Consider the following 144,179-nt stretch of genomic DNA (forward strand, 5'->3'; position numbering starts at 1 on the left):
CCTGACCTGATTAGCTTTCCCAACCCCAATGATCCCATAGGATAAGTAATGTGGTATCCGCAGGTTCGGTATCTGCTGGGAACTTAACTCCAGGGGATAACAAGAATTGGCTGTAATACAAGGCTATTTTGATGACCTTCTTCCCCCTTGTCTAGTCCGTATATCTTCTGAACTGCTCACGTTGCCGCTTCTTACAACTTTGCCTTTTAGGAAAACCTACAACAAAAAACATATTGCATTGTTGAATGGTCTAAGATGGTCTGGTTTTCAGGTTCCAAAGCAGGCAGATCAGGAGAAGAGGGAGGGGTGGGATATAGTGAGGAACAAGGAGTCTGCTCAGCAACTTCTCCCATGGATAGGGGGGCAATAGTGGTTGGCAACCTTCAGTCTTGAAAGACTATGGTATAAGCCTACAGCATCTGGTATTCCCAAGTGGTCTCCCATCCAAATACTAACCAGGTCTGACCCTGCTTAGCTTCCAAGATCAGACAAGATCAGGCACGTGCAGGGGGCAATAGTAGGAGAGAGAGATGCCTTCATCTCCTGCTTGTGGGCTCCTGAGAGGCATTGGTCAGTCACTTTGGGGGAAACAGGATGCTGGACCAGGGACCTGGAGTCTGATCCACCAGAATTCACTTACTGATAAGCCTGAGGAGCTAGCACAGAACCCCATGGCTGTAGTGGTAGAGTAATAGTAACAATATTTATATTAGTAAGAATATTCATATGCCACTTTTTACTTTGGTGGATCAGATATGGAGGTAGCTGACAGTATTCAGGCTGGACTTCCAAACTAGGGGCACCCTTGACCCCATTTAACACATCTGCTGGGCTTGCCAAAGAGTCAGTGTGCTGGCGGCACATGCAATCTGGTGCCAAAGATTGTCTGCCAGAGGCCTTGTTGCAAGACCTGCACATTACAAGATTCAGGCACAGCCAGAGCAAGAAAATGGGTGGAACAATTTTCTTGGGGAGGGTTTGCAGAGGGAGAAGTGGTGGGCAGGGGAAAGTGTCAATGCCTCCACCATCTGACTCTCTCCTCAGAATGGCCCCCTGTCCCCCTCCCACATTAGAATTAGGAAGTAAGCACAGATTGGGAACACTTGCTGTTCGTTTGCCTCCAACCGTACAGTTCCACTCTAACTTCTGCTCTCACATTTTTAAATATAGGTTGAGTGGAAGACCAGAAAGACCCTCTATGGTCACTCGCATTGCATCTCAGCATCAGGAAACTTGCGCACCTGAACGCTCTGCCGCTCTCACAGCATCACACCAGCCATGGGGAAACCAAAGAAGAAAGAGGAGGCTGTCTTCCTGAGGAAGAAGATCACGCTCGTGAGGGCTTTCTCCCTCCTTATTGGCAGCATGGTGGGAAGTGGCATCTTCATCTCCCCCAAAGGAGTCCTGAAAAACTCTGGCAATGTGGGTCTCTCCTTGGTGGTCTGGTTTGCCTGTGGGATCCTCTCTATGTTTGGTGCGTGGTGAGTTTCTTTTCTCTCCTTCTTCGGCTCTTATTGGACGAGGAGGCTAGTGATCTATTTGATCCAAAGCAAAGTTCTTCCGTGGCTTGTCAAAGAAAACGAAGAGGAAAGGCCTCTCCGTTTGCAACACAATGCAAAGTTTTATCGAGCAGAGGTCGATTGGCTGTTCAGGGGCACTAACAGCCCCATCCAACCTAAGTCCCCCTGCACTGATGCAGCCACAACGGGGCATGCTCTGCATCCCATGGGAAAGTTTTGGGTTCTGGAAGCCTCCGTGAGGTAAGGAAACACTTGTTTCCTTGCCCTCGGGCAAGCCTCCACTGCCCCAATGGGTCTACTCAGATCTGCACCAGCTATTTTCCTGTTGCAAGTCTGGGTGGACCCAGGTAGGTGGTGGACTGAGACCGAGAAAACAGAGCTGCTGCTGCTGCCACCCCCTTCACAAGCACAACCATACTGCCCCCTTCTCAATCACTGCCCCCTTCTCGGTCTCAACTTGCCCCAGTCTCATCCCTGTTCCTTCCTCTCCCTGCCCTGTTCCACCAACCACCCACCTCCTATCCAACTGACCAGCACTTGGGCTTCTCTGGTGGCTGCTGGCACGGGGCTGTGGCCCTGTTGCATAGAATGTGCTTTGTGATTGCTGTAAAGCATTCTGCAGTGCTGGAATGTTTGTTCCAGTGGGTGCAGAGGCCGAATAGGATTGGGCTGTAAGATATCCCCAAAGTGGGCAAGGTGCAGTAGTGGTTAGAATGCCAGACTAGGACTGTGGAGACTCAGGCTGCAATCCTATCCACACTTACCAGACAGTAAGCCCCATTTAGTAGAACAGGGTTTACTTCTGAGTAGACAGACTTAGGATTGGGCTCTCAGTTTTCTCTCAATCTTGAAAAGTCATGGGGTAAACCTTGAAGCTCAGCGTGGTCTCTCAGCCTAACAAACTTCACAGGAATGCAGTGATGCTAAAGTGTGTTGCGTGTGAGTGGAGGGGCTAACCATGTAAGCTACACTATGTATCTACTTCATGGGTGTAGATCCCACCCCTCAATGGACAAATGCACTCAGGGCTATTTTGAATTTACAAATCCTAATATAGGGCAATGAAAGCAAAAGTGGCCAGTACAATGCCTCAGTAGCAGATACAAGCACAGCACATCAAGCACTCAGTCACAGTTTGGGAAGATGACAAGTTCAGTCCAACTTGTGGCTTTGTTGGTTCCGCCAGGTCTTCGGGTAGAAACACACGGTGAAGAACGGAGGCTGCAAACGTCTGCCTCATGGCTAGAGAAGCAGGGCCAACAATCCTCAGATGTGCAGTCAGGCAGCTGATGTAACTATTTGGACGGCTCCTGCTCCCCTGATACCTCCTCTGGTTCCCACAGTGTTGTGAGCCATTTGCCTTGAACTTGGGTAGACGCTTGCAAAGCCACAGGGAGTTAATGGGTAACTAAAACGAATTAGGATCTGATGGGAATGCAACCTTATAGGAACCCCGCATTGCATCATGAAATTTGGAAGGCTGGTTCAAGGCCCTGGACTTACAGGATTTCCACTAAGTACGTAGATTACTAAGAAGCTCTCATGTCAGCAATGGATCCAACAAACGTATTTTCTGATGGATTGTGGTAAACCTGGGATTGAATATAGCTTATATGGAGATGATCTGTCATTTGTTTCAAACTCATTGTCTGACTTGGGAAGTTTTAATTTTTTTGGAAGGTTCTTTCCCTCTCTAGCTGCTTGAACCCTTATGCAGTGGCACTGCTGGTGTGTACTGACCCTGGGACAGTGACACCTCCCTTGTGTGACACCTCCATTACCTGTGCGCCTGTGCGTCATTGTGTGCACCGCCAAATTGCCTCCAGGAGGCCACTATTTGTGGTCATTCAGAGTCATGGGCAGGTGAGAGGGCTCATCCATTGCCAAATGCAGCATGAAACTCTTCTCACTGGGTGCCTATCTCCCTCCACCCTGCCCCAGGACATAGTACCTAGAGTGATCTGCCCTATCCCCCCCTTTAGCAATGCTACTGCCCAAACAGCACCATCAACTCTATCCAACTTTTGACCTGGTGGAGCCTATCGGGCAACAGATGGCTTGGGCACTCCTCTAGTCCTTCTGGCCCTTCTTGGGTCTTGAGGAGCGTGTATGCTTGACCCAAGGGAGTTGATTGCCCATCAGAAGTAAGGGTGAAGTAACCTAGAGGTGAAGCAAAAAAGAGAACTTGACTTTTGTGGTTGTTCTTTTATGTTCTGGCAATAAACCACCACTGGCCATTGCTTCCATCCACATGGCCTTCCAGAACCCGCTTGAGGTGAAGTTGCTTCTTTGGGAGGGGGACGGAGAGATGGCAACCATATGAAAGTAAAGAATTTGGAATAATACTTCTCTCTCTAGCTCATTTCTACAAAGGAAGTTATTTGACTATTTACCTGTGCAGAAGAGTACCTGAAAAAGCCAAAACACTGTGTGAACTGAGATCCTAGTCATACAGAAATGACCAAATCACTTTTAATGACATTTGTCCACCAAAGAGTCATAGCTGCTGCTTGAGGATGTGAGAGCCAAAATGGAAGTCATCCCTATCAGAGAAAATGAAATGGCAACTTTAAATGGAGAGGATCCTCAGTCAGTGGGCAGTGATTTCATTTGAACTGTATGCCCCTTCTCCAAAAAATGAGAGTGAAATGCCTGAAGCTCTGGTTCAAAATAAAGCAGTCAAAATTCTAGGATATCTGTTGACGAGACGTTGTGGATATACATGTGGCAGCATCATGGGTTTATCACGGCTTCCAGGTCTTAAGCTCATGTTGTCAGTAAGGGTCATTCTAACTGATTTTAGCAGATCATTGCAGAAGTTGTACTAAATCCTTGTGCTACTTTGTATTGTTCTGAACCGAGTTGCAGCGGTTCTGGTGTGCTTAGACATTTTTTTCCCTGAAGCTAAAATTCAAGATGTCAGTCCTTGATCATTTTCTAACACTGCATGGAGGCAGGAAAGTCATATTCACCATAATCCTAGGCAGCTTGGCATTTGTTTTCAGGTGTGGTGGAAGTGTCCAGCAACACAAGGTAGTAGCTAGCGAGAAATTTTACTTTGTGCCACAGGGAAAATAAAATCCTAAATAGATTATCTTGCAGTATGTTGGCAACCTTCAGTCTCAAAAGACTATGGTATCGCGCTCTGAATGGTGGTTCTAGAACAGTGTCTAGTGTGGCTGAAAAGGCCGATTCGGGCGTGACAATCCCTTCCACACCGGGAGCAAGTGCAGTCTGTCCCTGGTCTGTCTCCCTGGCTATGGGCCTTCCTTCTTTGCCTCTTAGCCTCAGATTGTTGGCCAAGTGTCTCTTCAAACTGGGAAAGGCCATGCTGCACAGCCTGCCTCCAAGCGGGCCACTCAGAGGCCAGGGTTTCCCACCTGTTGAGGTCCACTCCTAAGGCCTTCAGATCCCTCTTGCAGATGTCCTTGTATCGCAGCTGTGGTCTACCTGTAGGGCGCTTTCCTTGCACGAGTTCTCCATAGAGGAGATCCTTTGGGATCCGGCCATCATCCATTCTCACGACATGACCGAGCCAACGCAGGCGTCTCTGTTTCAGCAGTGCATACATGCTAGGGATTCCAGCTCGTTCCAGGACTGTGTTGTTTGGAACTTTGTCCTGCCAGGTGATGCCGAGGATGCATCGGAGGCAGCGCATGTGGAAAGCATTCAGTTTCCTCTCCTGTTGTGAGCGAAGAGTCCATGACTCGCTGCAGTACAGAAGTGTACTCAGGACGAAAGCTCTTGCACATGTTGGATAAAGACTGCCTGGGATAAATGTCTAGGATTGGGACCAGGGGCAGAGCATGTGCTTTGCATGCCTGAGGTCCCAAGTATCTTTAAGTAGGGTTTTTTAAAACTTTATTTTCATTTGGTGAAAGATATATAACCAATACATTTGACCATTACCATATGAAAAAAGAATGAAGAAAAAGGAAAGGGGAAAAGGGGGGCAAGGATCATAATGCAGGTTTTACATTTGGTTAGGGGTTGGAAAAAAACAAACCCAATGTTTAAAATTTTGGAAAGTCACTGTTAATACTGAGCTAGATGGACACCAATGGTGGCTTCATACATTCATCACTTGCTTCAGGGAGTCTATTTTTTATTCTCCTATTGGCAGCCAAAATACATGGGCTTTTAAGGGGATGATAATCCACCCACTTACAGAGATTGGTTAAACAATGTGTGGGGGGTCCTGATGGTTCATCAATTTACCTGTCAGGTACATGCAACAACAGCAACCCCGCCCCCCCAAAAAAAAACACCAAGGAAGATCTGATACAGTTCTTAACACTTGGTTGCCAGAACAACACTGCAGAATGCCAACACTCTTTCATAGTATTTGGTAGGGAAACTCCTTAAGATGATTTACTAAAGTGTTCTTCTACTTGAATTCTTCCAGGTGCTTTGAGTTATGCAGAACTTGGCACGCGAATCACCAAGTCTGGAGGCCATTACATCTATATCTTGGAGACACTGGGCCCTCTGCCAGGGTTCCTGTTTCTATGGGCTGAATACTTTGCTATAAGGTAAGCTTTTCCATCTACAACCTGCCATGAATTTATGAGTAACTGGAAGCGAATAGTAACTATAGGTGGAGTAACTACTGACTTCGGAACCAAATTCTAAAAGTTTCCAAACTTACCTGGGTCATGACACCTCTGCAGCCTCTTCTACCTGGTTCAACTGGGTGCCGCCATCTTGGATCTCACAAGATTTGGCAAGATCCAATATGGTGGTGCCCAGGGGAACAGGCAAGAGGGACTGCCAGGGGACTTCTGCTGCACCCCATGAGTGTGCTGCAAATGCCTCAAGGCAGTGGTTCCCAAACTTTTTAGCATCAGGACCCACTTTTTAAAATGACATTCTGTCGGGACCCACATAGCTTTATATTCTCTTTACATTTACTCATGCTTGCAAACTGCAGGAACTCAGCTCCTTGCAGGGCAGTTGGCAGACTGTGGAAGTTAAGCTCTTTGCAGGGTAATTAGCAGCTACAGTATCTGATTTCTGAATAGCCTCAGGGCTTGAGGCAAGTGGGTCCCGACCCACAGTTTGGGAACCTCTGCCTTAGGGCGCACATTGGGAGCCCCTGGTAGACTAATGACTACTGTACATTTTATTTCTGGGAGAATGGCAAACTTCTGCGAATAAAAGGATGTATTACCCTTGGGCTGACTTGTATCAACAGTGCTCATTGGTTATAGAAACATGATATCTTAGGGGTACAGCAGATAAATGATTTCTCTAATGTCAAAGTTTTGCGTACATATTTGACATCCCATGACAATTGATTTCCATGCTGGATATTTGATTTATTTGATTGTTAACATGCAACAGTATTTACTGTTTTACAGTAGCTAATATGAAAATGGTATTTGACATTTTTTGATAATGTGCACTGATATCTGACATCTGTCAAAATTAAAAAAAAAAATCAAGATACACCAAGAATTCTAAAGGACACTAATTTAGAATTTTGAGATAAAATTTCAGATTCACAGTTAATTTTTGCATTCAGTACGGAATGGCAAAATGTGAAATATTGGCTCATATAAAATATTTCTAAATATTCCTTTCATCTTTTATTATGTGTGGTAATGTCACAGTCACTGGAACAATTAAAATGTGGGATATTTAGAAGTGCTGCCATGTAGTTTTATAACGATGTCAGACAACACAAAGGATGCAGTTTGATTCTTTTAATTAGGAGAATCAAAAATTCAAGGTTTGGGTCATGGCTGTTCTGTATCTGGTTCTTCTAAATATTGATCTTCCATATTTGGAAAGTGCTAACCATGTAGGTCACAATCCACAGCACAATTAAAAACATGGCAACGTTTCAATTAAACTGGATTTCTAAGTTGTTCAGAGTGAAATTTCACTTTTTTTACCCTGCCTGCTCTTACTCCAAAGATCTCATGCTTTGTACATGCCTTGGCAGGGCTAACCATTTCTGTTGCCTCTCTCCTCCCTACAACACAGAGAGAGATCAGTCTGAGAGATTATGGTTGAAGGCCAAACAGATGAAATCCCTGGCTGTGCTAGGATTTGAATACAAGTCTCTGCGGTCTCTTGCATAACAACTACATCTGCAGTTTTTCTTGGAGTCTTATCATGGAACATAATCCACTTTCTTTCTCAGGCCGGCCAACAGTGCGGTTGTTGCACTGGCTTTTGGGCGCTACATATTGGAACCTTTTTTTGCTCCCTGTGCAGCTCCACTGCTAGCTGTGAAACTTGTGGCTCTCCTTGGCTATTGTAAGTACAAAACAGAAGTGCTACTCCATCTAGTTCCTTTGGGAGTCCCATTGATTGCATATGGTCAGTTCTCCCTTTGGAATGAACAGTCATTTAGAAACGAATGCTTTTGTTCTCTTCCAGACATAGTCCTCATCTTGAACTCGTGGAGTGTCAGCTGGAGTGCCAGGCTTCAGACCATCTTGTCCATCATCAAGCTTGCCGCTCTCATCCTCATCATTGTCCCAGGCATAATGCTTTTAGCCAAAGGTATTTCAGCAATAGCAGCAACAACAAAGCACCTATTAAGCAGTGCAACTGTCAAGGCTACAAAATCTATACAATGCTAAAACATATTAGGACCTTCCCCTCCCAGTGTCCCTCTCCATACACTCACACAAAAGGTCTGGCTCCACATCTCCCACCACCTGATGTTTGGCAGGTGGGCCTGAGAGGTTGGGCCTTTTCCGTTACATCAGTTTCAGCTTCAGGTCATTTTACACCTTCCAGCAGGTTGAAAAGAATGAGGAATTCTTTGCAAGAAAGCAGCTGAACAAATTGTCTCTGGTATTCAGCATGAATGATCTTGAATGTCCCCTAAACCACCGATTTTTTAAAATTTAAATGCTATTCCACTTTCCTGTTAGGGACAGGAACTCAAAGTGAGTTTATCTTATCATTTATGACAAGAAAAAGAATCACTGTGTGGTGATTTTTCCCAGTTACCCTGCTGTGGAAAGAAGATCCATGTGCAAACTCTTGAGATACTTACGTGCATGAAGAATCCAGGCCTTATTTATATACTGATCTAATCTTTACAGGCAAGTTTCTATTTCTACATCTCTTCCGCTTTCTAATCTTTCATTTTTGTGTGTGTGTGGTTTTTTTTTTAGGCCGTACAGAAAATTTCCAAGATGCTTTCAACTACCAGTCAATGGTTTTGGACAAATTACCTTTAGCTTTCTATGCAGGGATGTTTGCCTATTCGGGATGGTATGCATAGTTAAAGTCTGTTCTTACGAAACTCTCTTATGACCCACTCGTGCTGTTGAAATATCTCAACAGCCTTTCCTGTCTTTTCCCTTCCTATGCAGGTTTCAGACTGGTTTTGTACGAGAAGAACTGGTGAGGCCAGAACGGTAAGACAGAGATAATCTTAATGTTAGATGCACCAGCAGGCCTGTGGCCAGATATATTGTAGGGTGTGAGGCTTAAGAGGACACCAGGGATTAGGGATTTGATGCAGAGCAGCTAGAATCTGGGGAGTAGCTGCAGCTCAGTGGTAGGGCACCTGCGGGTCCTGTATCCATGGTTTCACTTATCTGAACATAAGAACATAAGAACAGCCCCACTGGATCAGGCCATAGGCCCATCTAGTCCAGCTTCCTGTATCTCACAGTGGCCCGCCAGATGCCCCAGGGAGCAAATGACTGATCTGTGATAGCAGTCCTCCTGTCACTGTCTCTTCTGTCACTGTGTTGCTTGCAAATGCTAGCAGGAAGCAGGAAGAGCTCATAAGAAGCAGTTGTTTTCACCCTCTAATCCTCTTCCTGTGAGCTTTTCCTGCATCATAAGAACATATGAAGAGCCCTGCTGGATCAGCCCATAGGCCCATCTCTTCCAGTTTCCTGTATCTCACAGTGCCCCACCAGATGCCTCAGGGAGCATACAAGACGACAAGAGACCTGCATCTTGCTACCCTCCCTTGCATCCTGTTAGTCAGTGTTTGCAGGTAGCTTAGAAACAGACAGTGACAGGAGGTCCTGCCGTCAGACCAAGATCAGTCATTTGCATGGTGGGGTGAATTGGTGAACCTCTTCTTGTAGAGTTCACTTCTATCCATGGTATTTGGTATTCACGGTAGCAACAGGAACCTCTCTCCTGCAGATATGGGGGAAACACCCGTACTCATATGTTCAACTTAAAATGCAGTGGTTTCTGACATTTTAAAATTATTTAATACAAATACGTACACGATAAAAAATATTAAAGTACCAATTGCTTGTCAGTTGTCCTAGTGCTTTGGCATTCATTGGCCAGAACACTGGAGGAGGGAACAGGCTTAGTAATTACTGAGCAATAGGGCAGGATACTGTCTGTCTACCTGTTTCTCCTTCTACCTTTGTAAACAAAAGAACGAGAAGTGCATATTCTTTTATAATGGAAGCTGCCAGTTGACAAAGGGGTCTGAAATATCCCAAGAAAGCAAGTCCCCAACAGACTCTCTGTGATCAGGACCAGTTGAAGCTGAATTGGTGCCTGATGCAGCATCCAGATCATGTCACAGCCTTTTGTGGTTTTCCATGAATGCCCATCATGTAAAATATACATTGCAGAGACCAAAATCTCTACCGTGTAGCAAGCATCATTCATTCACTCATCTGTTCAAGACAACAGTGTCTTCTGCCTCATTTGAAGCTATTTCAGTCATTCAGTTTGGGTCACTGCTGGAAAAACTCTTTTGGGAGATGATGGGAAGGGGGCATGCGTGAGTAAGATAAAGTGGTATGAATCAAACTTGTAAAGTTTGCTTTGCCTTGAGAATGCTGGAACCTACACTTCTAATCTAATCTAGGTGCTAGCTTTGACTCCCTCTAGAGCAGGGATCTCCAAACTTTTTGACCAGAGGGCTGCATCTGGTGTGGTGTGAAGGGCTGGAAAAAAAAATTTAAATATACAATTTAAATAAATAAATTGGAGATGGAACTTAGATGAGTGAATAAATGAATGAAGGGGCTCATTCGTTCAACCTCTCTGCCCTCAGAACACCCTCCAGACACAATCAGAGCACAGTTCTGTTCATGTTCAGTTGAGTGGGCCAGAGGCTTTCAGGGGACAAGAGGTCGGCTGCGGGCCGGAAAGAGGCTTGCTGCGGGCTGCATCTGGCCCCCGGGCTGGGGTTTGGAGACCCCTGCTCAAGAGGCTCAATGCGCTATGTAAGCAGGCTTGAAAATTTTCTGTAGCTAATTCCTCTTTGCTCTCACTCTAGCCTCAACAACATCAGGGATTGGAACCAACCAGCCTTTTCCCTGACAATGAGGCAGTCAAAGGATGTCTGAGTGGGGCAGAATTGGATTGGTCTGTGAGCCACCCTTTGCAAGTGATTAGGCTCCAGCTGTTCTTTGAAACCTCCCCATCACCTGTTATCTAAATAATGGTTTAGCATGGGTCAAACTAGACTCACAGAAATGCATCTTCACCTGTCTACTTTTTAATTCTTATTCTTAATAGGCGCTGCATTGACCCTGATCTGGATTGTGAGTGTGGCACTGGAAGTGACCTTTTCGCCAAAGCCTTCTTTGTCCCACCAAAAGCCACTCTCAAGCTCTTTTGCCCCAAGAGGAGACAATACATGGGTGCAAATAGCAGCTTTCTGGCTGGGGCAAATAGCAGTGGCGGGGGGGGGGGAATGAAGGGAAAATGGAGCTGGGGGGAGCATTGTTTAAAACCATCTGTGCCATGCTTCTCATTCAGATTGGGTCTGTGACTGCAGTTTTTAAAACATTAAAAGATGCCAATGCAGTGATACTGTCTCACCATGTATAGTCAGGGCCCAGTCCTATCCAACTTTCTCATTCTGATGCAGTCATGCCAATGGGGTGTGTACTATATCCTGTGTTGGTGGGGAAGTCATGGAGACCTCCTCAAAGTAAGGGAGCATTTGTTCCCTTATCTTGGGGCTGCATCCACTCTAGAAAGTTGAATAGGATTCGGCCCATTGACGCTTGAACTGATCTCTGTCCTTCATCTCCACTTCTCTCCTTTCCCTTTAAACAGGGCAGTATCTTTCTTTCATTTATGTAAATACCTGCCACCAACATTCTGTGTATTCAAGTCTGAATTGCATTGATCTACTTGGGAAATTGGGATTAAAAAGAAATATTAAATAAATACATGGAACAATATTCTTTCCTCTTTTCCTCTCCTGGTTTTTTTCAGTTTAAAATACAACAGTGCTGGTCATACTTGAAGTCATGAATTTCGCTCAGACAGTGATTTGGGGTGGGAGCACTCGTATTCACAGTCTTTTTGTCTCTCCCTTTTTTTGTAGAAATATTCCTCTGGCTGTGATAGTGTCTGTGATCACAGTGATTGTGGGCTATATGCTTACCAATGTTTCCTATTACACCGTACTAACAGCAACAGATGTCCTGGCCTCCCAGGCAGTGGCTGTGGTGAGTTGAAAGCTGCCATTGTTGTTAATATCAGTCTAATGCCCCCCTCCCAGGGTTCAATTTGCAGTTGATGGAAGGGACTTCTAAGACGGTGGCAATGAAAAGCTGGTTTCACAAACTAAGCTTATCTAAATTGTTTGTTATATTATGCCACAGTCCCAGAGCGGCAATTACAGCGAGCTCTAGCTTCATTCAGTCCCAAGGACTGTTATCACCTTGAGTGGTTCCCCTTTGGTTTTCCCTGTAGAGCAGTGGTTCTCAAATGTTTCAGCATCAGGATCCACATTTTAGAATGACAATCTATTGGGACCCACTGGAAGTGGTGTCATTAACCTGGAAGCGAGGTCATGGCCAGAAGTGACATTAATGATGTCACAAGCAGAAACATTTTTCTGCTTAATACTCTCCATATGACAAAATCAAATCAAATTAAGCAAATTAAAAGTTTACAATAAGTATATGTTTAAAAATTTATTTAAAATAAAGAAGAATCCCGCTAACCCTCCCGAGCAGTTGCTGATCTGTTTCAAAAAATTTCTCAAAGGTTGCAGTCCAATTCACACTTACCTGGGCGTAAGCCCCATTGACTTTTTGGGCAAACATTTTGGTAGGGGGGCCACATCATCTCTCTGACATTGTGTCAGGGACCAGGAAAAAAGAGAATTAATTTACATTTCACATTTGAATAAATTTACATAAGTTTACATAAATGAATACTTAAAGATAGAGCTTATATGAATGAATGAATTTAACTGAGCTTATTTATAATACACATGAGAACTATAATACAGGCATGTAGAACCACATGAGAACTATGAACTGTTTCCCGCAAACTTCTTGCACAGTGAAAACATACAAACCACATCAGAAACACACGGAGATGTAAGAACTTGATATAAGTTCTTATAAGATATAAGAACTAATTCGGCCCACAGCTCGGGTCTGGTGGTTGCGACTGGCACTCATGGACCAGTGTGGGCTCTAACAGTCTCTGACAGGGCAGAGACTCATTGGAGACTAGAGGCTCCCTGTGGGCCAAATTGGGGGTCCCTGGGGGCCGGGGTGGGCTGGGGGCATGTAGCCGGGGGTATGTGGGCTGGGGTTTGTCTGCTCCTACTGTAGAGTGAAGCAACCTTTTTGTCTGTCGCGTCTTGCCAGTGTTGCTATGTGTGTGCATGAAGACTGAACAATCTTGTTAGAGAGAAAAAGAATGGGCATGGCATTGTTACCTGCCCTTTTTCTTACCAGGGCTAAGAGCAGTTTGCTGGAGAGAGATTTTGAAATGAGGAAAGGGGTACCAGAGAAAGAATCAAATTCTCCTCCACCAGCATTGTTGCTATCAGGCAGTTTGGAGCCTCCTACAGCTACATTTAAGGTTAAAAGAGAGGGAGGTTGGGATCACAGAGCCCCCACATTATATTAATTAATTTATTTATTTATTAATAATTTATTTAATAAAAATAATAAAATAATTATTAATAAATAAAATAAAAATAATTAAATTTATTAATTAATATAATATATTAATATATTATATTAATAAATTTATTTATTTATTTATTTATTTATTTATTATATGCCATAATATATTAACTGGGCACACCCCTGCTCACCTAAATCCATTAGCACACAATTATGGTCCTTTGATTTCTGTATGCAAGTACAAGGAATTCTGTCAAGAACCTATTATGCAAAATTGTAATGTCGTACTGTACATTCATGGAAAATCAGAGCTCCCTTTTTTGTACTGCATGGTCTGGATATTGTTCCATGTCCCAAAAATCAGGGCAGGACACAAATCTTGTCCTATTTCCGATTCAGTCTGAAAAGCCAGACACAGAATTTCTCAAGTCTGCACCAGCAAAATAGCCGGCACAGACTTGAGAAGCCCCTTTGCAGGGCCTGCGCCCTTACTTGGCGAAGGACACAAATGTCCCCTTCCCCTGAGGAGAGAGACCTCTGGTGTCATCCTGCCACCTGCAGGATATAGTGGTTGCCATTTTGGTGCCACTGTTCCTCCTTGCATCAGGAAGCTTAGGATTGGGATGTAAATGTGGATGTGATAGGAGTGGATGGGACATGCATGCTCACATGGGGCCAGGCAATGCATCACCCCAATTGACCAGTGGGTATCTTTTTTTTCCCCCCAAGAACTGTTTTCCACTTAAATGTGGCACTTACTTGGGCAGACATGCATTAAGCAACCCCTGAGATCTCAACTATAATGTTACCATGTTATAGAATGAAGGCTAACAGAAAAGGCCTCGGTATAGAAAAGTTCCCAGGCTTGCAGGTGATTATAAACCAAAAGGGTTTCTCAATGGGAATATTGTCCCAGGACTGGGAAAGTCTTCTTCATTTCAGGACTAGTAATATATCTGAGCCTTGCTTGACGTGCGCGAGGCAAGTAGAGATCAGGGATAACAGAGACAGGAAGATCAGATAAATGTAAACTTGGAATGAAATGGGTGTTGGATGCCACACCTGGTCAGTGAAGGCCAGCCAGTGATTTTTCTCTCACTGTTGTCTCCGTTCATCACCCGCCTCATGTTTCTGAACACAAACGTGCCTTTCTTCCAGAGTTTTGCACACAGAGCTTGCCAGAGCCTGATCTCACTGGTCCCTGTCCTGGTTTCTTTGTCTTGTTTTGGAACCATGAATGGAGGAATCTTTACGTTTTCAAGGTCGGTGGCTTGCTATTTTTAATGGACTGGTTGGGAGCTCAATGACATGTTACGTGTGATTAGAAAACTCCAATAGCTTGATTCTTTGATGCAATGGGGAGGGGGGAAGAGAGTGGAGTAGAGAAATGGTGTTTTTCCTTAACCCACTCATCACTTTCCCCCCAAACTCCCCATACGTCTCAGACGTGTACCTGAATGGCGAGATGATCTGAAGGGAATTTGGTGGTAAATGACTGGAGGAGGGGCAGGCTGTGGGGGTCTAACACGTGCAACCATTTCTTGGGGCAGTCCAGTTACCACTAGATGAAGTCACCTGCCCAAGTCACTGCATGCCAAACAAGGAATCACAGAGTTGCCCATTGTGTGGCATAGGGACTCTGCAAGTCTGGGTGGGTGGCTCTGACATTCCCCATCCAGCATGTGGCAAACTGGGCAGGAGGCTTTGCCTCCCAAGCTGAGCTCCAAGCAGGCGACTTTTGGGTACTTGATAACTTGGAAGTTCAGCAGCGATATGATGACATCACCACCAAACATCCAACCCCTTTAAACCTTTTCTGCCCAATGTGGCATATACACAACAGGGATCAAATGCGCACCCCTGTGTGCCAGGCAAAAATTATTAAACAAAAAGGTTGCTGACCCTCCTATGAAGAGAACCAAGTGGACAGCCCACCCATGAGGCCAACTGAAGCAGTTGCTTTAGGCAGCAGGTTGGTGGGGCTCACCAACCTCCAACTGCCTACTCACTTGCCCTGCTCCTCCTCATCCTCCTGCTCCCTGGATTGGTAAAATAAGAGGAGGCAGAGCAAAAGAGGAAGTGTGAAGGAGAGGAGAGAGAACTGTAAATCTAAGAACTCTTAACCATTAGATTCATTAACTGCTTTTTCGAGAGAGAGAGAGATCAAAATGGCATAAGTGAGGATAACTAACTTTGTCCTCCAACAACCTTATGAGGTAGGTAGGTACTACTTTCTCACAGGTAGTATAGCATTGAGGGTTGCCAGCTGTTCTGCTGTTCCTGCTCCTGTGCATTTGACAGCAACATACATGCAGAGGTTAATGGCCGTGTGTCAGGCTGCTGTGAAAAAGGCTCAAAAGCAGAGCCAGCAGGTCATTTGTCAATCCTATGACATTCCTTCTGTACAGATGGTTGACTAGCTGTGACTACAGCGATGTGCCCATGCATGAGAGAGGATGGGGAGATGGAGCTTATTCTACACATTGCACATTACAAAGTCTTCCATAACTTATTCCTTTAGGCAGTGGCATAGCTAAGGGGGTGCAGGGGGTAGCAGCTGCACTGGTCATCAAGTTTTAGGGGGGCAACAAGCTGAGCTTGACACTAGTGACCAAAATTGTGAAAATCTTGGTATGTATGAATAATACCATCATGTTATATATCATTGGAAAGGTAATTTAATGCAGAATGCAATGAAACAAACTGCATGGAAATATCTGTATTCTATCAAAAGTTATGGCCAATTAACCAGAAAATGAAAACACAATTGCCTTGTGGAACAAAAAGTAGATTTGCTTAACTTGTGTTTTGACCTATGAGACTGATTGTTCTGAGTGCCAATGAGATGTTATTATGATACAGCATGGAACCAATAACTTTATATTTATTTACTTAATTAAATTTGATTTTGTCATGCTGGGGGGGGGAGCTCCAAAATCTTCTTTGACCCCAGGTAGCAGGTAGATGCCTTAGCTATGCCACTGACTGGGGGGAGGCAACAGAGGAAGTGGGTGGTAAGCTGATGGGGGGGGCGGAGGTAGGTTCCTCCCAATTTTCACTTTTTAAAAAGCCCAGGCATGATTTCACTTCTGGTTGTGACATCACTTCCGGGGCAACATTTTGTTGGCACCGGGCTACACGATCATTAGCTGCACCACTGCCTTTAGGGAACAGTGACTTTTAATGAAAGTTCATGGTACATGGAAGGGAAGCTGACAATTGTCGAAAAGGGAACAATATGGTTGTTAAGGATATAGCTTCTGGAAATTGTGCCCAGGAATGCCGTTTATTAAACTATAAGAGCTAAAGGTTTCAGTTTTTTCCTCTGATATTTTTTCTGTCCAGGACTCTCTTTGTGGCTTCAAGAGAGGGGCAATGGCCTCCCCTTTTCTCCATGATCCATATCCAAAGACATACGCCCCTTCCAGCCGTTCTGTTGATGGTAAGATTCTGTTCCTGCAGCATCAAACAAAAAAGGGATCTGACTGAAGAAAGTAGAAAGCCTGAAATGATTTGAGCCATTTAAATGCCAGGTCATTGGAAATGATACTGGTGGGTGAGTGAGGTTTATGCGTCAGAGACTACTGTTTACCAAGGAACAAATCTCTTCATTGCACAAATTGGAGATTTTTCTCTTGACAAGTAGTAACTGGAGTATATGTGTGCGCAATCTAGAACAGGACCACTGCTCTGTCCCCACAGTTTCAATCCACAGCCATCTGATAAAGCTCCTATTTAATTCTTTTGATGCATTAAAATAATGTTTAGTGTCACCCTAAATTAAATCAGATGGAACAGACAAAAGTGAAGGGAGAGGGTAGGATCTGGTAAAGAAATAATTACAATTCTAAATGGTAATAGAAGGTGGGGGAGGGGGGAAACAAGGCTGTGCTAGGAAAGCCTTTATAGAAGAAACCCAGATAGTTTTTAAAACTTTTTATTTAAAGATTAGAAAATTTTGCAATGAGGACTTTCATGTTCTGATCTGTAGCCATTAAAGGAAACAAGTCCTGAAGTCTGCATAGGGTCACTGAGATTTGGGTCATGTACAAGTATTTAAATAAATAAATAAAAATCAGAATGATTAATCAAATACAGGTTATTCGTTGGTTGACAGCCCTAGTTGACACATGTATTTTGTACTGATGTCCTGTAAAATATTTCCTTGACTCAAAATACTGACTTTTTTGTAATTGATTTATCCCTTCTGTGTAAAATGTTGACCTTGGACGTGAGTTTTCACTCTAAAAAGTGAGAAGCCAGGTCTGAAACTTAACTTCCTCCATTCAAACTTTAGCAAACCTGCAGTCTCTTTTGGATAGGGTTGCACGCCCCCTAACACCGCAGGCTAGGGGACCCTCCTAGAAGATCAGGTGAAGGTAGAGGATGTCTTGTACCAACTTCATCGGATATGCCAGCTGCATTCTTTTGTGGAGATTTTGGATCTGGTGTCAGTCATCCTTATTGTAGTGATTTCCAGGTTAGATTACTGTACTATCCTTTATGTGGGGTTACCCTTGAAGACAGCTGTCATGGGGGCGCGAACCCCGATGGGGATGACGCACCCGTGGGGACCCGGCCGGGCTGCAGGAGCTCACCTGGAGAAGAGGCCAGGGCAACTTCCTCCGGGGGGCTGTGGGGCTGGGGCGGATGCCCAGGACCTGCAGCCGGGTGGCCAACGGCACCAACGGGGCTCACTGCCTCCACCGTGATGCGACCCCATGCGGGAACATCGCCACGCTGGGGAGGCAGGACGCCCCTCCTGCCCACATGGGTGACAGTGGGACTTGGGGGTGGCCGGTGACGGCGGCACCCAGCGGGGCGGCGGAGGGGCGTGCTGCGGAGGGGCGGGGATGCCCCGCCGGCTTGAGAATGGGAGGGGTAGAAAGGAGAGGCCCGGAAGAGGGTGTAGGCAGGCGTTGGGGAGGAAGTATAAGAAGAGGAGAGAGATGGGAGGAAAGGAAGGGGGCCTGTGAATGGAATGAGGCCACTCCCCTTTGCCTCAGAGGGATGCGAGACAAGGAAGAGGGAGAAAGAGAGCCTGGGGAAACACGACCCAAGGGACGCCTTGGAGCCAGTCCCTTCGTAGGACGAGGAAGAGGGCTTGGAAAGGGAACGCCCTACCATCCCGGAGGAACCCTAGACGTGTCGGGGAAAGACCCGAGCAAGGGAAGTGGGTGTTTGGGGGTATCTAGCCTTGACACTCCCTTACGTCGAGTTTGTGAGAGACCGGTGAGAATACAGGGGTTGGCTATGAGAAGAAAGTCTCGTTAAGTAGAGAGGAACGGGGACTCATGAATGTCAAAGCGCTGACTAAATTAAATCGCATACACAGAACTTGGACTGCCGCCTCTACTTCTTCCCGACCAGCGGGTAGGAGGAAGGGAACCCCTGGGGGGGAGGCGGCTGCAGGAGTGGACATCACAACAACCCAGAAACTTTCATTTGGCCTGAATATGGTTGTTGAAGCCTTGTTTGGTCTGGGGCCAAGTGATTGAAGCCAACCTCACTACTACCAGTTTGTTTCTGGGCTCAATTCAAGGTGCTGAGTTTGACCTCTGACATCCTACCTTGCTCTCAGGTCATTGTTCTCAAAAACACCTGCTCCCACTTATGCCTGCTGAGATCTCCGTTCCACTGTTGAGGACCTTCTCCATGTTCTGCCACCATCAGTTGTGTGGCAGATGTGCATGAGAGATTAGGTCTTTTCTGTCATGGCATTCAAAAGTGATGTCATGGCACTGCAAGTGATGGAGTCAGGCATACCTAAAGAGGTGTGCCTAACTCCATCACTCTCCACCTTTAAATGGACAGTGAAGGCTGTTCTGTTTCAGCAAGCTTTTCAGCATGGCTTGCCTTTATGATGAGTGTTTTAATTCATTTGTTACTGTTTTAAGTGAAGCTGTTTTTACTGTTTTTGATTTGTATGCTTTTTGTAAGCCACCTTAACTGCAATCTTAAATAGAATGGGAAAGGGAGAGAAAAGTTTGAGAAAGAAACAAACCCCACCCGTGTAGTCCTGGGCATCGCAAATATTGGATTGCGCTAGCAGAAATGGTTTTGAAGATCATATGCTTAGATGTCAGAAGCCTTTCTGCAAGAAGTAGAAACCAATCTTTCCCCTGATTGTCTTTGTGAAACCTGAGACCATGGATTACTTACTCTCATTCATCCTTTTGCCCCTCAGTTCCCTTTGGTCACAGCCATGATTTGTGTGGGAGATCTCTACCACCTCCTGAACTTCTTCAGCTTCTCCCGGTGGCTCTTCATAGGGTTAGCCACTCTTGGGCTTATCGTCCATCGTTGCCGTCACCCTGAGATACTCAGCCCTTTCAAGGTAATGGTGTGCAAGCCTCTGTGCCCCAGCATCTACCACTGTTTGAACTCTGCTTAGATCAGAGGTTTCCATACTCTAAGCTCTCAGGGCCACATCACCCAGTCTTGTTCTTAAAGTGGGCTGGAGAGGGCCAATGTTAGAAAATATCATATACGATATCATACAATATCATATCGTATGTTTTGTACGTAATGCTAAGAAATTTCACAAGACGAGAACAATATCAGCAGTTCTGGGACTGCTTGCTCACTGAGAGAGACCCAGACCAGCAGTCACTTCCCCCAGCAGGAGAAAGAATCATACAAAGCTTGAACTGAAACTGAGTCAGACCTTCCTTGGTTCATCTAGGCCAGAAACATCAGCACAGACTGGCAGTAGCTCTCCAACAGTTCAGATAGGGATTTTTTTTCTTCTGCCCTACCTGTAAGGGATTGAATGTGGGACCTTCTGCATGCAAATCACATGCTCCACCACTGAGCCAAGGCCCTCCCCTTAAAGAAAGGTAAAGGTGCTGGACAGGTGAGGATGAGAGCAGAAGTGGTGAGAGCGGGGCACTGGGCTCAACGGGACAGTCAGAATTTTTTTGGCAGGCCAGATGTGGCCAGTGGTCCATAGTTCGGGAACCCCTGATGTATCTCTACATGCTGGTGTAGCGTACAGGCGTGCCCTGTATCCATGGGGATTCCATTCCAGAACCCCCCCCCAGGTGTTAAGTGAAACCGTTGATATGGGCGAACTCTTTATCCCATCCTCCAGAGCATTTTTAATGCTTCATAAGGTATTTACAAAGTCACTTCTGGTTCCAGGGAGGAACCGGAAGTGGCTTTTTTCACTGTTAGGCTCAGTCTGAGCTGGCAGAGGTCACAAACAGATGTCTGCAGCCTCTGCTGGGCTCAGAGGACCCTCCAGAAGCAAGGGGAGCAGCCTCCGGAAGGGGCATGCATGGGGGATTCACAGGTAGTAATAGTAGTAGTTGTAAAAATATTTATATAGCACTTTTTATAGAAAATGTAGTTCAGAAATTGGTTATATAGCTAAACAAAAAAAAAATGGTTCTCTGTCCCCAGAGGATTCACATTAAAGTATGCAAAAGAGACACCAGCAAGAGTCACTGGAAAAGAGACTGTGCTGGAGTGAAGAGGAACAATACCTTTCCCACTGATAAATAAGGACATTACTTTAAAGGGGACCTCTTTTTTGCTGCTTAATAACGGCCACAGGGGTGGGGGGATCCAAATCAGGACTGTGTCATCATAGGGCAAACGGCTTGAATCCTGAGCTCCCACCATTGTTTCAAACATGGATCATAGCCCCATGCTGCTGTATGCCTCAGGAGGAAAGCTCATGGCATCCGCAACCGGAGCTTGACAGCCTGACCATGTGTGTAACATCACGTTGGTCTTTGCCGTGCCTTTCCACAACATCTGAAAGCATAGTGGAAGTGCTTTCAGATGTTTGTAGATGTTTGCTGTGCCTAGCCATGTACAAAACCTTGAAAAAAAGGAACAAGCTAACTTAGGAGGCAACAATTTGGACACCTCTCCCAGTTGGGCCTGTAATCTAGAGCCAGAATACCTGCCTTATGCAGTATGCATCTGCTGCCCCCTAGTGGCCACAGACCAAAATCCCTCATTTCCATGCATTATAAACCAAGGAGGTCTTCTTGGTTCAGCCTTGTACATTTTTTTGTTATGGCTTCCACTGAACAAAACTGTGCACTGATTTAGCACATCCAGTCTCTGCACTCATCTGGAATCACTCCCCACATGGAATCCTCTACACATGTGGCAGAGCAGAGTAAATGCACACCAAAATCGCCAACCGCTTTAATTTCTCTTAAAGAGACCGCTGCTACAGAACTTTTGGTCTCAGGCCCCACCTGGAAGTAAGTTGTCCATGGGGGTGGGGGGGACACCTCCTATCACTCAGGTCCCATTTGAGGAAATATCAGCCAGCTGTCCTTCAAAATTAAAAAGTCATAGCATAGTCATAGCATAACAGATGGTCATTCACTAGCTGTAGCAATACAACAACCTTGTGAGATAGGTAGCTGAGAGAGGGTGTCTAGGCTGAGGTCATCCAGTGAATTTCATAGCTTAGAACTGAACTCAAGTCTTTGGAAGCCAGTACAATTCCAAACCTTCTTTACTATATTGCACTGGCTCCCATACAGGTGATGAGGCACCACCTAAAGCCTTTGTGTGGGTTGATAAAATGACAAAGGCAGGAAAGGGTGGGAGTTATTTTGCTGTAGCAAAATGTTGCACTATTTTACTCTATATTGGATAAAATACAGAGAATCTAGACCGGTGGCGTTCAAAGTATGATAGGCACCTTGCCGAAACATGCAGTGATGTCGAGTAAAATCTGTATTTCTCCCTGCATCCAGGTCCCTCTTGTCATCCCCATTTCCTTTACAGTCATTTGCCTTTTCACTGTGGGAATGTCCTTCTACTCAGACCCAGTAAATATCAGCATCGGCTGCGCCATGGTTTTAAGCGGCTTCCCGGTTTACTATCTGCTGCTCAACAGGTCCTTGCCGAAATCTTGCCTTACTGCATTCTGTGAGTCCTTTAGGAGTCATTGATTTCTCTTGCAACTCTCCTGCACAAGGTGTGAAGTTGCCTTTCTGTGAGTGGAAGATGCTGTCTGCAAGTGGCACTTTTGGATCCAACTCCCTACCTGGAGGACAGAGTGATCAGGTGTCCTCTTTTTCCAGGACATATCCTCCTTTTTAGCCTCATGTCCTGGAAAAGAACTGAAACGCCCTCCTTTCCCCTGTGAGGAGGCAGCACATGGCCTTCTTGTATTTAATAAACTATATGTAATATAGTTTAAATTTAATAATATAGTGTTTAAATTAACCACATGAAATCAATCTATAAGTGTTTTAAGATTTTATTTCATCGTGTCCTGCATTTTTCTTGGGTGTCCTACATTTTGGGGTGCCCTGTCCTCTTTTGTGATTATGACACCTGGTCACCCTGCTGGAGGATGACTGACCCTTGAGAACACAAAAGTGGGCCATCCAAAGCTCACCCAAGACCTCCACATGCTTTCTCCTCCTTCCACTGCTCCTTGGATTCGAAAAGAAAGAGGCCAATGAACATTTTCTCTTCTGCACCATTTCCCTCTGCCTTTCTGAATTCAGGAAATCAAGAGGAAGAGGAGGAATGGTGGAGGAAGGCAGGCACTCCCCACAAATCCACCATTTGAGACAATTGCATAAGCTGTCCTCATGGACAGGAGGATCTTGTGACCTTCCCAAACATTACCCCAAACAAATTTTACTCCTGTTCTTTGAGTTCCTTTCACCCGCTACAGTATTTTTACTGTGCTAATAGCTATCTAAAAACATCTAAATGGGCATATAGAAAAAGAGTAGATATGTGAAGGATGATCCCATCCCCAGTAGCATAGGTTGGGAGGGGCAAATGATAAGTATTGCAGCATGCCATGTAAACACCCCCTCCCACTGACCAATGGAACCATTCCAGGCAGCAATGGCAACATGCAAGCTCTCGCCAAGTAGCATCTCCTGCGCATTGCTGTTGCTGCCCGCAATGACTCTGACAGTGAGTGGGAGGGCCGCTTACACGGTGTGTTGCGGTGCCTACAGTACTGACTGGTTTGCCCCCCCCAGCTACACCACTGCCCATCCCTGTGAGCAGAAATGTTTGCTTTGAACAGTTGCTACTCAGGAAGACCTGACACCTGAATGACACCTGAATGAATGATGTCATTCATTCATTATGTTGCTGCCCTCTGTCAAAGTAGCAGCTGTTCAATGATACCTTTTAAAAACTTTACTCACCCTTTTCCTCCTGCTGCAGATTATCTGACGCTGAAACTTCAAATCCTCTTGAAAGTGGTGCAGCAGGAGATCAGGACTTATTGAAGGACCCAAGAAGAAAAGAAAGCCAGAAACATATGAACAGTACTTAGAAGCAGCTAAGAAAACTTAGAAGTTTTGTGGAGATCCTCAGTGAGCTTACATAAGCACAAAAACGTGGCTTTGCTTCTAGCTAAGTGTTTTAACACCAGGCAGAAAGTTCATGAGAAGTTCCCACAAAATCAAAGGCACAGGAAACCTTGAGTTATTCTTTTGACTGTGTCAGAAGTAAGACCTGTGCTGATCCTGGTGGTATTTTCTTTCTCTGCAATGGCTATGAGAGCATCCTCACACCATCCCTCAATTCCCTCTTCCCTCTATTGCTTCCCTCTATTCATAGACTTGGAAGCAATCATTGATCATGATACACAGGTTCATTTTTTGTCCTAGTTTTGATTTGATCTGGTTAACCCATTTCTGCCCAGTCCACAGGTGTACACATTTTATCCCTGTTGCGTCTATGCAACGTTGGACAGAAATGGCTTAATGACAGGTGTTTTTGTGTTTAATCTGCTCTGGGTTGTGTTCTAGAAAAGCCAAAAGAAGTTCCCAGAAGAGAAACAAGCACTGCTTCAATAGAGGTGTGGCCATTTTCATGTTGCTGCCACAGGAAAAAGATAAACTAGGACCCCAAAGTGCGAACCCAAAAAATAAAACTTTGTAAAAAATAGAAAATGTGTCATTACACAATGTATATGTGTGAAATAGAAATGTATAGTAACCCTTATGTGGAAAGGAGGTTCCACATAAGACTGTAGTAATACTAATCCAGCAAAACAAATAGATGAGTATATGCAATCTCTTCTGTATTGTAACCAGGTACGTGGAAGTCAGTGAGAGAAAGCTAATAGGACAGACTTCTCCAAAGAGTATGTTTAGAACTGGGATGTTGGTGTTAAATGCAGTTCACTGCAAGTCGGAGAGTCAGGGACACTGTTAATGCTGCATGTCTGTGACATGGGAGCAGTTGTAAAGGCTCTTCAACACAGAATGCAAATAGAAGGGGCCATGAACTAGGGAGGCCCCTGGATAGAGCATCTCCAAACTCCACTAATCAGCAGCAACGTGAGGGCAGTTCCAACTGTGACATACTGCTCACAAGGAAAATAGCTCCATGTAAAAAAGAAGCAAACCAGGATTCCAGGGGACATGTTAGAAACTTTGGGTTTGGGTCTGGTTGGTTTGGGTCTGGTCGGTGCCTAGATGAGAAACTGCTTGGCAGCCCTATCCACATTGCCTTGGTGTCGTACACTTGGTCTCACTCCCAGGGTTTTGGGTGCTCAGAGTTGTTGGTTCTGAACCCTAGAGCCCTCAAAGTTCCCTGTTCGGTAGTACTGCCACCACCCTGTAAGAGCCAGTGCCTCAGTCCAGGGATACCGAGACCCTCTAAGCTTAACTATATCCCTTGTAGGCACTGAGCACTTTCTTTACTTAAAGTCTCAGTCCTCAAGTTACTAGTCCACGATGAGGATTTGGTAGCTTGCTGAACGGCTAGGCAGGATTCTGAAACTTTGTCCCCAGCAGACAATGAACCAACATGTTAAAAAAGATTTTTACTTTATTAAGTACATAGGGTTACAAAAAGTTACAAAGGCAGCAAATGCTAGAGGCATAAAAACTTCTAGGAAACATATCAGCATAAAATAATAAAGCTAACTGGATAACTCTATTATTCTCTGACTCTCACCTGAGTCAGCTTCTTTTGTAGATCCTCAGGTCAGTTACCGAAAAAAGGCCACATGGCCGGGCAGGATGTGCACCCACCACCTATCTCACCTAGAGACAAAGACCAAAGACCCTGTCCTCCGGAAGTGGGGCTGGAAGCTCACCTTCTCAGCTCTTCCCTCCCCCCTGGAGATCTACAGCTGCATTCCATCCTTGATGGGTGTCTTTCTGGCTGCCTAGGTGCTACATAATCACCTTCCATTGAGTTGTAAATTCTTAGCAGCTAAGACTGCAAGCCACTTCTGTGTTACTGTTTTAGCTTGGTTCAGGCTTTACAATGCTACTAGGCCTAAACTGTACATATTCATGACACTTGGGTATCACCACAGAAGAAAGGCAGGATTTAAATGGAATAAACACACAATCCACCTACACATCAGCTCATGCGCAGTCACCCATGACACTGCTTCACTGTTGGTCGCGCACAGAAAGTGGTGCTCATTTTTTACATGGAATGACATTTGGTGTAGAAAACTCAGGGTCCACACCAGCTTGGGCACAAGTTATTGGGGGGGGGGGGCTTTTATGTGTGCAAATGTATCAGCTACCAACTCTCTTAACTATTCAGAATTCAGGCAGGCAGGAACCAGAGGCAGCATGATGGAGAACTCTCCTCTGCCTTGGGCCTCAGTCAGTTGCATGGTGTCTGGGCAGCCAAAGCTGTGATGGAGGCCAGCTGTCCTTTGCACTGTGGCTACAGCTTTGTGGTAGTGGCTGCTTTTGCCCTGTATCAGCTAGTCAGGGTCCTGTGGCTTACTGGATGATGCAGGCACCCTCTGCCACTGTCCATCTTCTTCCCTGGGCGTCAACAACATTAACATTCCCATAATTAGTCCCTGAAAGAAAGGGGATGGGTTCTGGCTGCTGCTTCCTTTCCGGCCACCCAGTAAGCCACAGGACACTCACTGGGGAGATGTGGCCACAGCTGCAGAGAGGTGGGACATGGGCTGGCGTAGCTGTGGGTCCTGCCAGCGGTATGGGTTCTGAGGCTGTACTCAGTCGGTCTTGACATGCAACTCTGGTTCTGAAAAACTGGTCACATTTGAAGCAGTCTGGAGATGTTTTCTATTTCTTTTCCTAGCCCAGAACAAAACACTGTATGTCTCTTTTACATAGTATCTGATACAGTATGGCTGCCATGGAAGAAATCTAGAACTCTGTTAAAGGACTTGTACCTCTGAATATGAGCGCCCCCTTCATGTGCTCACTCTTCCTGTCCAATAATTCTCAAACTAAAGACTAAAACAGCAGTATGATTCTACAACCAAGTAAAAAATGGAAATTGCTGAGATGGTTGGCTGCCCAATCTTATCGGCTGCTGACATGCAGGATTTAGGGCCACCAACGCAGCCTCTTCCAAATGCCCTGTGTCAGCAGGGGACCAGGATGACTGGGAAAGAAAAGTAAAGAAATATTTTACTTTCCTCCTTCCCTGCCTCCATGGGCCTGCTCAAATCTATGCCAGCTCTTTTGCTGGCATAGATCTGTTAGGGGCAAAGGGCCATGTTGGGCTGAGAATGGGAGCATTGGATCTGGTGGATGTTGATGCTGCTGAGATCCTCCCCTGACCTGGCCCAATCCTTGCCCCAATCCATCCCCCCTGCCCCCAACATACCCGGATCAGCAGCTGGTCTGCAGGGTGTTGCTGACAGAATGAGGCCTCATGGCCTTTGCAAAGATGGCTGTGTCCCACAGACTGTTGGAGAGATGGCTGTGATAGTGGGCTGAGGGGTTTGTTGGTGAACCTCACCGCCTGCCAGTGTATCCTGCGAAAAGCATAGGGCCCTTAGACTTTAACACACTACTGCCTGGCAAGTTTTTTCAGCTAGCAATGAAACCTTCATACCTATTATGAAAGCATTGGCTCAGTCATACAGCAGCGATTGATTTATAATAACTTGTAGTCATGTGAAATGGGCAATGAGAATCCAAGGAGTCTTTGAATTGTCCACTGTAGCTTGCTAGAGAGGGGAAAAAACACAACAAATGAATGACCTTGTATAGTTTGAAAAGTAGCATTCTAAATGGAGTTTAGTAGAAGTTTTGTTATTAAAGTCAGTTTGGGCAGGACTGCAGTCTATATCATTAGATCAAATCTCTGCAGCATTGTTAGGATTTTGATGTAATTAATGCACATGTAATTCAATCAATAATGAATGTTTTAAATAAAGCAACTTTTTTTTTGAGAAATTGTTGAGATTTTCCTCCCGGCTGTTCTTTGTTTGCAGTTCCACTAAAACAGGGTATGAATGAGCACAAATATCTGTTGCTTTGTTATTCATCTGCAACCAGGCCTTAGGCACTGCAAAGACCAAACTCCTGTGGCACACCTGTGGACCATTCATGGCACACCAATGTGCCAAGGCACACTTGTTGAAAAATCACTGTCCCAGGGGATAGAGGGCACCTCCTGAGCATGCAGCAGCCACATAGATCTGGTCTGTCGCACCTGAGCTGTCCTGGCTTCCCTGGGGACTGGAGTTGGATGGAGATGCTGAGCACTCTCAGGTGAGGCTGGTTTCTCCCTGCTTTCCTCCCACAGAGGTATGGTCCCCTGGGAAGAGGGAGGGACAACTGCCCCCATTGAAGACCGTGGTGCCCTTAAAAAACAGAGCTGCCCCAGCTGATGAGCATTACTTGAAGCATCTTATCAGGTCGGGTTGGCGCTTGGCCAGGAGAAGTGCTGAAAGGGTTAAAGGTGTGCCTTTGATACCTGGGCAGGGGACTGAAGCCTGCAGGCTGAAGGAGCTCTGGGCAGTGCGTGAAGGGTCCTAGCGCCGCCGGGTTGGACTTTGAGCCAGTTTCGTCTCCGGGGAAGAAGAATCCTGCACAAAGTTGTGGACTTTGAGATTTGATGTGGCGAGGTCTCTGCTTTAGACGGGAGAGAGAGAGACCTGCTAGCAAAGGTGATAGCCAGGCTCTTTCAGACGTTGTGTGTGTGTATATACACTCTCTTGTGTGTGTGTTTGTGTAAACTCTTCTGGCCAATTTTGATTCCCTAGAATCTGATCTGGCTCAGGGTGTTGTCTAATTCACTTTGCACTACCAGAGTGCAAAACACAGGACGATGCACTGAAGTGTGCGACAAAGCCTTCTGCGAGAGGATCTACAGGGCTCCTCTGGAGAATAGGGGCAAGAGGTGAGTAACACCCACCCAGATACCAAATTTTTGATTCCCTTCCTCCCCTCCCCCCAACTCTTTAAGAAAAATTGCCATTTTAAAAAATATGTGTATGTCTGGCCATTTTTCAACCACTGTGCCGGGACACATTGGTGTGCCACGAATGGTCACCCGGTGTGCTGTGGTAATGTGGGAGAGGGTCATTTATTAGTAGGGACATGGGGGGGTGTTAGCGCCCCCCCCCCGTTGGCAGCACAGCATGTCTTGTCAATGATCAAAAAACTGATGGTGTACCTTGACCATTTTAGTGCCTTGCCAGCATGCCACAAGATGAAAAGGGTTGAAAATTGCTGCCTTATCTGCTTATGATTTTTGTTAGGTTTTTAGTCTTGGTTCTTCAGGATGTTCAGGGTGCTCTACTTGATCCTGATTCCTCCATCTTCCCTTCACAACAACCTTGCATGGTAGGCCAGAGTGACTGGCACAAGGGTGATGTGGTTCATGGGAGTTTGTTTGAACCTGGGTCTTCTCTGCCTGAGTCCTCAGCTCTAACCACAATACTGTACTACCTCCAAATCTGAAGTATTTACACTGGATGGACTGGATAATCTTATGCTGGATGCAAGAGTAACTTTCCCCCCCCCCCTTTATTTTGTGTGAGAATAGCTGCCTGCTTAGCTTTTCAGTGTGTCTTTCTCTGAGCTGACCACTAAGTCAATTGTGAATGGAAACCCTTCTCGGGACTAGTTTGGCTGCTACTCTGGGCATGCATGTCTCTCCCCCCCCATCCAGCACTGTTTCATCGGTAATTATATGGGGGGGTTGTCCCCCAATATGGCCTCCCCATGCACAGTTTTAAAGTATCATCTGAACTTTATTGAGAGTTCCGTCTTAATGGTAAATACCCACAAAATGAGAACATGACTATAGCTGAGTAGCAGCAGCAAATAGTAGCCCCACCTTTCTGCAGCTGACTTTGACTCTTTCCCTAGAGTTTTTCTTTCTCAGTCCTTTGGGGCTGAGTCACCACTGTGTTGTATACAAAGTTGTGTAATAAGCAGCTGCTTGTGTTTTTGCAAAGAAAAAGCAGGTTTGGGGGTCAACTTGGGTAGAGTGTGGGGGAAGAGCAAGGATGCTTAATTCTTTAGGTGCAGGGTTCCAAGTGCACATTTGCAAGGGTAAATGTGCCTGAGATTCTGTGAATGTAGGGGAGCAGCTTGGGTATAAGTTGGAACAGGAAAGGATTAAGCATCCTATTATCTTGCTCAAAATTGCCACCTTCCAAAGTTGCTTAAAAACACTTTGGACCTCTTGTTATCTCCAGAGGCTTGGTCTGCACATGCAACAGGTGGTCACAAGCACTACCCAGGTTGCAGCTAGAGGGTACTTTATTATTATTTTTTAATTCTCCCCTTCATCAAGAACTCCCTACAAACAGAAAACTAGCACAGAAAGCAAAGAGTGGGTTAGAACCTTCTTTCTTCTGTTTCCAAGGAGTATGTATTCTTTATCTGGAGAAACACTTAGGACTGAGGTCCCCCCACATCTGTGGTGTGTAAGTTCTGTAGCCCTTTCTATTGTCACAGTGTTAGTCCACTTCATTCTGCTGCATGTAGATATTCCCATGCTTGGTTATGTCATCTACAAAGAATCTGGCCATGTGCTTAATCTTTGCCTCTGAGGTCTGTTAAGCATGGAAGCCTTTGCCATGTCTGCCAAGCATGCACTAGGGCCTGGAGGAAGCATGGACATCATGTGATGGTTTCTGCTAATATCAGAGCATGTGTGACATGACATCTAAGCAGGACAACCTTTCTTCCTAGGTGGAAAGGGGCATTTGAGGGGGCTCTGTAGTTGGGGAAAGGGGGTACGTTTTCCAAGTACAGTTGACTGACTTCTCTTACCTCTTGACTTTCTGATGGTGCCTCTTCTACCTGCATTACTAAAACAAACCTTTTAAATGTGCTTAATCTTATGCAGTCCTTATGCTTTGTCTTGTTTTATTACTGTTTTTTAACCTTGTAATTTACCTTTGGTGCCCTTACCTGGAGAAAGGGGTATAAATTCTTTAAACTGGAGGAAGCAGACTTGCAGAGGTGTGAGATGGTATTGCACACTCTCCTTGGAGGCAGAGGGTACTACTCAATTTAAAGTTTTAGAACTTCATCCTGTGAATTGTGACCCTAATGGGTTCACAAAGCCTCATGGGTTCACAAAGACTCACAAGGAGTCACAATAACCTTTTGAAGCCTATGCAAGAGAGGGCTTGGATCCAATCTCATAATAGTACTAACTTATCAAAACTGAATTCTTGATATAATCATTTTAAAGCCTCTTCTCTTTCTCTCTCTCTCTCTCTCTCTCTCTCTCTCTCTCTCTCTCTCTCTCCCTCCCCACAGCTCCTAAGGCCAGTCCTACTCAGGCTGATAGTGCTACCTCACAAGGTTGTTGTGAAGACCTAAGAGGTAGGGGGAAATGGGGTAGGTGGGGGTGGGTAGATTGGATCCTGGAGACTCACTGGTGGGATCCCCATTCTCGTACTTTATTGGTATTGTGGCACAAAAAAGGTTGAAGACCGCTGTCAATTGACTGCTGTCCATCAGAAAAGCTGTCCCCGTTTGGACTGGAGCTTAGCATTCCACCTTCACACTGCATGTCTTCTGAGTAGATCTGGGCACCAGGACACTCTGGACAGTCATGCCTGGCATCCCAGAAGGCTATGCAGTAGGATGTCTGAGCAGATGTGACTGCCCAGAGTGTCCTGGTGCCCAGTTCTACTCAGAAAACATGCAGCGCAGAGGTGGAACAGTAAGCTCTGCTCATGGAGCGGGAGAGGGGGGCTTTTCCCAAACCACGAATCCAGCCCCCAAGCCAGATTTGGAAAGCCCTGTTCTAGAATATGCTGTAAGCAAAGGTTTCGTGGAAACTGAAAGCTGCTTCAGGCAAGAAGTTGCTTGGAAGTGTTTACCACAAGGGCAAAGGGCTAGTTTTGATACTTGGGTAAGACTGATGGCTGTAAAACCTGTTTCCAATCAACAACTTGTGAGATTCATCCTTCAGGTTTTGCCAGGCCATACCCCTGACTTTTTCTTTTTTCTTTCAGCTGACTCAGTTGTTGCACTTAGTTTCAAATTGTATGGGAAGCAAAGGGAGGGGGAGGTTGCAGTTCAAGGTACTTGAGGCCTATTGGAAGGACCAGCAAAGTATCTGCAGACTTCTAACAAATGACGGGCTTCCAAGATTGTTTCAGTGCTGTTTTGAAGACCACACTGATGGATTTTCAGATGTTACTTCCTTTTAATATGTTGTGAATATGCATGCTCAAGAGTGTGTAATGCCGGACAGATGGCAAGTGCAGTATGTAATGGTTTGCACCCACTGCAAGGAGAAAAGATGCAGAAGTTCTATGAGGTTCCTGGTTTTCTGAAGTTCCTCCATTAGCTTTGCCAACTAACCAGAAAAGAAATTGCCTTGGCTTGCTCCTTTGCTGGAGAAGCTGTTTGATCTGCAGAAAACAGCTAGTGTGAGGTGATTGGCAGCACTGAGATAACAGATCAACTCCTTGTTATGGGGCCATATGGAAAGTTGGCAAACCTGTCCTCCATGCCCTTTCGCCATTATATAAGACTTATATAAGGACTTTGTTTTGATGTGTATTGATTGGATCATATGTATGCAATGGAGTTTGCAGTTTCTCCCTGGAATATATCTAAACTAGTATGTGATGTGAAGATATTGCTTCTAAGAAGAGTCTGGTTCTCCCTGGTTTTTAATGAAACCTACACAAAGGCTTGTCTATGTTTACCCTATCCCCATAGCAAGTGTAGGTCTGAGCTAGTTGGCAATTGAAAACGAGATGTGAACATAAGGGTATGAAGCTGCCTTCTGTAGTACCAGATCTCTAGTCCATCTTGCTGTGGATCTCCTACATAGAGACTGGCACTGGCTCTCCGGAGCTTCAAGCAGGGTTTGTTTCTCAGGCCTACCTGGAGATGACACAGACTGAACCCAGGACATACTGTATGAAAAACATGTATGAAAAACTGTATGAAAAACAAGGAGAGAGATCTTGGGGTGGTGGTGGTGGTGGTGGTGGACAGGTCGATGAAAGTGTCGACCCAATGTGCAGTGGCAGTGAAGAAGGCCAATTCTATGCTTGGGATCATTAGGAAGGGTATTGAGAACAAAACGGTTAGTATTATAATGCCGTTGTACAAATCGATGGTAAGGCCACACCTGGAGTATTGTGTCCAGTTCTGGTCGCTGCATCTCAAAAAAGACATAGTGGAAATGGAAAAGGTGCAAAAGAGAGCGACTAAGATGATTACGGGGCTGGGGCACCTTCCTTATGAGGAAAGGCTACGGCATTTGGGCCTCTTCAGCCTAGAAAAGAGACACCTGAGGGGGGACATGATTGAGACATACAAAATTATGCAGGGGATGGACAGAGTGGATAGGGAGATGCTCTTTACACTCTCACATAATACCAGAACCAGGGGACATCCACTAAAATTGAGTGTTGGGCGGGTTAGGACAGACAAAAGAAAATATTTCTTTACTCAGCGTGTGGTCGGTCTGTGGAACTCCTTGCCACAGGATGTGGTGCTGGCGTCTAGCCTAGACGCCTTTAAAAGGGGATTGGACGAGTTTCTGGAGGAAAAATCCATTATGGGGTACAAGCCATGATGTGTATGCGCAACCTCCTGATTTTAGGAATGGGTTAAGTCAGAATGCCAGATGTAGGGGAGAGCACCAGGATGAGGTCTCTTGTTATCTGGTGTGCTCCCTGGGGCATTTGGTGGGCCGCTGTGAGATACAGGAAGCTGGACTAGATGGGCCTATGGCCTGATCCAGTGGGGCTGTTCTTATGTTCTTATGTTCTTATGTGTTCCACCACTGGTCTATAGTCTTTTGCCCCCCCCCCCCTTAAGAGACTTGCAGGAAAAGGCAATGGGGTTTGTTGCAGCTGCTGAACAAGCTAATGTAGTCCTTTAGTCTTTCTGCCTAGATAGAAAGTCCAGCTAAGCAAACCTTTTCTGGGTTCTTTTGTGTGATGCTCTGTGTGACTCAATTTTAAAAAAAGAAACCCTCTCATGATACAGGAAGCCGGCAAAATTGGCACAGCATTTGTGATATAGAGTAGCCTACTTCTGTGGTACTTGCATAAGCTCCTCAGCTTGGCAGCTGTCTCCTCTTCCTGTTCCAGCTATAGGTTGCACCCTCCTACCACTTATCCTGCAGACTGCCCTTTCGGATCCTGCTGATCTGTCACTTTGCATCTCTGCAGCTGAAAAGGATTCTGCAGCTGCTTCTGTTCTGTGCACTTTCTGCATAGTGCAATTAATGAAAGTGACATCTGGGCATTGGAGGGTAATGTGGCTCATTGTTGAACCTCTCCAATTGGTTTTGTCCTGTATCCAAAACAAGAGGTCCCAGACAGACCAGGAAAAAGTGGGCAACAGCTGACCCCCCTGCATCAAAGGGATCCAGTAGCATCTCCTGCCACTTGCTGCAGCCATGCACTTGAAACAACTGAATCAAGAGCCACCTGCTTTCCCTAGTGCCTTGAGTTAATTCTGTCTTGGTAAACACCAGTTAGAATGAATAAACTTTTTTTCCCCGTGCAGTGGGGTAGATTTGTGTCATAAGGTTTAAAGGCCTTCCTTTTTTTTATTGTATAGATGCCAATCTATAGTTGTTTTAGAGCTGATCTTATCCTGATTGGATTTAAGTGTGCCTAAGGGCTTGTTTTATAGGAAGAACAAGCCCTTAGGTAAATCCAATCAGGATAAGATCAGCTCTAAAAAACTATCTATGCAATAAAAAAAAAGATCTTCCTATAGATCATTCATCCAATCATTCAAGTTGCCGTGACTCAAGATCAAGCCGAAGGCCAGTAGTAGTAGTAGTAGTAAGGGCTTGTCCATGTGGCCTCCATGTGAAACTTGTTCAGTCTGTCATCCATGAGAAACAATACATATTAATTGCCACCTTGTGTTGACCAGGGATGTCTTCTCTCCAAAGATACTAACCCCCAACTTCCCCTTGCCCCTAAGTTGGTGTCCTTAGCCTAGTTCAATGATGGCCAGAAGTAACACTTCGTTGTTGTGTAGGAACTCATTAGCTGCAAATGACAGAAGAGAAAATATGTCGATTTTGGTCATATTTCCAAGATATTATGGAGAACCCAATTATCATGCAGGCCTCCCTTCCAGCAGGCTGCCACTTCTGCTAAGATGTAACTTTGAAGCTCTGCAGCTAAGAGGCAGGGTGGCTTGATGTCCTCCTTTTCCAGGACATGTCCTCCTTTTTTAAAGGCTTGTGTCCTGGAAAAGAACTTAATTTCCTCCTTTTCCCTGTGAGCAAGCCCCTGCAGGTAGCCCATAGCCTTCCTGGAATTAATAAATTATATGTAATATAGTTTTAAATTTAATAAGTAATATAGTGTTGAAATTAACCACATGAAACCAATATACGAGTGTTTTTAGCTTTTATTGTCATGTCCTACATTTTTCTTGGATGTCCTACCTTTTGGAGTGCCTTGTCCTCTTCTGCAGTTATGACATCTGGTCACCCTGCTGAGAGGTGGTCTGCAAAGTGATGTCTCGACAGACATGCTGCTGCTGAAAGAGCCGCTTGCTTGATAACTGGGCCCTTCCAGCACCTTGGCAGTGTCTCCCTCTCTCACTGCTCTTGGTCTGCACCTTCTCCAATAGCGTTCTTGCCCTCTGAGGCCTCCATCTGTCTCTCCCTTCCAGAGCCTCGGCAGAAGGGGTGCTGTTGAAAGGACAGAGAGCTGGGAGAGCCCAATTATCGGATAAAGAGCTTCCATGGGCCTTATGTTTAACACCCCTGGCCTAGTTCTTTGGTTTTTAATCTTCTTGACTTGATGAGGTTAAATATCTACTTTTTGCATTTCAGGTTAAAGTATGTATTAATCATTCCCCTGCCTCCCTCTTCCATTTGCTTCCTGGAGTCCAGGAAGTCTTCAGGAGATGATGAGTTAGAAAGCCCGCCTGACAATTCCTGCGTGCTAGTTGTCATGCTCTTGGACTCCATCGTCAGGCTAGAGTACACCTGGTATTGGTTGGATGAAAGCAGTCACTGGATTGAATATGGCAAAAAGGTAAGCTGCTGCTGTGCAACTGTGCTGATAAGCCAACTGGGGGTGGCTCTCCCTGAGTTGTGGCTTTAGTACTTCAGTGCCATGTTTCTTATTTAAAGGGTGCGCAAGATGGTGCGCAGCGACTAAATCATAAGCAGGGAAATACAGACCTTGTATTTTGGTATGCAACTTCTAAACTTGAGATCATGCCATTGGTGCCTGAGGTTTAAAACCTCTCCGCTCTGCATTCTGATAAACTGTGCAAGTATTGGCCAACAACCAGACAATGCATGTAATTGGGAGGGGAAGCAGCAGGGGCCAAAGTGATGTAACATGGGGGCTTATGGTCTACAAAAGATAGCGTAAAACTTGGAAGGTTGGTGCTAACTGGTGTGCTTCATTTTTGTGCATCTCTCTAGCATCCAGAACATGGTGCAGCCTCAATATCCTCCTCTGATCTGGAGGCCGCTTTCTTAACTGACCAGAGGGGTGTTGTTTTCTTTCACGTGGCTTCTCAGCTATATGAGCTGAACTTCCAAGGTAGTGTGATTTTTTTTTTCCCCCTTTCAGGAGACTTAACATCAGGAAATGGCCTTTTCCTGTTGCACTTTCCAAGCAAGGAAACATTTTCTTCTCTTTAGTTTTCATGTTGACATTGGGCCACTCAATCTCTCTCAACCTAACCTACCCCACAGGATTGTTGTGAGGCCGAAAGGAGGGAAGGACCCATGTACACCAACCTGAGCTCCTTGGAGGAAAGGGTGGTGTAAAAAAATTGGACAATTGGCATGCAGTTTTATATGCTGACCACTTATGAAGCTTCAAGTGGTTCCTTGAATGTCAAAGTTGAGTTCCACGTTCACAGTGAAACTTAGATGTCGTATTCTGTACTGTTAATCTTAATGGGCTTCAGATACAGTACTTGTTTCAGCGCTAGATGGTAATTGGGGGGAATTGTACCACAGAAAACAGCCCTGAGTTCTTATTGTATAAAAAGGCCAACTTGGTGCCATTCCTTAGTCCTCTGTAGCTTATGTGGAAGTGATAACTGAATTGTTACCTTTTGGTCAAGACAAATCATGTGATGCTAAGCATTCCTGTTTCCCTCCAGAAATGGTCCAGAGAAATGTGCGCTATCGTACCCAGAGAAGAGTCTGCAGATGGCCTAAACTTGTGTTCTTTGGAGGTGAACACAAAAGCGAGAAGGGGTACTGGATATTTTTCGCTCTTCTTATAAAGCAATATCTCTAAAGGATGATGTGTGGAAAGGAAAAGATCTCTATTCCCCCCCCAGCAAGGCACATCCATGCGCATAGCCAATGTAGGTGCATATCTGGAATGCATGAACATCCCAGATCTGCATCCCAGTGCTCCTCCAGGTCCCACTGAACTGGCTGACTGCATCTTTTTATACGTGGGATGCTCTGTCTTCTCCAGTGCCACCACTCTCTTGCCATTCAAACCATTGACCCATAACCATTGAGTTAGAACTATTGTCTATGTCATTGATCCCTCAGCAGCAGAGGTGTTGGGCAGCACTTACCCCTGAAGATTCATGCATGTGGAGTCTTTTTTTACTCCTGTAATTGTGAAGACAGTTCTTTGTATTGGGTTGGTTGCTTTCTAGGGAAAGGGCTCCCTTTTTTTTTCCCCCTCCTCAATCTGCAAAAGTGATACCAATCCAGAAGAAAATGTCTTTGTCCGAATCGTGGTTAGAGGCTATAGGTGAAGGGGACAACTGCACAGTGCTTCCACCCATGCTACATTTTCAGATGACATTTGGGAATCCTAAGGGTAGGTTTCCTTTTAGAGAGGATGGCTTAATGCAAAGGAGGACGGGTCAAGTGAAGATTCTTGGTCATGATGGCTATATTGATTGAGACCTTTATTGGCATAAAATACGACTATATCTTCAGAGGCAGGATACCCTGAATACCAGTTGCTGGTCACAACTGTTGCCTTCTGCCTTACTTGTGGGTTTCCCAGATGCACCTTGCTGGTCACTGTGGGAGATACTTGTCTTGTTAAATCTTTGGTTTGATTCAGCAATGTGCCATAGTTTGCAGAATAGAGAATTCCAGCAGTTGCACTTCTATTCATCCGTACAAGATGAGCTGCGCATGCTAGAATTCTGGTCTCTACACTATCCTATCTTTCCAGCCTGTGAGATCAATGATGTCTGCAATACTGCTATTTCACCTAGTGCTTGACTTTTGCGGAATGTACTCCTGTGCTATCCAAGGTATTTCTGTATTGGGCTATTCTGTTTCCAGGCCAGAAAAATTAAAATAATGCAAAAGGTTTAATGCTGAACTGAAAAGTTTGTTCTCATCAGTACCTGTTGAAGTGGTAGGGGCAGACTCTGCAAGCATGTGCACCATGCTACATTCCCCTCACTGTTAAATGTGTTGCTTGAGCATCCACATTTCCTAAATACTTTCCAGAAGCCCAGCTACGTAACATGCAATATGGGACCTAACTTCCTTTGTGGGCTCACTTTTGTTTCTCTGTTCCTTTTTTGCAGCAGCCACTTTGAATCTTCTCTGTCTTTCTGTTTGTTTCCTTCAAACTGGGACCAATCAGCATTGCCTAACATAGGCTATAAGGTATTTGTGTTCTACCTGCTCTAGCCGTACATAATGGACCCAGCAGCAGCTTCTTGCAGCCAAATTCACACCCCTGACCACAAGGGAGAGAAGTTTGCCTGTAGCTTATTGGTGCACGTAGGGCAGCAAATTTTGGCACACTGTTGTGCCGTGAATGGTCTGCAGCTGTGGGAATTTGGGGGAGGGTCATTTGTTAGTAGGACCATTGGGAGATGTGAGCTCTGGCGTGCCTTGTCAATGGTCAAAATCCGATGGTGTGCTTTGACAACTTTAGCACCTTGTCAGTGTGCCATGATAAGAAAAAGGTTGAAAATCACTGTTGTAGGGCATCAATTCAACTGAATGACCTGCCTAAAGGAAGTCTTTGGTGACTGGCCAAAAGTCACCAGTGGAGGGACCCTAGCTAACCTCTAAGTCAGGGGTGTCCAAATTTTTTGGCAGGAGGGCCACATCTCTGACACTGTGTTAGAGGCTGGGGAAAAAGAATTAATTTACATTTAAAATTTGAAAAAAATTTACATAAATGAATATATTAGAGATGGAACTTATATGCATGAATGAAGGTCTCATGATAGCTCAAGACCTAGAAAAGGTCTTGTACAAAGCAAAACCGACCTTTCCTTTGCTGCCACTGCTGCTTCACAGATGTGAAATAGCAAGCAGCAGAGGGAGCCCTCAGCCCACAGCTTGCGCGAGAGGTCAAATAGTTGGCCATTGTGCTAAGAGCTGTTGTGTTGGGCCACTGCGGACTCCAGCAAGTCTCTGGCGGGCCAGAGGCTCATTGGAGATCGGGGGCTTCCTGAGGACTGGATTGGGAGTCCCATGGGTTAGAGTTTGGGCACCCCTGCTCTAGGTGAAAGGAGTTTCACCTCTAGGTGAAAGGGCTGTGACAAAAATTACCCTGTTATATGTCTCTGCCTGTCTGAATTGTTCTTGCCTTATGAGCCCACATTCACTCCAGCACTGAGTTCAGAATCTTCACTGCCGCCCGAGGATCTGGTGGAAAAGAAGCTAGAGATTGGGGACTTAGGCTGAAAGACCTTTCTAACTTTCATGTAGGTTGGTTGCATCCAGTTACTACTAACTGCATGGATCTTGATCATTTGGAAGTAACCTGAAGAAATGAATCTGCCCTTGGGATAGAAACTTGTATAGATTCAATCTAAAATGGAACATTTAGTTTGCAATGGAACATGTGCAGCAATGGCACAATATAGGCTGACCTGCTAGTTTTGCTGTTGATAGAGATGTCTTTTAAAAAATGCACCTCGTTTGGTTTGTTCTCTAAACTAAATATGGAAAAGTTCACATCGGCTTTTTGTGTTTGCATAGATGGTGGAGGTCCCCAAGTCTGCTGAAGAATATAATGGGATCAGAGGACTGTTTGAGGAAACAATGGAAGGTTACATTATCCACAGACTCCTCAGGATTCAGAACCCTGCTCTTTGGCAAGTCTTTCAGTGGTTTGTATTTCATTTTACTCCTGGGGCTGAGATTATGGTAAAAGGAAATGGGGCCACACAGAAGGATCTTCAGCTAGTTTTCTTTGTGCTTTCATCTTTTGGGTGGTATTTGTTATGGACACCAAATTCTGCTTCCATTCCTCCTGTCGCTCGGTGGGACTTTAAAGGGATTGCTTAGACTTGCCTTGTAATCTGGGTTTATTAGTACAAAGTTGAGTACAGACGATGCCTTGAAGGTGGTAGGATAGAATTGACCACAAAATGATCAGAGTATATCATTTTGTGGTCAATTCTATCCTACCACCTTCAAGGCATCATCTGACCATGAGTTTAGCCAACCCAGTATCGTCTTCTATGGCTGGCTGGTTGGCAGGCAGGCAGCCATCAGCTTTCTGCAGTCTACTGCCTGATCCAGGATTGAATGTGGGATTACAGCATACAAGGGATGTGTTCTCCAATGGACATGTGCCTTCCTTCCTCCCCCCCCCCCCCCAGTTTGTCTGCCCTGCTTTAATTGGACACGTTCTACCAGTTTTCACAGTGGCACAGGGAGAGAGAGGCTGAACAGAGTTTTTGTTTTGTTTTTAAATGGAGGGAGAAGTGGTGATAGTCACAAACAGGGTGACTAGACACAATGGAGGACAGAGTTGGAAGCACTTCTTACAAATGAAAAGTGCTTCCAACTCCACTGGTGTGCATGGTCTAGCCAGTATTCAGCCTGTGGGATGTGACCCCAGTTGGGTCATAAAGCTTTATATGGAGGGGCAGTTGCAGCAACCTTCAAAGCCTGTGCAAAAGGGTGCTTGGATCCAATCTAATAATGGCACTACCTTAACAAAACAGAGTGTTCAATATAATCCTGCACAGCCTCATCTGCACAGCCTTTTCTATTTCTAGGCAGAAAGAGCAGATGACAAAGATGAATGGAGGGAATGAGGCAAATGAGAGGTTCTTGTTCCATGGCACCAGCACATCTCACCTGCATGACATTTGTGCACAGAACTTTGACTGGAGAATCTGTGGGACCCATGGGACACTCTATGGAAAAGGTGAGCGGGGGTGTGACGAGGCATAGTCAGGTTGATTATCCTGTGCTGTGAACTTGACTGGAGTAAATATCTTATTACTGGTAAATGCAACATTGGTAAGGCGTATGGCTGGAGATGAAAAAACTTCAAGCATTGCTTCACTATAAAACTGTGAGCATTCCCTCCCCAGAATAGTTGCCCACAAACACTGATAAATACAAGTTTGCTGAAACTCTGTTCAGTTACTTGAATTATTTTGGAAACCATTGGGCTTAAAAAAACAAAAGTAGTGATCGGGAACAGTCAGTATATTGCAAACTGAGTGCTGACTATTGAATAACATCTATCCTGCTGCTTCTCTTTACTGTTTCCTTAAGAAACCCATTCTCCAAGCATCTTGTAGATGTCCAGCTTGGTTACCAATGAGCAGAGGTGTATGTCTTTTTTTTTTGTTTCGTTTTGTTAAAAACACAACATTTTGGTGCGTTAAGATATTTTACAGAAATTAGATTACTTTTCTACTTGGAGATAATACTGTGGCTGAATCTGCTGACACTCTATCACCGATCTAGTAGACCTTGAAAGTGTTTAAAATTAATAAAAATGAGAACTTGGAATAAAAACATGTAACACCACTTTCTGCCTTTCAAACCATGAAATCTGCAAAAAAAACACAAAAACCCTACCAATGGGAAAAAGATAAAGATGGGCAGAGAATATGCTGATATATAAACCCAAAAGTAAAGGGAGTTTTGAATGAGCATTGCATACTCCTCCAGCAGACAGAATGGCTTTGGAAAGGAGATGGCTATGCGGCACCTATATCCTTTGACATAGGAACCACCTCTTCTGGTCCTCATCTTATCTCTTGGGGGATAAGTTTCCTATTGCTCCTCCAGCGAGGTGATGCTACACCACTACAATCTAGAAATTGTGACTAAAAACAGCTTTGCCAAATGTAAAATGGATAGCTAAATATTACTGGCGATCAACCATGCAATTGGTTAGTGTAGCTGGCAAATACTGGCATCCAAATGTATAGGAGCAGTTGTGAGGGTAACTGTGGATCAGCTTTGTAGAAGCAGTTTTTTCTAAGCATATCTCCTTCTTTCAGGAAGCTACTTTGCCAGGGATGCCAGTTATTCTCACCAGTATTGCCAGTCAGATACCCGCTTGAAGGCCATGTTTGTAGCAAGAGTTCTCATTGGCCATTACGTTGAAGGAAATGCATCTTATCTTCGCCCTCCACCTCAGCCTGGCCAGTGGAAACACTTTTATGACAGTTGCGTGGACAACCTTCTGGATCCTTCCATTTTTGTCATCTTTGAGAAGCATCAGATTTACCCAGCATATATAATAGAGTACAAGCAAACGTCCCGTTGCATGGTCATGTGAAGGCAGCAGCTGTTGTGGGTGAAATATAGACTCTAAATCTCTCTTTTTATAAACTTAAAAATGTGTTTTATTTAAAAAACAAAACTGTGGTCAATGATTTTTTTACTTCCAGATCTTACATTAAATACCACAAATTGGACAGTCCAAATCCCTTTCTGGATTATTGGCATTGTTTTATAATCAATGGTAAACTGGATTTTGTTGACTTTTTTTTGGAACAACCTTTATAAACTTGTATTTTCATAAACTTTTGTCTTAAGTAATTTATGTAAGTGTGTGTGGAGGGGGGAACATGATTATGTATACTTTAGTAACCAATACACTATAGATCACTTTCATTTAAGAAATCAAGATTCCAGTCCTTTGTGTCCTTTATCTTCTATACAGCACAAGAGTTAATCCTGTAGCAATAGCACAACTATCCTGGCGTAAGAGGGGTGCCTGGGTCAGTTCTGGGCCAGAGTTATTCTATCTTCTCAAGTCCATCAAGACTATGATTACCCTACTTGCTTTGAGCTTTGCAGAGGACAATGGAAATAAGAATCTGCAATGAAGGATTTAAGAAGGGATGGGGGGGTGCTTTTTCCTTTGGCCATCTCCAGGGGGTGGCAAAGTAGGGCAACCGATGAGGTTTAGTGTCTGTATGTAGGGATACAAGGATGGGGTAAATTTGGATTGAATGCAGCATGTCAGAGGTAAAAGTGCAGTGGAGAATAAGAGTCCCTGGAGATGGTTGGTATGGAGAATGTTGAAGCCGTCCTCCTTTCTTAGATGGACAACTTCTTTTATTAAAGTCAACTTTGTTGATTTTTTTTTCCATCTTGGAAGAAGGCTTTAGTAGGCCCTGAGGCCTACTGAAGTTATCTTGCCCAGGGGTCTCTTAAAATCCTTGCTTGTTCTTGATGACCTGAGATCTTTTGTAGGGAGCAAAGGTGGTTCAGTGTGCATCTATCAACTTAAACCAGTTTAGGAATATTGTAACACATTTCTGCCCAAGGTTTCATATACCTAACAGACCAAATGTGTACACATGTGAGCCGGTCAGAAATTAACGGCCTTTGCTTTGTGACAGGTGTTATGTCTAGAGGTCTTTGAAAATGGTGTTGTTTACTTGACCTGGAAGTAAGCCCATTGTGTTCAGTAAGACTTGGGCTATAATTCTATCTTACTCAGTGGAAACAAACCCCTCTAGTTACTGCATTTATTAAACTTTTGATTTACAGCTACCGCAAGCACTGATATGATGGTTTGTGGGAAGAGAAGGAAGACTTTTCCCATTGGAAATCTACCTTCCCTTGCCTGACCTGCTACTTGCCTAAGGAGGAAAGCTGCTACTTGTATCTATATGTGTTTTTTCTTCCAAATAACAGCTGGGGTTTAGCCCCCGCCCCAACACCACAGTTCCAGTCTGGGTCACCTGGGCCTCAGTCTTTTTATAAAGACAGAACAACAAATGTCATGTTTAATCTAGTTTGCCCCTTACTAGGGTGGTTTTTCTGTAAACCCTAATCTGTGGGACTTGAATGTGACTAACTTTCCTTTGGACAGGGTGTATTTGGAAGACTTAAAATGTGCTATTGTGCGACTTCTAGTGATATGTCAGCACAGCTGTGAGAAGGTCCCATTCTGTGCATTTGTGTGCCTACCCAGCAAGACTCAGTGTTCAATAATACTTCCCCCTCTATACACTTTAATGGTAGCATTACATTCCCATTGTGGGTTTCCATGTTTAGTTTAAATATTTCAAATTCTATGAATGACTCTTACTTCCAAATGGCGCTTGCTATGCGGTGACGTGTTGAATTCTTCAGTTTTGAGTAGGAGAACTCGCATTTTCCAAATAAATGCTGATCAAACATGGCTTAAGCTGTTGTGCCAGTTTTAACCAGTAAGACCAATTTTAGACTTGACACCTGCAAGAATACTCCATTGCCGTTCTAGCTGAAGCATATCTTCCCCCAATCATTCTGTATGATTTGTATTCCTTTTATGTAACTTCCCTAGCAGAATGCTAGTGATGCCATTTAAAATAGACAAAGACCTTAAACAAGTGAGGCCAGGTGCATGGATTTGAACCATCTTGGCAAATCTAAAGCAGCCTTCCAAATGTGCCTGCTACTAGGTGTGTGCATATTGCATAGCAACAGTTCTGGCTCTGTGGCCCAGCACGCAAATGGGGGGTCTCTGCTGTGCACCTGTATAACATGTGTACATGTCTAAACTGTTGCTTATCTGCATTTGTTTGGGTATTTTACTTGCAAATCTTGGGTATATACATGTGATGTCAAACTGAAATCACTTTTGGGTTAGCTTACAAATAAAATCTCCCATTCCTGTGAAGAACTTGCTGTGCCTGATCCTGAATACAATTTCTACCAGCACAGCATGTGGGATCAGTGATTGATTCCAATGTGTACTATTTTAACATGACCCTCCTAAAAGTCTTTAGACCTCTGGAAGCACCTGCATGCAGCTGGCATAGGGTAACCTGTGACAGTGGAGCACAACAGGATGGACCAGTAGAGCTGAAGATGCTGGTACAGATTTTGACAGCATAGCCACTCAAGGTGATCTATACAGGTTTGGTCTATAGAAGTCTGAACAAACTTTATTTTTTGCATGCTTGAACTTTAACCTGGAAAATGTAGAGAGCATTCAATTTTACACCTCAAGGCATATTTGAGCTTTGATGGTGAGAAGACGCTAGATGACAACTGTGTTCCTATGCTTTAGGGCAGGGCTTCTCAAACTAAGGTGTTGGAACACCCCAGCCTGAGGGCCCTGGCCTCTGCCCCCTTAAGGGGCATAGACAGGGGAGAGGCAGTGATGCAATTCCCAGGATTGTGTTGCTGAGGGGTCCGCGGCAACAGGCATTTACTTACTGGTCCCTGCAGTAGCCTCCCGGGGATGCAGGGAGCACTGCGTGACCATCAGCCAGGTTCCCTGAAGCTTAGGAAATGAAGCGATCGTGCTCCACTTCCAGTTTTGCAGAAATGGGGTGCGATTGCTCCGCTTTCACTTTCTCAGCTTTGGGGAACCCTGAGGACAGTTGCGCAGGGCTCGCCGCACCCCCGGGAGGCTGCTGCAAGGACTGGTATGTCAATGCCAGTCCCTGAGCCCCCTGCGCCCCCCCACTCAGCTCAAACTCTCCCAGAGAGTTTGAAAACAGCTGCTTTAGGGGCTGTAGTTTAATGGTAGAATACCTATCTTGCATTCAGATGATCTTAAGGAGTTCTGTGACATCTTCAGGTAGGATAGGAAAAACTCCTTTCTAAAACCCTGGAGTCCTGCTTCCAGCAGTATAGATGACAGTAGTGAGTTAGAGGAAGTGCTGTATGGTTTCAAACCTGGAACACAATCTCAACAAAACAAAGTTCTTGGCAAGCTGGTCTCTACTTTCCAGCTGGGGTTTCAGCATGATTCTAACCTTTTTTAAAAGACTAACTTGTTCTGTGGCTGAAAAGGCAACTCTAAGCCATGGCTTTGTGTTTAAACATTGTTTCCTCCCCTGCTGAGCTCTCGGTTGTGTGTAGTGTGGGGTGAAATAGCAGCACAGCTGCTGCAACACTCCCAGAGGGGCTAGTGGAAAGGCTTCCAGTAGTTTTAAAATGGCACTTGTATTACAGCCATGTGCCTAGATCCAAAAAGTGAGGGGGGTGTGTGTGTGTAAGCTCAGGCTTGGTCCATCAGAATGGGTTTCCATCTCTATCACAGCTGGATTGCACAGAACTGGCACGAAGCATCTCTTGATGCAGATGGCAGTGGGCAGTGCCAGGAGGTAGAGAGAGCAATGGAGTGGCTGAGTGCTATGATTAGCAATGGACTAAGGCCACACTGGGGCCTTGCTGCATTGTTAATCATAGCAATTTTCATAATGTATGATTGTTGACTACAAAGGGAAGGCAAAGATGGCATTGGTCCATTGTTACACTTATACAAACATAAGATGGGCACAAGTGCAAGGAAACTTAAGATTAGGGAACATTCTGATCTAGAAGATGATCACATTAAAAACCCTTTCCAAAATTCACATCCAGATTTGCTTTGACTGAATGCCATCCTCATATAATAGTGCCTGACTTTGCATCCAACTGTTGGGGTTCATCAGAAGTTTAACTAGAATTATATAATGTGCTACATGTGACAACTCGGAGAAACCTGGCAAAATGATTTTAAAATTCTGATTTTTAAAACTGTTCCCTCTCAAAGCATATAATCAGCATTAACACAACTGGAATGGGAATACTTGTCCAAATTCATCTTGAAATATAACCTTGAGAGTGATGATCACCTGACCTGGGAAGAAAGGGAAGTTTTGTCATTGCTATGGAAGAAGAAACAATGACCACTAAATTGAGACAGGCAGTACCTTTTCAATATTCCTCATGGAAGGGATATTCTGGGTGGTCTTTCCACCTGTGGGAATTAAAAGTGATGATTAACAGTACAGTACTGATTTTCATGAACAATTACAACTCTACACCCAAACCTCAGCTAGCATTCGTTTGGCATCAAAATGAAAGCATTGGCCAAGAGCTGTCATTTCAACAGGGCTTGCACAGGAAGAATGCCCTATGAGGTATGTTCTGCGTAACTGGCTCTGCCTTTCAGAAAACCTCTGAAGAAGCTGGGGAGTGGCACCTGCTGTAATGACAGAGAACCAGCACCTTTCATGCAGAAGACCCTTGGCAGCTCCAGGTAGGGCTGATGAAGACCTCCCTCTGAGACCTTGGAGAGCTGCTGTCAGTGCAGACAATATCTGGTTCAGTAAGGGTGTGATCCTAACCCACTTTCCAATACCAGCATAAAGGCAATGCAGCTCCAAGGTAAGGGAGCAAACATTCCCTTACTTTGCGGAGGGCTCCGTGAGTGCCACCCACCTGCAGGATAAACCACACTGCCCATTGGCATAGCTATGTGCTGGAAAGTTGTTTAGGATTTGGGCCTAAGAGTTAGCTTCATACTGTATGTTTAACAAGCATGACTCTTTAGAAGTCAGTTTTAGAGAAGAAGTCCCTAAAGTTCAGAGTTTTGAGTCCACCAACTGCTAGGTTTTGGAATTTAAAAGGGAGGTTCTTTTTTGTTCCTCTCAGAGGTGTATCTAACAATCCAGGCACTGACTGATGCTTGGATTCATTAAGTTAGAGCTGTGGAGGCTTCCTGGTGGGCAGGGGTTGGGGTTTGTCCGTTGAGGGGCTCCTGCTTGGTGCTAGGCTAAGACTTAAGAATTGGCCTAGCTAAAAAACAAAACACCCACACTACATTTCCAAGCTTTGACTGAGAAGAAACACACATGCTGCTGCTAAGGCTGGACTAAAATAGACCCCACCTACTTTAGCACCCATTTGCAGGTGATGAAATTGGAGGAGGGGGCCAAAATTCACCAGTGTCAGCAGTGCTCCTTCTAGTTGCTACAGTTTATTTAAAATCCAGAAACACTCAGAGGCTGCAATCCTAGCCACACTTTCCTGAGAGTAAGCCCCATTGAACAAAATAGGACTTACTTCTGAGTAGACCTGGTTAGACTTGTGCCCACAGTGATGCTAAGTTATCTCATATTACTGCATTCTTGCTGTATAATGGCTTTTAGAAAGCATCTTAACATCTTATACACATTCGTACTGTGATTTACTGAAATACTGCCTGTCACCTTGAAAACTTTAATAGAAAAAAGGTGGAATAGAACATCTTTAATGAGATGAATAAGAAAAATAAAATATTTTCTGCCTCTCTGGCAGAAGTCTCTCCCCCCCCCCCGGCCCCCAGGCTTCCCTTTCCAAACCAATATAACTTTGAAGGGGAAACCAAAGCTGGTGGAAGTTTGTTTGGGTGTGCTGTTTTGCCTTTCCAACATATACGAATAAAATCTATGCCGAGTACGTTAAAAAAAATACATGTTCTAGAAAGAATTCCTGAAAAAGTTCACACAAATTATAAATTGAAAAAGGAGCTCTAAGTTTCTCCCTCCTTCCTGCAAATCCCAAGTTGCCTCTTGACGAGCACAGCCAGACTGTATTTGGCCTGCGTATATCAACTGAGGTTATCAAGACAAACAGTGTGGCTACAGTAATCATGTTCTGACTACATGTGGAAAGAACCATAGCCAAGCTACATCACATTTATTTTGCTTCAACTCCTTGGGCTGGCAAAGGGTAAGCTGATCTGGCTTTTCTGGTTTGGCTTTCATTTTGTCTACACCCCCCTTTCCTCCTCAATGGCCCGAGAGGCATCCAAATTAGACCTGGCTTCTCCCACTAATTAAACTGCTGGGACTCAACCTAGATTCTGGTTGCCTTGTTTGGTCATGCAAGGACATTAGTGCCCTGAGTGGCTTCCAGGAATCTAGCAAGCAACCCCATTTAAAAGGGAAATTGGCATTGATTGGTGCATTTGTTTTAAAGTCAAATCCCCCCTACCTTCCCCCCCTGCAGACTTGATAAAAACTTCCCTGGTGTGAGTCCTTAGGCAGGATCAAGCAGTACCATAAAAAGATGGTGTGCACCTACAGCTTTATGGAAAGTCACCATAAATTTTTCCATATTTCCCAGAAATCAGGAAGGATGTCTCAGCCTGCAGGATAAACAGACTCACCACCATGCAGACTTCCCAGCAAACTGCACCACACCAGTAGCCCTTAGTTTACTTAGGGCACTCATGTACATCATGTTTTGCAAAAGATTGATGCTTTGGATTTTAGAGCATTGGTCACCCACATTCCCTGTACTAAGAGGACAGGCTGATCGCTGCTCATTCAAACATCCCAGTCCTAACCAACTATCCAGCACCAATGCAGCTGCAATGCAGCCCCAAGCTAAGGGAATGTTTGCTCCTTTACCTTGAGGAAGCCTCCGTGACTGCCCCACCACCACACAGTGCAGTACATGCTCTAATGGCATGGCTACATTGGTGCTGGAAAGTTGGTTAAGAATGGGCAGTTAGGCCTATACAAATTTTCCTGGGAGTCAGTCTCACTGAGTTCAGTGAGACGTACTTCTTAGTAGATATGCACAGAATTGCACTGTAAAGGAATCAGTACCATCATGTCAAACTAGCAACGGTAACAGTAAACACCTTAACAGGAAGTGCATCCTGCTTAGCATCCTCTCTCTGCAGTATGGGCCCTGCTGCCCCAAGTATATATATGGAAGTCCCCTTAACCTAAAAGGGCTAGCAGATACAGAGATAAGCAGAGACTACCAGCTAGACACTGGAAGACAGTGTTTTAAACCACCTGGAAATGGATCTGATCTGAGCTCTTCAGAGGTTACAGTTATATGAGTATGCGTGAATAGTTGGCATTTACCCATTAAAATGTCACAGGTGGCACATGCATGCTTATGGCCACATCAAACAGGTACATACATTGGAATGTTGGAATTGGGTGTAGTCCTAGAAGTGCCTTTGTTGCCATGCTGTGTGTGAAGTGGCCACCCTCTCAGATATGAGGTGGGGAGGGTTAACTTGAATCCCAAGTCAGAGGGTTGTCCTCCAGCTTGACTCATGTTTTGATTCTCAATGTATACAAGTCAGGGAAAACCCTAGTTCTATACAGAAGCAACAGTTCATCATCAGATGTCACCGTGCGAGGACCAATTTCTCCACATTTTGCTGTTACTTACATCAACATCTCCACATAGCGGATATTTTTATTCAGCGCCTCAATTTCCTTCATTTCTTTGTCAGTGAGTGAAAAGTCAAAGATCTGGTGCAAGAGGAGGAGGAGAAAAAAAGTTACTCTCTGTGACCATTAACCTGGTACACTCCTAAGCTTCAGTTTTCCAGCTCATAAGTTCTGCATCCTCCTTTTCCACCAATGAGCCCACATTCATTCAATAAAGGAGTGAGCCTGGGCCAAGCCAAGCATTTAATATTTCACTATACCACACTGTGGTATATGTCTGGGGTGGTGCATTATAAGCTTTTCCAGGATGGGGGAAGAGTCATCTTTAGTCAATGATCCTTCTGCCTTATATTCACTCTCCATTTCCATAAAGGGGGGGGGGGTCTCCAAAACCTGGTCCAGATGTGGCCTGCAGCAATCCTTCATCCAGCCCACAGCGAGCCCTGTAATCTTCTGGAGGCGAGCAGAGGTGTGCAGCCTCACCTCCGGAGGGTGTTCTGATATTTTTTCAGATTTTTAAAAATTAATTACTGTTTGGGAGTTGAGGAGAACCTTTTCTTTGGGGAGAAATGGAACCAAGTCTGTTGTGCTTCTTGCCTTTCAGAGATTTTTTTCTCATTCAAGGGTACTGGAATGTATTAGAATTTAATATAAATTTGAATGATGTAAATTTATTCAAATTTATTTAAATTAAAATTTTCTTTTTTTTCTCACCCTCAGCTCCTTGTCAGATACATGATGTGGCCCTCCTATTGAAAAGTTTGGGGACCCCTGCTGTAAAGCCTCTTTTGAGAGTGTGTGCATATCTATTCTTCTACAGCAGGGGTGTCCAAACTTTTTGGCAGGAGGGCCACATCATCTCTCTGACACTGTGTTGGGGGCCGGGGGAAAAAAACGAATTAATTTACATTTCAAATTTGAATAAATTTACGTAAATGAATATATTAGAGATGGAACTTATGTGAATGAATGTGCAATAGCTCAAGGCCTATAAAAGCCCTTGCACAAAGAAGGCCAGCCTTTCCTTTGCTGCTGCTGCTGCATCACAGACATGAAACAGCAAGCAGTGGAGGAAGCCCTCATCCCACAGCTCATGCAAGAGGTCAAACAGTTGGCCTTCACACTGAGAGCAGTTGCATCAGGCCAGCGTGGGCTCCAGCACGTCTCCGGAGGGCCAGAAGCTCAATGGAGACTGGGGGCTCCCTGAGGGCCGGATTGAGAGTCCTCAAGGGCCGCAAGTGGCCCCAGGGCCAGGGTTTGGGCACTACAGAATCTATTCTACAGAATTCACATCTATTCTTCTACAGAGTGTGTTGAGGGTGGGAGAAAAGAATAGGTAGACATTTGGCCACAAAGGTTAAGTTTGTTTGAAGTCTGCCATGGACAGAAAGTGTTACCTGGAAGTTTTCTCTAATACGCTCCGGGTTGAAGCTTTTGGGAATGACCACCACCCCGCGCTGGACGCTGAAGCGCAGGGCTACCTGAGCTGCCGTCTTCTTGTATTTTTCTCCAATGGCATTCAGCACAGGGTCCTCCAGCAGAGGAGGGGAAGACACATTTACCCTGTTGGTAAGGAAAAACAAAACAGATATTCTTAATTTGCGGGAGCCAGATCACAGGAGGAAAGTTATTCGAGGGAGAAGTGGGGGAACTGAACCAAAACCAAAACCCGGTGGCATAGCCAAGGCATCAGGCACCTGTGGGCACAAAAATGTCTAACACCTCCTATACGACAAAATCAAATTTAACACCACCACCTCAGTGTATGGGAAATGGTCTGAGGTGTGGGGAGGCCACACGTGGCCACCCTGTGCTGCAGACCACTTGCTGGATGCCAGAGGTGTATTAAACTTTGGAGAACCACCAAAGGAGTGGCACCCCCCCATATGACCCAGAGGCCTGGAAAACAGGGTCTTGTTCCTCACCCCTCTGGACCCTCCTTAGCTATACTAGTGACAAAACTACAGGCTTTGAAAGTCACGTCCTAAATGCCATTGCCAAGAAGTGTGCAATTCATATGTTTAAAAAGATGCATCATAACAATAACTAATTCAAAGGGACAGACAGGAATGTCCTCTCCTGTAGCAGAAAGTGACATTCTCAGTGTTTTTTCTCTGCTGGAGATGATGGGGTTGGACTACAAGCCCCACCAAGCACAGTGGATGCTCGGAGCACTGTAGCCCACAGTGCCTCAGTTGTCTGGTATCGCATCCCCCTTCCCCTTCTTGAGGGAGAGAGTTGGTAGCAGGCAGCCCTAGTCATCTTTGTCTCATTGCTGCTTTAATTTGAGGTTTTATTGTTTGGTGTGCAGGCATCCCCCCATATCCACTGGTCCCATATTATTATTATTTTATTAATTTATACCCCGCCTTTTTGCCCAACAGGCACACAAGGCGGCTTACAAACACTTTAAAAAATACAACATTAAAAACAATCATTAAAAACAATTTACAATAATTAGAAAATCTAAAAACAAACAAACCCCGTGGATTTTCATATAAAAAGCAAGAAGCAAGAATGCCAGCCAGCCTGTCAACAATCAAACACTTTTTGAAATAAAAAGGTCTTCAGTCCACGCTGAAACGTTAACAACGAGGGAGCAGTTCTCAGTTCTAAGGGGAGGGTATTCCAAAGTTCAGGGGCCACCACTGAGAAGGCCCTCTTCCTGGCCGCCGCCCCTCTCACATCTCTTAGTGGTGGCACAGTCAAAAGGGCCCCCCCAGATGATCTAAGAGCACGGGCAGGATTGTAGGGAAGGAGGCGGTCCCTCAAATACCCCGGACCCGAGCCGTAAACGGCTTTAAAAGTAAAAACTAGCATCTTGAATTGGGCCCGGAACAGAACCGGCAGCCAGTGTAGCCGCCGGAGCAGCGACTCGACAGAGTCAAACCGACGTGCCCCAGCAACCACACGAGCAGCCGCATTCTGTACTAGTTGTAATTTCCGGACCATCTTCAAAGGCAGCCCCACGTAGAGCACATTGCAATAATCTAATCTAGATGTCACTAGGGCATGGGTTACTGTGGCCAGGTCCGCGCAGCTCAGGTACGGTCGCATCAGCAGAAGCTGAGCAAAGGCTCCCCTGGCCACCGCTGCCACCTGGGACTCCAGGAGCAGCTGTGGATCCAGGAGAACCCCAAAGCTGTGGACCTGCTCCTTCAGAGGGAGTCCAGCACCCGAGCTGTGGATTTCCAAACCAATAACACCTCTGTCTTATCTGGATTTAATTTCAGCTTGTTCACCCACATCCAGCCCCTAACCACCTCCAGACAGCGATCCAGGACCCCAACCACCTCCTCAGAATCAGGGGGAAAGGAGAGATAAAGCTGGGTATCAGCATACTGATGGCAACCCACTCCAAACCCCCGGATGACCTCTCCCAGTGGCTTCATGTAGATATTAAAAAGCATGGGGGATAAGATGGAACCCTGCGGCACCCCAAACCTAAGAGGTCGGGGTGCCGAACAGGCATCCCCCAGCACCACCTTCTGGGATCTGTCAGCCAGGAAGGAGCGGAACCACTTCAAAACAGTGCCTCCAAGCCCCAACCTGGCCAGCTGGCCCAGAAGGACAACATGGTCGATGGTGTTGAAAGCCGCCGAGAGGTCCAGCAGGACTAACAGGGTTGCACTCCCCCTGTCCATCCCCCGGCGAAGGTCATCCACCAAGGCGACCAAGGCAGTCTCCGTCCCGAACCCCGGCCTGAAGCCAGATTGGAATGGGTCCAGATAATCCGTTTCCTCCAGTACCCTCTGAAGCTGGGACGCCACCACCCGCTCAACCACCTTACCCAGGAATGGGATATTCGAGACCGGCCGAAAGTTATTTAAATTAGTGGGATCCAGGGAGGGCTTCTTCAGGAGGGGGTGAACCATTGCCTGCTTCAAGGTGAATGCTAAACTCATAGCTGCTAGAGGAACACTAGGAGACAACAGTGCGAATGCTAATGGGAAGCAGAGTCCAGTGTTCTCGCTGTCTGTCTGCTTCCTGTTATATTCTCACTGTTGCCTCTTCTAGCATTCTTCTTATGAGTCTAGCATTCCTTTTCCTTTTCCAAAAGGGGTCTGTTTGCAGATGAAGAGATGTGAGCCATGAGTGTTACGGGGATGGGAATTTGAGTAGGGTTTGCTGCTATCCAAACTCTTGGATAGTAGGGTTTCAGGTACCTGTGACAGCAGGAGGAACGTATCCCTTGTGGATATGGAGGGACACCTGTACTGGATTACTGCAAACTGCTTTGGGCATAATTTTTATGATGGAAAGGAAGGATCCAAAAAGGTATAAAATTAATAAGAACATAAGAACAGCCCCACTGGATCAGGCCATAGGCCCATCTAGTCCAGCTTCCTGTATCTCACAGTGGCCTACCAAATGCCCCAGGGAGCACACCAGATAACAAGAGACCTCATCCTGGTGCCCTCCCTTGCATCTGGCATTCTGACTTAACCCATTTCCAAAATCAGGAGGTTGCGCATACACATCATGGCCTGTACCCCATAATGGATTTTTCCTCCAGAAACTTGTCAGATCCCCTTTTAAAGGCGTCTAGGCTAGACGCCAGCACCACATCCTGCGGCAAGGAGTTCCACAGACCGACCACACGCTGAGTAAAGAAATATTTTCTTTTGTCTGTCCTAACCCGCCCAACACTCAATTTTAGTGGATGTCCCCTGGTTCTGGTATTATGTGAAAGTGTAAAGAGCATCTCCCTATCCACTCTGTCCATCCCCCTGCATAATTTTGTATGTCTCAATCATGTCCCCCCTCAGGTGTCTCTTTTCTAGGCTGAAGAGGCCCAAATGCCGTAGCCTTTCCTCATAAGGAAGGTGCCCCAGCCCCGTAATCATCTTAGTCGCTCTCTTTTGCACCTTTTCCATTTCCACTATGTCTTTTTTGAGATGCGGTGACCAGAACTGGACACAATACTCCAGGTGTGGCCTTACCATAGATTTGTACAACGGCATTATAATATTGGCCGTTTTGTTCTCAATACCCTTCCTAATGATCCCAAGCATAGAATTGGCCTTCTTCACTGCTGCCGCACATTGGGTCGATACTTTCATCGACCTGTCAACCACCACCCCAAGATCTCTCTCCTGATCTGTCACAGACAGCTCAGAACCCATCAGCCTATATCTAAAGTTTTGATTTTTTGCCCCAATGTGCATGACTTTACACTTACTGACATTGAAGCGCATCTGCCATTTTGCTGCCCATTCTGCCAGTCTGGAGAGATCCTTCTGGAGCTCCTCACAATCACTTCTGGTCTTTACCACTCGGAAAAGTTTGGTGTCGTCTGCAAACTTAGCCACTTCACTGCTCAACCCTGTCTCCAGGTCATTTATGAAGAGGTTGGAAAGCACCGGTCCCAGGACAGATCCTTGGGGCACACCGCTTTTCACCTCTCTCCATTGTGAAAACTGCCCATTGACACCCACTCTCTGCTTCCTGGCCTCCAACCAGTTCTCAATCCATGAGAGGACCTGTCCTCTAATTCCCTGACTGTGGAGTTTTTTCAGTAGCCTTTGGTGAGGGACCGTGTCAAACGCCTTCTGAAAGTCCAGATATATAATGTCCACGGGTTCTCCCACATCCACATGCCTGTTGACCTTTTCAAAGAATTCTATAAGGTTCGTGAGGCAAGACTTACCCTTACCGAAGCCATGCTGACTCTCCCTCAGCCAGGCCTGTTCGTCTATGTGTTTTGAGATCCTATCTTTGATGAGGCATTCCACCATCTTAACCGGTATGGTTGTTAGGCTGAGCAGCCTATAGTTTCCCGGGTCCCCCCAATTTCCCTTTTTAAAAATAGGCGTGACATTTGCTATCCTCCAATCTTCTGGCACCGTGGCCGTTTTGAGGGACAAGTTGCATACCTTAGTCAAGAGATCAGCAACTTCATTCTTCAATTCCTTAATAACTCTTGGGTGGATGCCATCAGGGCCCGGTGACTTATTGATCTTTAATTTATCAATGAGGTCTGAAACATCTTCTCTTTTAACCTCTATCTGACTTAACTCCTCGGTTAGGAGGGGCCGTTCGGGCAGCGGTATCTGCCCGAGGTCGTCTGCCGTGAAGACAGATGCAAAGAACTCATTTAATTTCTCTGCCATCTCTAAGTCTCCTTTTATCTCCCCTTTCCCTCCCTCACCATCCAGAGGGCCAACCGCTTCTCTGGCAGGTTTCCTGCTTCTAACATATTTGAAGAAGCTTTTATTATTCCCCTTAATGTTGCTGGCCATGCGTTCCTCATAGTCTCGCTTGGCCTCCCGTATCACCTTCTTACATTTCTTTTGCCACAGTTTATGTTCCTTTTTATTCTCCTCATTAGGGCAAGACTTCCATTTACGGAAGGAAGCTTACTTGCCCTTCACAGCCTCTCTAACTTGGCTGGTTAGCCATGCGGGCACCCTCCTGGATTTAGTGGAACCCTTCTTTCTTTGCGGTATACACCTCTGCTGGGCCTCTATTACTGTTGTTTTAAGCAGCCTCCATGCACTCTGGAGAGATTGGACTCTTTTTACCCTCCCTTTCAACCTCCTTCTAACCAGCCTCCTCATTTGGGGGAAGTCTGCCCGTCGGAAGTCAAGGGTTTTTGTTAGAGATTTGCCTGGTATTCTTCCCCCAACGTGCATGTCAAAACGGATCGCAGCATGATCACTGTTCCCCAATGGCTCCGTAACATTTACATCTCTAACCAGGTCCTGCATACTGCACAATATTAAATCCAGAGTCACCTGTCCTCTGGTGGGCTCCGTGACTAGCTGCTCTAAGCCACAGTCATTTAGCACGTCAAGAAATCCGGTCTCCTTATCGTGACCAGAACACAAATTGACCCAGTCAATATGAGGATTGTTGTAGTCCCCCATGATTACAGCCCTGTCCCTCCTTGTCACCTCCCTGATCTGTTTCCTCATTTCAAGGTCCCCATCAGATTTCTGGTCTGGAGGACGATAGCACGCCCCCAGTATTACATTGCTGCACAAGCCTGGTAATTTAACCCACAGAGATTCTACGGTGGAGTCGGACCCACCTTCAATCTCTACTTTGCTGGATTCTATCCCTTCCTTAACATAAACGGCCACCCCACCTCCAACACGCCCCTGCCTGTCCCTCCTGTAGAGTTTATAGCCCGGAATTGCGGTATCCCACTGATTCTCCGCATTCCACCAGGTTTCCGTTATGCCCACTATGTCAATATTTTCCCTTGTCACCAGACATTCCAGTTCTCCCACCTTTGCTTGTAGAATTCGGGCATTCACATAAAAGCATTTGTACACGGAATGCCCTAGGATGGGCTGCTTATTCGCTCCTTTGTCCCCGCATCCTCTCATTGTGCCAAACCGTCTATCACATCCCATCACCCTACCTTTCCCAATTTCTTCTCCTACTCTGCCTTTGGCTTGTTGTTCTCTAACCTCCCCATCCTCATCCTATAGGGATGAGGAGTCCCGAACCGGATGCCCCTCGGCTCCTGTCGGCCTTCCCCCAGGGATCAGTTTAAAAGCTGCTCTGCTACCTTTTTAATGTTATGCGCCAGCAGTCTGGTTCCATTCTGGTTCAAGTGGAGCCCGTCCCTCTTGTACAGGCCCTGCTTGTCCCAAAACGTTCCCCAGTGCCTAACGAATCTAAACCCCTCCCTACACCACCGACTCAGCCACGCATTGAGACCCCTGATCTCCGCCTGCCTAGCTGGCCCTGCGTGTGGAACAGGTAGCACTTCAGAGAACGCTACCTTTGAGGTCCTGGCTTTCAGCTTCCTGACTAAAAGCCTAAATTTGGCCTCCAGGACCTCCCAGCTACACTTGCCCACGTCGTTGGTGCCGACATGCACCACAGCCGCTACCTCTCCCCCAGCACTGTCTACCAGCTTGTCTAGACGAGAAGTGATGTCCGCAACCTTCGCACCAGGCAGGCAAGTCACCATGTGGTCCTCACATCCGTCGCAAACCCCCCTCTCTATGTTTCTAATAATCGAATCCCCCACTACAAGAAGCCCCCGACCCCCCTCCTGCCGAGGAGTATCCTGAGTGCGTTTGGATACGGGCCCATCCCCCGGAGAAGGGGTCCCCCCTAGGGGATTGTTTCCCTCCTCTCCAGGATGACGTCCTCCAGCCCTGAGACTTCCCACCCGGGCAGCTGAGGAGCTGCACGCCTGAGGTTGGGACGAAGCCTGATCATCCCCAGAAGTCTCACCACGGTCCTCCTCTGCCTGCCTGCGCTTCTCCAGGTTCGCCACCAAGGCTTCAAGGGAGCGGACGTGTTCCCTGAGACCCTGGAGCTCCTTGTACCGAGGACACACCCATGACTTATGCCCCAGAGGCATATAATCATACATGTGGCACTCAATGCAGAACACTGGATAGCCCCCACCCTGCTGCTGGCTGTCTGACTGCATACCTTTTTTGTTGTTGTTGTTGTTTTATTTAGGGGTCCATTTAAAAACCCTACACTGGATAGCAGCCCTCTTCTCAAGGGAAGAGGAAGGGCAGTATATGGGGCCCTGGCCTCCTCTCCCTGCTGCTGAACTCGCCCAGATGCTAAACTCTCAGTTTACCTGGCACTTGGGGTCCCAGAGGCACTTGGGGTTCCCAGAGGCCACACGCGTCACTCTATTGAAGATGTAAATACTTCTAATAGAAGATGTAAATACTTCAATAGTCACTCTATTGAAGATGTAAATACTTCTAATGGTAAACACAAAAATCTTACCAGGTTTCATCTCTTGATGTTCCAAGAGGGCTGTACCCAACAATGACAATACCACGTTCTCTGCAGTATTCTAAAAGTTTGGGTTGGGTGAAATATGGGTGGCACTCAATCTAGACAAGCAAAAATGGAAAAGATTGGGTTAAACACAAAATGAACTAACAGACAGACAGAACTAATTTATAAATCTAGGATATTTGCATCCCATGTGGGTGGAAGGGGTAAACTATCCCTGCAGAAGTCTTTCATTTCAAATTAACCCTCCGTGGCTGCATTTTGCAAGAGGGTAACCACAGGGAAAAACCGTGCACATACACACAACATCACATATAATTTGGTCATATGGTAGCCATTCAAATCAAGATCAAATTCATCCTGTGTTAGAATTATCTATAAGTTTAACTATTTGGTGGGATATACTTTTAGTCCACTACTAGATGTCTGCTCTGACTGGTAGCTGCTCTCTACCATGTCAAACAAAAGCCATTCTGGTTCTCCTGCCCAAAATCCTCTTTTTTAAAAAAACTGGTAATGCTAGGGCTTGAAGTTAAGGCCTTTCTCCATGCAATGTGTATGAGCTACCACTCCTCCTCCAAAGGAAAAAGGCAGAGCAGCACAAGAATCACAGGAACACATGAAGCTATCTTCTACTGAGTCCGCTGATCCACTTAACTCAGTATCTTCCATACTGACCAGCAGTGACTCTCCAGCATTCCAGGCATGGGTCCTGGAGACACCGAGAAATGAACCTGGGACCTTCAGCATGCAAAGCGAGTGCTCAACCACTGAGCTAGAGCCCTTCTTATGACTAAAAGGACCAGAGGAGCAGCAGTATGGGGGCCTCATTGCAAGAGCCCTAAAAGGACCTTCTGCTCAATGACTGCATATACTCACTTTCAAATTATATCAAAGGATCATTTCACACAACATGTTGATCTGTGGGAGTGTAAACTATTGCACTAGTGCCTGAAGCATCACAACCATACACAATTAAGCCATATTCTTATTGCTCTACCATGAACACAGCTCCCTTGCAAAGCTGCAATAGGATTAGGGCAAACTTCCAAGATGGAGGAAAAAACTGAGCAAGAGCAAAGAAACCACTCATTTAATTTTATCCGTGGTTTCCTAAAGTTAAACAACCCTGATAAATCTCTACCAATCAAGGTCTAGTAGATGAGCATTCAGTTCCCTAATGCTGGTCTGTTTTTCCTCCAGAACTTATGAAAAGTACATCCCCCTTTCCTCAAACTAGAGCATCAGAAAAGGGAGGGGAGAGAAGGGCTTCAATTAGGCTCATCCATGTGCTTGAATTACATGTTCAGCTTAAGCTGGTGGAACACACTGACCTTCTCTTGTTGCCAAGAAAACTGTATTCTAGCCCCCGCTTAGTGGGTTCTGTCTATAAAGTGAACAGTACTCTGAGATTCATTGTCTCCGAGATAAATCTTTTATAATGAGGACACATAATTTCTAACTTCACAAAATCTTATTTACCATTTTTACTAATGACAAAAGATGACCAAATGTCTACAAGGCCATGTATTGTATTCATTCAAGCCCAGTCATAAATCTGTCAGGTTGCCAACCTTCTGGAACTGGTCTGGATTCTCCAGGTATTATCCAGGTGTCTTCCATTCCGGCAATGACTGGACCCAGCCCTGCTACACTAAGCAAGGTAAATTCACCCTCACTGAAGTGATATTTTGGAATGCTCTCAAGGGGTAAGCTGGTTCTAACATCTGAATTGCTGTCAAGCTCTAGGGTTTCCTCACACAAGATGTTTTGGTACCTCAGGACAATAGTAAAATACCAAACACATGCATTCCATGCCCAATGTGATGTGACATTATAATCAGTGCTTTATTAGCTCATGGCCATTACCTGGTTGCTGACAGGTTTGTACTTGAGGCCCGGTTTGTTCAGGATCATCTCCAGCTGCCTGTGGTTGAAGTTGGACACACCAATGGATTTGGTCAGGCCTGCGTCTTTACATGCTTCTAAAGCCTACCAGGGTGAGGCAGATAAACAGTGAGAAGACAGCCATGGAATAAACATCCAGAAATTTCCTAGGAAAGGAGAGAGGGGACGAAGGCCTAACGATAGTGGGGGCGGGGAAGCCAGGACATAGAAGAGACTATGAGAGTCTAGCAAAGACTATGCTGAAGAAATTATCTTCAACAAGAATTTAAATGAAGGAAGTGGAATTATTGTCCCATGCCATGAAAATGACATCATAAATGGGAGGAAACAGACAGAAATGAAGGGAGATGAGAAAAGGGGTATGGGCCCTAAACAACAGAACCCAAGGAGAGTCCACAGTTCTCTCCCCGGCGCGCTGCCTCACTTCAGTGTCTGGAGCATTTTGGAACTATGTTTTTAAAAGAAACAGCCATCTCCCTGGCCCTTTAAAGCACGTTATTCCCAAGGAGCAAAATGGATGACTTGGGAGTTGCTTCCCATGTCACCGCTCCCTAAAGTGATGGTGATGACAACTCCCGAAGCTGGCTTTAAATCAAACCAAACAAAAATAGTTCGACAAATTCACAGAGCACAAGTCTCTTAATAGTGATTGTCAAAGGCTGCAATCCTAACCTCACTTGCCTGGGAGCAAGTCCCGCTAAACACAATAGAATTTATTTCTGAGTAGACCTGGTTAGGATTGTGCCCTAAGACACCTAGCAATGGAAACTTCATGTTTCCAGGTAATATCTCTGATGACGAGATGACACTGGGAGAGGGGCAGGAAGATATAACAAGAGATGACCATCTCCATTTTTACCTGCTTTCTATGGATTCGGGGCTGTATACTGCTGGAAACCCAAGTACTGACAAGATGCTAATTTGGTTTTTAGTTAGCAAGGTAATGTTTATGTCCGAGCCCACCCAGCTTCTTAAACGACCATATAAGGAGTCTGCCTACTTGGTTTCTTGTTGTGAGCACTGAAGTGTCCTACGGAAAAAATATGCTCCATTCTTCATCTTTGAGATGCTTTCATGTGGATCATAAACAGATTGTTACAGGGATATAGGCCCCCTTTAAATCACATAGTTATGGCACTGAGGTGCAGGGTGAGGGCCATCTTTATTGTCTTTCAACAAAATGCCTTTGGTTGGGGAGAGCACACCTTAACAGGTGAAATGATTATGGCTATGCTGAAGCTTTAACTACTCACCTCCCAAGTGGCACATAAATCTGTCTCATGGTATATCCATTTCCCATTTTCATCCCTGGGGTAGATGGCATCTCCAGGCTGGGGGGGGGGGAAGCAAAGGAGAAATTCACAGTGCATAAATATGCAGGGGGAATATGCATAAATATAAATATGCTTTTCCCTTCTTGGGGGGAAAAAACTGTCCATGGAGCATGCTGGGAAGGCAGAAATGTGCATGCTGAAACAGGTGACAAGTGGGCTATGAAGAAAATAAGCTGCATTCTTAAAGTTTGGTCAACAAAATTGGACCAAGCACTCCATATTTCTAAGACCTGGAAAATTCATTTTATTTCCATAGATGGAAACTGGGGTGGGGAAGAAGGCGAATTGAAGGCAGGAAGCATGTGGTATTGGTGTCTGCCAATGTTCTATCCCCCTTCCCAGCCTCGATCCACTTTCCTGGGTTCACTTGGACTTGCGCCAGCAAAATAGCTAATGAGTAGACCCAATGGGCAGTACAGGCAAATCCCCGGGCAAGAGAACAAATATTCCCTTACCCTTTCAAGACTTTGTGGCTTGAAACTCTCTCACAGGATGCAATAGGATGCACAGGATGGCACATCTGCATTGGGCCTGGGAGAGTTTGGTAGAATTGGGCCGTTTGAGTATTTTCTTACCTTTTATTCCCCCAGCCTTACTTTGTGTTCTAGTTGTGTGCCTCACAGGTGTCCAGCTATGGAGATGTTTGACCTATTCTGAAATATGGCAACAAGCCTTTTGACTCCTTATTTGAAGGTTTTCTTTGGTACTTTAAGAGAGGGTCCTGAAAGGTACTCCTGCACCCTAATGTGCCTTCTAGACTTCAGCTCTGTGCGCGCGCGTGTGTGTGTTTTGGTCAAAAAGAAGGTCATTAAGAAAGTGCTATAAGGGGATTATCATACTCTGCATGTTGATAGTAGCCTAAAGGGAAAGCAGTTATCAATATCTATTTCACAAAGTTCAGTGTCTCAACGCACGTGAGGGTTTGGGGGAAGGAGAGTCAAGACGAAACAGGAAATTCCAAATGGCAGGAATTATATTCCTAAGAACACCTAAAACTGTTCCATATTGCAGCCTTATTTTGATAATCCCAGACATCTGAAGCCAATTGATCATATGAAAACACACACCCAGATCTCTTGCAACATTAGAAAGAAGGGGATGAGGGACCTGCTCCATCATGGGCTCTTGAGTATTAACCCTCTTTTTCTTTTATTTTTTTAAAAATGGGCACATCAGAGACGGTTTGTCTGGCTCTCCAAAGCACTCCCCCCCCCCCCCCGCACACACAATGAGCCTGCCAGGAGCAAAAGCATGCACAACTCTGTGGCATATGAAAAGAAGAATCTGTACCAAAGCCAGAATCATTGAATGGTCAAGGTTGGCACTGATGTTGATGTGATTAGAGATGCTTTATGGTGTGCTGTAATCCTATGTTGTAAGTTGCTTTGGAAGGCCACATGGCAGGAAAGCAGGTATATGCATGAAGTACAAATATGTACGGTTGGGTGCCTTATGGCTGGCAAAGACTGGATGAGCTCAGTTAGCACACACAAATACTACAAAGAAGATTAATCCATGTGGCCATGCCAAAGGAAATAAAATGATAGAAGTAAAAAATCAAAGTGCCAGGATGTTTGGGGCTGGGAGAAAGAACACTGGAAAAGGAGAGCCCGGGTTTAGGATTTGCTGCTAATTCTGTGTCATGCTGCTTTGCGAGTTGGTTTGGGCACTCTGGGACTGAAGTGTCCTGAGCTGCTGTATTTTGGACTGGCACTACAAAAACTGTTTACCCAAGTTGCATTTTTTTTTCTGTACACCAGTCCACCAATGTCTACAGTTATGGTTGGCAACCTTCAGTCTCGAAAGACTATGGTATAAGCCTACAGCACCTGGTATTCCCTGGTGGTCTCCCATCCAAGTATTAACCAGGCCTGACCCTGCTTAGCTTCTGAGATCAGATGAGATCAGGCATGTGCAGGGTAACAGCGTCTACAGTTGGAGTTGGCTTAATTATGGACAGTGGGCAGCCCAATCCTGAGCTGCCTGGAGCGCCCAGGCTCGGCGGCACTGAAAAGGGCTGCCGCCAAATCCTGTGCCTCCCGCGGTACCACAGGAGGCTCCTCGGGAGAAGGGGACATTTGTCCCCTTCCCCCGAGTAAGCTAAGCAGCCCCCAATGGGTAATATGCAAGAGTAAAGGCGCTCGTGTATGGTGCGCAGCCCTGCACAAGCGCCCTGGATCCTGTGGGGCTCAGCTCCGTGGATCCTCCTCCCGCTTGCCCCTGCCAGCCTCCCACCTCCCCAGAACACCTCCCCCATGCCCCCACCTCCTGTTCCGCTGCCCGGCGGTCCGGGAGACCGCCGAGCCGCGGAACTCGGTCCACCGCCCGGCGCTAGCCCAGCATCAGCCGGCGGTGGGCTAGCACCGGCAGGAGTTCAGTAGTGAGCTCTGCAAATGTGCCTTACGGCACAGAGCCATGCCGCTGACCACAGGATTGGGCTCTAAAGCAACAGAAACCAAGAACTGGTGCAATACACTACAAATCACCCTCCCATCACAGAGCATTGTAGTCTGGGGACATTCAGTGTAAAACCTGCAATTTGACAGCAGGGAACTCAGAGAAGGGCATCAGGTGATGATCCTAGTAAGTGGGCAGGTTCATAGGGGAGAAGATAGTTTCTACTGGTCCAAGATATACAGAATTGTCATGAAACTGTTGTTTCATGTAGGTCTTTACTTTCCTTCCATTGGTATTAGAGTAGTTGGGTTTCCTCAGGTGTAAAGGATCCAGGTAAAGGATCCACCTTTCAGAAGGCGTTTGACACGGTCCCTCACCAAAGGCTACTGAAAAAACTCCACAGTCAGGGAATTAGAGGACAGGTCCTCTCATGGATTGAGAACTGGTTGGAGGCCAGGAAGCAGAGAGTGGGTGTCAATGGGCAATTTTCACAATGGAGAAAAGCGGGGTGCCCCAGGGATCTGTCCTGGGACCGGTGCTTTTCAACCTCTTCATAAATGACCTGGAGACAGGGTTGAGCAGTGAGGTTGCAAAGTTTGCAGACGACACCAAACTTTTCCGAGTGGTGAAGACCAGAAGTGATTGTGAGGAGCTCCAGAAGGATCTCTCCAGACTGGCAGAATGGGCAGCAAAATGGCAGATGCGCTTCAATGTCAGTAAGTGTAAAGTCATGCACATTGGGGCAAAAAATCAAAACTTTAGATATAGGCTGATGGGTTCTGAGCTGTCTGTGACAGATCAGGAGAGAGATCTTGGGGTGGTGGTGGACAGGTCGATGAAAGTGTCGACCCAATGTGCGGCGGCAGTGAAGAAGGCCAATTCTATGCTTGGGATCATTAGGAAGGGTATTGAGAACAAAACGGCTAGTATTATAATGCCGTTGTACAAATCGATGGTAAGGCCACACCTGGAGTATTGTGTCCAGTTCTGGTCACCACATCTCAAAAAAGACATAGTGGAAATGGAAAAGGTGCAAAAGAGAGCGACTAAGATGATTACGGGGCTGGGGCACCTTCCTTATGAGGAAAGGCTACAGCGTTTGGGCCTCTTCAGCCTAGAAAAGAGACGCTGATTGAGACATACAAAATTATGCAGGGGATGGACAGAGTGGATAGGGAGATGCTCTTTACACTCTCACGTAATACCAGAACCAGGGGACAGCCACTAAAATTGAGTGTTGGGCGGGTTAGGACAGACAAAAGAAAATATTTCTTTACTCAGCGTGTGGTCGGTCTGTGGAACTCCTTGCCGCAGGATGTGGTGCTGGCGTCTAGCCTAGACGCCTTTAAAAGGGGATTGGACAAGTTTCTGGAGGAAAAATCCATTATGGGGTACAGGCCATGATGTGTATGCGCAACCTCCTGATTTTAGAAATGGGTTATGTCAGAATGCCAGATGCAAGGGAGGGCACCAGGATGAGGTCTCGTTATCTGGTGTGCTTCCTGGGGCATTTGGTGGGCCGCTGTGGGATACAGGAAGCTGGACTAGATGGGCCTATGCCCTGATCCAGTGGGGCTGTTCTTATGTTCTTAGGTGAGAAGTTTTGGGTTTATTAGTGCAGAGAATAAAACCCTGTGGAGAAGGGAACTTTGTTGCCTCCTTGGTTGGATGGGATCTGGAGGAGGATCAGTTGGGTACTGGGAGTGAAACCACTTCTGACTGAGTTAGGTTTTTAATCTTTTCTTTGCAGTTTTTCTTGGTGAGTTCATAAAAGGTTTTTTGCCGGGGGGGGGGGGGAGTCCTGAGGGTTTAGGAGCCTCCTTTGTTTTGTAGAGCTTTAGTTAACTGCATATTGAATTTATATTAACGTTTTTTTAATTGTTAATTGGATCCTAATAAACCCTGTGTTCCGTGTTCCCTTTTGTTTGGATTTTATTGAGAGCCCTGAGATTATTACTCTCTTCCTGTCCAAACTTTTTGGCAGGAGGGCCACATCATATCTCTGAAACTGTAGTGGGGGCTGGGAATAAAATTTGAATACATCTACATAAATGAATATATGAGAGATGGAATTTACATGAATAAATGAAGGTCTTGCAATAGCTCAAGGCCTATAAAAGACCTTGCACAAAACAAAGCAGGTGTTTCCTTTGCTGCTGCTACTGCATCACAGATGTCAAACAGTAAGCAGCCCTTGTCGCACAGCTCACATGAGAGGTCGAACAGCCACCCTCACACTGAGAGCAGTTGCATTGGGCCAGCATGGGCTCCAGCAAATCTCTGGAGGGCCAGAGGCTCATTGGAGACTGGGGACTCCCCGTGAGCCGGATTGGGAGTCCCTGAGGGCTGCAAGTGGCCCCTGGGCTGGGGTTTGGGCACCCCTGCTTTGGAGGAACCAATGTAAACCCTGACAAGGCTGCTGAAACATTCTCTTGGGATAATCCTTGGTAGACTTTACTCTTGGTCTGTTGGGCAACAAAAGATACAAAAGTATCTGTCCACCTACGTACTTTTGTAGCAAAAGTATTTTTGTATAAAAGTATTTTAAATTTTTGCAGAAAAGGACAACTGGCTAGATTGCTTTTCACCATTTTAGATTCTTTGAGTGCTTCAGGTCAGATGGGTCATTGAAGCACAGAATAAAAATCACCTCACTGTATTTTACCAAGTGTGAATTTAGTCCATTTTGGTTACAATACTTTGCCAGCAATGATTGCTTCCTGGAGCAGCATGTAGAAGCACCTTTAAATGTCAGGCAAACAGGAAGTACTTCATGAAAGTAGGTCCTTACCGTGAGGAGAGTAACATTATTTTGGAGTGCCAAACCTCATGTGCCAACCCTTGCTACTCTATCTTGAGAAGTAGTATTAAACTGCCAATCACCTATACATCTGTGTGGAAGGATCCCAGTGTAAGAGAAAGGAATAATGGCCTATAAGCTTGATGCTTACTCCAAGTATTCATAGTTCACTAAGGTACACACTAGGAGGAACTCTAACACTGCTCTTTTTTACCTTAAAAGCCATTGGCAGCTCAATGATGTAGAGATCAACATAATCTAGCTGCAAAATCTTTAAGGTCTTCTCCAAAGTGGGGCGCACCAGCTCTGGTGGGTGACATGTATTCCACAACTAGGGAGAGAAGAGGAAGGAAAAGATAGTTAGGAACTTTCATTTTTGGTCTCTTGAAAACTACAAACTGAAGTTAAAACAACATTATAAGCAGGTTGACATGTAGGGCTGCTGAGAGTTGGCATTGGGCCCTCTCCCTAAATTTTCCTACAAAAAAATTACTGTACTGTATAGTTTGTTTTGTCATAGCCTGAGACCTCTGGAAGCCTGGGCCCTGGGGATCTTGCCTCCCCCAGGCCTGTTGACATATACAACAAGTTATACTTGCCTAACATTCTCACTTCTTCTCAGATAAGCTTCTACTTTAATGCTTTAAGTAAAATTGCAGAGTGTACTACTACTAGTTCAGTCTAAAACATATATCCTTTATTACTGCAATAAAAAGGTTCTCAAGACATTCCAGGGAAGGTTGCTTCAAGATGCTGTACTGCATTTGTTGCAGCAAACGGTAGCGTGGGACACTCTCAACCATAAGAGAAAGCAACTGATGACAATCATCTGAGAAAGGAAAAGTGAAACCAGGCCAGCTTCACTGCAGGTGAATCTCACTTTAAAGGTGAGTCTTAGGGAGACAGAAAGGGAGTGAAGGAGGATGGAAGACCAGCTTGGAAGTCTAGGCAGGGGGATGAGGAGACTAAGAGGAAGCATGAGGAAGATTGGAGTAGGTGGATCTGAACTGGCCTGAAAAGACCAAGTAGGGGAGAATAGATAAAGGGCGTAGCCAGGAGTGATAATGGGAGCTATGCACCTGAGCTGTCTCCTAGCTTAGGTGAGCCAGGCATAGTCCTGAAAGTATAGCCAACCTCACCTTGCAATAAGGGTCTACTGCAGACTCACTACCAGTTTTCTGAATGGCTGCAGTGTCAAAACCTCTGTACAATTTGACTTTTCTGAAGGTATAGATCAGGTCCTAGTGATTACAGAACCAAGTCTTGACTTCATAGGATGTTATGCAGATTTTAGAAGAAAAAACGGTTTAGGAGAACTCTTGTCTAGCAGAGGCTAGCAACTGTGCTAACTTTCTTTCATAGATCATGGAAAATCTTGAAGATTCTCCTCTTTTTGTGATCATTGGAGTATGATCCAATGATCATGCTTTAAGTAAATGCTTTAAGTAAAATTGCAGAGTGTAGTACCACTAGTGGATCCAATGATCCACTTCGTACAGGTAATATGCTGTACAAATTATGCTCTTTTTACCTTTTTACTACTTTTTATCTGACTACTGTTTTTATGATATGTGTTAATATGCTTTTATCTGTTTTTAAATTATGTTTTTAATCTGTTTTAACCTGTTGTAAGCCGCCTTGAGTCCCTTCGGGGAGAAATGCGGGGTAAAAAATAAAATTATTATTATTATTATTATTAATAGCCACAGGCCAACAACCACCAAAAAAGCTGCCAATTAGTCCGCTGTCCAGGACATCACAGATGTCCTCTCAGATGTCCTAGGACATCCAGAATCATTAATTTGGTATCATGAAAGAAAAGATCCATTGGGGTAAAAGAGGAGTCCCAAAAGCAGCAGCAGCTAAAACTCACACAAAAAGCACACAATCTGTCAGCAATTGGCATGGGAAAAACCCTCAGATGCATGTTTTTGTCTTTGAGAAATCTGCCAAAGTACAGATGCTGATGATTTCAGCCAGCAAATGTTTTATGACTGTGCAAAGTCAGTATTCCATGGACTCTGGCATTTAATGAGCTTATTCCTTGCAAGTAAGGTGATAACGTTGGCTGCCCAACTTCAGATCATGCACAGTTTTCAGAGATCTTGCTTTCAGGAAAAGAACCAACTAGACAGCAAGGTTTTTTTCACAGTGGAACAGGAATCCCAGTCTCAAAACATGTTGCTCGAGGAAAGGAAGGGTTCTTTTCCCCATTTATATGAAACGTTGTGAAGGGCGGTTTGGGGATATTTTCATTCATCTTGGACTACCTGATCCTATGTTTTGTGATTCATAAAGAAGACCCAAAGAGGTTACCTTGGGTTTGCTTCCAAGTGTGCTTAGAACTAGGGCTGGCCCAACCATAAGATTGGGTGCAGTGGCTGTTTGGAGCAAAAGACTGGGGGAGGCAATGAGCTGGTGTGTTTGTGTGTGGATGTGGTGCCGTGAACACTACACCCACCTGCCACTTCCCCCAGCCTGCTTCCTGTCCAGATGCACTGATGACTGGGGTGGTGTGTCAGCCTTCCTCCTCCAATGTTTCTGATGAAAATCATGGTGGTAGTGCTGGTGGAGGAGAGGAAGGCGGTTGTTTCACTCCTCTTCCTGATTTGCTCCCCTTCTGGTCATCTTCTGCCCAGAAGATGATCAGGCAGCTCTCCCCCCACTATTGCCACTTCTTCTGTGTCCTCCTGCTTCACTGTACCTTCTCCAAATATGCTGGGCAATCAGGAACTCCATCATGCTCCTCCCCTCCAGGCTACTTTGAAAAAGGTGAGCAAAGGAGGAGAAAGAGGTGGAAGAGCGGGGCTGGGGCCAGGATTCGGTACTTGTGCTGGATCCTATCCCTTGTCTTGGGCAACCCGGGGCAGCTCTGGACTGCTCAGGTCTACACTACCTCTTGAGGTGGTGCAGATTCGAGTAGCCCCATTGGGGCTGCTATGGCATTACCCAGGGTAAGGGGAGTCAATTCCCTGTGCCCCGGGTTGAGCCATCGGCAGCCCCAACCCTGCTCTGGATGCAGAGCAGGCCAGCTGGCCTGCCTACTCCAGGGCAGGTTCGAATTGGGCTGTGAGTCACCTTGGGTCAGTCACAATTTCTCAGCCTAACCTACATCACAAGGTTGCTTAAGATGCCATGTACACCCCTGGCAACCTCAGAGGAAGGATGGTATAAAAAAGTGAACAACAAAGACACCTTGACCTTGCAACAGCCAAAAAAGGGGTCTCCCACGAGAGGCAATGGTATTGAACCCTTTAGAGCCCTCAGCTTATTCAGGCTCAGAGTAGCCATAGGTACCCCCACAGGTCTCGTGCTAGACTTGTTGAGTATGATGAGGCATCTTAGGCAGATGATAAGCTGGAAGCGATATTGAGAAAATCAAGGCGGGAACCTATAAAGCCAGGTGATTCACAGAAATGCCCAGGCTGAATTCAGCCACAATGCTTCCGGTCCTCCAAAACTCAGCACACACTCCTCCTCTCACACTTTTGACTTCATGGACAACTTCCTGATTTAAACAGAACAGCGAGCTTACCACCTGAGCTTGGAAGTCTTGCTCAAAACTATAGTTTGAGCATCACTAACAAGCGATGGCTTGATCAAAATAGGAAGTCCTTACAGCAGTGGCGCAGCTGCCATGGAGGTAATGCAATAAGTACTGCAGCACATTGCCACCACCGCCCAGAATGGTTCTGATGGTGAGTGAAGGGGCCACTTACACAGTATATTTGAGCACCTACAGTATTTACTATGCTGCCGCCCCCTGTAGCTACACCACTGCCTTACAGCCAAGGGCTCCTTCCAAAGCCAAGACTGTGAGGATCAGAAAGTGTCATTTCTAAATGCAGCCCCAGAGCAATGGGTTGCTCCCAAGCTGTGCTGCTACAGATTCAAGAGACGCATTTGCAGTTCCACAATTCTATCCTGCAGAACATCGGTGACGTGGAATGTTTGTGAGAAAGCAAACTCATTACTGTCATAAAGAAAATTCCAGAAGTGTTTTTCAAGTGCATATGATCATAGCAGTTGGTACAATTGACCCCTGATCAATGAGCTACCAGCTGTGACCCCATGGCCATCAACTGAGCAAATGATTAATGAAATGAACAGAGATACTGCATCGCCAAGGAATTTGTCCAATTGCAGCTTTTTCCCCATCCCAACAGATTCCCCGTCAATGTCTGGGAAAATTATGCAGAACTGGCGTTTGGCGTTGGGACAGTTTGGAAGCTGTGATAAGGGGCTCCACAGAACAGTTAAAAGGGGCTCTATTCCAAAGCAGAGGGTAATTGATCCTCTCTGTATCACTTGCAAGTACTTTCCTGGTGTTGCTTATCTGTCTACACTTCTGAGTTTCAACTTTAATCCACAGTCACACACCACAGCTTAGGGCAGTGTTTCTCAAACTGTGGGTCGGGACCAACTAGGTAGATCTCTAGCCAATTTCAGGCGCGTTCCCATTCATTTCAATGTGTACTTTATTTTTAATATACTAGACTTGATGTTACCATGGTAGGTGACTGCATTTGGGGAAATATTACAGACCTGTACTTTTAACAGGCTACTATGTATATACTTTTAACAATGAGAGTCAATGGGGCTTACTCCTGGGTAAGTGTGGATAGAACTGCAGGGTTTGGGGAATGTTTTTTAAACAGCCCAGCAACTGCTTGGGAGGGTTAGGAGGGTTCTTTATTTTAAATCAATTTTTTAACTTAAAGTTTTGAATTTACTGACTAAGGGCGCAATCCTAACCCCTTATGTCGGTGCTTTCCAGCACCGACATAAGGGCAATGCAGCTCTGAGGGAAGGGAACAAACATTCCCTTACTTTGAGGAGGCCTCCGTGAGTGACACCCAACTGCAGGATGCAGCACACGTCCCATTGGCACCGCTATGCCAGTGCTGGAAAGTACTGACCCAAGGGGTTAGGATTGCACCCTTATTTGATTAAGTAATTAGATTTGATTTTGTCATATAGGAGGCACTAAAAATTTTCCTGCTTGATGATGCCACTCCCAGCCATGACATCACTTCTGGGTTAACTACATCACTTTCAGTGGATTCCGACAGACTGTCATTCTAATAAGTGGATCCTGGTGCTTAAAAGTTTGAGAACCACTGGCTTAAGGCCAACAACCCATGCATCATTTTCACAATCGCACAAGAGAAAGCAATTGATGAGGATTCCTCACTTTGCCACAATAAAATATGTCTTCACGCTTGACTTTTCCTTCAGCAATTTTCTCCCGGATGGCCTGTCCCACTTCATGCTCATTGTAATACACAAAAGCCCCGTCAATATGGCGGTAACCTGCGTCAATGGCGATCCTCACAGATTCTGCACAAGTGCCTTTGGGGGTCTGTAATGAAAAGAGAAACAGAGTGAGAAAAAAAATTCATTGCTTTTTTTCTTCTTAATTTCTAGCTCCCCATTCCACTTTTCACATCTCCCCACATCTTACATCTCCTCATCGTACAATAAGAAGACAAAATCTCAAAAGCCAGAATGAAAATAGAAGCAAAATTTCAATAAAACCACATTTATAAAGCCAGTCAGGGGCAGCATATAGAAATCAGTCTTCAGCCCTGAAGACTTCTGTAGTAGCTGGAAAGAGAAAGAACTGAATTGGGGGGGGGGGGAGATGTCTTAGGAAGGGAGTTCCAAAGGGGAAGTGTCCATGGAAAAAAGCCCTTTTTGTTGTAGATGCCAGTTTCTGAATAATGGCATACAAAAAGATAGCATTCACATTTCCAGGCAATGAAACTAGGGATTCATTTATTTAATTACAGTAAAAGTTCTGTATCTGCAATTTTTCAAAATGGAGATTTGTAATATCTCCCAAAGACTCTTGCTGTGTCTTCTAAAAGCTGACCAAGAATTGATGTATCAGGACATTAACTCCTGGTGAGCTCTAGAAAGGGGGCAGGGCTTTGGCCAGCCAGGCAGAAGCTTGCACAACTCTTCTGGTGAGCTGGTTGGTGGGCTGAGAGATCCTGCAGATCAATGGGTGTGGGACTTGGTTGGCCCCACCCATGTGAGGGGTAGGAGATGGTGGATTGGTGATATCTGGCCATGGAGGTGTAGGACTGAGTCCAGGTGACACCTGACCTGGCCAGGGAGGGGTGGGGCTGAACTCAGTCCATGGACCTCACGCTGGTCCTAGGGGAGGCAGCAGAGGAAAAGACAAGGGGGAGGCCAGGAGAAAAGACTGAAGGGCAGGAGGTGTGGCTCAGTTGGTAGAGCTGCCGCCTTGTATACCTGAAGATCTGAGGCTGCCAGTTCGAAACAACTGGAAGTACCCAAGAACTGAGGATACGCTGATATACTGATGAGCTGACCCCAGGTGGTAGAGAGGAGTTGTGGAGTGTGGGAGGCGAAGGGCCACAGAGAGGCCAGACCAGGAAGGAATCCAGCTGGAAGGAGGAGTTCTATGAAAGACTAGAACTATTCAATTGTAAAAATCCCTACAGGGGTTTTGAACAGCCTGCCTATGTAAACCGCCTTGGATTAAAGTCTGAGGAGAAATCTGATGACCAAAGAAAGGCAGTATAAATACCTGTATAAATAAATAAATAAAGACCAGGAGGAAGGGGTAGGACAATGAGGCAGGGTAGAAGGAGGAGGGAAATACAAGGGATGAAAGAAAGTCAAGGAAAGGAAAAAGAGGGGCTATGGGAGAAAGGCCTGAGGTAGGAGCTTGGATGTAGAGGCAGAGGGGTGAGCAGTTGGCACAAACTGTTATACCTTGTAAGGAAAAGCCAGGGAGAAAAACCTCAGGGAGCCTGACCTGAAGCCCATGAGAGTCTGGGACACCCTAGTGGGGCAGCAAGCAGCTTGGGGTCTGAGGTGCCCCTGTAGACCCTATCTGGAGCTGAATTATAGGAGATGTGTCTCCACGTAAGGGGCCAAGACAAGGCCTCCTGCTCAGAGGAAGACTGAAGAGATTCCAAGGGGAAGGAGGAAATGACCCCCATTTGGTGCTAACACCCGGACAGACATAACAAAAGTGGAAATTCAAAAGGTATGTATGGTGTACTGGCTGATATGTCCCTTGGGAAAGTGAATACCCTATGGGTAGACTTCCCAATGGGAGATGGAGATGGCTTTGAGCTAGCTTTTATAATGAAAAGATATGGGTATACACAGTGCTTTTTTTGTAAAAAAAAAAAAAAAAAAAAAAAAAAAAGGTGCAGGAACTCACAACTTGTTAATCTTTTATTTATTTATTTATTTATTTATTTATTTATAAACCATTTTTTATTGGAGAAATAAAATATTTTTAATGTGCTTCCCCCCTAAAGATGAACTTACTTCTGAGTAGACATGCATAAGTTTGGGCAGTCAGTCTCCACATCTCCTTCCCCCTAGCTACTTTTTCTACACATGGGGAAAAATACTGTACAGGTGTATTTTTCCCATAATTACAGGGAAAAATACTGTAATTATGCAGGGGATGGACAGAGTGGATAGGGAGATGCTCTTTACACTCTCACATAACACCAGAACCAGGGGACATCCACTAAAATTGAGTGTTCGGAGAGCTAGAACAGACAAGAGAAAATATTTCTTTACTCAGCGTGTGGTTGGTCTGTGGAACTCCTTGCCACGGGATGTGGTGACAGCATCTGGCCTGGACGCCTTTAAAAGGGGATTGGACAAGTTTCTGGAGGAAAAATCCACTACGGGGTACAAGCCATGATGTGTATGCACAACCTCCTGATTTTAGAAATGGGCAATGTCAGAATGCCAGATGCAAGGGAGGGCACCAGGATGAGGTCTTGTTATCTGGTGTGCTTCCTGGGGCATTTGGTGGGCCGCTGTGGGATACAGGAAGCTGGACTAGATGGGCCTATGCCCTGATCCAGTGGGGCTGTTCCTATAAGAACATAAGAACATAAGAACAGCCCCACTGGATCAGGCCATTATGTTCTTATGTAGGTGCACTTGTAGCATGTAGTATGTAGTGTGGCACTACTGCAAGGAGAGGAAGCAGTGAATGGATTCCAAAAAATGGCTTACATGAGTTCCATGTAGTAAAATTACTCTAAGCAACTGTGGGAGTGAGAACAAAAAAGGAATTCTTACACGAGAGGGGTCCTTAGGTGCACATAGAAACAGCTACATTTGCAAACAAGCAATTAAATATGGTTTAATTCAGGTATCAGAATACTCTGTGTCTTCGGGAAGGCGCTTGGCATGCAATTGTATGTTCTCTGCTGCCCTGAGCAGCTGCTGTGCGTTGCTGGAGAGAAGCTGCAAACGCTGGCTGGCAGAGGGCATGCTTGTTGGGGAAGGATGAGGAGGATCTCTGGCAAGGCTGGACAGCACGTTGTACACATGTAGAATCCCTTTTCACCTGCCCTTTGCATGTGAAAATGGGTGCAGATATATATCTGTGCCAGGATTAAGAGCCCAATCCTAGGTATGTCTACTCTGAAGAAAGTCTTGTTCTAGTCAATGGAGCTTCCTCCCAGGAAAGTGCCTAGGATTGCTGCCTAAGAGCCCAATCCTATGCATGTCTACTCAGAAGCCCACTTTAGTGAATGGGGCTTACTGTGGATAGGATGGCAGCCTCAGGGTCCAATCCTGTGCCTGTCTCCTCAGAAGTCAGTCCCAGAAGAGGCAGTGGGGCTTCCTCCCAGGAAGGTGTGGAGAGGACTGCAGCCTCAGAGCCCTTCCTCTGCCTGACTACTCAGGCTGCAGGGCTATGACACTTTCCCAGGAGTAAGCCCCATTGAACACAATGGAACTTACTTCTGAGTAGACATGCATAGGCTTGGGCTCTCAGGCTGCAAGGCTATGACACTTTCCCAGGAGTAAGCCCCATTGAACACAATGGAACTTACTTCTGAGTAGACATGCATAGGCTTGGGCTCTCAGGCTGCAAGGCTATGACACTTTCCCAGGAGTAAGCCCCATTGAACACAATGGAACTTACTTCTGAGTAGACATGCATAGGCTTGGGCTCTCAGGCTGCAAGGCTATGTACCCTTTCCCAGGAGCAAACCCCACTGAGCACAATGAGACTTACTTCTGAGTGGACACGCCTAGGCTCCTGCTGCAGATTGGCAAGGGGGCTGCACTAGCCAGCTTCCTTCCCCTCCTCCTCCACCAAGCCAGTTCCTGGGCGTTCCCTGGGTGCCGCAGCCCGTCTCCCTGGCTGGCTGGCTGTCCGTCCTCCTTCTCCTCGGAGTCTGCGCGTGTCCCCTGCGCCCTCCACCAGCTTGGAAGCTGCGCGGGGAAGCAGAGTGCGGGTGGAGGGGAGGAGGGCTGGGCTCAGGCGAGAGCTTGGAGATGGGGGCAGGAGGGGGTCATTGTGTGGTCAGGCAGGGGCCAGGCGCCCACCCACCCTGCACCCCCCAGCACCCACCCAGCGAATGCCTCTGTTTTGCTCCCCCCCTCCTGGAATGCCTCTGAAGGGGAGGGGCCCCTGCAAGAAGGTGCCGGAACTCCATTCCCCCCCCCCCCGCGTTCCATTAGAAAAAAAGCCCTGGGTATACACATGTTTCACAAGCAACAACTTTTTCTCACTTCATGCTGACATCCTGAGTGAATAGAAGGCACCTCATTAACAGCTCATTAACAGAGCAGGTGGGGGAGTAGAGAAGCCTTTGGGGAGGGCAATAATCCATACAGAATAGACAATGTGGAGCAACAGGATATGTGCAGGCAGGCTCTGCCTTGATCTACACACATGAGCTATAATGTACGCAGAGAAATCCTTCAAGTACATCTCTACATGCAGAGGATTCTCTCTGTGTGACTGAGAATTCTGCCTTTGTAGTCAAGCCTTTCTGCACATTATAGACAAACATATGTAGGTCACTGGCAGAGCTTACTGCCACAGTATTCATTCTACTACAGGAATGACTGCCTGAAAAGAAAAGTTTACATCCACCAGATGCAGGCACAAGAATCACTTTCACTTGCTTTTGTCTTACCCTTAACCCATCAAAAAGCCTTTGATGGAGCAGAATGGCCTCATTGTGTGAAAGTTCTAAAGACATTCTATGTTGAGCCAACATTGTTGAAACCAATTAGTTGTATTCTTACTCTGTGATAAATGGGCTTCTAGCCGATGATTTTGTAGGAGGAGGAAGTGAAGGTTCAAGAAAGCAAGTAGGTATATACAGCACGAGTATTTTATCATCTCTCCTCTATATAAAAGTATGCAAGGCTATATTTTAGAACTGCAGAGGCTCCGTTTCACCTCCATTAAGCTGTGGTGAGCCACCAAAACCAGCCAGGTGAGCCACAGAATCCTCACAAAAAACCTGCTGCCCTTTACAAAGTATAGGATCATAATCCTAAGGGGGATCTGCAGCTAATGGCTCAGTAGCTCAAGGGAGCCACCACTTGAAAAAGTCTGGGAACTGCTGTGTCAGCATATATTATCTACACTCCAATGCTATGCATGTCTACTCAGAAGCAAGTCACATTGAGTTCAATGGGGCTTACTCCCAGGAAAGTGCACACAGCCTAGAATGTCTTCTTAAGGAGCATACCAAAACCTGCAGATTTGTCCTGTCATGTTCTATACATATTTTCTATTTAAGCAGTATTTCAAAATACATACATCCAATACCGGTATGCATTCACAGCCTGTTACCATTACATGCCTAGTCTCCAACAATCATGATCTAAAGTTATTTATGACTTCTTGGCCTTTCAAGAAATCCTCCAACGTACTTTTCCTAGGAGTACAAGTCTTTTCACCAACTAAGGTGTATGGGAAAACTAGAATTGTGATGTGCCTCTGCAGGGCACCAACATTTAATATGTGGTGGCATGGCTAAAGATCAGCACAGACTGACCCCTCCCCCATGTCACTATAGCTCCCAAAGGAGAAAAGGTAATGAGAATGCACCTTGTTGCTCAGTCGAATCAGTCGAATACAGCCATTGGGCCATTGGTCCATCTAATCTAGCATTATCTCCTCCAACTTGATCTTCAGGGCACCAGACAGAGATCCTCCCAGTTCTGCTACCAGAGATCCTTTTAGCTGTGGATACCAGGGGATGAACATGGAACATTCTACATGTGGGTCATGTGCTCTAGTTAGGGGCCTTCCCCACGTTGAGCTGTATTAGCAGATCAGGTCCAGGAAGGAGGATAGGATATTGTGCTGGTGCTGCCAATTCCACTTCCTCACAGGCCCAATCTTGCATGTACACGCCTGCCCTCCCCATGTCCCCTTACACCCCCTCCCCACCCTCCGCCACCCCTGTGCTGCACAGTGGTGGACTCAGACAGGAATTTTATCAGGGGGTACAGAGTTTATTTTGGGCCCCTTCCCAAAGAGGGAGAGCTGAAACAGAATGTGGGGGTTGCAATGGGGGTAAAACAGGCAGGAGGAAAGTGGCACCAGCTGGAATAGTCTTTGGAGTCCAGGGCCACAAACCAAAGAGCTACTGTAGCAGGTCAGTTTCCTCCCAGATGTCACACTGTTAAGAAATGTATGCAATCCGGGGCCTGGTGTGTATGGCAGTAGTCGTGGCCATGTGCCCACAGTATTGCCCCCAGCATCCTGCGTGGGCAGTGAGATTGGAGAATGTAAGATCCCAGGAAGTTTCTGGGCCCCCTCCTTTGGCTCCTGGGCCCCCTTCCTGATCCTGGGCCCAGGTACAAATCACCCCCTTACTCTCCTCTTCTAGGCCCTGGGTGGACTTACCTGCTTTAGCAGGTGTCCTCCACTGTGCCAGTGTGCATGGGAAGCCTTAAGTCTTCCTGCCCATGCTACTACTAACTGGCGCACTGGAGCAATGTGCTTATGGCATGTTTGTGATGACTTGCACAGGTGGAGTGAGGATAAGACTGTGTGGTAAGGCTGCAATCCTATTCACACTGTCTTGGGTGTAAGCTCCATTGAACACAATGGTACTTACTTCTGAGTAGACATGCATAGGGTTGCACTGTTAAGCAGCAATTTGAATCTACAGTAGCAATGATGGACCTGCTGTGTATTAGTAACTATCTTCCTGGCAGTGCTGCAAGCTCTGAGCTGGCGGGGAATCGGATTGGGAGGCAAGCCAAATTAGGAGTTCAAATATGGAGATGTGCGGAATCCAAAATAAACAGTTTAGTAAAGGAAAAAAGCACATGCTTCTTTCCTGCACTGTGTGAGGAAGAGATGGGAAAGAGAAGCAGCCCTTAGACTTGGCCAGAAACCATGCAAAGATTGATTTTAGTGCAGCAAAACTTGCTGAAACTCAACTAGAAAGGATCACATGAAAAGCTAGTGTGATGTGGTAGCAGCTGTTCAAGTGTCAGACTAGGCTCAAAAACACCTGGGTTCAGACCCTCAGAAATCTAAGTCCACAAAATTGCTCCTTTTGGGAATTCCAGCAAAAAGAGAGGGCATGTCTTGCACCATGAAGAGCTTGCAGATCAGAGAGAGAGAGAGAGAGAGAGAGAGAGAGAACATTTTGGACCATCCCAAGAGTCTTAAATGAAGGAATTTGCAAAGAAAAGTCTGGTTTCATTAACCCTGAATACGAAAACAAAGCTCTGAGCATGGCCCTTCCAAAACTTGTAGACCAAGAGTTTCACTGTTCTAGCTTAGAAAAACTTGAGTGCTTCTGACACTCAAGCTCAGTGCTTCCCAAACATACCTGGCTAGCGATGCCCTTTGTGCTTCAGACACAGTGCTCGGAACCCAGAAGTGAGTGACAATGACGCAAAATGTGTCATGTGATGACATCACTGGGACTTCACAGGCCGCCCACTGGCCGGCAACAAGAACATTAAGCGAGCTTGTAGGAGGCTCAGTGTGGTGGGCAGAGCTGCTGTGCACAGTTTTTGCAAACTTGGACCCTCTTCCCACTGTTTGCAGGCTTGCTTCTGTTCACCGAACCCGGAAGTGAGTGATGGTGATGTCATGTTGTGTTAAAAGTTTGAGTAAAGCTCTCCATCACCTTCCTTTTCCAAAAGAGAGAAATCTGCTGGATTCCTATTATAGTAACCCTTCCTTTTTCCAAGTGTTCCTGACTACATTTTTAACTCCTTGTGGTTTTTAAGATAGCAATCTTTTGCAGGTTTACCTGGAAATGAACTTCACTGTAATTCAGGCAACTCCCCTTGGCATGAGCAGGTGTAGGCTCCAGTTGTAAAAGTAAATTGAGAGTTGCTCAACCAAGGGTATTTCTTATTGCTCTACTGTATTTGTATTTGTGACAGTAAGTGTTTGTGCAAAGTAAGTGACAGTAAGTGCTTGTGCAAAGAACATTTACCATTTCTAAATGCTTGCTCTGTTGTTGTTTTTTCCTAAAGACTCGGTTCCAAGTTTTAAAACTTCATAGGAGAAATATGCACTGAATGATGCCTGCCTGCCCCGCTCTCTCACGGATGGAATGCATGCTGTATGTTAGGATTCTACCATAAAAATCTGTTCTCACCCCCACTCCTATCATCACTGAGGCCACAATCCTATATACACTTCCCTGGGAATAAGCCCCATGGACTACAGTGTGACTTACTTCTGAGTAAGCATGCTTAGGATTGGGCTGTAAAAAGACTTGGGTCAGATTTACTTGTCCATTTTGCTCAGCACTGCCTGTTCTGACAAATCGTATTCACCAGGGTTTCAGATATGGAACTTTAGAGTCCTGCCTAGAGATGCTACAGTGGAACTTCTGCATGTAAAATATCTGCACAATCTCTGAGCTACAGTGGTTCCCCAAATGAGCACAAATACCTCTCTCAAGCTCTCATGGGCGAAAATGTTACATGCTATGATCGCAGCAGACTCAACAACAGACTCTTATATTTATTCACAAGAGTACATGAAACGTCTCTTGCAACATTGCTTTAAAATCTTGAGGTATCCAAGACTGCAACTTTTCAACTGAAGTTGAGAGAAGTGGAATGACCTCACAAAACCCGAAATCATTTCTTTGCACCTTTCTTGAGTTAGCAACCCCTCACATGCAGATTGAATGTAATGCCTGAAAAGTTGAAGAGCAGGGCACAGAGTCCCTAGTTGACATCATATGAGATTTCAGATTGCATGGATCAGCTCATTCATTGACCCTGAAGATGCAAATCCCACAAGGGAGCATTCTTAGAACAGCATTCTGGCAAAAGAGGGAAGTTGTACAGCACATTTGCCTGGAAAATACCAAACCACCAGCACAACCCAGCTTCTAAGGGAAAAATAATGCTGGCAACCTTCACAAAGAAATAATGGTAGCCATGAACCAAGAGGCAAAACTGAGCCTTCAAAAGTGAACAGAGCTCAGAAATGTTACATAAAAGAATGTTAAACCTGTGCTATGTGTACCTGATCTGATCAGGCCGAGTGGCAAATAGCATAACTAGGAAGAGAAATGCAGCTTGGCTATGTCTAATATAAATATTCTGCATCACTGAGCATGCAGGCAACATACAAGGGCAGCTTCATATTGTTGAACCATTGGTTGATTTAGCCCTAGACCAGGGGTGCTCAATAGGTGGATTGCGATCTACCGGTAGATTGCGAGGCAAAATGAGTAGATCACGGAGTGCTGACCCCCCCTTCAGGTGCCTCTGGGAGGAAATGCCGGGAGTAAGGCCCATTGTACTCAATGGGGCTTACTCCCAGGTAAGTGTGGCTAGGATTGCAGCCTCACAGCCTAATCCTAGGCATGTCTACTCAGGAGTAAGTCCTGTTAGACTCAGTGGGGCTCAAGGTACACCAACATACATTGTACACATAAATGTTATATGTTATGATGGCGCGAACATTGTAAAAAAAACTCTGGTAGATCTCCGGGTCTTGCTGGGTTTCAAAGTAGCTCTCGAGCCAAAAAAGTGTGAGCACCCCTGCCCTAGACCATCTCTCCGATAGGCAGCTGCTCTCCAGCGTATCAGGTGAGGGCTCTTGCCAGCACCTATAACTCATGGAACCTAGGTGATGGATCAGGTACACACAAGGCATGACCCCTCTCCATAGTAGGGTAGCCAAATCTTGAAAACAAAACCCAAGAATTCTGGTATGGTGGTAAGGAAGGAGGAAAGAGTCAGAGGCGGATCCCAGAGAAGGTCCAGGGGAAAAAAACCAGGAAGTAAAGCCTGAGGATTGAGTCAATCAATGGATATCAGCCCAGAAAGCTATGTGTCTTAACTGTGGCAGAGGAAGGAGAAAGGCTTTGCCCTTAACTTTTCTGGCAACTGGCCCCCAAAGCTAATCTATACCATTTTTTTAAAACAATGGCCAGTTGACAATTTAACTGCCCGGAAACACCATGATACATGGGCAGGTACACACCTCTCCACTGCTATTTGTGAAATAAAAAATTAACCCATTGGGTAGAGCTGTTTTCCAAATGGACATTTTAACTGTCTATCTTGATTGTGCTCATAAAATTATTTGTTGGTGCAATACAGATATAAGCACAGATAGATCCCAGATATATTGCTTTGTAGGAGGTGGCCCTAAAAACAAGGTTCATTATTAAGAACATAAGAAGAGCCCCACTGGATCAGGCCAAAGGCCCATCTAGTCCAGCTTCCTGTATCTCACAGTGGCCCACCAAATTATTCTTGGCAGGATCTCCCTGGTTATTTGATCAGGGCTAGCACAAAATTGCTGAGTCTGCAGTTCCAAGGGCACTCTGTAACTTTTCAGAACAGATGCACCAATTTCATAAGAGGTCCTTTTGCGGTCTCTCTCAGTTGTAATTTCCTTCTTGTGAGCCAGCAGGCAATGACCGCAGGGGCTCGGCCTTGTGGGGGCGGCAAAGGAGATGCTCTGATGGGTAAGTGTGCTTTGATACCTGGCAGAGCCATGTCAGACCTACAGGGCTGGCTCTACATAGTAATGAGGCATTTGTCAGTCTTTCAAAGCAATTTCTCCCTGCCCCCCCCCGCCCGTAGCAGGACGATTCTCACTTTGCAAAGGGGCACCCCGAAAGATAGTATGAAAGACGTCTTTGTTTGCAAATTCAGCCTCTACTGTGGACGCCTCTCCTGAGTGCGCCTACCCACCAGAGGAAATCCTAGAAAGCATAATGCAGCCACAGCCACATCACAGAGAGCTTTGGCGAGATTAAGGAGTGGAGGAAGTTCCCCCCTTCCCCTCATTTCACACATGAGTTTATTTCTACCGCATCATGTGTTCTAATTAAAAACAACCAAATGGGTTTAGATTAAGAGGCGAGGATGGGAATCAACTACAACTATTTTCGGGTATTTAAAAGGCACCACAAATCATGGCACAAGGGAACTGATATCCCCCCCATGGGGGGGAAGAGTATGTGACAGTTTCCACATGACTGAAGTGAAAATGAGAGGCAGCAGCTTAATTACACAGCAGCCCAGGGTTGTGGAAAGCTTTTCACCACAGTGCCCTAACAAAATTGCCATGGTAGAACATAGAGTGGGTGGCTGTGAGGTTTCAGGCATCTTCACACACATGCACCAGACCACAGCACACCTACAGGGCGGGCGGGAAGATGGAAGGGGAACTGTGCAACTTATCGTTCATCAGGAGCTAAATGTTCACCAGAAAAGCAGCCCCTGATCTTAACAGCCTGTGCCTGATCTGCAAACTTGAGCAGGTGAGAATTTACACCCCACTGCTATAAAAAGTCACACCTGCCCATTTAATGTTTATTATTTCTTACATGCCAAAAAAAATGTGCTTCATAGAAGTAAAATGGGCAGCCCAACCCTAACGAAATTCCCACACGATGATTCAGCAGTGCTGGCGCAGGCTGTGCTACATCCTGCAGGGCCATTTCGGCTGCTGGTGATTTCCTTGAGTTTGTCCCCTTGCCCCCAGGTAAGCCCCAGTGCTGCAATGGGTTGATCCATACCTGCACCAGCAATATCACTGGTGCAAGTTTGAGTTGATCCATGTCGGGGGATCAGGCTGGGAAAGGGGAACAGGATACAGTGCACGTGTCTTTCTTTGTCATGATCTGAACGTGACTTTACCCAGTCTGTCAAATTCAACAATTTGCTGTCTGAAGGTGGTGGTTGGGGCCTGAATGAGGGCTAATAAACTGAAATTAAATCCAGACAAAACAAAGGTCCTTCTGATCTGATCTGTGATGCAGGTCTTAGGTCCTCAGTGTACTCTGGATGGGGCAGCCTCTAAAAGAGTGAGTGTGCAGCCAAGGAGTCCTCCACAGCTGGTGTTGCATCACCAAGTAGCCACAATGGTCGGGGGGCCTTGACTGTTCCTGAGTCAGTTGGATCTGGCTATGGTGGTCCATACCCTAGCGACATGTTCAGATCAGGGTTCTTCAACCTTGGGGTCAGGATTCCACTGGAGTCACAAAGCCTCAGTTGTAGGATTGCAGCAACTTATGTGTATGAAAAAGGTTGATGACCACTGGACTAGAGCACCACCAGGTAAAGGGGGAGGCATCAGGTCCCAGGAGATTGTGTCCCAGTCCTGCTCAGGTTCTTAGCAATTGTACTAAAATAGATTTCACTTGTGCCAGGCTTCATGGTAACCTTTTCTGTTCACTCTTATAAGAATATTTAGTTACAGTGAGCAGTGCTGGGAGGGCATTATGGGAGCAGGAAATGGATGGCAATGGGGGTGGGAGGATAGGATCCTGGGAGGGGGCAGGATTGACAGTGGGTTCTCCAGTTTCCTACTCATTTATTTATATACTGGGGACATGGAACAAAAAAGATTGAAGACCACTGGTTTAGATTACTGCTTCCCAAACTCCTACAAGGGAGTTGGGAGCACCATAACTGCATATCAGGGGGGGCAATGGCAGCAACACAATCCCCAAGATCATGCAGGGGAGGGGGTTGCTTTCCATTTACCTGAGGGAGCACCACCCCCTGGAGGGTGCGAGGACTCCTGCAGACCCCTCTGCAGGGCTCCCCAAGCCTTTGTAACAATAAAAAGTGTCTTATATGCAGATGATGCCATAATCATGTCCTAGACCCCTTTGGGTTTAAAATGCCTTTTGAAAAAGTGTTTGGAGTACTTATCAGAAAACCGTTTACAGCTGAATTTTGACAAGTCTAAAATACTTGTGTTCTCTAGAATGTGGAAAATGTACAATTGGCAACTAAATGGACATAAATTAGAACAAGTTAAACAGTTTAAATACCTTGGTCTAAATTTATATTATAATCTGTCCTGGGTTACGCACCGGAAAAGCTAACATTAACTCTCAGTCCATCGTTCGCTTTTTCTTTGCAAGAGGTAACCATCACGTGCCAGCAGCTTTGAAGACCTTTAATGCCAAGGTGATTTCCCAATTATTTTATGGAATTCCTCTTTGAATTGGGGTTTTAAACAATGCCCTGGAGTCTGTCCAAGGTAAATTTCTGCGAAAAATCTTGGATCTTTCGAACTGTGTAGTTTATGCAGTCTTGTGCCTAGAAACGGATCAAACATTCCTAGAAACCAGGGCCTGGCTGATGGCCATCAAATATTGGCTGCGCATATATTACAACTATGACCCTAGAAGCTTGCTCTACATGAAGTTCCTTGAATCTGATTGGGCCCTTGTTATAACCCTTTTGGAAAAGAAAATTAAGTCGATCTTTTGAATGTTTAGGCTTGCTTCCTTATCAAGAGGCATTTCAGTGCATCATATGCAAATTTTTTGATAGCGAAAGGCAGGATCTTTATAGCATGGCAAACAGAACATGTTCCCTGTTGAGATTCCTATTTTGTACGGTCAAACAGCCTCATATCTATACTCGCTGCACAGTTATCAAACAAGGAGAGCCTTCTCCCCTGCTAGATTTAATGTGCTCCCGTCTGCCATTCTTTTTGGGAAATTTAATAAGATAGCTCATGCTGAAAGGCGATGCCCTTGTGAGCTGGGATGTATTGAGATCATTGTCCACTCGATTCTTTATTGTCCCTTTGACACTGAGATTCGTCAAAGATACTTGGTTCCTAGATTGGGAATAAGAGGAGGATTTACTGATGTGGCAAGAATACGCTACCTCGTAACTGACCTTTCTGTGGAAATAACCGACACTGTGGCAACTTTCCTGTATCCTTGAGCTGAGCAATCAAGAAGTCCATTTGCTTCCTGGTTGACCAAATGTATATAGTTACAGATTTGTCTGTTTTACATGCCGATAAAGGATTCTATTCTATCCCAATAAAAAGTGATTGAAAACCATTTCCATTTCACTTAACTACTGAGGTGATCTTTTTTAGCCTGCTTATGAGTTGTTAAAGCAACTTTTATGGTTTTATTTTATCTACTTGTATGTTATTGTTATGTTGGTTGGAAAGTACTTATTTTTATATATTGTATTTTATACAGCTGTTTTTATTATTTTTAATTATGTTTTTATTATGCTGTGCACTGCTTTGAACCATGGAAAAGAAGCATAGCTTTTTAAAAAATAAAAATTCTCTGACATACAGAGCTGCACCACCCCAAATAAACCAATATATGCCCTTCCCTTTCCATATATTCATTGATTCTTGATACCGGATGCCAATTTTAAATGAGTGCTAATTTGAGCATTAGATCTGAAGGTTTCCTATTCTTTCTCTAGATTTACTTTTTTTTTTTTTTAAGTATGACTTATGAGAGACTCATAAGAGAGATGAAAAGGGTATTTTGGAGCATTTTTATCTTTGCTAGAATCCTGGTCTTTCTAACCTCTAACATGCTTATAGCTCAGATCATTTCATGAAAGTGGTTGCTTTTGACTCTTTAATACCTCACCTGAAGCCACAGTCCTTTGATTTGTGGAGCCCAAAAGCTGGAACTGATTAGCACAAAATGAGGCCCAGGTCCACCTAAACTTCCTGAAACCCTAGGCAGATTTTCACCCCCTTTGTTTCTTACAGTTTCAAGCCTTTGATCTCCTTCCCAAACAAGGAACAGAGCACTGGTTTATTTTTTTAAGTGAAAAATGAGTGGATTGGATTGGAAATTGGGGGATGAGAGAAAAGCTCCAGACTTGAAACAGGCACCATTCCAGATTTTGAGGGAGGGGACAAGGGAGTCCAGGAATCTACTCAAGAAAAAAAGGCAGTTCTTCAAAGTGGCGTTTTAGCTCAGTGTCACAACATATATGCTTTGCATGTAGAAGGCCCCTGGTTCAATTGCTAAGAAATAAATTGAAGAAGCAAGAAAGGCTAATAAAGGCTCTTCTCTGAAACCCTGGATTCTTGCTGGGTAGACAATACTCAACTACATAGGCTAATGGTCTGTATCTATATATAGCAGCTTCATACATGTTAAGTGTATTACCAAAAAGGCACGTGCTTATCTCCCTGTAAGCCAGTGATTTTCAACCTTTTTCATTTCACAGTACACTGAAAAGGCACTCAAATTGTCAAGGTACCATCAGTTTTTGGACAATTGACAACAACAACAATAATACAGGTATTTATATACCGCCTTGCTTGGTCGTCAGATTTCTCCTCAGACTTCTCAGAATTCAAGGCAGTTTACATAGGCAGGCTGTTCTAAATCCCCGTGGGAATTTTTACAATTGAAGAAAGGTTCTATCTTTCAAGAACCACAACATTTCAGATGGATCTTTCTGATCTGGTATCACATTCTGGCCTCCAGTTTCCTCCCACGCAAGCTGACAAGCAGCTCCTTCATCTCTCACATGGAGGGCAGCCAAGATGCTTCTTCGCTCACACCAAAGAGCAGGTGGAATAACTCGGCTCAGCTTGTCAGCTGCTTCAAGGTCTCACCATTCACGGTGCCAGTGGCCTTGAACTAGCGACCTGCGGATGTTATCTTCAGGTAAACGAGGCTCTACCCTCTAGGCCAGACCTCCTGCCCTTGACAGGAGGTCAACACAACATTGACACACAACATTGACAGCAGGGACTTGCATCCCTCAGTGGCCCTAGTAACACAAATGTTCCTCCCCCAAACTCCCACAGCACACTTGTAGACCATCCACGGCACACCAATGTGCCATGGCACAGTGATTGAAAATGGCTGCTTTAGCCCTGGGGTCACCAAGGGGTAGTGGTGGGTTTTTTTCTGCACTTAACAGTTCTCATTTTTGTGAAAACACACTCACCCTCCCACCCACCCACCTCTACCTATGGATCTTCTCTGACATACTACACCTCATTTGGTAGCATACGTCCAAGTGGAGACAAGGGGTGGGAAGCTTCAAAAAGGAGTGAATAAGTTCTGGCACAAGCCATTACCATTGTATGCACACCCTGCCACCACCTTCCCAACCACAAGCGGGACAAGAAGGCAAACAGCCAGTTCCCTGCTGCTGCTCTCTGATAACCGCTGTTCAGTGGAAAGCTGTCTATGAACTTCAAAGGTCTATTTAGCCATTATGGCTAACAAGTGTGAGCCCCCTTTCTCTCCAACCATCATTTTCTGGTGTCTTTCTCAGCTAGCATCTACAAGATGCCTTTGAACTGTTCTCTTCTGTGGCCTTTAACTTCAGGCTTAAACCACAAGATTCACACATCCTGCCCAAGTTATGGTTCGTTTAGAACCTTTCAAATTATTCTTTTTCTCTCTTCCTGGGGCAGGATGAGAAGTGCCCACAGAAAACATTGGCAAAAGCCAGGATCTGAGCATAACTTGGTTGGGAAAAATATGCTGTTGCTTCCCAATTTCCCGATATATCCTTCTGCATACCTAGTTAGTCTCTTAGTATGCAGGAACCTCTTCATTATTTTGGGTGGCACATTTTGTCCACAGAGTGGTACACACTCAATCAATTTAGGTTGTTAAGTGGTACATATTGTAAAATAAAGGGTACCCAGGGATGCTAACTATGGAAGGACCTATCCTCCATGAATCTCTCTAGCCTCTTTTCACACCATCACATCCTGTAGCAGTGCAATGTGTTAATTATGGATTGTATGAAGAGGTCATTTTTCTTGTCTCTCCTGAATCTACAACCAATGTCATTGTTATATGAGTGAGAATGTCCACTTTTTCCACCCCATGCATCTGTCACAAGAGTATTCCTGCGAGTCCACTCCCACAACTCTTTTTATAAAAACTAAAAGTTCCATACAGACCCTGTTAGACTTAGCAGCTACTAATTGTGACATCAGCAGCAACAGTAACCACTGTGAGGGCTAACCAGAGTTCTTTCTTAACTCAGGATCTGATTTATTTTGTGTCCTGTGAGGATCAGGGCTGGTCCAAGATCTCCTGAGCCAACATGCCAAGTGCTGTCCCTCTGGATGGTGAGGGAGGGAAAGGGGAGATAAAAGGGGACTTAGAGATGGCAGAGAAATTAAATGAGTTCTTTACATCTGTCTTCACAGCAGAAGACCTCGGGCAGATACCAATGCCTGAACGGCCCCTCCTAACCAAGGAATTAAGTCAGATAGAGGTTAAAAGAGAAGATGTTTCAGACCTCATTGATAAATTAAAGATCAATAAGTCACCGGGCCCTGATGGCATCCACCCAAGAGTTATTAAGGAATTGAAGAATGAAGTTGCTGATCTCTTGACTAAGGTATGCAACTTGTCCCTCAAAACGGCCACGGTGCCAGAAGATTGGAGGATAGCAAATGTCACACCTATCTTTAAAAAGGGAAAGAGGGGGGACCTGGGAAACTATAGGCCGGTCAGCCTAACATCCATACCGGTTAAGATGGTGGAATGCCTCATCAAAGATAGGATCTCAAAACACATAGATGAACAGGCCTTGCTGAGGGAGAGTCAGCATGGCTTCTGTAAGGGTAAGTCTTGCCTCACGAACCTTATAGAATTCTTTGAAAAGGTCAACAGGCATGTGGATGTGGGAGAACCCGTGGACATTATATATCTGGACTTTCAGAAGACGTTGACCAGAAGTGATTGTGAGGAGCTCCAGAAGGATCTCTCCAGACTGGCAGAATGGGCAGCAAAATGGCAGATGCGCTTCAATGTCAGTAAGTGTAAAGTCATGCACATTGGGGCAAAAAATCAAAACTTTAGATATAGGCTGATGGGTTCTGAGCTGTCTGTGACAGATCAGGAGAGAGATCTTGGGGTGGTGGTGGACAGGTCGATGAAAGTGTCGACCCAATGTGCGGCGGCAGTGAAGAAGGCCAATTCTATGCTTGGGATCATTAGGAAGGGTATTGAGAACAAAACGGCTAGTATTATAATGCCGTTGTACAAATCGATGGTAAGGCCACACCTGGAGTATTGTGTCCAGTTCTGGTCACCACATCTCAAAAAAGACATAGTGGAAATGGAAAAGGTGCAAAAGAGAGCGACTAAGATGATTACGGGGCTGGAGCACCTTCCTTATGAGGAAAGGCTACGGCGTTTGGGCCTCTTCAGCCTAGAAAAGAGACGCTGATTGAGACATACAAAATTATGCAGGGGATGGACAGAGTGGATAGGGAGATGCTCTTTACACTCTCACGTAATACCAGAACCAGGGGACATCCACTAAAATTGAGTGTTGGGCGGGTTAGGACAGACAAAAGAAAATATTTCTTTACTCAGCGTGTGGTCGGTCTGTGGAACTCCTTGCCACAGGATGTGGTGATGGCGTCTAGCCTAGACGCCTTTAAAAGGGAATTGGACGGGTTTCTGGAGGAAAAGTCCATTATGGGGTACAAGCCATGATGTGTATGCGCAACCTCCTGATTTTAGAAATGGGTTATGTCAGAATGCCAGATGCAAGGGAGGGCACCAGGATGAGGTCTCTTGTTATCTGGTGTGCTCCCTGGGGCATTTGGTGGGCCGCTGTGAGATACAGGAAGCTGGACTAGATGGGCCTGTGGCCTGATCCAGTGGGGCTGTTCTTATGTTCTTATGTCCCCCTGCTACTGGCCTCTGCTACTCCCACTAAGTTTTTGCTCAGCACTCTCCTCCTTCCCACATTTTGTCTTCTTGTCCCCCTCTTCCTTTTCCAATCCAGGGATGGAAAGAGAAGGAGGAGTGGGGGCAAGCAGGCAGACAGAGGTGGGTGCCCCCATCAATTTGCTGCCTGAAGCGACCACTTCAGTTGCCCTCATGGATGGGCCGGCTCTGGTGAAGCTTAGTTTTTAAGAACAAGAGGCTTTAATTATTTCTTTGTTTTGCACAGCCCAATTCAACCATGCGCACTCAGAAGCACATCCCATAGATTTCCGTCAGATTCACTTCTAAGTAAGCATGCTTCAGACTGCAGCCTTAGATATAAAAATGTATTTGGAACAGCAGAACATTGACCAGAAATTGGGATCTTGAAAAACCACCCCCTGAGAACCACAGAAAATGAGATTCCACCCAAGCCGGTGAAAATGCAGTTTTGTGGTTCAGTTAAGAACTCCATATTCATGGTGCATATTCTGGGAAACAAAGCCATCACGTGATAAAAGTTAGCAATAGTCACTGACAGATCAACGAGTGTTTTCGTACTCTTTGTTCTACATTCTGGGGTAGGGAGGCACACGCCCCCCCTTTTACTCAGAAATGTCTTCTCAACATGCTATCAAATTACCTACAAGACGCTCAGCTCTATTAACATGATTGGTAACAAATGTGTGTGCAACAATTGAAACCTGCTTTCTCTGTTCGAAGTCTTGCTGCTGCTAGTTCCACCTTTCCGAAAAGTTAGTTAAAAGGAGCAAAGCAGCCTATAGTTGTCTAAGTCCTATTGGAAAACTGCAAGCCACATTAATTGAAACTTTAAAAGACAACGTGAAAGGCTCATTGTAAAAAAGAGTGCAGTTCAGGCAGAATGAACTATACAAGGCAGTGTTTCTCAAACTGTGGGTTGGGACCCACTAGGTGGGTCGTGAGCCAATTTCAAGTGGGTCCCCATTCATTTCAATATTTTATTTTTAATATATTAGACTTGATGCTACCATGGGATGTGACTGCATTTGGGGAAATGTGACAGACCTGTACTTTGAACAAGCTACTATGTATATTCTTTTAACAATGATAGTAAATGGGACTTACTCCTGGGTAAGTGTGGGTAGGATGGCAGCCTAGGATTGTGAAAAGTTTTTCTGCTTGATGATGTCACTTCCAGTCATGACATCACTTCTGGTGTGTCCTGACAAATTCTCTTTCTAAAAAAGTGGGTCCCAGTGCTAAATGTGTGAGAACCACTGAGCTAAAGCATTACTGTCCATTTGCTTCTTTCAGAGCAAAACACAGTCTATATTACATGTGTGCCCTCGGCAGCCATGGTGACACATTCTTGGAGCACTCTGTGTTGAGGACAGGACACTGATGAATATTGCTGAGTTTGGTTTCCTTGAGATGGGAGACATAAGGACTTTTAAAGCCCTTTACGGCTCGGGGCCGGGGTATTTGAGGGACCGCCTCCTTCCTTATAATCCTGCCCGTACTCTTAGATCATCTGGGGGGGCCCTTTTGACTGTGCCGCCTCCAAGAGATGTGAGAGGGGTGGCGGCCAGGAAGAGGGCCTTCTCGGTGGTGGCCCCTGAACTTTGGAATACCCTTCCCTTAGAATTGAGAACTGCTCCCTCTTTGCTAATATTTCGGCGTGGACTGAAGACCTTTTTATTTCAAAAAGCTTTTAATTGTTGACAGGCTGGCTGGCTTTCTCTTTTTTCTCTTTTATATTAGAATCCACGGGGCTTGTTTTAGATCTTTTAAATATGTGCAACTGTTTAAATTATTGTTTTTAATTGCTATTTTTGTATTTTAATTGTTGTAGGCCGCCTTGTGTGCTCATGGGGCAAAAAGGCAGGATATAAATTAATAAAATAATAATAATAATAATAATAATAATAAAATAATAAGGTGCCTTTTGTAATGTTTACAGAAAGAGCATCTGAAAAAGGATAGCCTCCAATGTGTTTCAGCCAACTCACAGCACTCCTTCATCATCACTTCCAAAAACAGCTGTTTCTTGTGGCCTCCCATGTGGCCCTGTCTTCTCCCTTCAGCTGATGGCAGAAGCATCCCCTTCTCCAAGCTGTGATTAATATATCATTCAAACAGCGTCCCAATACCTGTGATATCCCTCTCTTGACAATGAATTCCCATTCATTCCCATTTGGCAGAACTATCCAATCAAAATTATTAACCAATAGTCTGCCTAACAATGAAATGGTTAACAAATTAACAGCAGTGATCCACATTAACCAGTCAGTTCTTTGCTTGAGTGCTTCTGGCCACATTGGATAATGCTCCAGGGGTTTCTGAAGCCACCCTGTTAACCAAGGTGGTGTGATTGATCGCGAAACAGAATACTCTCAGTCATTACATGAGTGAAATAAAAGGTCAACTTGACTTTGAGAAACCTTCATACAGACTCTTGAAGGAAGAGGGAAAGTAGGGAGATGGAATTATAGAGTTGGAAGGGACCTTTGAGGTCACCTAGTCCAATCTCCTGCTCAGTGCAGACAGCTACAGCATCCCTGACAGGTGGCTATCCAGCCTCTACTTGAAAACTTCCAATGTGGGATTGCCCACACCTTCACAAGGTGTACTGGCCCAGTGCTATATGGTTCCCTGTGTCCAGCCTAAATTTACTTCCCTGTCATTTCAACCCACTGCTTCTAATAGAAGAAAATTCCATCATAGGTTAAGTCACAATGACTGTATGCAGCTTCCGGGATTTAGAGGTAGCCTGTCTCAGAATGCCAGATACAAGGGAGTGACAATAGGATACAGGTATCTTGTCTGTGTGCTCCCTGAAGTATCTGCTGGGCCACTGTGATATACAGGAAGCTGGACTAGATGCTCCTAACCCTTGACCTGATCCAGCAGGGCTCTTCTTGCATTCTTAATTCTGCCCCCAGGAACCACAGATACAAGTCCGTCCTCTCCATCTTCTCCACCACAGATTTCCTAATAGTTGAAGATCGTATCTCCTTTTAGCCTTCTCTTTTTCAGGCAAGAACAAGAGCTGAACTAGCCTCTTCTGATCATTTCTGGAATCAATAAATCAGAATAGGATTGCCTGTTGCTGCTTCTTGCTCTTCCACCAGGTTTGATCACAGCAATGGCACTGGAGGAAGAGATGAGCAAGTAGGATCAGAGAGCCAAATGATGGGCCTGGCCAGGTGGCAGGCCAGGAGGAGATTGTATGGTGATGCAGGGTATGGTGCACCCCTCATCTTTTCACCACTCTGCCCCAACCCATCATTAGAAACAGTTCTTTGGCTAGCCTCATGATTGGTCAGACCCTGCATGCATTTTTTATACAGGCATGCCCTGGTATCTGTGGGGGTTCCAGAATGAAAGCATGGATACCCAGGGATGCCCCACCCCTGCCCTCCAAGGGTGAACCTTGCCTCCTGAGGATATTCTAAGCCCCACAGAGGCCATGCACGTTCATCCACGTCCTCTGCAAGCCTCAGAATGACTAATGAGAAAAAATGCAACTCCCAATGCAACTTTCATCAAAATTGGAAGTGACGTTTTTAATGCCTTATAAGGCATAGGAAGGCTCCAAGGATCTGAAACCGTGGTTAACTGAAACCACAGATATAGACACACTTTATAGTATCAGCATTAATTATACTATAATTCACAATACACTGCATATGGTGTACACAGAAGCAGTTGCTTGACCCAGTTAATTAATGAATTCATTAATGAATTAGACCAAGTGCTCAAAATGTTCCCTTTGAGCGATATACTGCTGACACTGTTGACTAAAGGATCTGCAGATATCCACCAGCGTGTGTGCTGGGATGGTTCCACACATCTCTTCAATTGCTCCCCTTAGATGTTTGAGTGTTGCAGGTTTTCTGCAATGAATCATGCATGAATTAGAGCTCCTGAAAATGTGTGTACATTTATACGAGGATCAGCATCTCTTTCAGATTTTTCTCCTGAAACTCAAGCCCCCAGTGCCTCCACCTTAGCAACCTACCAGACACATGAGCCGGTAAATCTAATGCTAATTAAGTAAGTTGTCACCATGCACCAGACAACCTGCCTGCCCTTTCATTTTAAAAGGCCATACGTATAGAAATCAGAATCAATTATCTCAAGTGTTGAAAAATTGCTGGGAGGGAGGAAGACAGAAGCAGCATGCTGGTTCCCAACCAAACAATACTGTGCACAGTAGTGTCTACTGTAGAAAAGAAAGAATGGGATTCTCCCAGCACAATCCAGGAAAGAAAATTGCATGAGACCCAAGCAAAGAGGATGCGTTTCCCCAGCAGGCTAACTGCTAAAATGATGCATACCTGGATGGAGAATTGGCAAACCTCCCTGGGATGAAAGAATGAACCTCTCTCTAGTTATTTCAGGGGCAGCATTCCTTCCAATCCAGCCAATAGTAGATTGCTCCTTACATTTCAGTGTTGTCATTTAAAACTTCTCCCTGAAAACTGACCAGACTTGGGCTCTGGCCCACAAAAGCATGTGCTAAAATAAATGCTGCCGCCACCACTTTGAATAGTAGATCTAAAATGGCAACCAGCAATCCACTCTGTGGATTGTAAGGCCTTTGAAACATTGTAGCTAGTGTTACAATGTTGCAAAGGGCCTGATGGGATTGGGCCTGCTTTTCGGTATAGGTATGGCTGCCATCAATGAGATGAAATAAACCTATTCTCGATAACAGTGAATTTATACCAGGGTTTTCATCTCCCCACATCCACGGCAGAACTTGGTGCCCTCCATAAAAAAAAAAAAATGAAATGCAGGGATCCAACACATTCAACTTCCCTGCTTCACCCACACCGAACAGTGAGGGTCGATAATGGAAAAGGTGTACTGTTGAATTTACAACTCATCATGCCACTATTGGGAGGTGCACAGTTGAGAAAACGGTGACACCATTTGCATCGCCAAAAGGTAGATATGGGTTAAATATTATAAAAGTGCTCCTAAATGTAGGACTAGCTGCTCATTTAAAGGTAGGCAAAAACCCTCCATTATAGGTTTTTAAGAGGTGGGTAGATAAACATCTGTCAAGAATAATTTACCTACAATAAATCCCTCAGTTCAGGGGGCTGGTTTAGACTATGCTCAGATTCTTCCAGGTTCGAGCTCTTGATTCTGTTATTCCTGTTAGTACATGAAAAAAAGGCTTAACTTTCCATTAGCCACCATTGCACTCCATTGTACTTTTCCATTATACTGCCATTTCCAGTATAAACAGGACAAGAAAAATCCTTGAAGCATATTCTTATATCCCCTCTTTCCCGTAAAGGAAAATATATCTCCCTGCTATTAGTCAGATTCCTTATTTTATAGCACAATCTTTTGCATGTCTATTTGGAAGTAAATTCCATTGTTTTCAATGGGGTTTACTCCAAGGAAACTATGTGCAGTATAGGATTGTCACCTTACAGCCCAATCCTATCCAATTTTCCAGTGCTGCTGTACCTATGGGATATGCAATGCTTCTTGTGTTGGGGGTGCAGTCACAGAGGCCTCCTTAAGGTATGGGAACATTTGTTCCCTTACCCTGGGGCTGCATTGTGGTTGCACCAGCGCTGGAAAGTTGGATAGGATTGGGCTGTCAGGTAGCTACATTAAACTCTCCAGCCTCTACTATTCAGTATCCAATTTAGGGTCCAATCCTAGCCAACTCTCCAGCACTGGTGCAGCCGCAATGCAGCCTCGAGGTAAGGAGCAAATTTTCCCATATCTTGAGGAGGCCTCTGTGATGGCCTCCCCACCACAGGATGCAGCGCATGCCCCATGGGCACAGCTGCACTGGCATGGGAAAATTGGATAGAATTGGGCCCTCAACTGGCAGAACTTTGAAATCCTTATTGCATCCTCTTGGAAACAGGTTCCATGGCACTCCTTAGAACTTCCTTTCAAGTAAGGTTGATGACTTTTTGTTACTAGCAGCCACACACACAAATCATCATTCACAATGTTCACTCTAACCCTTGTACCATATTGCCAGTTAGGCAAGCGAAGCCTGACTGGGACAGATAAAAAGTAATGGGAAACCTATTTGTTTGGCATGCTGAAAAATAAAAGTTGGCTTCCATATGCACCTAATTAAGGGATTGGAAAAGAGTAAACAGCACTCTTCAGATGTTCCTACAACTTAATGAGAATATACTTCAGCAGGCAGTTACAGAAGATTTTTAACCCCCAAAGGGTCCAGAAGGATTAAAAGGGCATGTGGGACACCTCGAAATACAGTGATCTCCTGCAATATGCCACTATTGATTGCAACTCCAAGTGTTGCTTTTCCTCCTTCACCACAATCTTTTAACATTAACCAAGAGAGTCTTCTGAATTGTACACAGATCCAAGTCTAAATGGCAAAGGCGGTGGGGGGGATGCAGAGATGCTTTCTCATTAGCACTGCCTTTCACGAGAGGTCTATCAAAGTCCAAGCGTCCCACCAAGTATTCAACAGTCAGCGCAGAGTAGTTTTATATTTAAGCCAAGTGTCACATTTCTTCTTGAATGGTGGCTACCCATCCTGAGCCCTTGGGAAAGGGTAAGACAGAAATGGAACCCCAAAACAATCTGCTTGATGTTCAGTGGCAGTTCAGTAAGTGCCCTTTTTGCCCCCAGCACAGTAAAGCGCAGTAAGGCAATGATAGAGGATCTGCACCTGCTGAATTTCAGTAACAATGGTATAGCTCAAGGATATCACTTGAGCATACAGTAGGCCACTGTGAGATAGAGGAAGCTGGACTAGATGGGCCTTTGTCCTGATCCAGAGGGGCTCTTCTTATGTTCTCAAATAAAAGAAACCGGGCATTTTAACACTCCTTTCCTTCTGTTCCCAGGTTTTTAGTTCCAAGACAAAGAAGTGTGGCATTAATTCTTTTCTCTTACCTGCTCTACAGAGGCTATATAAATAATGGGCCAATCCTATCCTCCTCCCCCGCCACCACATCTAGCATTCCGATGGCTGGGAGTGCTTGACAGCCACCACAAATGGCCCGCTGGCAGTGTGGGGAGACATGTTTTACCAGCTTGCCAGGATGAGGATGGAACAATCCAGCACAGAGCGACAGCCAAGGACAAGACCAGCCTACAACCACAGGTTGGTGGAAGAGGAGGCCCAGATCTCAAGGCAGTGGAACAAAGGCAAAATTAGGGTAGGGTGGGGCAGAGCAGAACAGGGCAGCAACAGGGATGGGAAAAGGGTGGATTGAGTCCAAGAAAGGGATGGGTTCAGTGGTAGCAGCAGCCACTGAATCCAAACACCCTTCCCAGAATTGAGCTCACAGCACAGGTCCACAGCACAGGTCCATGTGAACCTGCATCAGCAATTTCACTAGCTCAGGTCCAGTTAGACCTGCCCACTCTATCTGCAAGGAGTTTTAAACTGGGTGGGGAAGTGTCCAAACATTAGCAGTGAGAGAAGTGTTGCCTATTTCATCATCATTTGCTACTGTGTGTGGATCTAGCCTTGGCACCAAGCAAACTTTGGCTAGGAACAGGTTGGAAGAAGCAGTATGTGGTTGATTTTACAGCAGCACAAAGAAGAAAAGTTTCAGTGCCCGGAGCACTGAGCATCAGGGGGCACACACAGATGCTTTGGCCTCCTCCAACAGTTGGCTTTGACATCTACTTCGAGGAGCCCCACAAATCTGGGTGTTAAGAGTTCTGGGCTTTTGTTTCAAGAACATTCCTCAGGTAGCACCAGATGGAAGATGCTGACAAATTGCTTCATCTTTTATGTTTGGTCAATGCAGCAGGACTGACTGACAGGCAGAGGAAAACCATACATATGATGTCAGATGCTAGAGAGTCTCTCTGTCAGCTTTTCACCAAGCTCCAATAACTTGTCTCTCTTTAGAAGATGTGGGTGGAATACAGGTCTCTAGGAACTTGTGCTAAACCACAAAGGCTGTAGATGCTAAGAGGATCACTCGAGATACACTCAGGTTCCTTCTCTATTTACTACCCACTACACTAAGGGCGTAATCCTATCCTGTGTTGGGACAGGCAAGCCAAGAGGCTTGTGCTGTATCCAGTGCAGGATAAGGGCCCAAGGCGGCTCCGCCAGAGGCAAGGGAAAACTTTTCCCCTTACCTCCAGGTAAGGCACCTTTCCCCCTATCTGTCTCCTCGGACTTGTGCCACCTCTTGAGGTGGCACAAGTCCGAGGAGAGCGGAGCAGCTTCAAGATGCTCCGAGCTCCCTGGGAACAGGGGTTGGGATCCAGCATAAGTGCTGGATCCAAGCTCCACCTCCCGCTCCCCGCCTGCCCCTGGAGCCGTCCACCCTCCCCCCACCTAGGAATGCCTCCCTCCCACCTCCACTCCGCCTCCTCCCTGCCCACCCCAGAGGCTTGTGTCGGCCCAGCCGGGCCAATGCAAGCCTCAGCAAGGAAGCCAGCATAGAGGCTTGTGTCAGCCTCCATAGGCCAATGCTCCTCTGAGCGCCAGCCCAGCTTCCTCCTGAGGAGGCGCAAATGTGCCTTACGGCATGTTTGCAACCCTCCTGGGTTGGCGTGAGGGACTTGCACTGGTCCATGAGTGCCTCTGGATTGCGTCCTAAGTCTCCTTAACACACAAGATCTCTCTTTCCTTCCTAGCCACTAGACTACCTCCTGCCACATACAGGTGTCTTAAAAAATGTGCACACATTTAAATGAGCTCTAACTCATACCTACTTCACTGTAGAAAGCCTGCAACACTCAATCATTTAAGGCAGTGGTTCTCACACATTTAGCAACAGGACCCACTTTTTAAGAATGAGAATCTGTTAGGACCCACTGGAAGTGATGTCATGACCAGAAGTGACATCATCAAGCAGAAAATTTTTTAGGAATCCTAGGCTGCAATCCTACCCACACTTACCCAGGAGTAAGTTCCATTTACTTTTATGGTTAAAAGTACATACAGAGTAGCTGGTTAAAAGTACAGGATGTACAACATTTCCCCAAATGCAGTTACATACCATAGGAGCATTAAATCTAATATATTAAAAATAAAATATTGAAATTAATGGGGACCCTGAAACTGGCTTGCAACCCACCTAGTGGGTCCCGACCCACAGTTTGAGAAACACTGATCTAAGGGAACAAACTGAAGAGGTGTGTGGAACCATCCCAGCACCGAAAGATTCCTTTGTCCAGTGGTTATCACACATTTAGCACTGGGACCCACTTTTTAGAATGGGAATCTTCCAGGGCCCACTGGAAGTGATATCATCACCGGAAGTGACATCTTCAAGCAGAAAAACTTTTAACAATCCTAGGCTGCAATCCTACCCACACTTCCCAGGAGTAAGTTACATTTACTATCATTGTTAAAAGAACATACATGGTAGCTTGTTAAAAGTACAGGTCTGTCACATTTCCCCAAATGCAGTCACATACCACGGTAGCAACAAGTCTAATATATTAAAAATAAAATATTGAAATGAATGGGGACCCATTGCAAAACCCCACGCACACTCTCTCAAAAGCAAACCTTGTTCTGCCCAAAAGGGCTTATGTGGAAGGAAGCATGCTTGAAGTTGCAGCCTGCAAAGGGTTCCTCAAAACACACTGATCACACTTCTGGTGGAGAGTCAAACTAACGTCTTGCAGAGTGAAAGGGCATTCATTCCTCAAAAAGGACAACAGAGAGGAGGAGGGGCAGGCATGTACCTGGAAAAGAGCCAATATTGAATAGCAAAGGGCATTCACACAATACTACCAGGGTGAAAAGGCATGCTCTTTTCCAAGATGTCCTCTTTTTCAGCCTCATGTCCTGGAAAAGAACGTAAATGTCCTCCTTTTCCCTGTGAGCAGGCAGCGTAAAGCCTACTTGGAATTAATAAATTATATGTAGTATAGTTTTTAATTTAACAATAAGTAATATAGTGTTTAAATTAACCACATGAAATCAATAAATGAGTGTTTTTAGCTTTTATGCTGTTGTGTCCTACATTCTTCTTGGATGCCCTATGTTTTGGGGTGCCCCATCCCCTTTTGCGGTTATGACATCTGATCACCCTGAATACGACCCCTCAGCAAGCTTCATGGATACATCACTACTACAGCAAGACAGTGGGTAGAAGGGGTGGTGGCAACTCTGCCAAACCTTCTCCGGCCTCACTCAGTATTTTGTTGAGAAAAGCATGGATCCACTTAACCCACTGGAAAACCAATATGGACCTCTAGGAACAAGAGAGCAGTACTTTTTAACTGCCCTACCCCTGGACACTTAAAAAGCAAGTCTAACACTCTGCAGCAGCCCAATCCTATACACCAGTCGTTTTCAACCACACACACTGGTGTGCCATGAATGGTCTACAGGTGTGCCGTGGGAGTTTGAGGGAGGGTCATGTATTGGGGAGGGTCATGTAGGGTCATTTGGGGGGTGTGAGCCCCCCACCAACAGCGTAGTCCGTCAATTGTCAAAAAATCAATGGTGTGCCTTGACAGTTTTAGTACCTTGTCAGTGTGCTGTGAGACGGAAAAGGCTGAAAATCGCTGCTGTACACCTCGACTCAGAAGTCAACCCCACTGATGTCCAGGAGGTGTGTTCCAAGGGCTTGCCAGGCAGCAAGTTCCATCCAACTCAACATGCACAGCCTCCTGCTGAAATGCACCGAAACGACGACCACTTGGACACATGCTCGCTATGTTGTGTGAAGAGGCCACAGAGGTTGCCTAGGGGCTGTAAGGCTGCAATCCTAGACAATACTGAAAGCACACACCCCCTTGAATTCAAGCATTCCTGGGATTGAATTGCACATGAAAAGTCTAACGTCCTCCAGGTACGCTTCCCAAAGGGGGGAAAAAAGACACACTTTTTTTTTTTTAGAGGAAGAACATCCAGCCAGTGAAGCACTATGGAGCTGATGAGCATGAAAGAGAGAAAGGGACAAGGAGGTAAGGAACTTACTTTCCTAGGAGCCGCATAGGTACCCAGCCCAATCACAGGGATGCTGTTCCCATCATTGAGAGGCAATCGGTGGTGCTCAGCTGTGAGATGGATCATGATGCACTTGCAGAATTCGCTTTTGCAACCCTTCGCATGCACCAGGCTCCTCCGAGAGAGAGGGGGGGGGGAAAGGGGACGCCTCTTTTGTGTGATCCCAACGTGGTCCCTGCGATGACTTCTCCTGTCGGCAGAGGGCGCGGGCGAGCAGGGAACGAGCGACCAGCCTCAGCCACGCTCAACCTGCTCTGGGCTACCTCGCCGCTCGCCATCTGTTTAAATAGGAGCCGCCCCCGGTGGTGGGCAAGTGCGATGTCTTCTTCATCGCTGGAGAAGGCTGGAGGGACTGGCTGAGGGTTACCCCGCCTGGCATGGCTGCCCAAGAGGCAGGTTGGTCTCCAAAGGAGAGAGAGAGGCTGGAAAGCCACTGGGAGGAAGGCATACATTGTCCCAGCAGCTGCTAGAAGTCCGGCTCATCGGCTGCATGGAGCATTGATGTTCATGATGTTCAGCAGCATCTCTGGACCAAGGTCCAAGCAGGTCTGGTACGCTGCGAGCCTGTCCATGCCTACCTAGGAGGAAGCCCCATTGAAGTCCCAGCCACACTTTCCTGGGAGTAAACTGCATGGACTGGAATGGGACTTACTTCTGAGTAGACACGCACAGGATTGGGCTCTCACTCCGTGCTGTTATCCCTTGTTAAGGAGCACCCTGCTTTATCCTGTATACTTTTTTCAGCTCTTCCTAGGACGAGGCCATCGCATTTCCTGCCATCGGACTCTCCTCCTGCTTTCCATTGTTCCCCCTTCGATACTCCTTCCAAAGGAGAATTACACTTCAGGCATCCGAAGGTCCTTTGTTCTGCTTCAAGAAATGCCTTAGGCGGCAATCCTATACACACACACACACACTCCTTGGGGGAACTGAACACAGTGGAACTTACTCCTGAGTAGACATGCCTTAGGGCACAACCCTAACCAGGTCTACTCAGAAGTAAGTCCTATTTTGTTCAAGGGGGCTTACTCTCCGGAAAGTGTGGTTAGGATTACAGCCTTAGTGTGGTTGAGAGGTCCTGCAGCCCTCTGTTAGATTTGCTGCTACAGACTCTCTCTCTCTCTCTCTCTCTCTCTCTCTCTCTCACACACACACACACACACACACACACACACACACACACACACACACACACCTGCAAATGGAAACCTGAAGTGGCAGGACTAAGAAGATAAGGAGAAGTCTTTGCTCTTTGTGTGCTGTTGCAATGGAGAGGGGAGGGAGATCCCAAGCTCCCTTTGTCTGGACACAGCTCCTTCCAGGCTGTTCTTGCCTTACATCCTCGCTCAATGGCCTGATCCCAGGCAGAAAGAAATCCCAATGAATTCAATGAGATTATTATTTTTTTTTACTTCCAAGTACACTCGTTTAGGATGGCAAACATGAGGGTGATTTCAGAGGCAACTCTGGCATTTCTGCGTCCTTAATGCACGACTTTTTTTTTAGCAATGGGACCCACCTTTTTAAATGACATTCTGTTGGGACCCACCTAGGTTTACTAGACTTTTTAAAAAAAGGAGATATAGAAAGAAATAATAATATTTATTTATAATAATCAGAAAAAGACCCTCAAACATTTATCTCCCTATATACGTATATACATGCTTGCAAACCAGAGGAACTGAGCAGCTACAGTGTCTGATTTCTGAGTAGCTTAAGGCAATTAAGGCCCAGTCCTATCCAATTTGCAGCCCCAAGGTAAGGGAACAAATGTTCCCATAAGGAGTCCTCTGTGACTGCTGCCCCACCACAAGATGCATTGCATGCCACAATGGCACAGCAGCACTGGCACTGGAAAATTGGATAGGATTGGGCCCTCAGTTATCTGATTTTTTAATCTGATTTTTTTTAATCTTATTTTTATCCAATTTTGGGGGGACCCACCTAAAATCAGGTTGTGATCCACCAGTGGGTCCTGACCCACAGTTTGGAAACCATTGTTTTAGTAACAAAAATAAAACAAGAAACTTTGCTGGTGGACACTGAATTCCACCTGCTGAAATTCTCTCTTCTGCACGCCTGTTAATGATACAAGGGCCTTCTCTTCCTTTGCAGTTGTTGGCCACTGTACCGGCACTGCTACCAAAGAGGACAGAAGTTCAACAGGTGTAGCTGTCCCCCATTATGGAGATGTAGTGCTGTACCTGAGGGATTTATACTATGCCATACTACAGCAGTCCTTCAATCATGGGGCTCAAGGTGAGCACCCATAAATAAATCCACAGCCCCCACCCCTGACTCAACAACAACAACAACAACAACAACAACAACAACAACAACAACAAGGTATTTATATACCACCTTTCTGGTCATTGGATTACTCCTCTGACTTTATTCAAGGCGGTTTACATAGGCAGCCATTTCTAAATCCCTCAAGGGGATTTTTACAATCATAGAGGTTCTCTCTTTCAAGAACCAACAACATTTCAGATGGATCTTCCTGGTTTGGTCTCACTTCTGGCCTCCAGTTCTCCCACGCAGGCTGACAAGCAGCTCCGTCTCTCACATGGAGGGCAGCCAAGACGCTTCTTGCTCACACCAAGAGCAGGTGGAATCACTCAGCTCGGTTTGTCAGTTGCTTCAAGGTCTCGCCATTCAAGGTGCCAATGGCCTCAAACTGGCACCTTCAGATGTTATCTTCGGGCTAACGGAAGCTCTACCCCCTAGCCCAGACCTCCTGCCCAGACTCCCTCTAATCTTAGCCACATCATGGCCCCATCAAAGCCTTCTGAAAAGGAGTTGACAAAGTAATTGTTGCAAGTCAGACCCCCTCTAGCCCCCCCCCCCAAGCCTCATTAACAGTCAAAGACATTGCAGCTGTTTCAGGAATAATAACTAGCAACCTACCTGGCATTTGAGAAGAGATTGAGGACCAGCCTCAGAAAAGGAGGCTAAAGGAATTTTAGGCACTGCAGCTTTTAATGGACGCACAGGACAGTGTCTTTTTTATTGTGGCACCTAGGCTGTCAAACTCTTTACCCACAAAGCCCAGCTAGCCCCTTCCTTGCTGGTCTTTTGCCCGTCTGGTGTGCTGCTCTTCATGAGTTGTTGATGCAGAATATCTGTTCTCCTCCAACTGCTTTTGCTGCCATGAGACTGTTTTCTGCTAGTGCGCTTCTCAGTTTGGCCCTCTGCTCCTGTGGTTTTGAGTGTTGTTTCATTTCAATACATGACTTCTAAAAGGACTTGGGAGACCTCCAGGAAGAAGTGCGGCGTATACAGGTGTCCCCAAGTATCCCAGATTCTGGGGATCATCTATGGATCATCTGTGGCTTCGCCTATCCAGGGATCCAGGGGTGTGTCCCCCTTGCAAATTACCTTCTCATTTTCCATTAAAAGCTATTGAACTATGGGTGCTTCTTGCTTAACTAAGGAATTCTTGCTTAATTGAAGAACATGGCATGCAGGCAACCAGCCTGCATGCTAGAGGGAGACTAACCAAACGCTAACAGGAAGCAGGAACTGTCCTGCTTCCTGTTAACATTGGGTTAGTCTCCTCCCTGTAGTGTACAGGCTAGTTGTTAAGCAAGAATATTTCCAGGCTAAGCAAGAAACGTCCGTGTTTCAATCTCTTCGAATGGAAAAAAGGTAATGTTTGGGGGCGGAGGGCTCTGGATCTGTAGACAGGTGAAACCACAAATACTGGATCTGTGGATACATGGGGTGTGGGGGCTGCTATTTATATAGGGTTTCCCTGAATCTGTCGTTTCAGTATTGGGGGGCAGAACAGAATCCCCACAGATATGAGGGCTGCCTGTATATTTCATTAGGAATAAATATAACACAGAATGGGAAAACATGCCATGTTGAACTCTGCTCCTCTACATGACTGGCAAGGATACTGTATGTACAGATAGCCTTCTCTTCTTCTTCTGAACTTTAAGAGAGAAGCATGCACCAGGTCAGCGACACTGAGTGCTTGCACATGTTGTCTTCTCCCCAGCCGGGCAGCCAGCCAGAAAGAGTACGCTGGGCATGGAGGAGTGGCATGGAGTGGAGGCCCTGACTCCTCCCCCCACTTCCTTCTTCTGGTCCTCACCTTCCTGCTCTTCACGATTGGCAAGAATGGAGGTGGTCAGCTGGGCCAAAGCAGAACAGGAGGCATATGCAGGGGCAGCAGATGAAGTGTTTTTGAAGATGACAGGGAATGGGGCAGGGGGCAGCTATGGAAATTGAGCGTGGGTGGGTGAGGGTGCTGTGCTGTGAAACAGAATCAGGGGAGAGGGTCTGCCACTCAGGCACAGAAAGGGTTTGGACTAGGCCTGCACAGAGGCAAACATCTGGGTACTCATTTTACCAATCTTGGAAGGATGGAAGGTTGAGTTGACCTTGAGCCGGCTACCTGAGATCCCAGCTTCCTCTGGGATTGAACGCAGGTCGTGGGGAGAGTTCTCGGCTGTAGTATTACAACCTACCACTCTGCACTACATGAGACTCACTGGGGAATAAGGCAGATTACAAATCCAATCAATCAATCAGGGCCCAGCTCCAGGGCCAGTTGAAAAGCAGGCAGCCTCTGGAGCCTGAGCTGTCCGTGCTTTGTTTTTTATTTATTTAATTCTATTTCTCCTCACCATCAGCTTAGAAGACAGGGTAACTACCATGTGCTACCCCTTTAGGAGAAGGCCCTTACACAATATGAAGGTGGGGGGGGGGAGAACAAACCAAACATTATTTCCTACTTGCTCACAGCAAACACCTTGTCACACTGAAGTATTAGGGTTGGAAAAAATCCCATGTCACAGAGAAGGGGTTGCCAGCAGACATGCAAAAAATGGATCATCATGCTAGTCATTGGGCTAATGGCATTTGTTTCATCCTGGGCCGAGCAGTGGGGGAGGAGCCTTCGGGGCTCATGTGCTCATCATAATCCATTTAAATGTGTGCACATTTTAAATGGCCCATTGTCTGCCAGAGACTGAGCTAAAGAAGCCTAGCTGTGTGGCGAATAAAAATGTCAAATTAAGCATGATGACAACCCAACCCTACATGCTACGTTATATGTGGTGGGGCTGTGATATCTGTATTAAGGGACAAAAGTCTGGCTTCAGGGCTGTCCTTTTCCAGAGGGAATCTTCCTTTTTGCTCCTGTTATTGCTGTGCTCATTATTTATGTGAGTTTGCTGCTTCTGCTTTCAGGAACATGTTACCTTCATCCTTTTGTGCTGATCATCTCCCCTTCCCCTTCAGATCAAATCTGATCAGTCCATTCCCTCTGCCCTATAATCTTAGGTGACGTGACTCCCACTCACAGTGCCCCTTTCAGCTAAAGTCACAATCCCTCCCTTTACTGGTCATCAAGGGAGAATCTGGACTCCTGCACTAAAGGCCGTCTTCTCTGGCGGAGTCTCCGCCTCTCTCTCTTCTCCGCCTTCTCAAATTTAAATTATTTGTACTGTCAAGGAGAAAGCCCCACAGAGCCATCTCCTCAGCTGGAAATGATGCATGGAGCATCATTCTCACCAGGGATCCTGGAACTTGTGGTCATCCCAAAATCTCCCATGGACTTGCTTGAAGTGGGCAGCGTCACCCCTGATTCTGCTCACCAGCATTTGAGCGGCAGTGTTTGGCTGAGAGCCCTGTCCCCACTTTGAATATTTACCCTACACCTAAAATAATATATTGCTGTTTGAGTACCAGGGACATGCACTGTTTCCACAACAGAAGCACTTCCTAGAAGGAAGTTCTCTGATCGCACATGACAAAAGAGCAAGAATAACGCAGCACTAGTTGTCCATCAACTCATTTGCTAGAAAGGCTATGGCACTCTCTTGATCAAACCAGAGTAGAACCTGGCACTCCATGCAGAGGTTAAGATACTCTCTTGATCAAACCAGAGGCTAAGGCAATCTCTTGATCAAACAAGATCAAACCTTAGCACTCCATTCAGAGATTAAGGCACTCTTTTGATCAATCCAGAGCAGAAACTGGCACTCCATTCAGAGTGGAGACTGTACTGAATTTCCCTGAAAGAGTGGGCCTGAGATCTCCATTCTTAGCACACAAGTGCTTATTATAATTTTCATATTTATGACAACACAGTGGAAAGTTAGCTACCAGGATTGGTTCCAGGGTTTGGCCAAGTAGGACACTGGCGAAAGGACCATGTCCATCAGAAGCCCATGAGACCAGCCCTTGGTACTGGTAGGATACAATATACCATTAGGGATCAGGCAGGGGCTGACCTGGAAGCCCAATGCCAGGGTTTGCCCCAGGACCCCTGACATTGGCACTTGCATCATATGCTATGGCATTGGTTCCCAAACTGTGGGTCTGGGACCTGCCATTGGATCATGACCCAATTTCTGGTGGTTTGCAAAACTGATGGGATAGATTAGCCTATGTGCGTGAAGGGTTAAACAAGCTGCTACTTGCGGGGGAGCACTCCTGCCTAATTACCGTTATAGCCACACTCTTTGGCATTTATAAATCAGGCAGCAGCTTCTAAGGCCTCTAAAAAATTTGGGAACCACTGTGCTATGGGGCTGTGATATTCTGCAGTAAGGGATTAACACGTGTGCAGTCCAAACTAACTCCATCTTGGTTTATCTTGGTTTCTGATTGGCATGTCAGAGAGCCAGGCAGGACCTTTGCCCTGCAAAGAGGTGTGATTCATCCACATCTGTATGCCTCCTTTCAGCCAAGGTTTTGCAAATTTGGGTGCTCCCTCTTTATGAATCCTTGCCCCAAGCAAGCACAAGTCCTTCCTGCAGATTAAGTTTCAACTGCCTTTTTTCAAATTCCTGGGCCAAGAAGCCTCTTCCATCAAGACCTGAGCCTGGGGGCAACATTCACCTGGCCATGCTCAGGATTGGGCTCCCAGTCTACTAATTATTTTGGTTGCCCTTTTCTGCACCTTTTCCAGTTCCACTAGATCCTTTTTAGATGTGGCAACCAGAACTGGATGCAGTAGTCCAGATGTAGCATTTCCATCAATTTGTACAATGATGTAATAATAGTGGCCATCTTATTCAGAATCTCTTTTTTACTTGAAGCTGCAGCCTCAACACGCCAGCCACCAGTGCTGACCCACCATAGGATCTGGCTCTAAGTCACCCACATCAAGCGGGTTATAGATAGCAATAAAAGGGATGTTTATTAATTGAGGGTAGCAGGCAAAAGGGGTAGGAAGTAATGACAAGTAAATGCAAAAAGGAAAAGAAGCTTGGTGACAGAGAGCCTGGGTGCGATTCTCTCAAAGTAAAGGCAAGTAGGCAAACCTGCCCAAACGCCACCCTGGAAGCTCTGATGCACCAATCTGGTGCAGCCTCTCCCGTCCTTGCCTCATGCAGAGTGTGGCAGGGCAAAGGAAGCCCCTCCCCTCAACACAACAGAGTGGCTGCATCCCCCAGGGTTGGCATCCCATGTGCAAGGCGATGGCCGACCAGTCCCTTGTATTTTCAAAAACTCCCACTGGTGAACTAACTGCTGTTGATGGCCCTTCTTAAACATTTGTGCAGAACATTCAACTTGGTTGTGAGCTTTTTTGGTACATGTATGATTTTCTCACAGCCTGTTATTGAACTGTTGGTATTATGTGCTGCAATGAATAGAGACTGAAGTGCTCATTGATGCTGACATAACGTTACGCCTTGCTGTTTCTGTTTCATATACTGGGCTTTGAGCACACTCTCCCATGTGGAAAAGTGGCTCACAAATGAACTGTCTAATCTAATTTGCACTAATGACTCTTGACACATCTTGTGCCCAGTGAGGATATATTATGTGAAGACATTCTTCCTCTTGGTTGGCAGTGTGACACAGTAGTTAGATTCTCAGGTGTAGACCTGGGTTCAAATGGCTTCCCTGCTACCAAGCTCACTAACAGCACAATCCTACACATGTTGGCTGAAGAGTAATTCCCACTGTGTTTAATGGTCTTACTCTCATTTAAGTGTGTATAGCAGCAATTTTCAACCACTGTGCCACAGCACCCTGGTGTGCCACAAATGGTCTGCAGATGTGCCGCAGGAATTGGGGGGAAGGTCATATATTAGTAGGGTCATTGTGGGATGTGAGCCCCCAGCATGCAGTGCAGTGTGCCTTGCCAATTGTCAAAAATTGGCATTTTTTGATGGTATGCCTTCACAATTTTAGTGCTTTCACAGTATGCCATGACATGAGGTTAAAAATTGCTGGTGTATAGGATTTCGGTCTGAATGAATGCTGCCCTGAACTCCTTGGAAGAATGTGAGAAAGCAGAAAGTGAAGGGCAGTGCAATCCTAACTTGCGCTGGAACAGGCAGGCTGGTAGGCCTATGCTATTATATCCAGCGCAAGTTTGGGGCTGGCTGAGGCTTGGCCCGAGGCAAGAGAAAACTTTTCCCCTTAACCCCAGGAGAGTCGCAGTGGCCCCAATGGGTCTACTCAGATCTGCACCACCTAACAAACTGCGCCACCTAACAAGGTGGCACAGATCTGAGCAGAGCGGAGCAGCCTGGAGCTGCTCTGGGTTCTGGCCCTGCCTCCCACTCGCCTGCCCACCCCCAGGCCTGCCCTCCTCCCACCCCAAAGCGCCTCCTCCTCACCCCCTCCCCACACATCCCTAGAGCTCTGTACCAGTTGAGCTGGGCTGGCACTAACTCACCTGCTGCCACTGCCGCAGAGGCTGGATCTGACCTGCATGGGCTGACGCACCTCCATGCACCAGCACAGCTTACTCATGCTTTATGGTACGTTTGTGACCCTCCCAGGCCGGCACAAGGAAAATGCGCTGGCCCAGGGCAGAGGATTGTACCCTAAATCTGCATCTGTTAGATTGGATGTATTTTGAGGGAGTGAATTGTTTTAATTCACAATTCTATCTTCTGTCGTGGCCTGCTGCAGACATCTGTCTTTCAAGGCATGGTTTTATTGACCAGCCTTCCACTGCTGGAAAACAAAAGACCTGTACCTGGTGGGAAAGGAGCTAACTAGTGAGAGTGAAGGAATCTGATATCTGCTTCTTGATGGCCATGGGAACCAGATCACTGAAACAGGCGTCGCTTGCTGACTCAAAGAGGTACTGATCAACAGGAGATTTCCTACAGCTGGGTAGTTTCTGGCTGCAACAGGGAAGGGCAGTGTCTGCAAGTAACCTACTTGCCTAGCCTTCTGGAAGTTCCTGACCATTCTGTACTCTGGCTGCAACAGGTATAGTGACCATAAGGGTATAAAAAAGGGACCGGGGGGGGGGGGGTTCTCTTGAGTGTTGTCCAACTTGTTGGTCATTTCATTTGGCTCTGTCTTCCATCATGGGTGCCTGGCCAGAAAGGTTGTCTGGGAGCTGTTTCTAACCAGCAACCTGGTTAGAAGAACCAGGTGAAAGATAGGATATGTAGCTTAGGAAGCTAGCTATGTTATTTTAGACCAGGGGTCTCCAAACTTTCTGGCCGGAGGGCCGCATCAAATATCTGGCATGGTATTTGATGGTATTTGATGCGGCAGGAAAAAAAAATTTAAATATAAAATTTAAATAAATAAATTAGAGATGGAACTTAGATGAGTGAATAAATGAATGAATGGGCTCATTCATTCAACCTCTCTGGCCCTCAGAACATCCTCCAGACACAACCAGAGCACAGTTTGGTCATGTACAGTTGAGTGGGCCAGAGGCTTTCAGGGGACAAGAGGCTGGCTGCAGGCCAGATAGAGGCTTGTCGCGGGCCACATCTGGCCCCCAGGCCGGGGTTTGGAGACCCCTGTTTTAGATTGATGTATTTCTGTATGTCTTTATCTCTTGCAATTGCTGCCTTGATACTTAGTGTGTAATATTAACTTCTCTTTAATAAACCAAAATAGATACATATATATTTACGGGCCTGTTTTTGGTCTTGAGTACTAGAGGAACGGAAGTCAGCTCTCTGGCCTAGCTGCATGGTTGAGCTATCATAGTTAAAGTACAGAGCCTTGAGATCTTGGTCCCTGAGTGAGAGGGAGCCCAGGGCCTGCAAGGGCTGGTGTAAGCCTGTGGGGCAATTCCCAGGGAGGTTGAGAACTGCTGTAAATGTGTGCAGGGGAGCAGGGAAGGCAGTGGAGGCGGGGGGAAGGCAGCAACAAGATCCCCAGGATGGATTGGTATGGCATCCCAATAGGATTGGAGCTGTGTAACCTTCCGCAGGGCTCCCCAACCTTCAGAAAATGAAAGTGGAGCGATCGCGCCTCACCTCCGGTTTGCAAATGGGACGCGATCGCTCTATTTTCAATTTTTAAAGCTCAGGGAGCCCTGCGGAGAGTTGCACAGGGCTCCCCACACCCCCAGGAGGCTGCTGCAGGGACTGGTAAGTACAGCCCCTGAGCCTCCCCCTTAGCAACGCGATCCTGAGGATCATGTCGCTGTTTTCCCCCTGCCCCTTAAGGAGGCAGAGTCCAGGGCCCTCAGGCTGGGGCGTCGCGACAATCCAGTTCAAGAACTACTGCAGTAGGACCTCAGAGCTTCCCTGAGCTGAGGCACTGTCATCTTTTGGGTGGTGGCAGTCCCACCAAGATTTGGTACTCTGTAATTTGCTGAAAACTAAATTGGGTATGAAAACTCCTGGAATCTGTGAGTTCTATCAGGGGTAGAACACTCTGTAAGGTTCGGGTGCCTGGGATTAGGGCCCAATCCTTACAACATTGTCCCTGGTTTCATCTGTGAAATGGCAGAGGGAATGAGATCCTATAGGAGTCTGTTTCCATTTAACCCTGCACTTTTTCATGGGTAGAGAGGAAGCTTTCTAGAGACTTTTGCTTTGAAGTACCTGTGAATTAGCCCCAGCAGGTCGATCTCAAATTGCTGGCTTGTCTTGCAGTTAAGCACCAAAGGCAATATTTTACATCCAGCTGCTGGTTTCATTTACTGAACAGACCTGCTTTGGGTACTTGAAAAGCTCCAATTGTAGGCAGGATCACAGGCTGGGATGGTGTGTGTGTGCACCTGCCATCATTGAAGTCTGCATGAGAAACATGATAAGTCACACTGGCCATTTTACTGAGGCTGTGCTTGTTTTTCAACTAGCAGGAAGTGACCACACTAGCAGGCCTCTAGCATGCTTCTAGCTCGATTCAAAAACACACAGAAAATGGTGTCAAATTTAAATGTTTATGGCAGTGGTTCTCACGCATTTAACACTGGGATCCACTTTTTAGAATGAGAATCTGTCAGGGCCCACCGGAAGTGATGTCATGACCAGATGTGACATCATTAAGTAGGGAAAATTTTTTAACAATCCTAGGCTGCAATCCTACTCACACTTACCCAGGAGTAAGTCCCATTTACTATCATTGTTAAAAGAATATACGTTGTAGCTTGTTAAAAGTGCAGGTCTGCAACATTTTCCCAAATGCAGTTCATATGCCATGGTAGCATCAAGTCTAATACATTAAAAATAAAATATTGAAATGAATGGGGAGCCACCTCAAACTGGCTCGCGACCCACTTAGTGGGTCCCAACCCACAGTTTAAGAAGCACTGGTATGGAGTTTTTACCATAGAGAAGCAGTGGATAAAGCTGCAGCATCCTGCGGGGCGCACAGAAACATTACCATGGAGGAAGCCGTGTTTTCTAGCATCAGGCTCGACAGAAAGTTTGACAGCATGCTGAGCATGCTAGAACCTGAAAAATGAATGTGACTGTAGCATGCTTGGAGATTAAAAAAACAGCTCTCTGGAGCTGGAAGCTGAAAAACAAACGCAGCCTAAATATCCTTTAACGGTCAAGCATCTACTGTAACACTCGATGAACTGATAGTTTGGGTGTTGGAGAGTACCCACTCTCTTGCAGTGTCCTCCTCAGAAAACAATAACAGCCTGGCCTGCTCCTGGACCTTTCAGAGTTGACACCCAGCAATCAGTAGGCAAAAATGTTCATGGCATGAAGCTAATGGTTGGGTGTAGTGCTTGTTGCTGTGTTGCATTCTTAGTGCCTGATGAGGGGGTTGTTCCCTCAGCATTAGCTACTCATTGGCCCTGCACACGTCCCTGCCCCCTGCTCGGTTCACTCTGGAGGCACTTCTCTGTCTGCCAATCAGTGTTATTGATTGGATGCAGGAACTGGCTCTTTGAACATCACACTGATAACCCTTGGATGACATGCTGACTTTAGGGTGACGACACAGAAATGACATGCCAAGCTTATGGTGGTGACACATGGATGCCATACAGATGATGTGTTAATCCCCTTTTTGCCTTTTAGTTGTGATTTTCTCTCTATCTGGTTAAGAATAGGCCCTCAGTTTGGCTGTACTTGTCATAAGAGGCGACTAAACAGCCACCGGGTAGATGGGACTTGTTAGCCTGGGAAGGCAGCTCATCTTAGAGAAGGAAAACTCTGATCCCAAACCTCCACTACCTTGTGGCTACATCCAGTTATGGAAAAAGCTTCAGAAGTCAACCTCGAGGCAAAATCTGGAGCCGGAGTCCCTGAGGCAGTTCATGGCTGAACACAGTCACGTTCTGGCAACTCCTGCGACGCCGCTGGAACCAACCGTACTGGTTTCTGCCTTTCCATTGGACCATTTCAGCGATGTGGAGAGGGGGGATTTGCTGCATGGGTAACAGTCTATCCTCCATATCTACTTTACCCAGGCTTCGCGCACTGGAGAGGACACTGTTCCAGAACCACTATTCAGAGCGCGATACCATAGTCTTCCAAGACTGAAGGATGCCAACAACAACTATGGACTAAAATATCATGCAGGTTAAACTCACACAGGCCACAATCAAGTCAAGTCAGGCTCATGGTTACACAACCTCCACCTCCCTGTGGTCCCACATTATGGGAGGAAGTCTGGCATCTTAAATCATTGTTTAAGTGTCTCCTACATTCAACAATCAGGTCAAGTCACAAGCTTACACAACCTCCACCTCCCTGTGGTCCCACATTATGGGAGGAAGTCTGGTATTAAATCATTGTTTAAGTGTCTCCTACATTACTGTATTCATTGTATTGTTTTAACCCAATCACTGTTTATGCAAACTTGAACTGCCTTCTTATTCATTGTATTGTTTCTAGGAAGCCAGCCATATACCCCATTGATTTTGCTGATAACTGATCCTTTCAATGTTTTACTTACTCCCAAGTACTCGGCTGTGTGGTAGTAAGCAAGCTACAATCCAGCTCAGCTCTTGTCTGAAAACCCTTTTTAAAAGAGAGCTACCTCCCACATGCTCTCTCTCTGGCTCTCCCATCTGTGTTGTGTCAGAGGGTCCTCTACACAGGACGCTTCCCCCCCCCCAACTGCTCTACAGGACAGGTAACTATCTTGCGCCTGAAACTCTTTCCCTTCTTTCCCTCCCCCCTTTTCTCCCCTTCTCTCCCCATCTTTAGTTAGCAACTGGGTTTGGCAGATCAGAGACCCCTAAAATCCTTCCCTACAACCTTTCCCTTTTCTAATTTCCTCACAGGCACCAAATACTCTCCACACGCAACCACCATGAAAGCTCGGTACATTGGATTCAAGTATTAGGACCAAGAAATATACACTTATCATTTCTCCATGTGCTTTATGTCTGTGCTTTTGTAATAAAACTATAATCTTTTATTAAAAGTTATCTTTCTCTCAGTCTCCTCTTTAAGCTAAGGGGAATTTCTCTGCATTACGCCATCTTGTTATCCAGCCTGCGATCCTGAGGTTCCAAAAAGGGTAGTGTAATAATTCCCCTAAACAAAACAGCCCTTTTGGTAACAGATGCTTTATGGCAATGATACTCAATGTTACAGTGATGATACACTGCTCCATGGATTATAGACCATGCTGATGTTTATAGACCATGATGATGTTATAGACCATGATGATTATAGACCATGCTGATGTTTCCACGGACAGTAGGGGTGTTACTGTTAAGGGCTGCACCAGTGTTGCTTTGCCAGGACAGGCTTGGCATATGGTCATTGTTGCACCAGCATTGCTGCACCTTTGGTGTGGCATTGGATATGGCAAGCCCCACCTGCTCCCTGTGTTATTTTGGCCTGACTCCCTCTTTTAGTTATGGTTTGAACTACTTCCAAAAGTTACTGAATCCTTGCAAGAGGCGAGCCTTTATGCTTGCAAGACTTAATATTTTCCCTTCCTCAGTTCTCTCTGGAAGGTTTCAAAATATCCCATTTGAGGGTAGAATTTGCGAATTTTGCCATCTGGAACCCGACACTGTCGCTCACATTTTGTGCCACTGCTCCGCTCATAAATACCTCCGCGAAAGCCTATTGGAGCCAATTTTGTCAAGCTTTATTGGCCCCTCCGCAGGTTGTGTGGGCTTCCTCCTTGAGGATAACTCCAAAGTCACTACTAACTTGGTAGCAGATTTCCTGCTGGCTGTTATCAAAAAACGTAGCTGCTTGTGAACCATTTTTTGGGATGTGTTAATGAAGGCAAGCTATCTTGTGTATTTTACTGTTCCAAATGCCAATAAAGGTTTATGAAATGAAATGGATATGGCAAGCCTGGACAGACTTAGGATATGACAGATGTTGAACTGGCAACTGTACAGTTGGTATGGCATCCCAGTAGGACTGGAACTTTAATGACTGTAGGCAGGGGTTAAAGTCTCAGTGATATTATTATTCCGGACTAAGGAACATGGAAGAAACAGGTATACATTTTCTCCCTTTAAGTAGTGATAGTTTACATCTTTATCTAAACAAGATGCCTATCTTTTTGTTCAAAATCTGGGACTGGGCTGGTACACACCATCAACTGCTATTTTGAGAGCACTGCTGCAAATGGCTGCAGTCCAGGAATCTCATTGCTGAACCAGTACACATAAGCGCAATGGAGGTGGAATGGGATAGGAAGGCAGAGGAACAGGGGTTGCCCTGGGGTGGGGTGCAGGGCAGGGAGGGAACAGACCAAGACAGGTATTCGTAGTACTTGTATGCATCAATATCCTAACCCTGTCTGTCTCCCTTACTGCCATCGTTACACAACTCAGACTTACCCCTGCTAAACAGCAAGTGTAGATCCGAAGAGACAAATGGCCGAGGTGGAGGCTTTCCTTGGGGTAACTTAACAAAAGTTTATTTATCCTGAAGAGACCTTTTTGACTGCCCCCTCCCACAGATACAGTGTGTGCTCCATTGGAGTGGCTGCATCAGCAGGGAGCAATTTGTTTGTGATTGGGCAGCCCAAGTTCCATTGAATTAGCCATTATACCTAGCACTATAATGATGTTTGAGACCAGAAAAAAGTACAGTCAGGAACTATATCATGGATGGTCAAATACGAATGGATGTTTTTAATCGCCTTTAATAAAGGACTATTTAAAGTGGTGGTTCTCTTATAGCGGAGGTAGAGTAACTGTTACTATTCAACCCAGCATTTATCTCTTCCAGTGGCTGTTGGTGTCTCTTGTGTCTTTTTTTTCTTAAGAATATGAGATCATTTAGGACAGGGAACCATTTGTCATGGAAACTGTTTGGGTAGTAGCCAGACTTTAGTGTGAGAATTGTGGCAGAACAGGTAAAGCAGTGTTATTCAAACTGTGAGGTGCGGCTCCTTAGGGAGGCACCAGGAACTCAAAGGGGAGGTGCGGGGTGTCCTCTCGCAGCGATGCAGTCACACCCCTGGGCAGAATACGAGCCCGTCTTCTGCCTGTCTTCTGCGCTTTTCTTTAAAGCAGAAGAAACGGGAGTTGCTCAGCTGCAAGAGTGGCTGCTGCCGCCCCGCCCTCTTCTCCCTCCACTCCGAGGCTGCCACCTTCTATGTTCGCTGCATGTTGTTTCCAAAGCTCTTTGACTCCAACCCCCATCTGGCAAGTGCCAAGCATGCTCAGCTTGCAGTCCTTGTCCTTGCTGACCGTCAGAAAGAAACCCTCCTTGATCCTTGTCTGGTTGGTTCCTCGTTCCCAGCCTGGGATTGATTCTCATCAAAGTGAAATCTCTCTTTTCAACCCCCTCCCTCCTCTTCCACTCAATCTCCAAACCTTCCCTCTTTCCTCCCCCTCCCCAAATAAAACACTTCCTATTTTACTAGTCACCAGGGGTCTTAAAGTTGTTTCCATGCAGTTGGCAAAGGGGGGGGGGTAGAAAGAGAAGCACACACTTTACTTGGCCAGGAGCAGAAAAAGGGTACTGTTTCTAAAGTGATTTATTAATCTTGTTGTTTGTCTGAAGAGGAGAGGCTTTATTTTTAAAGTGATGAATCTTGCTATTTGAAGGGAATACTTATCAGCCATTGATGAAGTGATTGCCAGCCCAATCCTATTCACACTTTCCTGAGAGTAAGCCCCATTGACTCTAATGGGACTTACTTCTGAGTAGGCATGCGTAGGATTGGGCCGTGCATCTCCTAGTATAGGAGACAAATCAGCTTCCTAACCAAACCCTTATCAGCTCTGATATATTTTCATGGTCTATTTTTGTTTTCCCCACCAGCTACTGGAAAAATTTAATTTACTTAAAGTAAGAAAGGGTTCAATCCTATCCAAGGAGAGTGGGAGAAATGACTAGTTGGATTGGGGTCCACAGGGGTGTGTGTGTGTGATGTTGGTCAGACTGGTTGTTCACAAAGTTCATTTGATAAAACAATTCTATTGGTATGCTTACAAAGTTAAAAAAATGAGTCTTCCTAGCCCAGACAAAATCTACGTACTCCAGCATCCTGTCTCCAACAGTGATCAGCAGCTGATCATTTATAAAGCATGTATATTGCTGTGTATTAATAATATATTTTTAAGATCTGCATTCAATTAATGATATGATTAATATAATTAATATTAATATAGTTAATATTTCTGGCCATTTCCTGTTTAATGATGTCACTTCCAACCCTCGGGAACATGATGGGGAGTCATGGCCAACAGCCACGGGGGTCAAGGGAGCCACTGGCCGGAAAAGTTTGAGTACCACTGAGGTAAAGGATTACGAGGTTGTCAAAAATGACCTTATCTTTCCACCTTTTCCCCCACAGGTAGACAAGCAACAAAGGTTAATTGCAGGTTATTTTTGGCTGCCCCTATCCACCTGAGAAAAAAGATGGACCCATCAGACCTATCCTGTTTCCAGATTTCCCCTCCCAATTTTTCACAAGTTAGAGGTATTTTGATGCCATATAGGTTCTAACCTATTAATCCACATATCGTGGATTAATTTTGAGTCCTGAATAAAATCTAGATTAAACTGCTCCAGATTCTGGCATGGAGTGAGTCTTTAAACCAGGGCCGGCCCAAGAGCTCCTGATCCCTGAAGCGGCATGTCAAATACTGCCCTCTTCACCTGACGATGTGCCAGTCTCTACTTCTCCCTCTCTCCAATGTTCTCCAAGCAGAACACTAATACTTAGTGTGAAATGCTGCTGTAGCACTGCTGAGTAGTGATTGGTTCATTATGGGGATTCTTTGTGTGATGCCAAGGACTTCCCAAAGACATTAATGCCAACAGCTGGCAAGAGCTGCATTACAGTAGGATAAGCTACATCCAGATAACGCTGCCTTGATGTAATCCTTGAAATGGGGCCAGTTTTTTTCTGTTTTGTTGTTGTTTTTTTTACATTCATTGTATTGCAAGGTTTTCATTTTCTCTTCCTAGCAAGCAGTGTCCATCTCTATTTATAGAACGTTTGCTTCTTTCCCACATAGCTTGAAATGTTGGAACGATCTTATGGCTATAGTCCAGCCCATATTCAAGTTTGTTAAGAAAGAAATTCACTCTATACAATGGGGCTGACCTCCAATTAGCTGTGCATAGGACTGCCACCAGTAGCCCAAGCCTGTATATGTTTATTTAGAACAGGGGTGCCCAAACCCCGGCCCGGGGGCCACTTGCAGCCCTCAAGGCCTCTCTATGTGGCCCTCAGGGAGCCCCTAGCCTCCAATGAGACTCTGGCCCTCCAGAGATTTGTTGGAGCCCACACTGGACCGATGCAACTGCTCTCAGCATGAGGGCAACTGTTTGGCCTCTCAAGTGAGCTGTGGGATGAGGGCTCCCTCCATTGCTTGTTGTTTCACGTCTGTGATGCAGTAGCAGCAGGAAAGGAAAGGCTAGCCTTGCTATGTGCAAGGCCTTTTATAGGCCTTGAACTACTGCAAGTCCTTCATTCATTCATATAAGTTCATCTTTAATATATTCATTTATGTAAATTTATTCAAATTTGAAATGTAAATTAATTCGGCCCCCGACACAGTGTCAGAGAGATGATGTGGCCCTCCTGCCAAAATCTTTGGACACCCCTGATTTAGAAGTAAGTGCCACTAATGACATTGGGGTTTGTGCCCAAGTAAATGTGCACAGGACTGCAGTCTTCATCTACAATCAAAGAAAATCAGATGTGGCCGTTGTCATGAATATGTACAGTTTAGGCCTAGCAGCATTGCAAGGCCTGAACCAAGCTAAAACAGTAACACAGAAGTGGCTTGCATTTCCTAGCTGCTAGGAATTTACAACTCAATGGAAGGTGATTATGTAGCACCGGAGGACAGGGTTTTTGGTCTTGGTCTCTTGGTGAGAAAGGTGGTGGGTGCACATCCTGCTCCGCCAGGACCATGTGGCCTCTTAGGTAACTGACCTGAGGATCTACAAAAGAAGCTGACCCAGGTGAGGGTTAGAGAATAATAGAGTTAGCCAGTTAACTTTGTTGTTTTATGCTGATATGTTTCCTAGAAGTTTTTATGCCTCTAGCATTTGCTGCCTTTGTAACTTTTTGTAACCCTATGTACCCTATAAAGTAAAAATCTTTACTATACTATACTAAAAATCTATACTATACTAAAAATATATACTATACTATTTTTACTATACTAAAAATCTATTACTTTACTATAAAGTAAAAATCTTTTTAACATGTTGGTTCATTGTCTGCTGGGGACAAAGGTTCAGAATCCTGCCTAGCCGTTCAACAAGCTACCAAAAATCCTCATTGTGAACTAGAAACTTGAGGACTAAGACTTTAAGTAAAGAAAGTGCTCAGTGCCTACAAGGGATATAGTTAAGCCTAGAGAGTCTCAGTTTCGCTGGACTGAGGCACTGGCTCTTACAGGGTGGTGGCAGTACTACCGAACAGGGATCTTTGAGGGCTCTAGGGTTCAGAACCAACAACTCTGAGCACCCCAAAACCCTGGGAGTGAGTTCAAGTGTATGACAGCCGTCCAAAGCAATAAAGGGGCTAAAAGAAATTACACGCTTTACCCAGCGTGTCATTAGTCTGTGGAACTCCTTGCCACAGGAAGCGGTGATGGCATCTCACCTAAATGCCTTTAAGAGGGAATTGGACAAATTTCTGGAGGAAAAGTTCATCACAGGTTACAGGTCATGATACATGCAAGCTCCTAATTTTAGAAGTAGGCTATCTCAGAATGCCAGATGAGGGGAGGGCACCAGGACGTAGGTTGTGCTTGTTGTCTTGTGTGCTCCCTGAAGCATTTGGTGGGCCACTGTGAAATACAGGAGGCTGGACTAGATGGGCCTTTGGCCTGATCCAGCAGGGCTCTTCTTATGTTCATATGTTCTCATGGTCATAGCTTTATGTAAAGTTTGTACGTTATTAAGAATATTTATTCACTGCTTTTCAACAAAAAGTAGTTCATAAAGCAATTTGCAAAGCAAAATCAATCAATTGATGGTTCCCTGTCCCCAAAGGGCTGCTGGTCTACCATAGGAAAATAACGTACTGTATGTGAAATATAAGAATTATAGCTATAACAATTTTCTGTGAGAACCAGTGTCCTGTAGATCTAGCTGAGGGTCTGCCGTTTTATCCTGCATGCCTAAAGAAGTTGAGATGGTTATGGCCCAACCTTGAGGCCAACTATAGCTGTTAACTCAAGCTGCAGATTGGTAGGAGGGTGCCCATCTCTGTCCACTTTCTTGCCTCTGCTGCTCCTCCGTTTCCTTCTACTTTCTGGATTGGAAAAGGAATAGGAAGTCAGATTGGAAGAGGCAATGTGGAGAGGAGTGTGGTGAGCTAGAACAGGGGTCTCCAAACTGCTGCCTGGGGGCCACAAGATTTTATCTGGCCCTCAGCAACTTGTCTTTTTGTTTTTTGTCAGAGCATTTGCTAATGTTTGACATTTTTACTTATTATATATCATTTCTCATTTGAAACATGGCATTATTTCTTTGTAATTGTCACATTTCTCTTTTGTTCTGCATCATATCATGCTGATTACAAAAAGACCCAAGCAAAACGTATTCATTCATTTAAAATTGTTCATTCATTTATAAAACTGATTTTTTTTCAGTCCCCCAAAATGTGCAAAATATACAATGTGGCTATGATGTGGCCCTCATACTGAAAAGTTTGGAGACTCCTGAGCTAGAATATTGGAGAGTGAGAGGAGTGGCTGGCACATCATCAGATAGCATTTGGCATGTTGCCTCAGATGTCAGGAGGTCTTGGGCTGGCCCTGGATATGGTTGTACTCACCTACATTGACTTGACCACCAATGTCACCTTTGAACTGCTGTCCCATGCCCACGTTCTCTGTTCTGGTTGATGCAGAAGGAGTTGAACCAACAGTGAGGCCAGATGCCTAAGAGACACTTCAGGAGACTTGCAAGGGGCCACTCTGGCCTTCATGTGAGTTTCCTCAACCCTACAAAAGGCTACATTTTGACTTTAGTGGTTTCCGCAGTCTGTTGGCCTGGATTAAGAACATAAGAACATAAGAACAGCCCCACTGGATCAGGCCATAGGCCCATCTAGTCCAGCTTCCTGTATCTCACAGCGGCCCACCAAATGCCCCAGGGAGCACACCAGATAACAAGAGACCTCATCCTGGTGCCCTCCCTTGCATCTGGCAGTCTGACATAACCCATTGTTTGACTTTGTTTGACTAATCTCACTGAATAAGTGAAGGGACTGTGCGTGCCAATAGTTCCCTGGAGATCTGTGCCGAGGACTAAGACGTGTCACCTGACACAATCCACCCCAGCTGTCAGCCCACCCCGAAGCAACACGCACCAGCTGTTCAAAGTGCTTGAATAAGGAACTAAATGAGGCCATAGGAAGTGTAGTAAAACCCCTGAGACTGATCGGTGTCCTCATTTTCCTTCTAGAAACCTACTAGGAAGAGCTTTTGTGTTTTATTTCTTTGCCTTCACAACAGAGTTTGTTTGAAAGTTTTTGCACGCATTCTATTAATCTCATTCATTCATTCATATAAGAAATTTATATCCTGCTCTTCCTTTGCCAAAGGCAAATGCTCAAAGTGTCTTACAAATTAAAAAAAAAATTAGGCTTACTTTCAAAAAAATAAATACAATAGGAAAAACAATTAGTAAAAAAGAAAAATAAACCAGATAGAGGGTTGGTATAAAAAAGAAAAAGGGGAGATGGAATAGCCACAAACATCGTACGGAGGCACAGAAGGCAACCAACAGCACAACCAAAATATACATCACTCAAACCCTTGACAAAATATTTTTTTTCATTAGATTTTGCAGCTTTCTGAGGGTGGTGGCAGAGCCATCGCTTTCAGGCAGAAGGTTCCAGGTTTGATGTTTTGCACCTCCCGGTAAGGCCGGGAGAGACCCCTGACCAAAACCCTGAAGAGCTACTGCCTGCTAGCATAGAGTAGGCAATGCAGAGCTGGATCCAACAGTATAAGGCAGCTTCATATGTTCATAAATCTTTCTGGCATGGAGACCTGGAAGTTCCAGTGCTGTATTAACAATCATAGCTAAACATTTTCCCAGAAATCGTGTAATACAGTCTCTGCTCTGATCCTAACAAACATTTCACATATCTCAGTCAAACAGCAGCAGGAAGAACCTAGAACAGGATCTACTGATGGTGCTCTGGGTGAATTGCAGTAGACTCGCAAGTTTCTGTTTCCCAATGAGCAACAGTAAGTAAAACTGGAACTGTAGCACCAGTGTAGGCAGTATTTAACCCTTTACCCCTGCACCATTTTCCCACCAACAAACCTCCTTTTTTCTCAAATTGGCTACTTAACCTCCAAAGCGTCATTTGATGCAATGGGACCAGTGAGATAGCTTTCCTCTCTAGTGTAACAGGCACTGAGAAGAAAGAGCTTGAGCCTGCCCTCTGCTCTCATGCTGCCCAGATTCCAGGATTTCTCTTACATATCTTCCTTCCTGGATATCTTACTTCCTGAGGCTAGACTGCTGGTGACATGCGAGAAGGCCTTCTCAGTAGTGGCCCTACCCTGTGGAACTCCCTGCCACAAAATGTGTACCTGCCCCACTCCTTGCCAGTGTTCTTGGCCTTTTCAACAGATGTTTCTGATTTGTTATCCCCTCTGATTATTTTGCTGATGCTTTGTTGTGTTCCTTTTTGCTGCCCTTCAGTTTTACTTTTTTCTTAGATTGTATTGGTTATTGTCAATTAGTGTTGTAAGCTGTCTAGTGGAAGAAAGATGGGGTATAATAATAAAAGAACTATAGTGGCAGCAGGGAGGGGCAGCACACATGCACAACCCGCTTCCTCCTGTTGTAGAAATTTTGCCCTCCTGAAGACTTCATTTGAAAAGTTGTGTTAGAAGAACACTTGAATGTGCAGTGGTTCCCCTTCTTGTTTCTTGGTGACGCTATTGATTCTGCCCCCAAATCAATTAGCATGAGGTCATTGACTTTGGTGTTGAAGGGAATGTTATTTATCATAGAACAGGAAAAGACTATCAAGATGTTCTGAGGGACACACGATGTGGTTTTCTGCCTCTTTTCTATGCAGTATAAAGTAACTCTGAGCTTGTCAGAAGTAATTCCCCTGGAGCAAACTTATGCCCCATTCCTATCCAGATTCCCTCCCACCCCTCCAATGCACACACGCCAAGAAGTAAAGTTACTCTGAGCTTATAACTCTGAGCTTGTCAGACATGATTCCCCTGGAGTAAACTTTTGCCCCATTCCTATCCAGATTCCCAACCCTCCAATTCTCCCCCCCCCCCCTCCAAAAAGATGCATGCTGCATCCTATGATGGAGGTGCCTGCAAGAGATAAGCCTGCAAAAGGTAAGTAAAAACATTTTGTACTTACCTCCTGGTAGGCTGCCAGTGGGTCTCCTTAGACATACACCACCTATTTTGGTGACGTATATCTGGGGAGTGGAAATGGTTGGGGAGGTTTCCAAAGGAAGGGACAAGATTCAGCACGTGCCATTACCACTGAATCCACCCTCTCTCACCTCCTCCCCACCCCAGTTCCTGCCCAGAAATGACCCTGTTCCTACACTCCCTGCCCACAACTCACCCCCACCAACTAACCTTATGGTGATGGACATATTGCTCCCAGCAATGAGTGTGCTTGGCCACCTAGTGGCTTCATTGTGCTTGCTGCCAGCATCAGTGGGCATGATGCTGTTGTGCAATGTGTGCCAGGTTTGCCTGGATCATGGTGCTTCCACTGGCAGATAGGATGGGGCTGTTAGTGGCTCATAAAGGCTGAGGGAATTCATTCACCTTACCTTGGGTTGCACCGCAGCCAGCCCCGATCCTACGCTGGATACAGTGCAGGCCACCTGGACTGTCTGTTCCCGCATGGATTAGGATTGGGCTGTATAGTACGTTACCAACAAATACTGTGGGACTTTTATATGTGGACTTTGGTTTCCCCTAGACCAGGGGTGCCCAAACCCCGGCCCTGGGGCCACTTGCGTCCCTCAAGGCCTCCCAATGCGGCCCTCAGGGAGCCCCCAGCCTCCAATGAGCCACTGGCCCTCTGGAGATTTGTTGGAGCCCACACTGGCCCGACGCAACTGCTCTCAGAACGAGGGCAACTGTTTGACCTCTCACGTGAGCTGTGGGATGAGGGCTTCCTCCACTGCTTGCTGTTTCATGTCTGTGGTGCAGTAGTGGCAGCAAAGGAAAGGCCGGTCTTGCTTTGTGCAAGGCCTTTTATAGGCCTTGAGCTATTGCAAGACCTTCATTCATTCATATAAGTTCATCTTTAATATATTCATTTATGTAAACTTATGTAAATTTATTCAAATTTTAAATGTAAATTAATTCTTTTTTTCCCCGGCCCCCGACACAGTGTCAGAGAGGTGATGTGGCCCTCCTGCCAAAAACTTTGGACACCCCTGCCCTAGACTATGATGCCATTAGGATAAGATCTTACAGCAAGGAGGACTCCCCTTTTAACCATCATCCCTATGCAGAAATTGCTTAAGGTTTTGTGAGCGTGGCTTGTCCACAGGTTTGTTTTGTTTTGTTTTATTTCCATCTTGCGCACAGCTTCCTCTGTTGTTCTTTAGGCTTGTTACACACATAGACACACAGAAAGAGAGAGAGAGAGGACCTCAGCTAGAGATGGTTACAGGGAAGAAGTTATAGGAAAAGGATGGAGTGGTAGCTCAGTGGTAGAGCCCCTGCTTGGCAGATTCAGTCTCTGCTACAAGAGCTCAAAAGACTGCTGACAGAAACCCTGAGGAGTTGCTGCTAGTCTATCTGCACAATACTGACCTTGATGTACCAATGGTTTGACTCAGTATAAGGCAACTACCAATGTTCAAACCTCTGCCAAGACTCAAACCATGAGTGTGAATCCAGACCGCCCATAGCTAGGGCAGGCTGAAAGGCTAGTGTCCCACAACATAGCTTGGGGACAGCAGAATGCAGCAAAGACTGAGGAAATAAAACATTCTGATACAACGTGATATCCAAACAAAATGATAAGGCTGTTTGTCTACACTTTGGACTGAATGGCGATGAGCATTGATCAGATTGCATACTGTTTGGCAAGAACCAGGGCCCTGCTTGCCTTCCCTCCTTCACGCTGACAGAAATAACAGAATTTCCAAATCTTTTAATTCATCCATGGCTTAGAAGCAACATATGCCTTTGGTATCCCAAAGAAAATGGTAGAAGAAGAGCAGAAAAGTCTCATTATGAATAGAGGTGTGATTTTTCAGTTTTATTTTTTAGTAGATTTTGTTTTTTGACAGAATGAGAATTATTATTATTAACTTTATTTCTACCCCACCGTTCTCCCCGGAGGGACTCAAGGCGGCTTACAACAAGGTTAAGACAAAGTTAAAAACATAATTTAAAAACAGATAAAAGCATATTAACAACATATCATAAAAACAGTAGTCAGATAAAAAAAGTAGTCAGGTAAAAAGAGCATAGAGCAGCAAATCATCAAAGAATCAGGCCTGTAACCAGGTATTTAAAAAGATATTAAAAGATGTTGAAAAGATGTTTAAAAAGGCCAGGAACTCAGAAAGCTTGTCTAAACAGAAGGGTCTTCAGGCCTTGCCGAAAAGTTTCAAGAGAGGGAGCCGTTCTTAAGTCAAGGGGAAGGGAATTCCATAGCGTTGGTGCCATTACTGAGAAGGCCCTATTTCATGCCACCACCCCATGTACCTCCCCGGGCGGTGGCACTTGTAAAAAGGTCTTCTCTGATGACCTAAGAGGATGAGCCGGATTGTACGGGAAGTGCAGAAAAAGGTGTTCTGCTATTTTTATTCCAAGGTGTTTTCAAGTGGTGTTTTTATTCCAAGGGCCATTTTTATAAATTATAAATAATTGCTTTTAAAGTGTACTAGGCAGGTGATATAGGTGGTATAGTGTCAGCAAATGCAGCCACAGTAATTACCCATGCACCCCCCCAATCCAACCCAACCAGCCTGCAGTGACCAATATACAGAGGTGTTAAAAAAATGGGATTTTTTTGTGGCAGATTTTGGGTTTTTTGTTTGCTTGTATACATAAATGAGAACCGCAGACAGCAGTGTTATGTGTTTTTATTTCAATAACACCGAAGAACCACACCTCTCATGATCAGCCTTCTATTCAGCAGAATTGGTCTCTGACAGCGATTGTGAGAATCGGTGAGAATCTGGGTTCAGTGTGAGAAACCACAATGAATGGGTTCAATCTGGGTTATTTTACAATTTCAGCAGTCGTGCCACCCCCCCGTGATCAAAGGTTTCTAGAGTACAAGGTCGGTGAACTGCTTCTTGCTGGCACACAGGTGAAGGTGTCACGTTTTGTCCATATCCAGTACAGAAAACTTTGCTTAGTACATAGATATAAACATTAGTAGGTGGGTGGAATCGGAGGACTTTAGCCTGATATTGATTGGGGGAAGTGCTAGAAAGTAAGAAAGGAAACAAACTGGGACAGAGGGGAGGAGGCAAAGTGCATTCTTTTCAGATATTATATTTGGCTGCCCTTGTGTTTTTTCTAATATAAGGAGTTCACAGATTGAAGGTCATGGTTTATTATATATTGCTGAAAGTCTTGTCTTTTAGGTTAAGCACGTCTGCAGCAGGTGTCAGATTCAACTGTCCTGAGAGAGAGCTTCTCTGGGTCACAGAACACCCTCTGGATGTGACCAGAGCACAGCTCCGGTCACATTTGGAGGGGTACGGGCCAGGGAAAGTCCCAGGTCCTGGGATAACCCTGGAAGGTGTGCCCCAGGGTGAGAATCCTTCCAGCTATGCCACTGTATCATGGAACTGTGACAACTTTCCTATGATGGGATGGGAATTGCCTTTTGTAATATTTACACTTTGCTCTTCCTCAAAGCAGCTCAGGTAGCTTTTGTGTAAGTCCCAGGTGGTCAGGACCAGATTTAGAGACAGGCGATCCAGTCATCTATTTTGGGCTCCAGGCTTGGGAGAATTAATGTCTTTCAGTAATTCCTAAAATTTGTTTTTAAAAGCCTTTATAGAATTAGAGGAAGCATATTGCTTTTTATTTAAAGTAGGCACAATTACCAATTTACAGATCCATCCATGTTAATTTCTTGCCTTAAATGGCAAAGATAAGGCATGCATACAGATTTGTCAGCAGGGAGGGGGCCATAGAACAGTGGCAGAGTGCCTGATTTGTGGGCAGAAGGTCCCAGGTCCCAGAAGGTCCCTCCCAGTAGAGCAAAAAAAAATAATGTGCTGGTCAGAAATCCTGAAGAGTCACTGCCAATCAGTGAAGACAATATTGAACTGGATGGATTAGTGGGCTGGCATGGAAAAAGGCCAGTATCATAGAATCATGGAAGGGATCTAATAGGTCATCTAGTCGAACCCCCTGCCTTAGAGCCCAATCCTGAGCTCGGCGCTCCACCTTTCTGCCAGAGCGCACTGTGACAAATGTGCTGTAAGGCACATCTGTGAGGCTCACCACCAGGCCAGCACCCATGCTAGCTAGCTCAGTGCTGGCCGGCATTGGGCTAGCACCAGACAGGCGCCCATCCTCCACTGCTTAGCAGTCTCATGGACCGCCAAGCCGTGGTATGGTAAGCGGGGGAGGGAAGGAGGCGTGACCGGGTGGCGGGAAGCAGAGAAAGGGCGGGCGGGAGGTGTGCTGGGAGAGGGAGGGAGGTGGGTCCTGTGGAGCTCTGCATTCGTGTGGGGCTTGGCGCCCTACACAAATGCCTTTACTGTACCGCCGACCTTCTGGTCGGCGTAAAGTGAGTAACCCCATTGCGGGGCTGCTTCCCTTACCTGGAAGAAGGCGATGAAAGTCCCCTTCTCCTGAGGCGCCGCCCATGGCAGGCTGAGGTGAGCAGGATGCGGTGTCAGCAGTTCTTGGCGAGGCTGCAGCCGCGCATCCCAGGCAGCTCAGGATTGGGCTGTAAGGCAGAATCTTCCTATCATTCATCAAAGTCATGAAAGAGGCTGCAAGTTCAATTTAAAAAACACAACATATTCAAAAGTTGGCAAGCAGAGAGGACTTCTCACTATTCGGTCTATTGCAGTGACCCTGCAACTTGACTCAACTTAGGGCGCAATCTTAACCAACTTTCTAGCACTGTCATAGCTGTGCCAGTGGGGCATGTGCTGCATACTTCAGTTGGGGGGGGCAGTCACAGAGGCCTCCTCGGGGTAAGGGAATGTTTGTTCTCTTATCTCAGAGTTACATGGCGCTTACCTCAGTACTGGAAAGTTTAGGATTGCGCCTTTATTTATTTATTGACCTGCCTATAAACCACTTTGTAGACAAGTAGCATATAAATACTGTTAACTTGCGAGTCATGATGCATGGCCAACATGATTCGACTCATGAGAAATTTTGAGTCTTTTGAGTTGAGTCACAAGTTGCTTCGACAAATGAGTAGAGCAAAAATGCACAGAAAAAAGGAAGGTGGAGGTGGGGTGTGTGTGTAAGCCAGAATAAATACACACACATTAAAGATAGCCAGGACTCAAGTCATTTTGAGTCCTGAGTCTTTTTTGAGTCATGGACCTCAAGTTGCAAGTCAAATTGGGGCCCATAACATCCATGACTCGAGTCAACTTGAGTCACCAAAAACAGGACTTTTTCGTGACTTGAGTTGAGTCAACATGAATCAAGTGTCCATCCCCGGAACAGGGTTTGCAGAGCTTCCAAACCTCTTTGACCAAAGATGACAGTGGGGCAAAAAGAAATGAATGACTGAGCTCTGAGTAATGAATGACAGCTCTCTCATTATTGTTGCAGGAAATTAAAAATAGTTTCCTCTTTGGGGGGAAGCAGAGTAGCTTAAGTAGCAGACCCCCCCCCCCCGCCTTTTGGGCATCACCCAAGGGAACTTCCCTCACCCGGCTGACTGCTAATCAATAAAAAAAAGACAAAGAGGCAATGGCTTGTTAAAGTTGCAAAAAAGAAGTTATTTACTTACAGTTCCATTGAGTGTATATTTACAGCATCTGATTAGGATCAGAGGTTCAGCTAACACAGAGATAGCAAGGCCCTAGAGCTGCCTCACCCTGCATGCCATGTGTTCAAGATGGCCTGGGCATCAGAGCCCTGGTGTGCACATCTTAACAGGCTTGTGGTCAGAGGACAAGAGGAAGTGCTCAGAGGAGAAGGGAAGGATAAAGGGTTAGGGCCACACCCCACAAGGATCACAGAGAGAACAGGTAGAAAGGTCAGAGTCACTGGGCCATAGCTTGACCCCTTCTGGACAGCATCCTGCCCCCTCTGGACAGCAGACGGAGTTGCATCAACTCCAACAATTATCCCCATCAGCTGTCTTCAAAAGTTGTCTCCAGACTGTCTTCTGGCCTGAGAATCATTGTCTAATTCTGTTTCACAGTAAAAGTTCTCTATTAACACCCTCCTCATCCAACTCCTCCCTTCCCTCCTTCTCGAGTTTTTATTTGTCTCAACCATGGCCACCACAAAAGATATCAAAAACAGAAGCAGCAGTAAAAATAATCTCAAATCATGAAAAGGATTGAGAAATACAAATGGTTCTTCTTATGGCAGTTCGTTATTAACTTTCAGGAAATAACAAGCTAGTGTTTTCACTTAACACAAGGACTCTGCTGGATCAGGCCAAAAGCCCATCCAATCCAGCATCCCATTTCACACAATGGTTCGCCTCTGCGAAGCCCACATGCAGGAGATGAAGGCATACTCTCTCCTGCCATAACTCTCTTGTAACCAGTGTTCGGAGACACACTGCCTCTGATCCCAGAGGGAGCATATAGCCAATAGGAGTATTAGCCACCAGTAGAGCTGTCCTCCATTAGTTTGTCTAATCCCCTTTCAAAGTCCCAAGCTAGTGACCACCATCACATCTTGTGGCAATGAATTCCAAAGATTAGTTATGCACTGTGTACCTCCTCTTGCCCATCTTGAATCATCCACCAGTTACAATGGATGATCTCTGATTCCAGAAGGGACAAGAGGAAGAAAAACTTATCTCTCCCTCTCTCCAATGTCCTAGCTCAATACTTTCCTCAACATTTCCTCTTCTTATCTGTCCGCCTCTTACTTTTCCACTCCAAGTAATAGAAAGAGAAGGGGGGCAGTGGAGGCAAGTATGTGGATAGTGATGGGTCCTGAGGTGACGCTTCAATTGGTCTCATGGATGAACTGGTCGTAATATCAAGGCCAAACTAAACATGAAGGGAGCCCAATAGCACAAGTGAGAAGCATGCCTCAGGAGAGGGGCTACAGGGAGGTAAGCTTCTAGAATAGCCATTTTCAACCACTGTGCTGTGGCACACTAGTGTGCCGCGAGTGGTCCACAGGTGTGCCACAGGAATTTGGGGGAAGGTAATTTATTAATAGGGCCAGTGGGAGATGTGAGCCCCCACTGGCAGTATGGTGTTCCTTGTCAATTGTCAAAAACCTGGTGGTGTGCCTTGACCATCTTAGTGCCTTCTCAGTGTGCCATGAGATGAAAAAGGTTTGAAATCACTGTTCTAGAGGAAGAAGGTTTTACTCCACTCCATACCTGTGTACCCTTATACTCCTTCAATCACTTCCCCATCTTGTTTTCTACATTATTGAGATAGTTACGGGATTTATCTTGGGAATCTATGGCTACTACCTCCAGTGTCATCTTTACAATAGTAATAGTCGTTAGTACTATGATTAGATGGTAGTAGAATAGGAGGAGGGTGGGCTGCAGCTCTGAAAAGTTACTTACCTACTAAAACTCGCACATGGCTGAGACAAGATTTTTAGTGGAGACTTTCCTCATACTGGAGCTGTCCTCTGAATTGTACAATAATATAGAAACAGCTACCAGCAGTGCTTTTACCAACACATACATGTTGTATGCTGTTGAATATTGACTAGACTTTCGGCCCAATCCTATGGGGCCTCTACAACAGTGGATCTCGTGTTCTGCCATTGTACAGGCTGCAGAAGTGACATAAATGGTGTGCCACAGCTGAGTGTGCTGTAGCCACTGGTACAAACGACAGCTGCATGGCAGAAGATACCGGTGGTGGTGGTGGTGGTTGTTATTATTTACTTTATTTATATCCCACCTTTCTCCCCACAGGGACCCAAGGCGACTTACAACAATGGTTGAAAACATAAATTAAAAAAAACAAGATAAAACATTTTTGCAAAACACATCTTAAAAACAGCAGTCAGATAAAAGTATAAAAGAGCACAGAGCAGCAGTTTATAAAAGGATTCAGGCTTGAAACCAGGTGTTAAAAAGGTATTAAAAGATGTTTAAAAATGATGTTTAAAGGGCCAGGAACACGGAAGGCTTGTCTAAACAGAAGAGTCTTCAGGCCTGATGGAAAGTTTCAAGAGAGGGAGCAGTTTGTAAGTCAACTGCTTACCAACTATTGGTAGGTAAATCAACACTCAAGGTCAGAGGCCCACCAGTTGCTGGGGTGAATGGGACTACTGCCTTCAAGTTCTGTTTTGTGGGGCTCTTGAGGGCATTTAGTTGGCCAATATAGGAAAGAGGATGCTGAATGAGGTGGACACTTGGTCTGATCCAGCTGGGCTCCTCTTATATTCTGTAGTTCACAGGTGTCAAACATAAGGCCCTGGCACTGGATGCGGCCCGCAGAAGCTTTTTATCTGGCCCTCCGGCTCTCAGCTACTGAGCAATGCTGAGGTCTCACTGCTGAAAGGGTAGTCTGCATGATAACTGGGCTCCCCCATATCTTGAAATATGATCAAGATTTGTATATTTTCTCTTCTGTCATTTGCAGTTAATGAGTTCCTACACAAGAACAAAGTGCTTATATCTGGTTTTGACCTGTTTAATGACATCACTTCCTGCCAAATGACATAATCACTTCCAGCCCTCAGCAGGCATCATTAATGATATTCGACCCGCTGTATGAAATGAGCTTGACACCCCTGCTCTAGTTTGTTCATTGGTGTCTCAGTTGAACACATTCTTTCTTCCCTGTTGCACTCCTTCTACCCTTTTTCCTGCTCACTCTCTTCTCCTTAACTGCCAAGGAATTATCCTGCTAGTATATGCAGCTCATGATCAACTTTCTAATATGACTTTACACGGCTCCATTGGCAGGGTGAAACTGGTAATGTCACGATGTCGCAACAAAAGGTATGGTAGTTTGTAGCAGATGTTATGGAAGAGATGCCTGGGTACAGTTTCAGATGGCAGCCACATATGTACTATCCTATCCACAGGTAGCTTGCCCCGACAAATTGTTTGGTATGGCTTTTTTAAAAATTTCCCACTGATGTACTCAGTTGCAAATCTCTTTTCAGTGTATTACTGATGGAGAAACAGTGACAACTAATGGCTAACTTGTAAAGTGGCACTTTTTCAAGTGGTGCTCCTCTTATATTTAGCAGGAAGAGAATAACCGTCCCTCTTCACCCCAAAATAGTGTCTCAAACCAATAAGAGGCACACTTTTTATTTATTTACTTAATTAAATTTGATTTTGTCATGGGGGGCTACAGAATCTTCTTTGATCCCAGGTAGCAGACAGATGCCTTAACTATGCCACTGGCTGGGGGGAAGTGGCAGAGCAAGTGAGTGGTGAGCTGCAGGGGGGAGGAGGCAGGTTTCCCCACAATTTGCACTTTTTAAAAAGCCCAGACGTGATGTCACTTCCAGTTGTGATATCACTTCCAGGGCATTATTTGAGCTCCACATCGGGCTACACATTCATTAGTTACACCACTGCCTAAGGCTCAGGATTCTCCCATATAAGCCTCCCCTGTGCCTGAGATTTGCATTGGAGGTCTTGCTCTGTTGCCCACCACTAACTGTGATCTTTTTGGTGGATGCAAGAGACAGGAACTTTTCAGCTGCCAAAAGTTCAGTGGCAAAATATTCGTGTGATAGTAATTTGCCAGCACTGAAAGAAGGATCAATTAAACTTTGCGGGCTGGCCAAAATGGCTAAATTATCTGTATATGCATGTTTGAGAGAAGAGAAACAGCATTGTGAAACTTTTTTTAAAAAGTCCATTCTAATTAATGTTATGAGGGTGTGTTTTAATTTATACAATTATCATAGTTCCAATATGATCTGAATACACTGTTATTCAGAGTTGAGCTTCTAGTATCTCAGTATATTGATGACATATCTAATATGTTTGACTTATGCATGACTTTTCTGTGGTTATGTATGATTTGGAATGATTTTGAAACGGGTGGGGAAGGAAGGAATGGGTGAAGCAGCTGGTCAGGTGGAGGTAGCAGGCAGACGCAGGGTGTGGGCCACCTGCACCAGTTTGCTGCCCCCCTCAGCCTGCAGCTCAAAGCAGCCATTTCACATGGCCCAGCCTCATGGGTAGACCGGCTTTCTCTGAAATCACCTAGTTGCAAGTAAGGAACAGGACGAAGGGGAGTTCTTTCACAGGTGGGGAATCCTGGAATTGCACAGCCATGTAAGACTGCTGGGTTGCAACCTGGAGAACTGTTCTGTACCTTTAGCTCTGTCAGTCAATCAGGATATAAAGCAGCCATGTAGTCTTCTGCTCACTGCTTCACTGCCCTTGTCGTTCACCCATGTCCATATCTGCTGGAATGCCGCAGGTGGAGGAATGCAGGTTGGGCAGGGAAGAGAACAAGCAGGAGTAGCTTTCAATGCTTTGATATGTTAGGGCAGTGGTTCTCACACAGTTCTAGCACTGGGACTCACTTTTTAGGATCTGTCAGGACCCACCGGAAGTGATGTCACGACCGGAAGTGACATCAAACAGAGAAATTTTTGACAATCCTAGGTAGCAATCCTACCCTCACTTACCCAGGAGTAAGTCCCATTTACTATCATTGTTATATGGTATAGCTTGTTAAAAGTACAGGGCTGTAATATTTCCCCAAATGCAGTCACCTACCATGGTAGCATCAAGCCTAATATATTAAAAATAAAATATTGAAATGAATGGGGACCCACCTGAAATTGGCTCGCGACCCACTTAGTGGGTCCCAACCCACAGTTTGCGAAACACTGTATTAGAGAACTTATAGTCTAAAGCAGACCTCTTTGAAAAGGCAAGCTGTATTCAAAAATAGGAGCAGAGCAAAAACCAAGGGGAGCTGAAAGATAAGGGATGGTGAATGAGGGGGGCACTACCTCCAAGGTGGCAGAAATTGAGCGGCAGCATGGATACATCAGTGGCTGTTTCAAGCAGCAAATCAGCTGGGACTGTCCCTGCACTTACTTCAGTACTGTATGCTATGCACCGCTAGCTGTCCCAGAGTAAAACAGGAATTATGTTCAGCACAGTGAACTAAGAGCCCAAAGTTGGGCTTGAAGTGCCAGCTTAACACCAGCGCGCACTGTTGCAAATGTGCCATAAGTCATGTTTGTGAGCCTTACCACCGGGTGAGCATCTGTGCTAGCCCAGTGCTGGCTGGCACCGGTCTAGCGCTGGGCAGGTGCCCAGCCTCCAGCACTCGGTGGTCGCACGGACCACTGAGCTGCGGCACTGTAAGTGGTGGCGGGGGATAGGCGGGGGTAGGCAGGAAGGAGGCATTCTGGAGTGGGGGGAGGCAGGTGGAGGGCAGAGGGAGGGCAGGGAGGCGGTGTGACGGGGAGGCAGGGAAAGCGCAGGTGGGAGGCATGCCGGGGGAGGGAGGGAGGCAGGTCTGGTGGAGCTCCGCTCCACCGAATCCTGTCCGTTCGTGTGGGGCTTGGCGCCCTACACAAACGCTTTTACCTTACCGCCAACCTTTTGGTCAGTGGTAAATTGAGTAGCCCCATTGCAGGTCTACTTCCCTTCTCCCAAGGTGCCACCTGCGGTAGCCTGTGGTACGCAGGATCCAGCGACAGCCATTTTCGGTGCCACCAAATTTGTGTGTCACGGGAGCTCAGGATTGGGCTGTAACTCTGCACCATTACCTTAACCTATCCTTAGGGGTTTGGAGAGGGGGATATTTTTTTAAAAAAATTCTTGATTAAAACAGCAAATTGTGGTGTTTTTGTGTTTTTATCCAAAATCAGTAAAGCACAATAAGCATTTCAACTGCGAACTCTGTATCATTTTAGACAGTTAGCAAACATTTATACATACTTATTCATTGGTTTTTCAAGCTTCTCAAAAGTACAGCACCCCACAGACAAGCAGAATTTTTTTTTTTTTAATAATCATAGTGTCCCGCTTTGCATACCAGAATGGCATAAAATGTACAAAAAAGTCACAGAAAGTGATCAGATCAAGGTGCAGTACAACACAGAGAAAATAAAATCAGAGCAAGGCTTCACTGAGCCTTGCTTGGTTTTCCAAGCTTCTGAAAAGTGAAGCACCACGCAGACAAGCCCCAGAAAAGGCATTTACAGAGAGGGGCAGAGGGGAGATTCAGATCTGAGCGCATTCACCTGATCACAGATCACAGTTTAGAACTCAGTAGTCTCACCTCTGGATTACAGTGAAGAAGCCAAGAGGGAGCAAGGCAGGTTGAAAATGCAGGCTTGGCTCTTCCTTTTCAGTACCTCTGTTCAGGTGATTGCTCTCTCCCCACCCATTCATGTGTCTTTCCCCAGCTGTCACACATGCAGTAGCGTAGCTAAGGGGGTGTAGGGGGTAGCAGCCACAGCGGGCAACAAGCTTTAGGGGGGCAACAAGCTGAGCTTGACACTAGTGGCCAAAATTGTGAAAATCTTGGTATGTACGAATAATACCATCATGTTATATATCATTGGAAAGGTAATTTAATGCAGAATGAAATGAAACAAACCACATTAGAATATCTGTATTCTACCAAAAGTTTTGGCCAATTAACCAGAAAACAAAAACGCAGCTGTCTTAAGGAATAAAAAGTGGATTTCTTTAACTCAAAACTGACCGTTGAGACTGATTGTTCTGAGAGCCAGTGAGATGCTCTCATTTCCATGTATCTTAATACAGCTACTCCTGCTAATTGGTAAAGAGGCACTTTTTCAAGTGGCGCTCCTCTTACATTTAGCAGGGAGAGAATAACCATCCCTCTTCACCCCAGCACGGTGTCTCTAACCAAGGGACACGCTTTTTAGTTATTAACTTAATTAAATTTGATTTTGTCATGGGGGGACTACAAAATCTTCTTTGATCCCAGGTAGCAGATAGCTGCCTTATTTATGCCACTGGCTAGGTGGAAGTGGCAGATCAAGTGCATGGTGAACCACTGGGGGGGGAGGCAGGTTTCCCCCCAATCTGCAGTTTTTAAAAAGCCCAGGCATGATGTTACTTTTGGTTGTGACATCACTTCCAGGGCATCATTTTGAGCTCCGCACTGGGCTACACGTTCATTAGCTACGCCACTGCGCACATGCTCACACCCTCTAGGACGTCACTTCTCAAACTCCTACAAGGGAGTTGGGAGCACTGTAAGTTGTTGTGGGAGAGTGAAGAAGGCAGCAATGTGACCCCCAGGATCATGCTGCTGCTGGGGATGGGAGAGTTTTCTTTTTACTTACTTGCAGCCAACGCTGCAATCCTGGGGGGTCTGCGGAGCCCTCTGTAGTGCTCCCCTTGCCTGTAAAAGTCTTTAGAAAAGAATAAAAGGGCACTTCCTGTTTCATCGCACAGACTGGAAGTGCCCCTTTTAAAAAAGACATTTGCAGGTAAGGCCCTCCAGGACTGTAGTGCTGGCTGCAGGTAAGTTTAAAAAAACCCTTCCATCCTTTGCAGCAGTGCAGTCCTGGGGGTTGTGTTGCTGCCTTTTCCACCGCCCCTTAAATGGGCAGGTACAAGTACTTTCCTGGCTGGTGGGTCACAACCCACCAGTTTGGGCACCACTGCTCTAGGAGATATTTTTACTCAGCCACTCCACCATTGGAAATGCTTCAGGGGTTCTCTGCCTTAGTGAAAACTACTTGTAGATTCCTCAAAAGTAAGCAAAAGTGGTATTTGTGAAATGAGTGGTTTTTCATGTTTTGATCTTAATATTGTTTTATATTGCGATTTTAGTAGAAATTCTCATTATTTCATGTACTTTGTTGGTCACCGAAAAAACATCCTTACCTATGCTCCATATTTCCCCTTTCCTCTCATCCAGTAACTGAGAAAGAGCCCTGCAGCAGGTCTGTGTTAGAAGCCTTGGCATGGTCCTGTATATAACCCTGTTAAGTAAGCTTGTTAGTTACCAACACTGCTATGGAGCCTGAATCCAGCAGTCAAGTGTCAACAGATAATTCAGGAGCTCCTGATTATTCAGAAGTAATTTCACTTGGTGTTTACAAGTTCAGAGATTTCCCCTTCAGTTACATAAACAAGTTGAAACAACTTAAAAGAACTGTAATCTTGGGGAAAGTGATTGTGTGAGAGCACAATCAGAACTATCAGGTCAACCCTGGGATTGTGAGCAGTATGGCTGAAAAAGGATTCCCTTGGAGGGCTCCTGATAAAACATGTGGATTGACCTAAAAGGTGGATCAGAATCATGCTGCTGAAGTTTCCAATGAAACAAAATTCCAAATTTTGAATGAGGAATGACCTCTCCAATTTGGCGTTTATAATGAACTCTGAGTTTTAGTGTCTCCCTAGGGAATTCGCTGACCTGCATGGCACCCTAATGAGAGCCAGCTCTTTTACAAGAACATAAGGTACTAAATCATCAATTAGTACAGTAAGATTAAAGACTTTATCAGATGCCCACCAAAGAAAGTTCTGATTTTGTTTTGTACAGAATGTTGCTTTATATGTGCCAAACACATTATGAAACTGATCTCCGTAACTGGATTCCTTTGTCCCTCGGCATCCATTCAGCATATCAAGAGCCATGAAGATCAAAGTTATTCCTGCCCTCCTTTTCGAGACAAGAGACTGTGGCCAGCTGGACTGAGCTGGTCAGATTGACAAACAGAAATCACAATTATGAACTGGGTATTTGCATTCTGGACAAATATATATATCTGGACATATATATATGTAGGCTTGCCCCATGCAAGTCTCTTAACCCAGCCCTAACCCTACCTTTGCATTTTAAAAATTAGTCCCAATACATACAGTATATCGAGACACAAATATCCAGGACGCAAACAGAAGAGATACAAATGTCCAATACCTAGATGCATTTCACCAGGTCACAGTTGTCCAGAACCCAATGCTCTCGTCTCTGATGATAGGTTATGGGATAATGATCCGAACTCACCACAAAATGAAGGGCAATGTCATCAAATGAGAGATAGAGTTTATTCGCATGACCTCTTGAGCAATGGAAACCATGATTCTTGATCAACACAAAATGACTTTTCTCTGTGTTGTCAGAGATTCAAAGGGATATGTAATGTCAAAGAATTTAACCACCCTGGAACCCCAAAACTGGTTCAGCGGTGCTTTTTGTTTGTTTCTGTAGCAAACCTGGACTAAATCCAAACCTAAAATCTCTGAATATCTTGAACCCAGACTGGGAACCGAACCTCCAAACACAAAATGTGGTAACCGCTTCAAAAGAGGTAGTTCAGTAATCAGGCGCTCAGCATTCAACTGCACAAACATCCTCAAGCATTATATCTGAAGTGCCCTTAAGGCAACTTACATTGCCACCTCTGTGTGAGTATAGGAGTTTGGCCTCTGGTCTCCAGAGTACAGAGAAGTACTACTAGTGAATCCCAAGAGAGGGAAGAGGGTCTAAAGAGCTTTTTTTTTTTTTTCAGTGCACTCATGTATAATTGAAAGACATATACTGTCAGATTAGCTGTAAATAAAGGCAAAGAGCGCTATAGTCAGTCCTAAAAGACACTAGTCAATCCTTCAACCTTTTGAAACAGATAAGGAGGTGTGGAGCATGGGGAGAATGTTGCAACACTTAACTGGATCCAGAGAATTGATTTTGGGGTACTGAAATAAGTTCATTTGGCAGCCCTAATGCTTGACAGAAGTTGTGCTGTTGCAAAGTTCCAGTCTGTAGACTGAAAAGACTAGAGAACAGAGTCGAATCTACTGAGAGGACGGGAAGCTGCAACATTTTGGCAGCCGCTTCCTTAAGAAAGCTGAGAGCTCCACTAGGGGGCTCTTCAAAACCATATAATAGAAATATTATTGAACCATTGAGTGCCATTTTCCACAACAGATTCTTTAATGCACAGTAACCTGTATGGACAACAGACTAAAGGTTGCAGCACAGGATGATCAGATACAATGGAGGACAGAGTGCCTCTCCCTTTAACCATTGTAGAGAGGAGGGAATTTTGGCAGGTGCAGCTCAACATGGAAAGGTTTGAAAAGTTGCAACTGCCAAAATTCCCTCTTTTCTACAAAAGTTAAAGGTATAGGCACTCTGTCTTCCATTGCATCTGGTCACCCTGTTGCAGCATACAAAAGGATATAAAAGCAGCAAATAAAAGGAGATTTTGATACATCCTTTTTGATACTGAGAGATTTAAATAAAAGGGGATATTGAAAACCGAAAATAGAAATAGATACAGTACAAAAAACAAAGATATACTTGCATATTCTACTATTTTATTTAATTATTCTTCTCAGGATTCGTATCTTGCTTTTCAAAATGGTTCTTGGTAGCTAGACCAAGAATAATCACCAATAACAAAAAAAAAAGTAAAACCAATGAACTTTAACCCAAATAGTTAATAAAAAATAAAACAGCAGCTCCTAAAAGCACTAAAACAAACTCCACCTTCAGCTAATTAGAACAACACACCGCTAAATATTCTGTGGAATAAATACATTTTTACAGATCACCCAAAAGCAATCAGAGATGGGATATGACAAATTTTCCTGGGGAGAGAATTCCAAAGCTGTGACACCACTGCCAAAAAGGATCTTTCTCTCGTAACCACCGAATAGATATCCTAAAGCGGGACCCAAGTCAATCGGGGCCCTGGCAGCTTCATATAAAGCAGTGTTTCTCAAACTGTGGGTTGGGACCCACTAGGTGGTTCGTGAGCCAATTTCAGGTGGGTTCCTATTCATTTCAATATTTTATTTTTAATATATTAGACTCAATGCTACCATGGTATGTGACTGCATTTGGGGAAATGTTACAGACCTGTGCTTTGAACAAGCTACACCATATAACAATGATAGTAAATGGGACTTACTCCTGGGTAAGTGAGGGTAGGATTGCTACCTAGGATTGTTAAAAATTTCTCTGTTTGATGATGTCACTTCCGGTCATGACACCATATCTGGTGGGTCCTGACAGATTCTCATTCTAAAAAGTGGGTCCCGGTGCTAAATGAGTGAGCACCACTGATATAGAGAAAGGTGGTCCTTTTAGTACAAATACATTATAGAATTACTAATCCCAACTTTCTATGCCCATTGAAAATACTAGTGAAACTGTTGCTGTTATATATATGTAGTTACTCTGCCCTTTTTTGTTCTTGGAATACATAATACCACAGAGTTCTATAACACCTGAACACCCAGCTCTGTGGCTGGTACTCACCCCAGATATTCTGGCACCCAAAGCAAAAGAGATAAAATTCAAATGGAGTTTCCAGTCCTAAAATGTGATAATAAATTCAACACCTAGTAATTTGCTTCCCATTACAGGCATCTTAAATCTTTTACCTGAAGCACCTGCCTCGCTCTGTCTAATTATAAATCTGGTGGAGATCCTGCAGTGACAGACCAAAATGAGGAACCTTTCCAGTAAAACTGCATAAAGAACTTGATGTGTTCTGGTTACAATATCACAAAAAGTGAAGTGGATTTGCCATTGTTAATTGTAGGTGTTTCTTGGAAATGAAGCCTACAAACGTGTACGTATTATGTCCCGTTGATTTCAGAATAATGTATTGCTGAGAAAATGTATGAACAGTCACACAGTGACGGAATAATAGAGATTTTGCCATGCAAAGGTCAGATCTGATTATTCAGTCTCGCTGATGAGCACTCCAATTTGAATTAACAGCTCTTGAAGCACGCACCTTTGTTTAAGTGACGTTTTGAATTCATAATTTAATTTGCCTTTGCATTCTAAATGCTCTTTATGAGCTGCTCTTGTTGGTTGTAAAATGACTTGGTAATATCTAGCTTCTATAACTGAAAATCACTACTCTGGAATCATCAGAGCTAGTAACCACTGTGAGGGAGGGTATCTGTGGTAATTAGATCAGACCTATCACTTAATGTTTCTTTATCATCTGTGGTACTTATTTACCTGTTACCATTGGAATACCCTACATGCTGGTAATTACTGTTGTGCTTGATCACATAAGGCAGTGGTACTCAAACTTTTCAGGCCAGTGGCTCCCTTGACCCCCATGGCTGTTGGCCATGACTCTCCATCGTGTTCCTGAGGACTGGAAGTGACATCATTAAACAGGAAGTGGCCAGAAATATTAACTATATTAACTATATTAAATATAATATTATATTATATTTATTATAATATAATATTAAATATTAAATATATATAAACTATATTAATATTAATTATATGAATCATATCATTAATTAAATGCAGTCTTAAAATATATTATTAATACACAGCAATATACATGCTTTATAAATTATCAGCTGCTGATCACTGTTGGAGACAGGATGCTAGAGTAGGTAGATTTTGTCTGGTCCAGGAGGACTCCTTTTTTTAAACTTTGTAAACATACCAATAGAACAGTTTTATCAAATGAACTTTGTGAACAACCAGTCTGACCAACATTACACACACACACCCCTGTGGACCCCAATCCAACTAGTCATTTCTCCCATTCTCCTTGGATAGGATTGAACCCTTTATTAATTTAATGAAATTAAATTTTTCCAGCAGCTGGTGGGGAAAACAAAAATAGACCATGAAAAGATATCAGAGCTGATAAGGGTTTGGTTAGGAAGCTGATTTGTCTCCTATACTAGGAGATGTACAACTCAAGCCTATGCATGTCTACTCAGAAGTACTTCCCATTACAGTCAATGGGGCTCACTCCCAGGAAAGTGTGAATAGGATTGGGCTGGCAATCACTTCATCAATGGCTGATAAGTATTCCCTTCAAATAGCAAGATTCATCACTTTAAAAATACAGCCTTTCCTCTTCAGTCAAACAACAAGATTAATAAATCACTTTAGAAACAGTACCCTTTTTCTGCTCCTGGCCAAGTAAAGTGTGTGCTTGTCTCTGCCCTCCCCCTTTGCCAACTGCATGGAAGCAACTTTAAGAGTCCTGATGACTGGTAAAATATGAAGTGTTTTATTTGGGGAGGGGGAGGAAAGCGGGAAGGTTTGGAGATTGAAAGGGGGAGTGGAAGAGGGAGGGGGTTGAAAAGAGAGATTTCACTTTGATAAGAAGCGATCCCAGGCTGGGAACTAGGAACCAACCAGACAAGGATCAGCAAGGGTTAAGGACTGCAAGCAGAGGATGCTTGGAAGAGGGCGGGGCGGCAGCAGCCACTCTAGAAGCTGAGCAACTCCCATTTCTTCTGCTTTAAAAAAAAAGCGCAGACGATGGGCAGAAGATGGGCTCATATTCTGCCCAGGGGTGTGACTGTATTGCTGCAAGAGGACATCCCGCGCCTCCCCTTTGAGTTCCTGGCACCGCCCTAAAGAGCCGCGCCTCATAGTTTGAATAACACTGACATAAGGGCTCTTGACCAGTGAATATGATTTGTCTGCAGTTAATATCCTGTTCTTTGCTTTTTGTTTTTATTGTTCCCAATATAGTTTGGTGTCAGGATATGGAAGTAGAATTTACAAGCCTGAACAGAACAAGGGACAAAGTGCACTCAAGATTATTCTAACAGGTGTCTGTAATCAAGCTGAAAGTGCTAAGTCATGCTGAGTCATCAAAAGCTGGTGCAATGCAATGCAATACAATGATGTAATGGTAAACCTGATTGGGTAACCCACTTTCCAGCAGGACATAAGGGCAATGCAGCTCCTAGATAAGGAAACAAACATTCCCTTACCTTGAGGAGGCCTCCGTGAGTGCCCCCCAACTGTAGGATGCATCACACATCCCATGGGCACTGCTATGCCAGTGCTGGAAAGTGGGTTAGGATTTGGGCCTAACTGAAGTATAAAGGTAAAGGTGGAGGCCCAGGATATAGCTTCTGGCTTATTCTTCACTCTACTCTGTACCATTAGATCAGAACTGCATTGCTGAGAGACTGCTGTGGACTTTCTGCTGTTGTATATAGTTGCAGACCTACCATTAAGTCCAATGGGGCAAAAGCCCCAGGTGCGAATGACTAGGACCCCTCGGATGCCTCTCTGAGGCTCCTGATGGAGGCGGAAACTGTGCTATA

The 144,179-nt window shown here is 45.3% G+C and overlaps 2 protein-coding genes and 1 pseudogene across 2 annotated transcripts; 1 reads left to right on the top strand and 2 right to left on the bottom strand.

The window, feature by feature from the left end:
* The first annotated feature begins 1,278 nt into the window (after positions 1-1,278).
* LOC136657311 (cystine/glutamate transporter-like) lies at positions 1,279-23,595 on the top strand. The gene is made up of 12 exons (XM_066634090.1): positions 1,279-1,474; positions 5,926-6,052; positions 7,669-7,784; positions 7,908-8,033; positions 8,657-8,756; positions 8,858-8,902; positions 11,815-11,938; positions 14,519-14,622; positions 16,706-16,802; positions 19,548-19,697; positions 22,087-22,261; positions 23,531-23,595. Exons 1-12 carry the CDS (start codon positions 1,279-1,281, stop codon positions 23,593-23,595), a joined length of 1,425 nt encoding a protein of 474 aa, XP_066490187.1.
* Positions 23,596-46,405: 22,810 nt separating this feature from the next.
* Positions 46,406-101,532, bottom strand: AKR1D1 (aldo-keto reductase family 1 member D1). Its single transcript, XM_066633199.1, has 9 exons — positions 101,437-101,532; positions 72,011-72,178; positions 67,031-67,147; positions 61,539-61,616; positions 60,247-60,369; positions 58,366-58,475; positions 51,051-51,216; positions 49,652-49,734; positions 46,406-46,448 (listed from the first exon to the last, which is right to left on the bottom strand). The coding sequence occupies exons 1-9, from the start codon at positions 101,530-101,532 to the stop codon at positions 46,406-46,408; spliced, it is 984 nt and encodes a 327-aa protein (XP_066489296.1).
* On the bottom strand, positions 63,437-63,556 carry LOC136657924 (5S ribosomal RNA; annotated as a pseudogene).
* Positions 101,533-144,179: the final 42,647 nt, after the last annotated feature.

Source organism: Tiliqua scincoides, chromosome 7, assembly GCF_035046505.1.
Source record: "Tiliqua scincoides isolate rTilSci1 chromosome 7, rTilSci1.hap2, whole genome shotgun sequence".
Lineage (NCBI taxonomy): Eukaryota > Metazoa > Chordata > Lepidosauria > Squamata > Scincidae > Tiliqua > Tiliqua scincoides.

What these genes read in the sequence shown, in the direction of transcription:
- LOC136657311 (XM_066634090.1), top strand. Translation starts at nt 1,279, where the DNA reads ATGGGGAAACCAAAGAAGAAAGAGGAGGCTGTCTTCCTGAGGAAGAAG. An exon ending in GCTGAATACTTTGCTATAAG is followed by an intron (nt 6,053 to 7,668) that starts GTAAGCTTTTCC and finishes TTTCTTTCTCAG; the next exon opens with GCCGGCCAACAGTGCGGTTG. An exon ending in GGAATCTTTACGTTTTCAAG is followed by an intron (nt 14,623 to 16,705) that starts GTCGGTGGCTTG and finishes TTTTCTGTCCAG; the next exon opens with GACTCTCTTTGTGGCTTCAA.
- AKR1D1 (XM_066633199.1), bottom strand. Translation starts at nt 101,532, where the DNA reads ATGATCCATCTCACAGCTGAGCACCACCGATTGCCTCTCAATGATGGG. An exon ending in ACATCAAGAGATGAAACCTG is followed by an intron (nt 51,217 to 58,365) that starts GTAAGATTTTTG and finishes CCTTACCAACAG; the next exon opens with GGTAAATGTGTCTTCCCCTC. An exon ending in CGCTATGTGGAGATGTTGAT is followed by an intron (nt 46,449 to 49,651) that starts GTAAGTAACAGC and finishes TAATTCCCACAG; the next exon opens with GTGGAAAGACCACCCAGAAT.